Consider the following 118,092-nt stretch of genomic DNA (forward strand, 5'->3'; position numbering starts at 1 on the left):
TTTTAGATTCCACATATATGCATTAATATACAATACAGCTCATGCAGCTCAATATCAAAAAAAAAAAAAAAGCAAACCACGCCATCCAAAAAAATGAGTGGAAGACCTAAATAGACATTTTTCCAAAGAAGACATACAGATGGCCGAGAGGCACATGAAAAGGTACTCAACATCAATAATTATTAAAGAAATGCAAATCAAAACTACAATGAGATATTATCTCACAGCCACTATGGAGAACAGTACGGAGGTTCCTAAAAAACTAAAAATGGAGCTACCATATGACCCAACAATCCCACTCTTGAGCACATATATCTGGAGAAAATCATAATATGAAAAGATACGTGTATCCCAATGTTCATTGCAGCACTATTTCAATAGCCAGGACATAAAAGCAACTTAAATGTCCATCCGAGGAATGGATAAAGATGTAGTACAAATATACAATGGAATATTACTCAGCCATAAAAAGGAACGAAATTGTGCCATTTGCAGAGACCTGGATGGACCTAGAGACTGTCATACAGAGTCATAACGAGAGAAAATGGGTTACTTCTTATGTTGCTTTATAGAAGGTTGCCATGGTTTACCCATTCTGAGATTCTGAGAGTTGTTCTTCTGCAATGCAGAATTCTCTCCTGGACTTCCCAGGTGGCGCTAGTGGTAAAGAACCTGCCTGTCAATGCAGGAGATGCAAGAGACCTAGGTTCTATCCCTGGGTAGGGAAGATCCCCTGGAGAAGGAAATGGCAACCCACTCTAGTGTTCTTGCCTGAGAAATTCCATGGACAGAGGAGCCTTGCAGGCTACAGTCCATGGAGTCGCAAAGAGTCAGACACAACTAAACAACAAAAGCATTCTCTCCTAATAATAGGGGTTTGTTTACAGAAGAAAAGCACTGACACCAGCCTTCTCGTGGTCCCCCTCAAAGTGTAACTACGGCATTGTGGAATCTCTAATTCCCAGTATTTTATTATTAAACCCCTTTGAGAGTCTGTTCAATTATCCCTTTTATGTTCAGATGTCAGAGTGGTGTGAAAGTGAGTGTGATAGTCACTCAGTCATGTCTGACTCTTTGCAACCCCATGCACTACAGCCTTCCACGCTCCTCTGTCCATGGGGTTCTCCAAGCAAGAATATTGGAGTGGGTTGCCATTCCCTTCTCCGGAGGATCTTCCCAATCCAGGGATCGAACCCCAGTCTCCCACATTGCAGGCAGAGTGGTGTGCCCTATACCAAAATCTATCATTCTGCAGCATTAGAAAATGTGTGTGTGTTCTGCTGAATATGGGGACTTCCCTCAGGAGATGGCTGGAGTCAGGTATAGATTCATCACATGAGGTACTGGGGTCTCAAATGCTCTTTTTCTCCAGCTCACTCCTAAAGGGAGGAGGAGACTTCTGAAAAATCTTCCTCTAGCTCCTGTGAGTGAGTGATAACTCTGTACTGCTCAGGACAGGCTCAGACTGGCTGGCTATCCGCCCTGACCTTGAACTCAGATTCTGTGCTCCGCAGCTGCTGAAAGAATCCGTGACTCTGAGGTCTCCCTCGTCTAGGGGCAACACCCACACTGGCTTCTCTGCCTCAGACAGGAGTTCTGCAGCAGGCAGGAAGCTGCCAGGAGCTCATGGCACAGTTACTGATCTCAGCTGGACTCAGGTTTAATTACATTAATATTTAATTAACATGATAATTGATGCTGTCCAGAAAGTCCTCTGAGGGAGATATTTAAATTCTATAAATAGTCAATAACAGGTTTACTGTACTTGTTTTATATTTAAACCACTAAAATTAGGCCCTACTTAACTAAAGGGGAATTTCCTTAAAAATGTACATTGCACATTCATTGCCCAAAAATGGACTTTCATTTTTGTCTCGCAGAGCCCCAGGATTTCACAGCATTGTCCCAGAGAGAATGGATGGAGGCAAAGGGAGACCGAGTGAATGAGGCTCTGGGCATTTGGAAGCCCATCCCTGACCCAGTGAAAGTATTATGTTATGGAGTTCCAAAGAAGATTTCAGTTGGGGAAAAGAAAAGAATTCCTGGGACTTCCCTGGTAGCTGAGTGGCTAAGACTTCAGGCTTCCAGTGGAAGGGGCTCAGGTTCGATCCCTGGTCAGGGAACTAGATCCTGCATACCTCAACTAAGTGTTCACATGCCACAACTTAAGACCCTGCCTGCCACAACAAGACCCGGCATGGCCAAATAAATAATTAAATATTTTTAAAAGTTAAATAAATTCCTAGCTGGAAAGTTCTTGTGTATGTGCACATATATGTATATAAACTATACATATATATTTATAAAGCTATTTGTTTTAGGACTGTTTCATTTTCAACATACTATAGCCAAAAACTTAAACTCACTCTAAATACAAACATCTAGCTTAAGTAGGGGGAAAGTAGTTTATCAATTATTGTATCTCAAAATTCATGGGGTTTTCTGGCTTCAGGCATGCGTGAATGAAGGGTATCAAACTGTACCATCAGGATGAATCCTTTTTCTGTCTACTTTCCTCTATGTTGGCTTCATTCTCAATAAGCTGCTCTCCATGTGCAGCAAAGATGACCTCAGGATCTTGAGATCTGCATGTGCAACCTCAGAAAAAAATAACTTATCTCCCCTATATGCCTTTTGCTCTTTCAAAAGACTCTGCTTGACACTCTTGGGTCATCTGTTCACACTGGGAACAAAGGAAGTTCTCTAACTGGCTAGCCTGGAGGGGATGTACCAACCTCAGTGACAGGAGAAGTCGCTTGCTCAGTACCGTAGCATGGCAACGACAGGAAAGATTATGGCAAAAGTAAAGATAACATTTACCCTCTGCGGCACAGTAATATCAGACATCAGTTTGTTTCATAGTACTACCAGACCTCAGGAGATGGTGAGGGACAGGAAGCCTGGCGTGCTGCAGTCCATGGGGTCTCAAAGAGCAGGACACGACCCAGCAACCGAACAATAAAAACAACCATCAGATCTCAGTTTTCAAAAGAAAACATAGTCCTAAAACATTCTGACATTCCTTGTTTGTTAAAGCAAAATTAGAATCCATCCAGGAGAGGACTTCCCTGGCAGTCCAGCGATTAAGACTTCACCTTCCAATGCAAGGGGTGAGGGATCGATCCGTGGTAGGGTAGCTAAGCTCCCACATGCCTTGGGGCCAAAAAAACCGAAACATAAAACAGAAGCAATATCGCAACAAATTCAATAAAAAGCGATCCACATTAAAAAAAAAAAAACAATTCATGCAGGAAAATGACCTAGTTATTTAGAGTGAAAGTTAAAGTGCTCCTTGCTTAGTCATGTCCATCTCTTTGCAACCCCATGGACTGTAGTCTACCAGGCTCCTCGATCCATGGGATTCTCTGGGCAGGAATACTGGAGTGGGTTGCATTCCCTTCTCCAGGGGATCTTCCTGAACCAAGGCTTGAAGCTGGGTCTCCTGCATTGCAGGCAGATTCTTTACCATCTGAGCCACCAGGGATCTTTAAATATGTAATTTAAATGTGTAATTTAAAGACACATGTAAGATGGAAAGTAAAGGTTGAAAAAAAGACACAATCTGCAACTACTAATCAATGCCCCTGCTGTCACAGGAATGGCTCTCCCCCCTCCCGTTTCTCTCCTTCTCCCTTTCCTGACCCACCCTGTCTTAAGACCTCAGGTGGTGCAGAGAAAGGCGGCCCCCGCACTGGGGGTGGGACGGCTCTGGAGCAGAGACCAAAGCAGGCGTCAGAACCTGCACAGGGGGCGGACCTGTCCATGCGGGAAGGAACCACAGGGCTCATTTCACGGGCAAGTGACAGGATTCAGTTATGATTCTAAAGGATCATCATCATTCATTAGGATGCTATTTGGTGATTTGCAGTCACCAAATAGACTATTTTTGAGAGAAGAGCGGAAGCAGGTTAATCCATTCAAAGATTCTTACTGTAGCCCAGATGAGAGGTGATGATGGTTTGGGCTCAGGTAGCATTAACAACAGGAGAGAAAGGGTAAATGGCTCTAAAAATAAGAACAGGAAACACTTCACAGACAAACAGCTCTGTGATTATAAACAACCCTCTCCTACTGAGGCTTTTGTTCTGTTTTTGTTTGGGGTGAGGGGAGGGAGGGCGTGGTATACCTAGGTGCACATAGGGAAAGGAGGAATCCATTCATCTGCATTTTCCCTAATTTCATCAGAGAGCACTTACCCTCCAGAGATGGCTCAAATGTCCTCCCTTCCACACGCCCTCTCATCCCCCGCATTAACCACTTCTTCAGACTCCACAGCACTTCTCGCCTGGGCCAAAAAAAAAAAAAAAAAACCAACGGTCTTTCCACTTCCTCTTGTGGTTAGTGATGCTTGTTTTCACTTCCAGGCTTGAAACTCCTGTGGTGCCGATTCCTATCTTGGGCTGCACAGGGCCTCCGTACTAGCAGAGTCAGAATCATCGTCTGCATTACCTAAAGAATGTGTTAAAAACCTACACAAAACCACTGTTTAATAAGAGCATTTTCCAGGGCTTCCCTGGTGGTCCAGTGGTTACAGATCCACCTGCCAATGCAGGAGACACCGGTTCCATCCTTGTTCTGGGAAGATCCCACAGGCCGCAGGGCAACTAAGCCTGTGCCGCAACTGCTGAGTCCATGCTCCGGAGGCTGTGCTCCACAACAAGAGAAACCACCGAGATGAGAAGCCCTCACACCGCAGCCAGAGCAGCAACAAAGACCCAGCGCAGCCAAAAATAAATAAGTAAATAAGTATATAAATGAGTTGGTTTTAAAAAAAAAAGCATTTCCCAAAGAGAGGTATTAAACCAAGGGATTTGTTGGTTAAAGCCACAGCATCTCATTCATCACTCCACTGATTAACCAAATTACTGTAGAACCTCCTGGGTAAGACAGGGTTTCAAAGTCCTTCCTTTGTCTCATCCTAAACAAAATTCTGACTCTTCAAGGACAACCTCAGAGCCTGCCTTGAAAACAACCAGCACTGAAAATTATTTCCAGTTAGGAAGTCTGGAACTCTTTCACTTGTGCCCAATTTAGCAACAATTGGGCTCAGCGGCAAAGCTGCTGCCTGTAACACAGGAGACATAAAATGCAGGAAACGTGGGTTCGATCCCTGGGTCAGGAAGATCCCCTTGAGAAGGAAATGGTAACCCACTTCAGTATTCTTGCCTGGGAAATCCCATGAACAGAGGAGCTTGGGGGGGCTACAGTCTATGGGGTTGCAAAAGAGTCAGACACGACTGAGCGATTGAACAAGACGTCAGGGTTGCCAGTATGAGAAGACGGTTGCTATAATAAGCAGGTCTTAACCAAGGTCAAGTGTTCAGTCCATTTGGCAATGTTGACTGTCAGTTGTGCATTCCATAGAGATTAGGCTCACTCTCTTCTCCCAGTTACAGAGCTCCATTGAGTTGACACGATACTCTAAGAAGAGTATAATTTTCTGTAAACTCTTCCTAAAGTTACACTAAAGAATGCACAGGCATTTACTATCCTAGGCTTATACAAAGAAAAAAGTTAAAGATCACATTGAATCCCTGGGATGGTTTTGTCCAAACATGTGCCTTGATTTTTTGCTTTTCACTTGCTACTGTGGATTTCTGTAAGCCCAGTGACTTTGCCATTCCCTGTCATTGCTGTGTCCTTGGACCAGGCGCACAGAGCAGGCACCAAGTATGCATTTTACTTTATAAAGCTAGAGAAACAGTCATTTGAAGGCTTTCCCAAGAAAGCTATCTTTCCCAAGAAAGCTATCATTCCTAATTGGTTTGTATAACTGGCAATAATGTATCTTAAGCAAAGGGATATAATTTTGAAAGCATCTCCAAAAAAATTAAATTCACTTATTTTTAAAAGTAGTATCATATTTCACTTTGCAAGGAGGATGACTTTTTGGTCCACGTCTTCCAGGCATCCCACACCCTAATCATAGCTTAGAGCTCAAAGGAATTCACAGTATTTCAGTTCACCAAGACAGGGCATAAATATTCTATTTTAAAAGTGATTTTGGGGCATCTTTTCCAAGAGACCATTGAGTAGCCAGAACCGCTGTATGCTACCTACAACAGCAGGGGTCACCCATCAAGGAGATTTTTGACTCCTGTGAAGAGCAATCAAAGGCTTTGATGGGACTTCAGCCCAGGTTGACTCAGACCATAGGCAGTCAGAGAACTTGTCATTCAACCAAAAATTCAGGAAATACCACTGCACCTGCTTTCAGCTGCCATCATGCCATTAGGTTATCATATGCAATGTGACTGTTAAGAATCTCAGAGCTTTCCCTGTGTTGGTCCGTATCTTCCTGTTTATCACTTCATCTTACAAAACACCTTCAATACAGTACTTAATTTGTAAATTAAGTTCTAATCTTAAAGGAAGCACTCTGCTCTTTATATTAAAATAATGACTCAGAGAAACTTTTTAGAAAGTTATTCCTTTCTAGAACTCTTATTTCTACCAACATGTACCTCTCCTTTATTTTGACTGCTTCCATTAGCTAGCAATGGCAACCCACTCCAATATTCTTGCCTGGAGAATCCCCATGGGCAGAGGAGCCTGGTGGGTTACAGTCTGAGGGGTTGTAAAGAGTCATATACGACTGAGAAATTAAGCATAGCACAGCACATTAACTAGCAAAAAGGTACTCACACCAAAGACTGAAGGAAGATACATTACCCCAGCAGATAAGCAGACTGGAGAGGTCAGCTATTGCCCTTCACCTTGAGGGTGTTGGCTGAGCCAAGCAAGCTTGAGGAGTGGTTTCCAGAGCCTCAGGGACCATAAAGAAGGCTGAGCACAGAAGAATCAATGCTATCAAACTGTGGTATTGGAGAAGACTCTTGAGAGTCCCTTGGACTGCAAGGAGATCAAACCAGTCAATCCTAAAGGAGATCAGTCCTGAATATTCATTGCAAAGACTGATGCTAAACTGTAGCTCTAATACTTTGGCCACCTGATGTGAAGAGTTGTCTCATTGGAAAAGACCTGATGCTGGGAAAGACAGAGGGAAAGAGAAGAAGGGGGCGGCAGAGGATGAAATGGTTGAATGGCATCACTGACTCAATGGACATTAGTTTGAGCAAACTCTGGGAGATAGTAGAGGACAGGAAAGTCTGGCGAGCTGCAGTCCATGGGATCACAGAGTCAGACACAACTGAGCAACTGAACAACAACAACAAGAAGGACCTAAGGGAGCAGATAAAAGGCTGAAGGCCAGTCCAAGGTGAGAAGTCTAACTAGAAACTTTCCTTGAAGGGTGGGATCTCAAAGGACTACATCCTTTAAGTAAGGAGAAAGAAGAAATCACCCATCCTTCACTCCCAGATGCCAGCCCAATAAATTGCCTGTGTCAAACCTTAGTGCTAAGTGAAAGGGAAAAATAATTTTCCCCTAAGGATTTAAAACCACTTGGCAATTAAAAGGAAAGAACTACTTATAAACATAACAATATGGATGAATCTCAAAAACATTAAGCAGAGAATTCAAAACCACCAGATGACCTCACTTGGGTTGACAAGCTACATTCTCACTATATACATGGTTGAATAACTCTCAAGCTAGTCAGTTAGTATAAAGTGGTGCCAGGTTGACTGTACCCTAGAACAGAAATAGGCAAACCATTCCAGGTGAAGGGCCAGGGAGTAAATATTTTATGCATTCTGGACAATCTGGTCACTGTTGCAACTGCTCAGCTCTGCAGTTGTGGCACAGAAGCAAACAGACAGGGAGTGAACAAACAGGTGTGGCTGTCTTCCAATAAAATCTTACCACAAAATTTTTTTTTAATCTTACAAAATTTTAAAAAGTATTCCACAGGGTCCAGCCTATGGGCTATAGTTTGCTTATCCTTGATCTGAAGGCCTGAAGCTTAAAGATAAAAATTCCAAGATGACATCATCATGAAAACTCTCTAAACACACAAGAAATGACTCCCTTAATGAGAAGCCACGGGGGGGGGGCGGGGGGGGAGGGAAAGACTCAGACTCAAGAAAGATGTCAGACTTGGGACTAGGTGGAAAAACATATAAAATCTATATGTGTAAGATGCTCCAAAACTTACTGAAGAGTAAGCACTCTTGGAAAAGAATCAAATACACAAGGAACTATATTCAATATCTTATAATAACTTAGAAAACAATCTGAAGCAGATAGACATATATAGATGCAGATATGTGAATAACTGAATCACTTAGCTATACACCTGAAACTAACACATTGTAAATCAACTACACTGCAATTTAGACAAAAAAAAAAAGGGAACAAATAAATGTATATGCAAAACAGAAATAGACTAACAGGTATAGAAAACAAATTCGCGATTACCAATGGAGAGAGGAAAGGGGGAAGGACAAATTGAAGGTATGGAATGAAGAGAAACAAACTACTATGTATAAAACCGATAAGCAATAAGGATAAGCACATCTTGTAATAATTTTTAATGGCGTAGAATCTGTAAAAATACTGAATCACCATGCTGTGAAACTGAAATGAATATAATAAACTATATTTTAATAAAAAATATTAAACACTGTGATTTTAAGCAATATGCCCTTTAGAGAATTATATTTTAAAATCTTCAAGAAATAAAACACCTTGCAGCCTCATAAAAAAATTAAAATAAAAAATAAAAAGAATCAAATATAACTCATAAAAATGAAAAATATAAAAACTGAAGTTAAAGACTCAATGAAGGGACAGAACAGCAAATTAGGCAGAACTGAAGAATTAGTGAAATGGTACAATCATAAGATTGTCCAGAAAGAAGTCTAGCTAGAGGCAAAGAAATGGAAAGTATAAAAAAGAGATTAAGAGACATACAGGATAGAGTGAGAAAGTCTAGCACTTGCTTAATCAGACTTCTAAAAAGACAGGAGAGGGCAAGTGGGACAGAAACATTATGGAAAGGAATATCTGAGAACTGATAAAAAATACTAAACCACAGATGAGAAGTCAAGTCACAAGCAAGAGAGATAACAAGAGACTCACACTGAGTCCATCACAGCAAAGTGGTATAAGAACAAAAACAAGTCACCTTAAACATGCTCAAAGAAATGCTACCTTCAAAGAAGTAATAATCATGCCTCATGGCTGACTTCTCAGTAGCAACTATGGGATGATCCTTAACATGTTTAGAGAAAAATAACTTGATATGAACATAAACTTCTACATCTAGCAAAAGCTTTCAAGAATGTATAGAAAATAAACATTCAGAAAAACAAAAACCGAATTTGCCACCAAGAGACTCTCAATCAGAAAAGTGATCCCACATGGAAGGACTGAGGTAAAAGAGGTAAGGAATAACAGAGTAGTCAACATATGGGTAAACACTGACTATATAAAATTACAAAAAAGATTATGATGGCAACAATGTCCATATTTTGTGGGATTATGTAAGTAAGTAAAATGCATATCATATAAGTTGAAAGAAGGAATGAATGACTGGAATTCAAAGTCCCTCTTTTATTCAGGAGTATAAGGATAGTGATCAATTTTAGACTTTGCAAGTTGAAATTTATAAAGTAACCACAGACGAAAACAAACAAGAACATTAAACTCCAATTTAAGTAGAGAAAATGGAAAAAGAAATAATCCCAAAAAAGGGCAAGGAGAGAGAGAGCCATTTTTAAAAATGTAAGAAAGAGAACAGGGCTTCCCTGGTGGCTCAGTGGTAAAAAAAAAAAAAACTCACCTGCCAATGCAGACGATTCGGAGTCAGTCCCTAGCCTGGGAAGATTACCTGGAGAAGGAAATGGTAACCCACTGTGGTATTCTTGCCTGGAAAATCCCATGGACAGAAGAGCCTGGCGGGCTACAATCCCCAGGGTTGCAGAAGAGTTGGACATGACTTAGCGACAAAACAAACAACAAGAAAGCACAAAATAAGATTAAAAATAAAATTCAAATATGTTACTACACTAAATGTAAATGTTGCTTTCATGTACTGCTTATAGTACAATTTGTGTAAAATGGTACAACCTTTTTGAAAATGTATGGCTGTTTCAACACTAAAGTTGAAATGCTTATACCCTATCCTAGAGTGTGGAAAATTCTGAAAGAGATGGGAATACCAGACCACGTGACCTGCCTCTTGAGAAACCTGTATGCAGGTCAGGAAGCAACAGTTAGAACTGGACATGGAACAACAGACTGGTTCCAAATAGGAAAAGGAGTACCTCAAGGCTGTATATTGTCACCCTGCTTATTTAACTTAAATGCAGAGATCATGAGAAACCCTGGGCTGGAGGAAGCACAAGCTGGAATCAAGATTGCCGGGAGAAATATAAATAACCTCAGACATGCAAATAACACCACCCTTATGGCAGAAAGCGAGGAAGAACTAAAGAGCATCTCGATGAAGGTGAAAGAGGAGAGTGAAAAAGTTGGCTTAAAGCTCAACATTCAGAAAACTAAGATCATGGCATCTGGTCCCATCACTTCATGGCAAATAGATGGGGAAACAGTGGAAACAGTGGCTGACTTTATTTTTCTGGGCTTCAAAATCACTGCAGATGGTGACTGCAGCCATGAAATTAAAAGATGCTTACTCCTTGGAAGGAAAGTTATGACCAACCTAGATGGCATATTAAAAAGCAGAGACATTACTTTGCCAACAAAGGTCCATCTAGTCAAGGCTATGGTTTTTCCAGTAGTCATGTATGGATGTGAGAGTTGGACTATAAAGAAAGCTGAGCACTGAAGAGTTGATGCTTTTGAACTGTGGTGTTGGAGAAGACTCCTGAGAGTCCTTTGGACTGCAAGGAGATCCAACCAGTCCATCCTAAAGGAGATCAGTCCTGGGTGTTCATTGGAAGGACTGATGTTGAAGCTGAAACTCCAATACTTTGGCCACCACATGTGAAGACCTGACTCATTGGAAAAGACCCTGATGCTGGGAAAGATTCAGGGCAGGAGGAGAAGGGGACGACAGAGGATGAGAATGGTTGGATGGCATCATCGACTTGATGGACATGGGTTTGGGTGGACTTTGGGAGTTGGTGATGGACAGGGAGGCCTGGGGTGCTGCAGTTCATGGGGTTGCAGAGTCGGACATGACTGAGCGACTGAACAGAACTGAACTGAGAGCAATCCTAATTCCTAGTACACATACAACTAGAGAAACTCTTGAGCATGTCTACCAAGAGATACACAAGCATGTCTCAATACACTGAAAAGAACCCTACTGTCCATTGACTACAAATGGAATAGCTGGTGAATTTTTCATACCTTCCAGGATACAGTCATTTTCTACTCATTGACTTGGTAACAAACATGCCAATAACAAAGTATCTGTTTTTATCATTGCCCTTAAAGTATACCTGCACACAAGTGTACACACGTACATTTGTGTGTGCTCTACAATTTCACAATAAATAAAGACAAATGAGAATCAGAGCAGTAATTAGTCAAAGGCTGAAAAGTTGATGAGTGCTACAGTCACAATTAGAAAATGTCTTTATGACTCTTTATCTCATCCTAACCATTACTCCAAAAAATAACATCAAATACCAGTAGCATCTATCCATTGGAACCCAGTATTCAAAAAAAAAACAAAAAGCAAGCATACAGCTTTTGTCAAGTTCATAATAGGTCACTCAGACCCAGCAAGAAACAGGTTAGATCTGCAGTACCACACTTCTAAAAGTATCATATTTCAGAAACAGCTACTGAAAGCAACTCTGATCCAGAGGCGGCCCTCATAACCCCAGTACATTATCTGTAGGCACGAGAAACCAACAGCCCTTATTGTGTATTTCCAGGTATCAGCAGATGTCTGAAATGCAGCATGTGCAAATCACCAAGAAGTTGACTAGACCTTAGCAAGTCTGTCTCTACTAGAAAACTTTCCTCACCACCGTTCTTTGCACCAGGCTGTGATCCAGGACTGTTTCCCCTGTGCTCTGAGGATTATTTGCTGATTCAGAGATGGCTGCTCATCAAATCCCAGTATGTGCCAAGATGTTTCAGAAACCCTTGGTGTTCCTGAAACCCAGTGTCTATAGAGGTCACCAAGACAAAGGGTAGGAATAAAAATGGGCCATCATTTTTTTAGGTGATGGCCCTTCACAAGACTCAACGAATGAATCTGTGTTACATGAAAGAGTCAGATGAAAGGGCTTATCTAATGGGATTTTTTTTCTACCAATTCCTGCTTACCCTTCATACACCAACAGTTACAGAAGTCCCAGGAATACTAAACTCTGGGCACAATATTCCTAAAAGTGGGTGTAAAATAATATAAAGAAAGGCAAGTCAAAAAAAAAAAGGTGTTCTAGGGAACATAAGCTAAATCTGAGCAGTATTTGCTTTCTAAAAACATGCTTTCAGTAACACTGTAATTCCTAAAACAACTTGAAAACTAGTTGTATAAGTCAAAAACTTACAAGACAAAGGTTCTGGTGCTCTGTGATGACCTATAGGGGTGGAATGGTGGGGGGCGGGGGTGGGTTTTGCAGGGGAGGGAGGCTCCAGAGGGAAGCTGCTGCTGCTGCTGCTAAGTCGCTTCAGTCGTGTCCAACTCTGTGTACCCCACAGACGGCAGCCTATGGGATTCTCCAGGCAAGAACACTGGAGTGGGTTGCCATTTCCTTCTCCAGGATATATGTATACATATAGTTGATTCACCTTGTACAGCAGAAGCTAAGACAGCATTGTAAAGCAATTATATTCTGATTTAAAAAAAAAAACAGCATTAGATTTTCTAGTGAATGTCTGATAGCATGATTGCTCTCATGGTGCCCTTGGAAAAATACATATTACCAGTATCCAAACAAAAGGGCTATTAGTTGTTCTACCAACTTGTCTGAGAATTGACCTAATTAATAGAATGAGTTTATTAATTCAAGCTGTATTGAATATATGACAAGCAAAAAGAAAAAGGAAATCTTCTGAGAAAAAAACAGAGTCACCTCAACATACAAATTCACTGATTTGGGGTCAGAGCTTACCCTCAGGAGAGTTTTTTGGGGGCGTGGGGGCAAAGGTTAAAGCAAGAACAAAGGAAAAAGATGGGGGGAAGTAAGAAGAGAAGGCCAGCTGACCGTGACGGTCACCTGTTCACAAATTTTCCTTTGGGATCAAATCCATAAAGCTTGAGGAGAAGAATACACATTGATTGTGCTGGGGCAGGCCTATCTCAGTTAAGAGAGGAGTGCCTGCGTTCATTTGCAAAACAACTGAAGTCTATGTCTTTGCTCAAGACGAGGTCCAAGAGTCAGAGTCCAGACAACTTAGCTTAAAAAAAAAAAAAGGAGAGAGGAAAAAAAACACAGCAAAACCAACGGTACATGTTTCTCATTTTCCAGCCGTTCCAGTCGAATAAAATCCAACTATGTCACTGAAATGAAAAAACAAACAATCCTTGATTGTAATGTGAAAAAATTTAACTTACTCAAAATCAAAAGAAGGCAAGAGAGCTGTGGTACAGAGAAAATAATGCAACACACGTTTAGAAATATAGAATTTATTTATATTCACCGTAAGACAGTGTCACGTTTTGTACATGGTTCCCAGAAGAGAAATAACACTCTGATGGCACTATATTGCTATCAACATTGCTTAGGCTGCACAGTCGGGAAACACTGATTTTCCCCTTCAAAAGATTTAAGGCTCAGATTCCAAAAGGTAATTTTACCACTTATTTTCATGTTTAAGAAAATGGGAAAGTTCTGAAATAAAGGACAAAGGGGTGATGGGGGAGGAACAGCGCCAAACACTTCACTCACCACACCCCAACCTCTGCGGAAGACACTCAATGTGATTGGTGATGGTTGTCAGAGGCTCTTCCTCTTTGAAATGTGTTTGGTGATATGGATCAAACAAATCGGTAGATGCGAGAGGCATCAGGTAGAGACCTTTACTATAGAAACATGGAAAACTAAAAGCTTTATCATCGGTTGCTGGCTAACATAGGTCTGTTTGAAAGTCACCTACATATAAATATGCGCTCACTGTAACGTAGATTCACTTTTCTTTGGTAAAGTTCACCAAATGGGATGTCTCCTCTAACACGCCAGTAAAAGATATTTAATTTCCTTTCAACTTTCAGATCAAGGGGCCACAAAGCTGTCCTTTCTCCTAAAGACTGTCTTCCATTTTTCTTTTCAATCTTGTAGTAGAACAAAACCATGACAGCCATTAGAACCTAATGTGGAATCCTTGTTTAAGTAAGGAAAGTGGGAAGGGAAGGGCGTGTGAAAATGAATCATGAACAAAGTGTGGGGTATTTTCTTGAGAACTGCCCTCTCAATGAGTTCCAAACACAATGAATTCCCAAAGTGTTTTAGAAGAGCTTTTTCCAGTACAAATATTTCATTCAATCCACAAGGCCACAGTCATTTCACAAAAGGCAGAATCAGTTCAAACTCAGCACACGACTTTACAGTTCATGCGGCTAATGCTTTAACAACAAAAGCCAAAAATGGCACCGTAGGTTCCGCCTCTGGCAAGAGGAGGTAGAGACAACCATCCTGTAGAAAAGGTTAACAATTAAAAAAAAAAAGTAAAACAAAACAACGCACTTCCTTCTTCTCCTGTCAAAAGAAAAAACAAAAAAACTCCACCCCGTTCCATTTCTAAGGACTAGCTCTGGAAAGCCTGCATGGCATTCAGTTCAATTCCGACTTGAGAGTTCCATTGCCCACAATCATTTTGCTGTAATTCTTCTGCTGCTCTTCCTTAAAGGTGTCCTTCACCTTGGCTCTCTTCAGCCCTCCATCCCTGAGAACAGAAAGACACATAAATACTCCCAGCAATGATTTCAAAGGGTTACCTACTCATACATGTTGCACAGTGCCATGGCGCTGAGCAAATGCTCAGAGGAGGCAAAGTACAGTGGATCTGGAAGCAGAAAAACCCAGACTTCAGTCTCTGCTCTACCGCTCAACCAGACCTGTGTTACTTGAAGGAACAATCTCTTTGATGTTTGGTAAGAATTAAGCACAATTCCACTGCTCACTTTCTTTTTAGAAGTTAGGGCTGCTATCTTCCATATTTGGATGCGATATTAAAACTCGGACTGTTTACCTATCTTTTTCCCCAAGGAAAGACAAGTACCAGATCTTTTCATCTAAATCGGCCTATGTGTATGTTAGTTGCTCAGTCATGTCCAACTCCTTGCAACCCCATGGACTGTAGCCCACCAGGCTCCTCTGTCCATAGGATTCTCCAGGCAAGAACACTGGAGTGGGTTGCCATTTCCTTCTCCAGAGGATCTTCCTGACCCAGGTTTCAAACCCAGGTCTCCTGCATTCCAGGCGGATGCTTTACCGTCTGAGTTACTGGGCTTCCCTCGTCTCACTATAAATATACATATAAGAAATGATGAAGGTGCTATGTGTGGGGGTGGGGGGGGGGTAAATTCCTCAAAAAGAAATGGGCTCATGATTTAAATCTAATCCTGTGTCTAACAAGTCATGTTTTGATTCAAAGTGCTCTATTTTAAGTATTGATAATCTTCCATATTCCAAAAGAGACTCAAAATAAATAAAACAAACAACAAAAACATAAATGGCATTCAACAAATCACAGGGCCTATGTAAGCAGCATTCCTTAATTCAGAGCCTGTCAATCTTTGAACTCTCTCCAGGGTGGTAAAAATCAGACCTGCCAAAGTTAAAAGGATTGTGTATGTCTTTCCTTCCTTTGACAATACAAAGAAACAAGTTGGAAGACCCGGAAGAAGACTGGATTATCGGATCCATTCTCTCCTAATCTCACACTTTAGATTTTAATTCCCAGGAGACCACCCAAGAAAGTGCTTACTTTATACTCTGCCTGTTTAATTTTAACCCAGCTAAGCATGGATGTTTACCAAGTCTCTCTAATGATGATGGGAGTTTCATAGGTTAACCAGTGAACTCAATGCCGTGAAGACAGAGCTTGACCTACAAACAGAAGGCAGCCTGAGTTCGCTGTAATGTTCAGGCCTCTAGAGTCAAAACTAAGACGTGGTCCACCACGAAGTCCTCAACTTTAAAAATGGACTTCAGCCCACAAATCTTCCAGGGGGTCAGCTGTAGGAAATTTCCATGAAATAAGGTTAGAAGTTGTCATGAGACCTCCAGAATTGTCCACAAGAGCCTCTTTTATCCACAGGAGATGCTTCTCACTATACACAGCATTTAGGGGTTTCCCTGGTACCACTCAACTTCTGCTCAAGGACAGATGTTGGTTAACTGACTTGTTGCCTGTTTTGGTTGCTCAAGGAGAGATGTTGCTAATTGACCTGTTGCCTGTTTTGGCCTGGACCTCAGAAAAGGAGGAATGGCCTTTCCTCTGGCTCTCTCTCCCTTTCTTAGTTCTTCAGTTCAATTCAATTCAGTCGCTCAGTCATGGCTGACTCTTTGCAACCCCATGAACTGCAGCACGCCAGACCTCCCTGTCCATCACCAACTCCCGGAGTCCACCCAAACCCACGTCCATCGAGTCGATGATGCCATCCAACCATCTCATCCTCTCTCGTCCCCTTCTCCTCCCGCCTTCAATCTTTCCCAGCATCAGGGTCGTTTCCAATGTCAGCTCTTCGCATCAGGTGGCCAAAGTATTGGAGTTTCAGCTTCAACATCAGTCCTTACTATTCAGAATTCACATAAAAGCAATGTGTGTGGTGCTTAGTTGCTCAGTCAAGTCCAGTTCTTTGTGACCCCATGGACTGTAGCCCGCCAGGCTTCTCTGTCTGTGGGGATTCTCCAGGCAAGAATACTGGAGTGGGTTGCCATGCCCTCCTCCAGGGGATCTTCCCAACCCAGGGATCAAACCCAGGTCTCCTGCATTGCAGGCGGATTCTTTACTGTCTAAGCCGCCAGAAAAGCCCAAGAATACTGGAGTGGGTAGCCTATCCCCTCTCTAGGGGATCTTCCAGACCCAGGAATCGAACTGGCGTCTCCTGCATTGTAGGCAGATTCTTTACCAGCTGAGTTACCAGTTCAGTCGCTCAGTTGTGTCCGACTCTTTGGGACCCCGTGGACTCCAGCACACCCAGCTTCCCTGTCCATCACCAATTCCCAGAGCTTACTCAAACTCATGTCCATCAAGTCGGTGATGCCATCCAGGATGGTTGGTAAGAAATAAGAAAGGGAGGGAGAGCCAGAGGAAAGGCCATTCCTCCTTTTCTGAGGTCCAGGCCAAAACAGGCAACAAATCAATTAGCGACATCTGTCCTTGAAAATCCTGAGCATCTCCCTTCTAAAGAAAGTGAAAGTGAAGTCACTCAGTTGGGTCCAATTCTTTGCAATCCTATGGACTGTAGCCTACCAGGTTCCTCCATCCATGGAATTTTCCAGGCAAGAGTACTGGAGTGGGTTGCCATTTCCCTCTCCAGCGGATCTTCCCAGGGATCGAACCTGGGTCCCCCGCATTGCAGGCAGATGCTTTACCATCTGAGCCACTGCTCTAAGCACTCCAATAGAGACTTCAAAACTTTATTCAATTCCCGTTTGCAATGGCAGATCTTAGTTCTTAAGGAGGGCAGCAGCTGAATATAAAAGCCAGTTTAAGATGACACAATTGAGGGCTTCCCTGGTGGTCCGGTGGTTAAGAATCCACCTGTCAACGCAGGGGACACAGGTTAGATCCCTGGTCTGGGAGGATCCCACATGCCGAGGGGCAACTAAGCCGTGCCCCAAACGACTGCCCATGTGCTGCAACTACCGAAGCCTGTGCACCTAGAGCCCACGCTCTGTGTCAACTACAAACTGGCACTTGCCAAGAGGATTTGCCAGGGACTGAACAACAACAAGGGCATTTGCCATCTGCCTCTGCGGAGACTGAACCCTCTGCTGCTGCAGCTGTTCTTCAACAACCCCTGAGGGAGTTTAGGGTGGAGAGCGAGGCACTCTGTGCTCCACGGAATCTGACAGAACAGGCCTTTAGAGAGGTAGATGTTTTCAGGAACTGATTTCATGATCCCAATCTTTGCATCTCTTCATATCTAGAAAATCACTAAGTCCCTTCATGATGACATCAGCTCTTCATGACGAGCAGAAAACCTCTTGTAAAGTGCTTCGTTCACCAAAATCTTATATATTGACCTTCCCCTACTACCTCTTTGGAGTAGTGTCTCAGAGCAATCTGAGGTGCTATCTCCTAGGCTACAGTCCTCATTTCGCCCTAAATAAAACTTGTAACTCTCACGTGGTACATCTTTTTTAATCGATATCTACAACAAGAAAAGCCACAGCAATGAGAAACTCCTGCACCGCTACTAGAGAGTAGCTCCTACTCACTGCAACTAAAGAAAACCCACCTGCCGCAACGAGCCAGCAGAAAATCAATCAATCAATCAATCAATTTTTTAAAATATTCACATAATAATTTTTTAAAAGATGATTCAATTAAGTTCTCATTTAATCTGGGGGGGGGAGCGGAATCTAGACATGTTAATTCATACTCAACAGATGAATGACAAATACAACTGGAAAAGCAGTGAGCTTATTTTCTTTTAAAAGAAGAGTCTAAGTAATTAAAAGTAACTTTTTTTATATATAAAACTGCATATAGCCTGATAAAAGGCAATTTTAAAACTATGAGGATCATTTCTGTCATTTTGTTCAAGCCAGTCTGGCTGAGTACAGTCTGTCCTGGAGCTAACTCCCTTAGGCTCTCTTTGTTTCGCAAGGCTTTCTTCCTTTCCTTGGTACCTGAGGCTACAGATCTAAAGCTCTAAGCTTTTCATAATGGCTTCAGGGCAGGACTAGGGTTAGGATATCAAGTAAAAGGAAGGAGGGATAAAGAATAGAAAACAATGGATGAGGAAGAGGAAGCCAGTTATACATATGAACATGGGTCACTAAGACATCTGTAAACTAGAGCATTGGTAAGCCTGTTATTTCGTGATGGCAGTGATAAGGATAGAATAGGATACTTATACAAGTAGTTATAAAGGTCCCGGTAGGGGACTATAGATAGATACAGAATCCTAGGAAACTTTGGGAGACTGATTGCTCAAGAAAGGTCCGTCTAGTCAAAGCTATGATTTTTCCAGTAGCCATGTACAGATATGAAAGTTGAACCATAAAGAAGGTTGAGCGCCAAAAAACTCAAGCTTTTGAATTGTGGTGATAGAAAAGACTGCAAAGAAATCAAACCAGTCAATCCTAAAGGAAAGCAACCCTGAATATGCCCCAATACTTTGGTCACCTGATGCAAAGAGCTGACTCATTGGAAAAAAAACCCTGACGCTGGGAAAGATTGAGGGCAGGAGAAGAAGGGGGCGACAGAGAATGAGATTGTTGGTTGGCATCACTGACTCAGTGGACATGCGTTTGAGCAAATTCTGGGAGATAGTGAGGGACAGGGAAGCCTGGAGCGCTGCAGTCCATGGGATCACAAAGAGTCAGACATGACTGAGGGACTAAACAGCAACCGGTAGTTGTAAAGGTCCCAGTATGGGACTATAGACAGAGAAACTTGGGAAATTTTGGGAGACCACTGTAAGTTAATGATTGCTCAAGAAAACTATGGGATTATCAAATGAAGCAGGCTTGCTTTGCTATAAAGTGATAAATAAAAAGCATGAGACATTCCCCAGGTCATTAGGTCAAAGAAAAACATTACCACCCTCCTACTGATTTGAATAAGCTATGATAGTGTCTGACCCTACAAGGTCTGACCCTTGTAGGGTCAGACACTCTCCTACCCAATACAAAGGAGGGGCTAGTGATATAGGCTTGACCTCTACTCAAAGAAGACAGTTTTTCCTCTCCCTCATTTTCCTTTGATTATAAAATTATAGACCACTTAATTTGTGAGGTAGGCAACCTGCCCATTTGCATTTCCTCAACTGTTCTATAGTAACAAATCTACTTCTTGCCGATCACTTTGCCTCTTACTGAATTTCTTCTGCACTGGGACACAAAGTACCTGAGCCTCAGTAACCCCTGACATCAGGTGAGTGATTCTGGTTAAAACACCATGGGCTCAAGCCCCCATCTAGGTTTAGGCAGGGTTCAAGTCCTGACCACGTGGACTGAAGTCCCACTCTGAGTCACCTGGTTTCAGTAGGATGTCTGAAATTTAGTTTCACATATTCCAGTTTAGAGAGTGTAATAAGAATGTTAGTCCTAAGCTATCTTAACCACAGTTCAGGGAGTTGCCCTAAATAAAGAACTCACAGCCCCAGAGCGGTCATCCAGGCATTTAATTAGAAGGCCACCCTCCAGAGATGCCACTATAAGGCTTCCACTATCTTGATCTCCCATCAACTTTCCAAGCTTTGTTAATTAGCATAGTGAATTTAGAAATGGGTTATCACTGCAGAAGTTAGTGGCTTGTTAATTAGCAAGACAGATGCCAGAAACAGACTTTCCTGGGTGAAATTAGTTGTGTTCAAGATACGTGAGTTGATGAAATTATTTTAGAGACATCCCCTACCTTTGCATTAAAGGGTATATAAGAATCCAAGCAGCCCTTATTCATAGGCTTAATCCCTAAGCAGTCCTGGGTACCTCTGCCGGTTCAAAAGGCTTTGGCTGCCAAGCTCATAGCCTGACTTGCCTAGCCACATCCTGCTCCACGACACTCCCAAAATTGCTTCTAGTGAATTTCTCAAGTCAAGTGTTTTCAAAACACCAAATAGATAGATAGCAGGGACTTTATTAAATGCACAGGACTTAATGAATGGACTATTTTTGTGCTAAATATGCTAATACAATGTCTGTGTATATGTACAAATTTAATCTCCCGTTATAACCTAGGGATATTCAACCCTCACTGACACAGGCAAAATGTTTGCATGTGCCCCCCAAAATTCACATCCTGAAGCCCTGATCCTCAATAATACAGTATTTGGAGATGGAGATTTGGGGAGCCAGTTAGGTATAGATGAGGTCATCAGGGATGACCTCAAGACAGGAACAGTGCCCGTGTAAGAAGACACATCAGAGAGCTTCCAGCCTTCGGAACTGTGACAAAATAAATTTCTGTTGTTTCAGCCACCCAGTCTATGGGAGCTTGTTCTGGCAGCCTGATCAGATTAATACTCTCACCTATATTCTATCTTTCTTAAAAAAACACAAAAATAAAGCCATAGATATCCATACTTATAATATTTCACTTATTTCCTGTCAAGTTTTGAAGTTTTCTTTAATATAATTACAGCTGGAGATAAACAAGAACAAGTTTGTAAGTTGCCCCCTGCCTTCAAAGATCCATTTCTCTCAAATCCAACCCCACTTTCTTCTTCAGTGAAAGATCCCTAAATTTTAGCTAGACATACGGCCAAGCAGGAGCTTCCCTGGCGGCTCTGACGTAAGGAGTCTGCCTGCAATGCAGGAGACCTGGGTTTGATCCCTGGGTTGGGAAGATCCCCTGGAGAAAGAAATGGCAACCCCATTACATGGACAGAGAAGCCTGGCAAAACCCAGTCCATGGGGTTGCAAAGAGTCAGACATGACCGAGCCACTAACAGGGCCAAGCAGAACAAAGACTGCATTTCCGAGCATCCTCTGCAACAAGGTGTCATCACGTGACTTGAGTTTGAGTCAACAGACAGAAGTGGAAGTGGCATGTCCAACTTCCAGCTTGTGCTCTTAAAGACATGAATGCATTCTTCTTGCTTTAGTTCTTCCCTGCTAGTCATGTTACCGTACTCACTGGGCAGAGCCGTCCTGGACAACACTGAGGATGGTAGATCAATACAAAATGAGCTCTTGTACCAGTCTAGGCTGCCTATGATGAAGTATGAGAGATACAATTCAATCTTATTTAAGCCATCATTATGCTGTATAAACCACTGTCAATGTCAGCTAAACCTCCAACTAAAAAGCATAATAAATGATCTGTTTTTTAAAGTAATAATACTTCTGAAAAATTTCTTACCAAGGAAGCTCGGTCAACCCTCCTTGCACAGCAATAGCAGACTTAACCCTGTTAGCGAACTGGACTGCATCTTCCCCTTCCTGGAATAAAAAGTGACCAGCACATCCTGAAGACAGTTCTCAAACAACGCTTTCAAATATCTCACAATCATTTAGATTTGTTTTAAAGTATAATATTCACATTTTTAACTCAAACATGCTCTATTCTGAATTATAGCAAATACCATTTGTTCCATCAAGAAAATGCAGTGCTCTTTTTATTTAATATCTTTATCACATATATATATATTTATTATGCTCTTTACTAGACTTATGCAAGATAAAACATTCTACAGTATCTGTAGGTTCAATAAACCAACAACAGTGGTAAAAACTATTATGGAAAAGAGTCTCTTGATCTAAAACCAGTGAGATTTTGAAGAGCGCTAGATACATTTTTGTTAAATGACTCATTTGCCAAGAAGGCAGAAAGTCCAAATTCAACTGATATGAGGAAAGGAGACACCCACACGTGCAGGTAAAGGTTTTCTTGCCTTCATCTGATTAGATAAAGAACCTGTTATCTATGCAATACCTCTCTTGTCATGGAGGGCATGTACCACACGTCACAGACGATGGCCCAGCTGGTCATCACTCGAAGCAGGTAGCTCACCATGTTGTATTTACTACTGTTCCAAAACGCATCACCAAACTGAGGATTATACTGAGAAAAGAAAATGCATTCTAGTTAGGAATTAAATGGCAGCATCTCTTCTACATGTCAGTAATGACAGGCCAAACATCCATCAGACCTGCCCCCCTCCAAAAAAACAAAAAGAAGCTACTTTACTTGACAGAAAGGATCCAAAGAGCCAATAAGACGTAGAAAACAGCCTATGGTTACCAGGGGGTAAAGGAGGGGAGGGATAGATTAGGAGACTGAGATCAACATAAACACACGACTATATGTATAAAATAGATGACTAAAAGGACCTGCCATACAGCACAGGGAAGCCTACTCAATACTCTGTAACAGCCTATATGGGAAAAGAAGCTAAAAGACTAGATGCATGTATATGTATACCCGAGTGGATTCACTTTGCAAAACACCTGAAAACAAACACAGCACTGTAAATCAACTATATTCCAATGAAACTTTTAACAAAAGAAAATAAACAAAGTAAAGAATAAATCAGGCCAGGTGACTCCCCTGAGTAGAGCCTCAGAGTGCTCAGACCGGAGGGTTATTGACATGATCCTTAAAAGTCTGTCTACCCACTTCACTGGGAGGTGGGTCAAAGCAGGAATAGTATCTGACACTGATATCACTGTGTCCTCAGTACCCAGACACTGGCTTGGCACATAGTATCCCCCTACCTCTACATATCTATATCTGTATCAGTAGAAAGAGATCTAGCAAATGGGACAAATGTAAACAATTGGTGGATATGAATAAAGAGCACACGCTCAGTCGTGCCCGACTCTTTGTGACCCCATGGACTGTGTAGCCCATGAGCCTCCACTGTCCATGGAATTCTCCAGGCAAGAATCCTGGAGGGGGTTGCCACTTCCTTCCCCAGGGGACCTTCCCAACTCAGGGATCAAACTCGGGTCTCCTGCATTGCAGGCAGATTCTTTACCGTCTGAGCAACCAGGGAAGCAAAGAGCACACAAGTATTCCTTATTCTTACAAATCTTAAGTTTGAAATTATATCAAAATAAAGTGACCAAGTCACTGTCTTTGGTGGGGAGGGGTGTGAGAGTGGATAATCTGTCTTACCTTAATGGCAACTGGATGGATGGTTCCTCCAATTTCAAAGCTTCCTTTTTTAAACATCATAACTGAAGTATTGTTGATACAAGTTCCTATAAGCACATTGGTAGGGAGTGAAATTTTTTAAAGCAGTCAATTTGAAAAGGAAATATTTTGTTATAAAACAATTTAAAATATTCAGGTCACATCAAAATTACACTTTTTTAAAAAATTACAGATATTTTAAATACTATCACTTTACAAATTAACTCCTATTTAAGTAGTAGTAATTCAACAGTTCTAAGCAGGTTTAACAACAAATTTTACTTTATTGTTGACTACTCTATAGATACAGTTTCTTCACACCAGATGGCAACTTCAATATATTTTAAAATAAGGACCTTTATAAAGTTATGGACAATACCTATCTAAGTTCATTAAAAGTGAAATTGTTAGTCACTCAGTCATGTCCAACTCTTTGGGGCCCCATGGACTGTAGCCCACCAGGCTCCTCTGTCCATGGAATTCTCCAGCCAAGAATACTGGAGTGGATTGCCATTTCCTTCTCCAGAGGATCTTCCCAGCCCAAGGATCGAACCCGAGTCTCCTGCATTGCAGGCAGATTCTTCACCATCTGAGCCACCAGGGAAGCCCATCAAACTTTATTACCCAGAAACAACTTCTGAGATCCAAAAGGTACCATGACTTCCATCAAACCTCATAAGAAAGCAGGGAATTACTGGCTCAGAGAGGCCATGCCATTCCTAAAGGACAGCAGAAATCTGGACTAAGAATGCCAGCTGCAGAACAATCCAGCTCCCCATATACTTCGGGTACCTGTTGTTATCAACCACAGCTTGGTAAGCAATCCCATTTCTCACCTTCAGGAAAGATTAATATGGGTAATTCTTTCTTATGAGCAATATGTTCTTTTAGTCTGTGAAGAAAAATAAAGGATCTAAATTATACCTTCAAAAGTAGAGAGGTGGGAATCCTCTTTGGTATCCTTTCTTTTAGGTTCAATAAAATCATGCAAATTTTTTAAAATTGGTATACAGTTGCTTTACAATATTGTGTTAATTTCTGCTGTACCACAACGTGAATCAGCTATAAGGATACATATAGCTCCTTCCTCTTGAGCCTCGCTCCCACCCTACCCCCATCCCACCCCTCTATGTCATCACAGCTCTGAGCTGAGCTCCCTGTGCTATACATCAGCTTCCCACGAGCTATCTATTTTACACATGCAAGTGTGCATACATCAATCCCAATCTCTCTTTGGTATTCTTTAGTCTCCACTAACACAAATATAACTATAAAGCAATAAGGAGAAGAGAAAGGAAATAAACTCAAGTTGGCCCCTTTCTAAACAAGTGTAAGAGTTGGCATAGCTGAGATAGATTACAACTGCCAGGGTGCACACCACTGCTCAATAATCACAAGATGGGAAACAGTTCTCTAACCTTAAAGACATTTCAATAGGCCCGTACCATTTCACTCTTACAAGCATAGCCCACCATCATATTCACAGAAGCAATGACTCGAGTGCCTCCAGTTAAAGGTCTCAGGCAAAAAGCTGCTTCAAACAAAGGTTTCTGGTAGCTTAACTCCACTCCAAGACCCAGAAGTTTCCCATCCTGTTCCATAAAGAGCGCTAGCTCTGTCTGCCTCTCAGTTCAATTCAGTCACTCAGTCGTGTCCAACTCTCTGCAACCCCATGGACTATAGCACACCAGGCTTCCCTGTCTATCACCAACTCCAAGAGCTTGCTCAAACTCATGTCCATTGAGTTGGTGATGCCATCCAACCATCTCATCCGCTGTCATCCCCTTCTTCTCCTGCCTTCAATCTTTCCCAGCATCAGGGTCTTTCCCAATGATATAACTCTTCGCATCAAATGTCCAAAGTATTGGGAGTTTCAGCTTCAGCATCAGTCCTTCCAATGAATAGTCAGGTCTGATTTCCTGTAGGATTGACTGGTTTGATCTACTTGCAATCCAAGAGACTCTCAAGAGTCTTCTCCAACACCACAGTTCAAAAGCATCAATTCTTCGGGGCTCAGCTTTATGGTCCAACTCACATCCATACATGACTACTGGAAAAAACATAGCTTTAACTAGATGGACCTTTGTCGGCAAATGATGACTCTGCTTTTTAATATGATGTCTAGGTTGGTTGTGGCTCAGCTGCTAAAGAATCCACCTGCAATGCAGGAGACCTGGCTTCGATCCCCGGATTCGGAAGATACCCTGAATAAGAGAAAGGATATCCACTCCACTATTCTGGCATGGAGAATTCCATGGACTATATATAGTCCATGGGGTCGCAAAGAGACACTTTTCATGATGAAAGTGAGCGACTTTCACTTTCTTTATTCACTTTCTAGGTTGGTCATAGCTTTTCTTCCAAGAAGCAAGCGTCTTTTAATTTCATGGCTGCAGTCACAATCTGCAGTGATTTTGGAGCTCTAGAAAATAAATTTTCTCACTGTTTCCATTGTTTCCTCATCTACTTGCCATGAAGTGATGGGACCAGGTGTCATGATCTTACTTTTTGCAAGTTGAGTTTGAAGCCAACTTTTTCACTCTCCTCTTTCACTTTCATCAAGAGGCTCTTTATTTCTTCTTCGCTTTCTGCCATAAGTGTTGTGTCATCTGCATATCTGAGGTTATTGCTATTTCTCCCGGCAATCTTGATTCCAGCTTGTGCTTCATCCAGCCAGGTATTTCACATGATGTACTCTGCATATAAGTTAAATAAGCAGAGTGACAATATACAGCCTTGACATACTCCTTTCCCAATTTGGAACCAGTCCATTGTTCCATATCCCATTCTAACCATTGCTTCTTGACCCGCATACAGATTTCTCAGGAGGCAGGTCAGGTGGTCTGGTATTCCCATCTCTTGAAAAATTTTCCACAGTTTGTTGTGATCCACACAGTCAAAGGCTCTGGCATAATCAATAAAGCAGGAGTAGACGATTTTCTGCAACTCTTGCTTTTTCGATGATCCAGTGGTTGTTGGCAATTTGATCTCTGGTTTCTCTGCCATTTCTAAATCCAGCTAGAACATCTGGAAGTTCACGGTTCACATACTGTTGAAGCCTGGCTTGGAGAATTTTGAGCATTACTTTGCTAGCATGTGAGATGAGTGCAATTGTGCAGCAGTTTGAACATTCTTTAGTGTTGCCCTTCTTTGGGATTGGAATGAAAACTGACCTTTTCCAGTCCTGTGGTCACTGCTGAGTTTTCCAAATTTGCTGGCATATTGAGTGCAGCACTTTCACAATATCATCTTTTAGGATTTGAAATAGCCCAGCTGGGACTCCATCACTTCCACTAGCTTTGTTCTTAGTGATGCTTCCTAAGGCTCACTTGACTTCGCACTCCAGGATGTCTGGCTCTAGATGAGTAATCACACCATTCATGGTTATCTGGGTCATTAAGAGCTTTTTTGTATAGTTCTTCTGTGTATTCTTGCCACCTTTTCTTAATATCTTCTGTTTCTGTTAGGTCCATACCGTCTCTGTCCTTTATTGCGCCCATCTTTGCATGAAATGTTCCCTTGGTATCTCTAATTTTCTTAAAGAAATCTCTAGGCTTTCCCATTCTATTATTTGCCTCTGTTTCTTTGCACTGATCACTGAGGAAGGCTTTCTTACCTCTCCTTGCTATTCTTTGGAACTTTGCATTCAGATGGGTATATCTTTCCTTTTCTCCTTTGCCTTTCTCTTCTCTTCTTTTCTCAGCTACTTGTAAGGCCTCTTCAGACAACCAGTTTGCATTTTTGCCTGTCAATCTCTAGATGCGTGTAAGTGATAACATCCAGCAAATACTTAAGCAACCATCTATTTATTCAGCCGTTACCAATTATTTACATTCAAGGTAGTAATTTTCAGTTTTAGAAATTCAGTGACTGGAATACCTAAGTCAGGGCAATGTAAATGTATGGGTCTTCTAACCACATCATCTATACCACCATAAGTACAGAATTCAAAATTTTTTAAATCCAGTTAAGACAGGTGACTCACCAGAAATGGCCAACCACAAACAGAGGTCCATATATTTTAGTTTTAACGCTTATTTTTAGTGTTAACTTCTAGTACCGCTTGCTCTGCCCTCTTTGACGGGAAGGCCAAGATTTTATGCCAACCCAATGGATACCGAGTAATGTCACTGCTTACCTCTTAATAACCAGGTGACGATCCTTCATTTCTGAGCGTTCAAACCAGACATGTGGACAAGCCTTGACCATGGCTCTCTGAATAATTCCCATCAATCCACCATGAACCTGGCCAACCTACAAGGACCATGAGAAAATGGAAAAAAAAGTAAAGGCATAGCTGTCCAAAGAAAGCCTTCTTTTCTTTAACGTAAGTTCCTAGTCCCCCTCAGAGAAAAGACTGGCCCCCTGCTGACTGAAGTTCTGAGTCTCTTCAAAGGTCATGTATGCGTGCTCAGTCGCCCGCCAGGCTCCTCTGTCCATGGGATTCTCCAGGCAAGAATACAGGAGTGGGTTGCCATTTCTTCCACCAGGGAATCCTCCTGACCCAGGAATTGAACCCGCATCTCCTGCTGCCTCCTGTTTTGGCAGGTAGGTGCTTTACCACCTGGGAAGCCCCTGCTCAAAGGACATGACTGGCCAAATATAAGCACAAAATGTTCTTGAGTAGCACCTTTCAATTTTAAGTTATGTTGCGGTACTGGCTTTATGCTAGCTCTTAAAAGTAGAGATTTTCCAACTAAGTCAAAGTAAGTGAAATACAAATTAAAACTACACTGAAATACGATTTCAGACCCAACAGACTGGCAAAGATTCAAAAGCATGACAATGAACCAAGTCTGTGGGAAATAGGCATTCTCCTACAGTGCTTGGGATGGGGAGCTTATAACACTCATAGAAGGAAATCTGGCAATATCTATTAAAATTACATATACATTAGCTTCCCTGGAGCTCAGATGGTAAAGAATCTGCCTCCAATGCAGGACACCGGGGTTCAATCCTTGGGTCTGGAAGATCCCCTGGAGAAGGGAATGGTAACCCACTCCAGTATTCTTGCCTGGAGAATTCCATGGACAGAGAAGCCTGGGGGCTACAACCAACGGGATTGCAAAGAATCAGACACAACTGAGTGAGTAACACCTTCACTTCAGTTTACATAAACTTTTATCCTTAAACTCAATAATTCACTTCTAGGAATTTACCCTGAAGATATACCCCAAACAAAATGGAAATACATATGCACAATGTTTAAATTGCAGCATTATTCATAATTGTGAGATACTGGAAAATTAAATTTGAAAAATCAATTTGGCTTAGAGGGGATAGGAATGGGGAGGAGGACAAAACAGGTGAAGGAGATTAAAGAGTACCAACTTCCAGCCACAAAATAAGTAAGTCATGGGATGGAATGTACCGCACAGGGAATATAGCCAATAACGTTCCACTAACTTTATATGGTGAACAAATAGTAAACGTATAGTGGTGATCAATTCACAATGTATGTAAGTGATGAATCACCATATTGTGCACCTGAAACTAACATAACATTGTATTCAACTACAATTAAAAAATTAAAAGTAAAAAATAAATCCAACAGGCTTTTGACTTCTTTTATTCAACCCATCAAAGTTTGCAGTTCTAAGCCTTGGCTAATACTGTAAATTATACAATTGTATATTGAAGCTGTAACGACAATTATGTATGATCAAGAAGCATGAATAACGCTAAGACGATTCTGAGGCCTTCAGTCACAAATGAGTTATCCTCAAATCTTTGTTGACTAAGACACAGAATGAATACTGTCTCACAAACACAAAATCATGATTAGGCAAGTTGGTTCAGAAATTTACAAAGATAGTATTGTACGAAAGCAGCTGCTTTCTCAGCTAAACATCTCAGCCCTAACCTCTTTGGATTACAGGGAAGGTCACAATGCATGTGAAAGGTCACAAAAGATTACAATGGATGTGAAAGTGCTTGTCCACTTAAATGCAAGGAATTACTATATACACCCAGAGTTGGGTGGGATCTATCAAGGACTGTTAACATGATGGTCTTTGGATGGGCTTTTCTGGAATCCATAAACATCTTGGAACTATATTAAAATATTTGTTGGTATAAAGCAAATGCATGTTATTGTTTTTCTGAAAGAAAGGATACATAAATATTAACTGATTGCTAACCTAAAAAATGTCAAGAACTATCAATTCCCATAAGTCTTTTCAGAGAGGTTGTTAAAGCTTCCTTAGATTCAGAAAGAGCTTCACAACTTAGAGAAATTTATAACTTGTTAAAAGGTAGTTGTCCAAGAGTTATATATCTGAGCTTGTATTTTAGACAATATCTGCCAATAAGATAGCTGTTTTTACAAAGGTGTTCAAGGCCCCCTCAATGAATGTATAACCCACAGGCAATCAAACTACCAGGACTCCACGGTGGCCTGCAGACATTTCAATCAACAGTGGCTCCCTTCAAATGTCTTCCCAGGAAAGCACACCAGACCATGACCATCAATCACAGGAGTAGGAGACTAAGAGGTACAAACCTACCACGTAGAAAATAAACAAGCTACAAGGACATAATGTACAACACAGGGAATATGGCCAATACTTTACAACTATAGATGGAGTATAACCTTTGAAAAACTGTCAATCACTATAGTGTAAACCTGAAACTTATATAATATTGTACATCAACGATATCTCTAAATAAATAAATAAAATAAAGGTTCCCTTCAAATGCTTTCGCAGAAAAAAATACCAGATCCTGACTATCAGTTACTGGAGCTGACAAGTGAAACTAAAAAAAATCCATCTGTTCTCTGTGAAGCCCAAGCCAGCAACATGAGATATGAAAAGAAATTCCCCTCCCCAGGATCCCGGGCTTCCCTGGAGGCTCAGGTGGTAAAGAATCCACCTGCAATTCAGGAGACCTGGGTTCAATCCCTGAGTTGGGAAGAGTCCCTTGGATGAGGGCATGGCAACCCACTCCAGTACTCTTGCCTGGAGAATTCCGTGGACAGAGGAGCCTGGCGGGCTACAGTCTATGAGGTCGCAGAGTCGGACACGACAGAGTGACCAACCACACCTCAGGATCCCCACGCCATCTTTCTATTTCACACACCACCGTGGGGCATAGTTACCACCAAGCAGGACAGAACACCTTTAGAGATTCTCCAAATTTAACCTGACACACACAGGAAAGAGATGAAGGAAATCTCGACAAGTTCTTCAGGGTAACAGAAAAGACCCACTGACTTGAAACATCTTCGATTTGAAAAAAATGCAAGAAATGCCACAAAAAGGTCTTTAGAGATGTTTGATTTTAGTAGGCTTCATTTTTCCTTTGGGAGGTGTCAGCAAGAACTGAGAAAGGCAATATGGTATAAATATTAGCCTTTCTTGCTTGATCTTCACTAAAGAGCCAGGTTTTGTTTTTTTTTCCTTTTTTAATTGCATATGACTCCCTGAAGGGAGAAAGAGCTAATTGGCTGGTGAGGGATTTGCACAGCTCTAAAGAGGATGGCTTTAACATCTCAAAGTGTCATTAAACACTGCAGGGATTCTAGAAGCAAGATGGAATCAACTTTATAAAGTATAGTCATGCTCAAGTGTGTCTACATTTCAGTACATTAATTTCTTACTACCTTAAATATAATGACTATTTTCTTTCTTTTTCTTGCACTATATATTCCTCATGTAATTATATATTAATAATATAAATAATGTAAATATATTATTAATGTATGTAAATATATTAGTAATTTATGGGTTTCCCTGGTGGCTCAGACTGTAAAGAATCACCCTACAATTCGGGAGACCTGGGTTCGATCCCTGGGTTGGGAAGATCCTCTGGAAGAAGGCATGACAACCCACTCCAGTATTCTTGCCTGGAGAATCCCCATGAACAGAGGGGCCTGACAGGCTACAGTCCATGGGGTCGCAAAGAGTCGGACATGACTGAAGCCACTAGGCATTAATAATTTATAGACTTACTTATATAGTATATCCAGTCACTTTCTAATATAAAACTAACTTTCTAATTTGTGCCAAAATAAAATAAAAGTCTGAATAATCCACAGAACATGCAAGTACTTGAAATACCAGTGAGCTGTTCTTACCATAGTATAGCACCCATCCGTGGTCAAGATCAAAACATCGATTGGGGATGTATGGTTGGCAACACAAATGCCTCCCTTCTGGGGCCTGTACTGCCTGCAATTACATACAATGGTTAATACTAAACATTGAAAAATGGCCACTATTTCACAAAACAGCAACTTCCACAGTAGCTCAGATGATAAAGAATCCACCTGCGATGCAAGAGACCCGGGTGTGATCCCTGGGTCAGGAAGATCCCACCCACTCCAGTATTCTTGCCTGGAGAATTCCATGGACAGAGGAGCCTGGCGGGCTACAGTCCGTGGAGTCGGAGAGTCGGACACAACTGAGCAACTAACTCACAGTACACCTGGAGAAATTCATGCTATTTTGTTTCTTAAAGAACACTAAAAAAAAAAAAATAAACTTTCAAATATATGGGCTCATCTTAAAAGGGTTGTCTCTAGGCAGTATGATGGGAGGGGATAAGAGTATACGAGGAGGAGGGCCCATGATTTTCCCTTTACACATATTTATATCGCTTTTCTGTAATGATCATGTTGTCCTTTTAGAATGAAAAAACTTTTAAATATTAGACTGAATTATCAATACAAAAGATTCCATCACTTTAATAAACTTTGTGATATGTAAGCTTTCCTTATTTTATCCTAAGTATTTTTGTATTATTTCCATCTTCATAAATATCACTTTCAGTTGCTTCAGAGTGATCCAGAGTAAATGTACTGTAGTTTCCTTCGCCTTATCCCCCTAAAGCAGAAGTTGGCAAACTTTCCCTTGGAAGCCCAGACAGTAAATACGCTAGGGTTTGCAAGCCAGCCAATCCCGGTCAAAACTCTGGACTCTGCTGTTTCGGCACAATGGCAGATACAGATAATACATAAATGAATGAGCATGGCTGTGTTCCAATAAAACTTAATTTACAAAAACCAGAGGATGGACCACATTCGGCCTACAGGCTCATAGTTTGGTGTGCCGACCTCTGTCCCAAAGTTTAAGCAGTGTTTGACACTACTGAAGCAAAGTAGTTTTCTTTGAGCCTAAACAGAGAAGAAAGGGAACAAAATGCATAACAACTTCAGCAAGTTTTCCTTAAAATTAGAAGCAATTCTACAATAAGTTGTGACCTCCTCTCTATGTAATTAAAGCACCTTTTCCGAAGAAGGGGCTTCCCTGATTGCTCAGACAGTAAAGAATCTGCCTGCAATGCAGGAGACCAGGGTTTGATCCCTGGGTCAGGAAGATTCCCTGGAGAAGGGCATGGCAACTCACTCCAGTATTCTTGCCTGGAGATTTCATGGACAGATGAGCCTGGTGGGTCACAGTCCATGGGAACGCAGAGTCAGACACGACTGAGTGACTAACGTTTCATTTTCATTTTATTTCTGAAGAAGGTGTTTCCTTTAATCACACTTCTACCAAAACATTTTCTTCTCATTCTCGCCCCAAAACTTACAGCCCAATCACAAAGAGTCGTGCAATTTTAGAAATTTAAGAGGGCTTTTAAGTTGGTAACACATGGCAAAGCCAAATGATGAAATGTTTCCCTTCTACAAATTAGACAGAAAGATCCAGTCACACAGATACAGAAAACAAACCAATGGTTATAAGTGTAAGGAGGGGGAGGGCAATACGGGGGTGAGGGAGTGGTGGGTACAAATTCTTAGGCGTAAGATAAGCTCAAGGATGTAATGTACAACAAGGGGAATATAGCCAACATTTTGTAATAACTGTAAGTAGAAAGTAACCTTTAAAAGATAAAATCTTTTTTAATTTAAAAAAAAGATCTAGTCAGTAGAAAAAAGATGTTTGTCCTAGAATTTTTAAACTAATGATATTAAGTATAAAAAAACTGAATTTACAGAAAAGCAATTCAAAAACAATCAAAACAAACTTCAGGTGGTTAATGACTTCATTTACCACCTTTCTCCCCCCTGATGAAGGCGTGAGGGAAGCAAAAAGCTAGGTTCTATTTTCAGCTCAGTGCTGGGATTTTAGAAGCTGGCAAGGCTGAGACTAAAAACCAGCCTCAGAATTCCAAGTCTAGCCCTCTTTCCACCATTCTACAGCCCTATCACCTTCACCATTTTTAAAAAAATTTTAATTAACCCCATTCCAAACCTGACTCTGACATTTACTAGGCACGTGACCCTAGACAACCAATCCTGGAACTTCCACTTCTTCACCTGTAAAACGGTATACTAGCACCTTCTCTCAGAGACGACCTAGGAGAAAGAATCACAGGCCAGGCCTGCACACCATAAATGCCCAATTATTAGGTGTCATGACATGTTTATGGTCATGCTCCTTCTGCAAATGGATTGCTTCTTTGGGTGGGGGGTGCTCACTGTGCTGGGTCTTTGTTGCAGCACTAGGGCTTCTCTAGCTGTGGTGTGCGGGCTTGGTTGCCCTGTAGGATGTGAGATCTTAGTTCAGAGACTGAAGCCACGCCCATGCATTAGAAGGTGGATTCTTAACCACTGGACCACCAGGGAAGTCCCTGGATTGCTTCTCAAAGTGTTCAGGTGCATTGTTATGTCTGTGACGCTCCGGAAGGACTCTTACTTCCCTTGTTTTCCCCCACCCACTCCTGTCAATCACACTGACCTGACCTGAGAAAGCAGCTATGAAAGCGGTACACACTCACCTGTTATGATAGCGAATGGATCCGGAGAGGGCACGGACACAGATGCGGCAGCAAGTCAGGTGGACCACTTCACTCAGCAGGTTTTTGAGGCTAAAGGAGACAAAACGTTTTATTGTACAGCTCTGGGCTCTCCTATGAAACAACACAATCAAAGCTCCAGGGTGTTCCTTCCCAGCAACATACTATGTTCTGAAATATGAGCACAGTTCAATTCTCAAGGTCCCACTGAGGCTGCTGCTGCTGCTGCTAAGTCGCTTCAGTCGTGTCCGACTCTGTGCGACCCCACAGACGGCAGCCCACCAGGCTCCCCCGTCCCTGGGATTGTCCAGGCAAGAACACTGGAGTGGGTTGCCATTTCCTTCTCCAATGCATGGAAGTGAAAAGGGAAAGTGAAGTCGCTCAGTCGTGTCAGACTCAGTGACCCCATGGACTGCAGCCCACCAGGCTCCTCTGTCCATGGGATTTTCCAGGCAAGAGTACTGGAGTGGGTTGCCATTGCCTTCTCTGCCCACTGAGGCATTTAGGACAAAACTCTACTGGAAAATGGTTCCCATCATGACAAATCCTTGACCAAGATAAGCTGAGGCATCTGTGGTCTTGGCCTCACAAGCTTGACGATCCTACAAGAGTCTCTTGTGTTCCTTGAATCGCTCAGTCCATTTCCTCCCTCCTCCTCTTCATTTTCTCTTTTGTAAGAGCAACTTCAGTCAATTTAAATGAAAGCATGATGGAAAATCACTTAAGAGACTCTGAAGATGAAATGAGCAGCATTTTAATACATGTGCTAAGGCCATAAATTTGAGGCAGTACACGGGAATCACACAAATATTCTCTTTGTGGACACAGCTAAGAAAAGGAACAATCCAGGACTTCCCTGGTGGTCCAGCGGTTAAGACACCACACTTTCAAGGCAGGGGCACAGGTTCAATCCCTGGTCAGGGAACTAAGACCCCCCATGCCACACAGCATGGCCAGAAAACTTTTCTTAAAAAAATTTAAAAAGAAAGTAAAGGGACAATCCTATTAAATGGCTGGGAGGAAAAAAAATATTTCACCTGCTTCTTGGCAGCTGTCCAACCAGGGTGGTTCCTATAACAAACAAACTGATCCCAATGAAAGCCAAGGTAAGCCTGAAAGAGAAAAGAAAAGGTAATGCAAAAGCTAGTTGAACAGCAGGGGGAAAAGAGAAGGAACATAAAATTCATGAATAACAAAACCACAAGTAACCTGTGGAGCATCCACGCTACAGAATATGATGCATTCAAAGAATCACGCAAACCTATAGATTCTGACACAGAAGAACGGTTCTTGGTATATTTTGAGAGAAAAAAAGCAGCATAACTTTCAAAATACTGTGCAGGGTTTGACACCATTTTCAAAATAACAGCAAGTGCATAACCAGCTTACAGATGTATAGAGCAGACCTGGAAAACTGCCACATTCAGTCTATGCAATTATCAAAGGGTTAATCTGGCTAGTGAAGAGAATAAAATCTTGCTCTTCTGCTTTTCCGAAGTATTTTTTAATTAAAAAATATATATTCATATTTAAATTTTAAATGTTTTTATTAGCGTATAATTGTTTTACAATGTTCTGTTCATTTCTGCTCTATAACAAAGTGAATCAGCTCTAAGTATACATGTATCCCCCCTTCCTCTTGAGCCTTCCTCCCACCTCTCGAGGTCATCACAAAGCACTGAGCTGAGTTCCCTGTTCTTCCCACTAGTATCTAGTTTACACATGGTGTACATATGTCACTCATTAACTTCTTGTACAATATATAAAGCTTCCCTGGTGGCTCAGATGGTAAAGAATCTGCCTGCAATGCAGGAGGCCCAGGTTCAATCCCTGAGTCAGGAAGATCCCCTCGAGAAGGGAATGGCAACCCACTCCAGTATTATTGCCTGGACAATCCCGGTGGACAGAGGAGCCTGGTGGGCTACAGTCCAGGGGTGGTGGAGAGTCGGACAGGACTGAGTGACTAACACTTTCACTTTTTTTCCTTTCACATAATGTAGAAAGGAGACGTTTGGGGTTGAAAGTAGTTATTCTGGTGTGGCCTGATGTGGCCTGGTGAGGCTATAAAAGAAAATACCTTGCAAAGTTCTAAAAATAACTTGTTTTCCTGTATTTTCTAAGTTCAGTTCAGTCGCTCAGTGTTATCCAACTCTTTGCGACCCTATGGACCACAGCACGCCAGGCCTCCCTGTCCATCACCAACTTGTGGAGTTTACTCAAACTCATGTCCATTGAGTCGGTGATGCCATCCAACCATCTCATCCTCTGTTGTCCCCTTCTCCTCCTGCCTTCAATCTTTCCCAGCATCAGGGTAAATTTTAATCATGGGGACAAAAGGGAAAAATTCCAATTTTCCTCAAAGAAATTTAAAATGTATAGCAAATGGCAAGGAAGTTTTAGCTAAAGGTTCCTTCATAATAAAAACAGCACATTATATTTTTCCATGTAAATTTAACTGCTGTACCCTCGTGAAGTTCTAAATAGCTCAGAAGTTAGTAAACAGAGTGGCAGACAGGACCTCTCATCTCAACAGACACTTCCTAATTTTTAAAAAGTGCTTTTAATATCTGGGCCAATCGCTTCAATAAGAAAATAGTTGTTTTTAGAAATGTAAATAGAATTACTCAAAAAGAAAAAGCTGAGATTTTAAATCTTTCAAGATAAATAGGGCTTCCTTATAAATTCTTTGTTAAGGTTTTAAACCTTGCTAAAGTCTTGGTTTAATACCTTTTAAGACTGCAGTTTGAAGGTCTGTTTCATTTTCTTTGGACACCATATTTTCAAGTCAGCCACTAATGCAATAACTAAAGGACTGCTTAATCTCATCCATCAGTTATACAAGTTTTATTTTTTTTTTTTCCACTTAAGATGCATGTTTTTATTGAAGTTAAAAAAAATTTGTAACCAGACAGAAAGAATAAAATAGACAAAAATGTTATAATCTGACTATATAATATTCTCTCATTCTTGGTGAATCACTAAAATATAACAAAGGATTGTTCTCTATGCTAATTTTTAAGGTTGTCCAGTTAAACCATTATTTGGTATCCTTTCAACAGGTTAACCTCTTAACTATTTAGAGTTTCTTCTCAGAAACATTCATATATTATACAGAAAACATTCATAGTTTATTTGGGAAACATTCATATTTTACACAGGATGTACAAATTTGAGATGAGACCCCCCCCAACCCCAAAAAAACCAAAACAACCCACACGATTGTAGCTGCAACGCTATCCTAGCTGCATTGTGGTGATTATGTTCAGTCAGCATCCACTATTTACAACTGAATTTTAATTGTGTTATTTACAGAGGGGCCAAAGCACTTATCTAAAGCAAAGGCGCGCGGGTTGAATGTGCACTTTCATAGCCCTAGGAAAACATAACCATTATATACACTGTAAACACCACAGGCCATGAAATCTGTCTCCACTCACAAACATCAACCTCACAGATCAAGCATACAAGGTCTAAGTAAGGTGCCTGACTTTTCCTTTGTAAGCATACTTTTCATCCAAGAGTACTGCTATTCCTTTCATAGGACACTATTCACTTATTTCAAATATGGGGCCAGTGCTCAAAACATTCCCGGAACCCCTTTTCGGGGATTGCCTGCATAGTCTGTGATGAACTCTGCTGAATGTTCTTGATGGTGGCAAGTCTTCGTCCTCAAGGATTTGATTTGGGAAAACAGGCACAGTTATTCACAGACAGGTGAATCAAACGGTGGGATACAACCCTGAATCAAACGTGAGGCACCACTATAAAATGATGAGACCAGTTTTCTTATACAGATCATAAATTCAGAGATTTAAGATGCCTGAGCAATGGCGGTCCTGATGGAGTAGCAGAGATTCTCCTGGAGTGATGACTGAGAGGCAACACTCACTGAAATGGTGTATCTAGGTGGTGTTTGCAGTTTCTGAAATTGGTCTGTTGCCTCGCACATACACTTCAGTACTCCTCCTCAGCTTCAGTCCCTTTTGCTTTCTTATGGATTGCCCGATTAAAGCTGTGGCAGGCAGGGACCCAGTGATTGTCATGGAGCCCCAGCTTACAGCCAGGGAAGCCCTTCTGAGACCGGTGGCAACACATCCAGTAGCCCGGGCCGTAGGGCAGCGCCTGGCAGTAGGGCTTGGGGTGCCACCGGCACAGAGACACATCCCCTCTCACGTACTTCTTCTTGCACTGCTTGCATGGGTCCTCTCTGTAGCGTGGATCCCGCACCCAGCGAGAGTCTGCCGGCCTGATATTGTAATATTCAATGATAAACTTGAAACAGCAGCAGGTACACTTAAGAGCCACTAAACTCTTAGTAGGAAGTAACCTGAAGATTTTCACCATGATGTGGTGGGGCAGAAAAGCCATATACTGCTGAGGCTCTAAAAGCTGTTGGATCTTAAACCTGGTCTCCAGAAAGTCATGTGACACCTGCTTCTTCCAGCTGGATGCCTCGAGCACTGGTAATGTACTTTCCACAGGAGACGCCAGCGGGACAAATGCATCAGCTGAGGCGCTTTTCTCCTCAGGTGCACTGTCACCTTCAGCAACCTCTTCAAGCTGACTGGCCTCGGAAGACTCTTCTGTTGTGGCTTCATTTGACTGGGAATGGCCTGACTGGTGCTGACCAGATGGCAAAAAAAACAACATCCCTGGAAGTGGGTCTTCACAAGACTCCGATCTGGAAGGCTGGTCTTTCTCCACCTTGGACACAGTGATACTAATGCACAAAGATTCTTTTTTGCGCTGATCAGGATTTTGGTTAGCAAGTGGCACAAGCTCTTCACTAATGCCATCAACAGCATCTGTGGGCAATTCAATGGCTTGGGGACAGGTGCGAGGAGGAAAAGGTGGGCCAACAAGTTCCTCTGTCATTTCCACATCATGCCTGTTGCTGCTTTTCATGGCAGTCTGCTGATCTGGCTCTAATTCTGCACTGTCCGTGTGCAAACTCAGGCCTGCCGGCAACGAGGGACAGCCTCGAGGCGCACCGTCCCAGGCCTGGTCCCCCTGAGGAGAACAACGGTCAGCTCTTAAGGGGCTGCAGCCCACAGATACAGACCCCACAGTTTTCACCTGAGTGTCAGGAACCTCCAAGGCGCCTTTCTCTGCTTTGCTTTCCTCAGCCTGGGTGCCATTCACAAGCAGCACGCGGCCCACATTGCGGCGAAAGCTGTTATTCCTCGAGAGGCTCCCGGGCTCCCGCTAGCTCTGCCGCTTCAGGCACTCGGACTCCAGCCTGGCTACCATGTCGAGGACACGGACGGGCTCGCCCTGTGGTTCACCAACCTCAGGATTTCTCCTTTCTGCAGGTTCTTCACATGCTCCTGGGGCGGACAAAGGCTCGGGGGCTGGAGGTCCACCTCTGGATTGCCCGGAAAACCGCACCACAGCAGGTGAGTGAGTGCAGTTTTTCGCACAACTGGCTAGCAGAGCGCTGGCTCTTTGCTCAAGGAAGGCCACCATCTGTATGACCGACAGAGGCCTCCCGGCATACATGCCGTCCCCGCCGTCACTCACGTAATGCACAGAACAGTGCTCGATGCCACATGCAAAAGGCTCAGGCTGGTAGCATCTGCTGTTGACCTCCTTCATCCTTTCTAACTGTATCTTGGCTTTTTTAAGATCCCCTGATTTTTTCCTTCTTTTAGTAGCTCTCCCATCAATATCCCAGGAGCTTTTTATTTTCATAGATCCTATTCTATTACTGCACTGGTGGGCTGCAAAGAATGCTATCTTTTCCTTGGTATTTCCCGGTTTCACAACAGCCCAGATATCGAGTGGCCCTTCCCCTTCTTCACCCTGGTGGATTGTTGCAGATGGTACATTCTTCTTGGTTTTAACATTCAAGCTGCTCTCTTCAGGACTCTTCCCACTCATGCTGCACAGAACATTTGGAGAAAGGATTCCAAAAGGCTTTCGAGATGATGCTTTACCAAGAGAAGCTGAAGGAAAGACACTTGATTTCATACAGCTAGCTTTGCATTCTTCATCGCTGATAGCCCGTTGGTGGCTCATAGGAGTTCTCAGAGTTTGCGTGCCGATTTCCAGAGGTTGCCCTTTCTTCTGGAATTTCCAGTATGGCTTAAGGTGCATAACAGAGGTTGTGCATGTTGGGGTCTTTGAGCCAGCTGCTCCTTCTTTCTCCCCGATCTCTGCATGTCCACCTATCCCCTTGAGGTCCTCATGTCACCACAAACTTCATATTCCTCAGTGTTTTTGTAGTTCACAGCCTGCAACCACTGTGCTTTCTCAAAAGACTGACAGCCAGGCCTTCACTTCCAGGCAGTGATTAGAAGAGACGTCTCTTTTTGCCCAGTGATTAGTCTGCGCTCCTGCCCCGGCCGGGGCCTGGCCCGGGGCTGCACACCCCTATACAGCCGCGGCGGCGGGAGGCCTGGCTCGCTCCGCACCGCTGAGACAGACCGAGCGCCCAGCGCGGCGCGGCGGAGCCCCCTTTACAAGTTTTAAAATATTGCCATCTTGCATAATGAATCATTTGCTCCTACACATTAAATCAGAAGAGGTCATATATTTTAACATGCTTCACAGCTGGGTTCAAAACTATTGAACATTTTAATTTGCTAAATTAACGGAAAATTCTGTTTTCCAGTGTCAGTGAGCCAACATGAGAGTTCTCACAGATGACACAAGGTTTCTGGCACAATCTGTTTTGCTAAAGAACTTTAGTGAGATAAAATTCACATGTCATACAATTCACCTACTTTAAAGTGGCAATTCAGTGGTTTTTGGCACATTCACAGAGTTATACCACCATCAACGCAATCAATTTTAGCACCATCTGTGTTTTAAATGCTCACTTTGTAGAAACTACTTTTTTTTTTTAAATTGGAGTATAATTGCTTTACAATGATGCATTGGTCTCTGCTATACAACAATGTGAATCAGCTCTAAGTATCCATATATCCTCTCTTGAGCCTCTCCCAGCCCCCCGCCCCCATCCCACCCCTCTAGGTCATCACAGAGCAGCAAGCTGAGCTCCCTGGGCTACGAGCAGCTTCCCACTAGCTTTCCATTTTATAAACTATGTCAATGTTGCTCTCAATTTGTCCCACTCTCTCCTTCCCCCAATGCCCACAAGTTGTTCAAACTGCTTCTTCTAAAAAGTACTTACAAAGTAATTCTTTCACATGAAGAGTAGGTACTAAGAGGAGGAGCTTCAATTCTGCCATTTTCTTCTTTTCTTGGGTGCTTACGTTACTGGATTATCCTAAATCTGTGGTTTATTTGCAAGAATCTTTTATGTCATGTACCTATTTTATGAGTGTAAATTTAAACCAGGTAACAGAATCATATCACTATTTGGTGGGCACCTCCAGCAAGTGGAAGCTAACCAACAGAGGAGAGCATCTCAAGCACCCTGGACTGTAAAATCCTCACTCTTTCTTCAGGTTGCCTTGGATACAGTGTCTGACCGATGGAGCAAGTGACGATGTAAGAGCTCGTCTATGTATTATTCAACTTTACTGAAATTTCATTTCTTTATAAAAATAAAATAATATCAATGGAAGGTGCTAATTATAAACAGACTAGAAACTTCCAATAAATAAAAGTTGAACTATTTTTTTTTTGGTTGTGCTGGGTCTTCTTTGATGCGCGGGTTTACCATAGTTGTGGTACACGGGCTCCTCACTGCAGTAGCTTCTCTTCTTGCGGAACATGGGCTCCAGGGTGCATGTAGGTAGGCTTTTGCTGTTGCCGCATATGGGCTAAGCAGATGCAGGTCCCCGGCTCTAGAGCACAGGCTCAATAGCTGTGGCTCAAGGGCTTAGTTTCCCCGAAGCATGTGGGATCCTCCTGGCTCAGGGATCGAACCTGTGTCTCCTGCACAAGCAGGTGGATTCTTCACCACTGAGCCACCAGGGAAACTCAAAGCAGAACCATTTCCTTTTTACCCACCAAAGGACAATCTTCTGTGTCCCCAGAGAACATGAACCCCACTCTGGGAACACTGAATTAATGTTCAAGCAAGTATGTCCGAATTTCACTCTGTTATCACAGCTGAAATGATTCCCCAAAGATACCCCCACCATCTAATTTTTTTTCTCTCCCCTCCTCTCCCTCCTACCCCCACCATCTAGACACTGGCAACAAGAGGGCAAGAAAAGAGAAACAGCTTGGTAGAGATGTGCCTTTGCCTACACTTAAGCAACCTCTTTCCTTGTAATAAATCTGAGTGAGGCAAGGATAGGCCACCCTAGGGGTGGTCAAGACATTTCAACTCACGTGCCAATTGTAGTTGGCTGGTAGCAACTCCCTGGAAAGCCCCATTGAGAGTACACCAAGGCCACACCCAGGGGAATGAAGCAAGACCACCAACGACCATGTCATGCCTGGCAGCCACGTTTCCACCTGCCACCGTCATTCTAAAGAGACCTCAGCCACTTGCTCCCGCCGCCCGGCTTGTCTTGCTTCATCACTTTTTCTACTTACACTCCACACTGTGGCTGCAGTAAACTGGGCTTTGAGGCTAACTCCTCAAGAGGAGGCACCCTCACTTAGAACAAAGGGGACCTAACTGGGCGACTTTTAATACAAAAGAGAGAGATCATAACGGAACGAGGTGGAACAAATTCACCCTCCCATATATCTCTCTCCTGTGTGGTAACCACTCTCGGGAATTTTTTCTCTCCTGTGCAGTTATGAGCTGCTACAGACCAGTGAAGAGAGGCAGTCACAGTTTGGATGACACTCTGGTGGACATGAAACTGTACATACTTTCCCTTCTTTTTTCTAACTTCCCTTTTCTATCCGTCCCCAGGCCTTCCCGGGTGGCTCAGTGGTAAAGAATCCACCTGCTAATGCAGGAGACATGGGTTCGATCCCTGGGTCGGGAAGATCCCCTGGAGGAGGAAATGACAACCTACTCCGGTAATCTTGCCTGGGAAATCCCAGGGACAGAGAAGCCTGGCAGGCTACAGTCCACGGGATCGCAAAGAGTCAGACACTACTTTGCGACTCAACAACAATGAAAATCCATCCTCAAATTATCTATGACTAAGAAAGCAACATGGATCCAGATGGATATATACTGGATTCTGAATACATACTTTCATTTGGGGAAGATACAAGAGAAGAGATAATATGTCTTTGTAGAGGTCACATTCAATGATGTTTTCTACTAATAAACGGGAAGGGGTGGGATTACTGCCATTAATACCCTCATGTGATCACTACATACATAATTTAAAAAGAAAGCTGGGGGAGTTCCCTGGTGGTCCAGCAGTTAAGACTTCGCCTTCCCATGCATGGTGTGCAGGTTCAATCCCTGGTCAGGAAGCTAATATCCCACATGCCCCATGGCAAGGAAAAAAAAAAAAAAAGCCCATAAAGTAGAAGCAATAACGTGACAAACTCCATAAAGACTTTAAAATGGTACACCTCAAAAAAAAATCTTAAGTACATAAAATGAAAGCTGCTCCAGTTGTACCATCATCAAGTTACTGGCGTGGAGACGTACCTCAGAGGCAGCAGAACACAGTAGCGCACAATGACGCCCAGCACCCACACCATGGTGAGCCGCGGACTGATGTACTGGAAATTTACATTGGTCCTTGTGAGGAGATTCCATGACACTAGCTCCTCTGAGGAGAACCTCTGGGTCACTTCGTCTTCCACAATGGCTTCCAACCCCTTCTTGGAGAAATAAAACACGTCAGACAGCTCAAAGTCCCTTCCTCGCAGACCAGACAGCCCTTTTTCCATGGGTGACTCATCTCTTTGGATAATACCTTAAAAGAAAGCATCAGGATATGAGAAAATGCCATAGGACATAAGAACAACTGATCAAAGAGACTACTTTATGCAGAAGACAAATACATCTAATGGGTAACATGAAGCAGATTTCAGAAATAAAAGACGAGCAACTGCAGTGAGAAAAGGGGTAAAATCACTGAGTCTGCATGAAATGGCTTCTATCCGATGATTTCAATTCATTACAGAGGAATCTCGTCCTCAGTAATAACTCTCTTGCTTGCATTCATCCCTATGTATCATCAGCAAAAGAACTCACAGAAACAAACTCTCTCCCAAGTATAGACCTAGATCATGTAGAAACAAAGGTTTATATTTTCCCCTATAAAGCCAGAAAAGTAAAAAGCTATAAAGCCAGAAAGTAAGCAAAATGGCAAAAGGTATTTTTCACAAATAGCAAAAGGTTGATGTTTTTAATTTGTAAAAATTATTTAATAAGAAAAACACAGGCTCCTGAAAAAAAAAATAAGCAAACTTTATGAACTGAATTCACAGAAACAACATAAATAGTTAATAAATATTCAATGCCTTTTTTAGTCATCAAAGAAATGTGAATCAGACACAGTGGCCTTTTCACATGATCAAATCAACAGCATGTTTGTTTAATGATAAAATTCAAAGAAGGAAATGACACAGGTCTTCTCATACTCAATTTGTACGAGTTTGGAACTGTATTATTTTCAGTAAATCATGCGAGAGAGGCACTGATGTCAGTCTGTCCTACGCTTGTGCTGTTTAACTCTGAATGCTTGGTTTCAGGCAGTCAGTTAAGGAGCAATCTTGTCAAAATCTGTTTGGCATAAAGAGACTAAAAGTAGTTTTGCTGATGATTATAATTCCAATTCTAGGAAACTGTCATAAGAAAATAATCAGAAATGCAGGCAAGAGTGTTTACTGTAGCATTTTCCATTATAATCGATCCAGACAACACAATATAGTACATCCATTAAAAGAAAAAAACTATAATGTTAAGTGAAAAAGTCAGGATCTAAAACTCTGGTTCACTCAATTCTATGAAATATATATACAGTAAAAATGTCAAGAAGAAAAAAATTAAGAGGTTACTCTCAGCTGTTAGGTTTTCCTCTTTATACTGTTTATTGTACTTTATTGTATTTAAAGAAAATAATTCAAAGACTTTTCAAAGTAGCATAAGTTTGTTAAATTGAAAAACGACTAATACCATCCAGTTCTAACCACATAATAAAAATAATAAATGAGAAGATCTTCAAAGAATAAAAGTAGCTGCATACACAGTGACATGGCTATCCATCTGTCCCTATGGGGCATATCACAAACAAATTCACGTCCAACTTTAATTAGAAAAGTCAAGAATTAAGATGTTAAATTCCCTGAAAGAAGATTGCCTCTGATTTCCTCACTTTTCCATTTCCTAGGAAATCAGTGAGGACAGTGGAGGGAACTATGTTATCTACCTGCTGGAGAACTTGGACGTGCATCTAAAGAACAAGCTATAATATACCATTTTCTTTTTTTTTTAAGAACTGCAGCATAATGGAGTAGAAAATAAAGAGGATGTGAAGTCCAAAGTCAGGTTCTTTTAGGACAACCACCAGGCAGCTCTATGTCCAGGTATAACTGGTAAGTCACCTAACTTGGTGTCCTTCTTTATAAAATGGTGATGGAGAGCGATTGGGAAAGTGTTTAGAATCCTTACACTTACTTACTAAACCTTACTCAAGTTTTCTGATTTTACTTTTGGGATCTGTGGTGGTTTTTCTTTCATTTTTGCCTAAAGCAAAGCTAACACCTAACCACCTTAAGAATGAGAGCACTAAAGTAAGTTCTTGAATGATCATTAGATTATCTTCTTCAGTTGTGCAGTCCCAGTAGTTTAATTTTGCTTCATCTCTTCAAAGGGTTTCAGAGAATGAACCAGCATTCTACTGAATTACCCTTGCGTTCCGTAGGTACTGCAGTACCACTCAGGGCAGGTGACTCTATCCAATGTGGCCAATATTTAGCAGTACAAGAGTTTCATTATTTACCAATGTACAGTTTGTTTGTCTTTTAAGTCTAGAGGGGAGAGATGAACAGTTACTTGGGAAATCGCTGGATGAAACACACTGGAGTCAGGAATGTGTGTGTGCCTAGTCGCTCAGTCATTTCTGACTCTTTGCTACCCCACGGACTGTAGCCCACCAGGCTTCTCTGTCCATGGGGATTCTCCAGGCAAGAATGCTGGAGCAGATTGCTTTTTCCTTCTCCAGGGGATCTTCCAGATCCAGGGATCGAACCCAGGTCTCCACACTGCAGGCGGATTCTTGACTATCTGAGCCACCAGCCCTTCTAAAAATAAGCTTTTTCAGAGGACTTCCCAGGTGGTAGTGGTAAAGAATTCGCCTTCCAACGCAGGAGACACAGGTTTGATACCTGGGCCAGGACGATCTCACTGACAAGGAGCAACTAAGTCCTTGTTACACAACTATTCAGCCTGTGCTCTAGAGCCCTGGAGCTGCAACTACTGAACCCACGCGCAAACCACCAAAGCCTGCGTGCCCTAGAGGCTGTATTCCTCAGGAGAAGCCCACACACTGCATCTGGAGTGTAGCCCCCGCTCCTGCAACCAGGGAAAAGACTGCGCAGCAACGAAGAGCCAGCACAGCCAAAATGAAATAAGCAAATAAATAATTTTTAAAATTAACTAAACATATACAGACTTAGATAATTTGCAAACATCAGAAGAAACAGATAATTCAGTGGAATACATGAAAGGCGATATTTTTAGAGTTTGCTTAATGCAAAACAATGAAGAAGAACTAAAGTTCCTCTTTAGAACTAAAGAGCCTCTTGATGAAAGTGAAAGAGAGTGAAAGAGTTGGCTTAAAGCTCAACATTCAGAAAACTAAGATCATGGCATCCGGTCTCATCACTCCATGGCAAATAGATGGGGAAACAGTGGAAATAGCGGCTGACTGTCTTTTTTTGGGCTCAAAAATCACTGCAGATGGTGACTGCAGCCATGAAATTAAGACACTTACTCCTTGGATTGAAAGTTATGACCAACCTAGACAGCATATTAAAAAGCAGAGACATTACTTTGTCAACAAAGTTTCATCTAGTCAAGGGTATGGTTTTTCCAGTAGTCATGTATGGATGTGAGAGTTGGACTATAAAGAAAGCTGAGCTCAGAATAATTGATGCTTTTGAATGTGGTGTTGGAGAAGACTCTTGAGAGTCCCTTGGACTGCAAGGAGATCCAACCAGTCCATCCTAAAGGAAATCAGTCCTGGGTGTTCATTGGAAGGACTGATGTTAAAGCTGAAACTCCAATATTTTGGCCACCTGATGCGAAGAGCTGACTCATTTGAAAAGACCCTGATGTTGGGAAAGATTGAAGGCAGGAGGAAAAGGGGATGACAGAGGATGAGATGGTTGGATAGCATCACCAACTCAATGGACATGAGTTTGGGTAAACTCTGGGAGTTGGTGATGGACAGGGAGGCCTGGCATGCTGCAGTTCATGGGGTCGCAAAGAGTCAGACACGACTGAGTGACTGAATTGAACTGAACTGACTAATGAAAAACAATAGATACTATATTATTTAAGAATACATACATGTATGGGGGGGCTTCCCTGGTGTCTAAGTTGGTAAAGAATCTGCCTGAAATGTGGGAGACCTGGGTATGATCCCTGGGTTGGGAAGATCCCCTGGAGAAGGGAATGGCTACTCACTCCAGTATTCTGGCCTGGAGAATTCCTTGGGGTCACAAAGAGTCAGACACGACTGAGCGACTTTCACTTCACTTCACTTCACTTCACATGTACAGGGGAAGTATGAAAATATGCATAAAAATAATAAACATCAAATCAGAGTAGTAGTTTCAGGGGTTGGCAGGGCAATATAAATACATATCAAACTAGCACACATGTTTCAATACTGGGTTTTTATTGTCATTAAGGAAACCTCGCTATTGTTAATAAATTAATTCTTTCTGATCCTTCAGAGTGACCCACAATTCTTAAATCGGTAAAACCCTGATTCTAGGAGCTATTTCCTTTTGTTTCACAAGCTAACTTCAAAAAAGGAAAGCCACAAACATTTGAACTTTGTCCTTACACTAAATGCTTCAGCCAACCCAACAAGGTTCATGCTTGGGATGAAGATAAAATTAGAACAACTATCTCCATCTAATGCAAGAGATGAATTGCACAAGCTTCCCGTGCCCCCTGCCTTTAGCAAGTCATTGGTACATAGATAATACCAGCTATGAAAGGCCTGTTAAAAAAAATGGAGGCTTAAGTTAAAACCATCTCAAATATAATTAACTCTAAATTAGCTGAGTGAACCCTTGGAATAACTGCCCATTTATTAAGTCATGCTCGTTTTTCCATCTTGCAGCTATTAAGTATGTTTTCTGGGTCAGCGATTACTACAGAAAATCAGGGTCCCACTACACACCAGAAGTGGATATAAACTGCTTATGTATAGAAACTGATCCTTAACCTACCAATGGGCTGTATTCCAAACGTCAGAAGCTCGGAGTTTAAAACACTCTCTCATGGAAACTTTGTGTGAATTAGTCTGTTTGAGCTGGAATCCTACACAAGCAAAGTATACTTAACTCAAAATATACGTGATCACAGATCATGCAGTACCAGTACCATGAAACTGGTACTTGGAGTACTTTGGCCTCCAATACTTTGGCCACCTGATACGAAGAACTGACTCATTGAAAAAGACTCTGATGCTGGGAAAGACTGAAGGCAGGAGGAGAAGGGGACGACAGAGGATGAGATGGTTGGATGGCATCACAGACTCAATGGACATGAGTTTGAGCAAGCTCCAGGAGTTGGTGATGGACAGGGAAGCCTGACGTGCTGCAGTCCATGGGGTCACAAAGAGATGGACACAACTGAGCGATTGAACTGAACTGAACCATGAAATAGAAATTTCCTTTAGCACTATTTCCACAGGAAATTTAAAAATTAAATCTAGTTTGGAATTAATAAAAACAAAAAATTCCTCATCCTGTAGGGACTTAGAGAGGGCAACAGGAGGACTTTCTGGGGCAGAGGTAATGTTCCGTTTCTTGATCTAGATGAAAGGTTCATGGATACATTTACTCTGAGAAATACATCAAGCTGTACAGTTAGAATTCTGCACCCTTGTCTGCGTATAGTATGCTTCAATTTTTTTAAAAAAAGTCATACTTGAGACCTGCTGTACAGTATGGCCTATCGTTAACAATACTGTATCGTACACTTTAAATTTTGTAAATAAGGTAGATCTTATGTTAAGTGTTTTCACAACTATGGGTAAAAAGGAATCGGAGGAGACAGTATCTGTTAATCCTCTGTTTTCATGATTTATCTATTACAGGATTAAGTAAATACTACTTCCCTTTAAAAAAAGTTTACTGTGTAAGTGTGTGTGTGTGTGTGTGTGTGTGTGTATTCAGTCGTTCAGCCATGTCTGACTCTTTGCAAGCCTACAGCCCACCAGGCTCCTCTATCTATGGGATTTTCCTGGCAACAATACTGGAGTGAGTTGCCACTCCCTTCTCCAGGGGATCTTCCTGACCCAGGTAGCAAACCCACATCTCCTGAATTGCAGGCAGGTTTTTACCACTGAGCTACTGGGGAAGCCCTTTATTCTATAGCCCCTCTACCCAATTATTAAGCAATTGGGCAGGAAGGAGTCTATCTGTCTCAGTACCAAATCCTGGTAATAAGGTTGTTTTCCTGCTATGAGGAGCTCCTCTGAAGGGCTCTGGTCTCGGCAAGGAAACCAGCCCTATATTCTTCCCTCCCCTGCCCCAATATCCTTTCTGATCCATAAATGCAATCTGCTTGATTAAAGAGACCAAGGTAAAGTAGCTGTAAAAATTAACTGCATGCCATTGGGTTTGGGGAGTGGGGTGGGTGGGAGCTGCTGGGATTAAAGAGCAGAACTATTCAGTGCCAAGCTCCAGAGAGATAAGACCCATGTTTAGTCACTTAGGCGCAGTTCAAGCTCCTGATGCAATGCTAGCAGGCCAAGGCCAAGCGTTCCCGAAGACCACTGAGCTCTGTCCTCGTGCTTCTCCAGTTCATTCATCATCACAGATATTAATTAACACGCTAACCAGTTCACCAACTATGAAGTCACACAACTGCACAGGTTTCTAGTCCACTTTTTGTCACCATTTTTCAAAGTAACTTACCTGTAATATGACAAGGCTAAGCTTGAGGCATACCATGTGCAAAAAATTTCCTGGGCCATTAGTCAAAATACAATTTCCAGCACATAATTTAGGCGATTTGACTGTGCTTTTTCACAGCAAATTCTTTGTGTTTCTGACGACAACTGCTTTCCTTCTTAAGTACCTTTTAAAATCCAGTTTACTGTTATCAACTTAGTTAAGTATAATAATGGTACCTGGATTATGTTTTTTAAAAGTCAAGTTTTTGAGGTGCATGCATACTAAGGTACTTAGAGGTAAAATGACATAGTATCTAGATTAGTTTTAAAATACTTCTACAAAAAAAGATAAAATACTTAAGGTGAGAATATGGTGTTTTTGATTGTTTATCTGTATTCTCTGATTTTCTACATTGCTTACATACTGCACTTCTCATTAAACTTTTAATGAAAAAAAACCTTCCAAAAAGGAAAAACTGAACAAAAAAAGATAGATGAAACAAATCCTTATTGAATTTGGGTGATGGGTATAATGGGATTAATTATACTATTCTCTTTACTTTTTAAAAATGAATACTAGATATATATTTTTTTAATGTATCTAAAAACTCATTTGAAAAGTCAATTTAGCTGGGAATCTATTTCCTCATCTAAATCAAAAGCACTCATTCATTTGTTCATTCAGTCATTAGAGAGTGCCAGGCCAGGAACTAAAATACACAGAAAGGCCACGGAAAAAAAAATTGAACTAAATCAGTAGTTCTCAAGCTTGGCTGCACATTAGACTATCTCTGGTATCTATAAAAATACAGATGTGAGTGTGTGCTCCGTCACTTCAGTCCTGTCCAACTCCCTGTGACCTATGGACTGTAGCCTACCAGGCTCCTCTGTCCATGGGATTCTCCAGGCAAGAATACTGGAGTGGGCTGCCATACCATCCTCCAGAAAAATACAGACACCAGGGTCCAATCCCAAATCTAATAAACTAATCATGGGGACTTCGTTGGCGGTCCAGTGGTTAAGACTCCACGCTTCCAACAAAGCGGGCACAGGTTTGATCCCTGGTCAGGGAACTAGGACCCTGCCATATGGTGAGGCCAAAAAACTAAACAAAATAACTACACTTTTAAAAATAAATAGGAATAGAGGAAAATTACAAGGAAAGACATCAAAATACTAGGTCTTTTCTGAGTAACAGGATTTCATGTGGGTGATTTTTTAAATTTTCTTATTTATACATCTGCCATGTCTACTTTTTCAATTAAGCATATGTATCATTTTACATAGGCTTCCCAGGTGGCTCAGTGGTAAAGAACCTGCCTGACAACACAGGTTCAATCTCTGAGTAGAGAAGATCCCCTAGAAGAGGAAATGGCAATCCACTCCAATATTCTTGCTTAGAGAATCCCATGGATCCTGGCAGGCTACAGCCCATGGCATCACAGAGTCAGACACAACTGAGCAATTGAGCACACACATCATTTTACATAGTGAGAGAAAAGTACTTAAAATGCTGTTTTTAACAAAATGCTGTTTTTAAAAAAACCAAAATGAGATATGTACTACTACTTACCCTCCACAATGGCTATAATTTAAAAAGCCCAAAATATCAAGCACTGAAGAGGTTATGGAACTCAGACCCAGCTCAGAGAGCGCACAACCATCTTGGAATACCACTTAGCAGTTTTCAACAGTTAAAACACACTTGCTTACCCTGTGACCCGGCAATCCTGCTACAAGGCGTGTACAAGAAAAACAAGTAAATAGGTTCACAGCAATGGTCATAGCAGCTTTATTCCTAATGGCTAAAAAGTGTAAAATACTCAAATATCAACCAACACAATAGTAGGTAAGCAAATTAATATGTATTTGTATGTAAAGAAATGTGTGCGTGCAAAGTCACTTCAGTCATGTCTGACTCTGTGAACCTATGGACTGCAGCCTGCCAGGCTCCTGTGTCCATGGGATTCTCCAGGCAAGAATACTGGAGTGGGTTACTGTGCCCTCCTCCAGGGGATCTTCCCGACTCAGGGATGCAGCCAGCATCCCTTAAGTCTCCTGCATTGGCAAGTGGGTTCTTTACCACGAGTGCCATGTGGGAAGCCCCATATAAAGAAACAGTCCACAGCAATTAATAAAAACCTTCTGATTCATGCCACAACAAGGAGAAATTGCATAAACATTATGCTGGGTGAAAAAAGTGATACAAAAGAGCCCAAACTGTATGATTCCATTTTTGTGAATTTCAATAAATGGGAAAAACTAAATGATGATGACAGAAATCATGAGAGGTTACAGCAGGGACTGAGGGATGAGTGATGTCTCCTACAGGGAGGCCTGCGAGAACCTTGAGATGATGAATACGATCTTTAGTTGAATCTGGGGGGTAGTCACATTGGTCTACAAACATGTAAAAATTCACCTTGTTGAACAGCTGATATTTGTACAGTTTAATGTATGCTAATTATGCCTCAGGGTTGTTTTTTTTTCTTTAAAGTCTTCACAGGGACTTCTCTGGTAGTCCAGCAGTTAAGACTCCATGCTCCCAACTCAGGGGACACGGGTTCAATCCCTGGTCAAGGAATTAAGATCCCACATGCTGCACGGTACATGGTGTGGCCAAAAAAAAAAAGTCTCCACAGCTTTCAGCTTTTAGTCTCTCAATTAGAGGCTCTAGCCAATCACACCTACACTTCCCATGGATATTTTTGTCTTCTCTGCTGAACTAAAAGACAGGTGACATTTATTGAATGCTTCCTGATGCCAGACTGTGTGCTAAACCCTTGACACACACACTGACGGAATCCCCATAATCCTGGGAGGTACTGTCTATTATCCCCATTTTGCAGATGAGGAAATTAAGACTCAGAGTGATTAACTTGCCCAGGGCCATGGGGAGAAAGAGGAATAGAACCAGGATTTAAAAACCAAGCCTGTGACTCTGAAACCAAATGTTCCCTCATATCTTAAGTTTCCAAATTCCATGTTACACTGTCCAACACTTGATCTTTCACAAACCTCAAAGATATTAATTAAGATCTTCCCCCATTAACTCCACATCAGCCTAGTTTTTCCTTGCTAAACAGAAGACCTACTCCAGTAGCAGTTCTTCCTAATATCTCTCCTACCTCTGAAGGAAGAAATGGAACATCGATATGGGAAAATCTATAAGCGGCCTCCATCTGCCATTAATCTGGACACGCACTTGTCACTAACTGACCTAGGCTCAATCATATTTCCCAGGAAGCCAGAACTCAAGTCACTGTTTTGTTGTCGCTTTTTTTTAACAGGGGCAGGAATCTTTACAGACTGGAGCACATCTGTTTAGGTCTTCCCACTACAAGCCCAACAGAGAACAGCCCCCCGGGCAGTGGTCTGTTTAATACTCCCTTGGTTTGTAGTTCAGCCAGACTCAAGTTCTCTCTGAGGAGGCTGTTCTGTCCAGTTTATGACTCAGCACACAGATGTCCTGCCTGTATCTTTCCTCTTCAAGCCCTCTCTGAGGCAGAGGCAGCTGCCCCATGTATCTTGCAGATCAGTCAAGGTTTAGAAAGGATAATCATCCCTGATGTTTACTGCTGTCGCTAAGGTGTATTCTAAAATTGTCTATGTCTGTTATATTAACAGAGGTATAGTAACCTGTACAGTCACCCTGCCAAGTTTTGTAGAAAACAGCCTCTATCTCTTTTGGTCCCAATAAATAACCTGCTACATCTTCAGCCATGATTGCACATTGAATTCAAGGTCTCTGAGCCAAAGACAGACGGACCGTGCCGTTAACGAGGTTAAGCCTCAGTTTCCTCACCTGCACAGACCTTTCCAAGCTCCCACATCTAATTTTGAGTATTATTTTTCTTAAAGACAGTCTCCAAACTGTCTAAGCATCAGGCCCCCACAAAATCTGGAATGGCCCCCACCTCTGAATCACATTATTATTTTGTTGCTACAAGTGACAGATCTATGTTAACACACTCACTCTACAACCTAAAAGGGTTGTGTATGCCCAGTCGCTTCAGCCATGTCCGACTCTGCGATCCCATAGACTGTAGCCTGCCAGGCTCCTCTGTCTATGGGATTTTCCTGGCAAGAAAACTGGAATAGGTTGCCATGTCCTCCCCCAGGGGGTCTTCCCAACCCAGAGATCGAACCCACATCTCCTGCATTACAGGCAGAATTTTTGCCCCTGAGCCACCAGGAAGCCCCCTAAAATGGTTTAGAAGAACTACTTAGGATTGAGAGAACCATATTATTACCAATAAGTATTAGAACACTGAGATGTCATACACATTAACATCTTTCTCTTATTTTCACCTATTATTGATATTTTAGCTAACTGATGGTCAAATTAGCAATGTACTTGTAAGAGGAGTTGCCATTTGCTCAGTCATTTGGGTGTTGTTTTAAGGTCTGAAGTTTCTGTCTTCTTGGAAATGGAGAAATTGGTAAAGATAAAAAGCAAAAATGTGAAAACAATGCAAACTAAAAACAAAATCACTACCTAGAAGTTTCACAAGTGTCCCTGCTTTAGAACTAGATTCATGTGTACCATAAAATAGAACCATAAAAAGAAAAGGAATTTCCTGGTGGTCCAGTGGTTAGGACTTGGCACTTTCACAGCCAAGCACCTGGGTTCAATCCCTGGTGGGGGATCTAAGATTCCACACAGATCCTTCAAGCTGCACGGCCAAAAAAATGGGGTTGGACAAAGTCAGAATAATCATGAAGCAATCATTATCGTATACATGACATGTGCTAAAAATAAATGCTGACTTCGCACTTCTTCTGGTTTCCTAAGTGCTACTCTATCATGATGGCCTAGTTTTTTAAAAAGCATCAGAGTTATGAAATTAGGTTCCTCTGGTAACCTTTCCCCAGTTGGCACATTTAAGAGTTACATTCAACTTTTTTTTTTCTTTTTTACATAAAAAGGGTAAAGTTTACTTTAAACACCTATATATCCATCAGTTAATCCAAGCAAGAGAAATAAGGACAGGGGAGAAAGTCACATATAAGTATGAAATAAGAATTTACAAAGATGAAATCAGAAACTGGAGAAGCCTACACGTCGAAACAAGAAGGCTGGTACCACAACTACGGCAGCCCCTGTGTGATGCTACAGAGAAAGCCCACACGCTCAAACTACCGCGCAACTGCCCGCATCTCACAGCCAGCAAAGTGATGCGCAAAACTCCCCAAGCCAGGCTGCAGCAATACGTGAACCGCGAACTTCCAGATGTCCAAGCTGGTTTTAGAAAAGGCAGAGGAACCAGAGATCAAATTGCCAACATCCACAGAATCATCGAGAAAGCAGGAGAGTTCCAGAAAAACATCTATTTCTGCTTTACTGACTATGCCAAAGCCTTCGACTGTGTGGATCACAATAAACTGTGGAAAATTCTGAAAGAGATGGACATACCAGACCACCTGACCTGCCTCTTGAGAAACTTGTATGCACGTCAGGAAGCAACTGTTAGCACTGGACATGGAACAACAGACTGGTTCCAAATAGGAAAAGGAGTACATCAAGGCTGTATATTGTCACCCTGCTTATTTAACTCATATGCAGAGTACATCATGAGAAACGCTGGGCTGGAGGAAGCACAAGCTGGAATCAAGATTGCCAGGAGAAATATCGATAACCTCAGATATGCAGATGACACCACCCTTACGGCAGAAAGTCAAGAAGAACTAAAGAGCCTCTTGATGAAAGTGAAAGAGGAGAGTGAAAAAGTTGGCTTAAAGCTCAACATTCAGAAAACTAAGATCATGGCATCTGGTCCCATCACTTCATGGCAAATAGATGGGGAAACAGTGGAAACAGCGGCTGACTTTAATTTTCTGGGCTTCAAAATCACTGCAGATGGTGATTGCAGCCATGAAATGAAAAGACACTTACTCCTTGGAAGGAAAGTTATGGCCAACCTAGACAGCATATTAAAAGGCAGAGACATTACTTTGCCAACAAGGGTCCATCTAGTCAAGACTATGGTTTTTCCAGTATTCATGTATGGATGTGAGAGTTGGACTATAAAGAAAGCTGAGCGCTGAAGAATTGATGCTTTTGAACTGTGGTGTTGGAGAAGACTCTTGAGAGTCCCTTGGACTGCAAGGAGATCCAACCAGTCCATCCTAAAGGAGATCAGTCCTGGGTGTTCATTGGAAGGACTGATGTTAAAGCTGAAACTCCAATATTTTGGCCACCTGATGCGAAGAGCTGACTCATTTGAAAAGACCCTGATGCTGGGAAAGATTGAGGGCAGGAGGAGAAGGGGACGACAGAGGATGAGATGGTTGAATGGCATCACCGACTCGATGGACATGGGTTTGGGTGGACTTCGGGAGTTGGTGATGGACAGGGAGGCCTGGTGTGCTGTAATTCATGGGGTCGCAAAGAGTCGGACACGACTGAGCGACTGAACTGAACTGAACTGACACACAGCAATGAAAACCCAACACAACCAAAAAAGAGAGAAAAAAGAAATAATATAAACAGAAAGTATAAAAGGAATAAGAAACAGCTTTGCACAAAGTCCTGCCAAATTAATAAAAAGCTGAGCAAAAGTTTGGCTTTCTAACTTAAAAAAAAAAAAGTACTAATTCTGACACCAAGAGATGAATGCTCTAAAGAGAGCCATTTGCACAAATGAAACAATGTGGGAGTAAAGAAACCTTATCAGTCCCTGACCCAAACTGTTTTTACAAGGAATTCTATCAAACCTTTAAATCTGAGAAGAAAGGGAGACAAGGGGAAAGAAGGGAAGGAGGGGAAACAAGTAAGCTGGTAGGTAATACATTAACCTCAAGTATAAGGATCAATTGCAAAAAGTCCTAACTCCAATTTTGGCAGACAGTTTCTAGCACCATAGCATGGTCAAGCAATGTTTAGCCCATAAACTCAAAGATGAACATAGATGCAAAAATCCTTAACAAAATTCTAGCAAACAGAATCCAACAACATATTAAAAAAATCATATACCATGACCAAGTGGGCTTTATCCCAGGAATGCAAGGATTCTTTAATATCCGCAAATCAATCAATGTAATACACCACATTAACAAATTGAAAGATAAAAACCATATGATTCTCTCAATAGATGCAGAGAAAGCCTTTGACAAAATTCAACACTCATTTATGATTAAAACTCTCCAAAAAGCAGGAATAGAAGGAACATACCTCAACATAATAAAAGCTATATATGACAAACCCACAGCAAGCATCACCCTCAATGGTGAAAAATTGAAAGCATTTCCCCTGAAATCAGGAACAAGACAAGGGTGCCCACTCTCACCACTACTATTCAACATAGTGTTGGAAGTTCTGGCCACAGCAATCAGAGCAGAAAAAGAAGTAAAAGGAATCCAGATAGGAAAAGAAGAAGTAAAACTCTCACTGTTTGCAGATGACATGATCCTCTACATAGAAAACCCTAAAGACTCTACCAGAAAATTACTAGAGCTAATCAATGAATATAGTAAAGTTGCAGGATATAAAATTAACACACAGAAATCCCTTGCATTCCTATATACTAACAATGAAAAAACAGAAAGAGAAATTAAGGAAACAATACCATTCACCATTGCAACAAAAAGAATAAAATACTTAGGAGTATATCTACCTAAAGAAACAAAGGACCTATACATAGAAAACTATAAAACACTGATGAAAGAAATCAAAGAGGACACAAACAGATGGAGAAACATACCGTGTTCATGGATTGGAAGAATTAACATTGTCAAAATGGCTATTCTACCCAAAGCAGTCTATAGATTCAATGCAATCCCTATCAAGCTACCAACGGTATTTTTCACAGAACTAGACCAAAGAATTTCACAATTTGTATGGAAATACAAAAAACCTCGAATAGCCAAAGTAATCTTGAGAAAGAAGAATGGAACTGGAGGAATCAACCTGCCTGACTTCAGACTCTACTACAAAGCCACAGTCATCAAGACAGTATGGTACTGGCACAAAGACAGAAATATAGATCAATGGAACAGAATAGAAAGCCCAGAGATAAACCCACGAACCTATGGACACCTTATCTTTGACAAAGGAGGCAAGGATATACAATGGAAAAAAGACAACCTCTTTAACAAGTGGTGCTGGGAAAACTGGTCAACCACTTGTAAAAGAATGAAACTAGAACACTTTCTAACACCATACACAAAAATAAACTCAAAATGGATTAAAGATCTAAATGTAAGACCAGAAACTATAAAACTCCTAGAGGAGAACATAGGCAAAACACTCTCCGACATAAATCACAGCAAGATCCTCTATGACCCACCTCCCAGAATATTGGAAATAAAAGCAAAACTAAACAAATGGGACCTAATGAAACTTAAAAGCTTTTGCACTACAAAGGAAACTATAAGTAAGGTGAAAAGACAGCCCTCAGATTGGGAGAAAATAATAGCAAATGAAGAAACAGACAAAGGATTAATCTCAAAAATATACAAGCAACTCCTGCAGCTCAATTCCAGAAAAACAAATGACCCAATCAAAAAATGGGCCAAAGAACTAAACAGACATTTCTCCAAAGAAGACATACAGATGGCTAACAAACACATGAAAAGATGCTCAACATCACTCATTATTAGAGAAATGCAAATCAAAACCACAATGAGGTACCATTACACACCAGTCAGGATGGCTGCTATCCAAAAGTCTACAAGCAATAAATGCTGGAGAGGGTGTGGAGAAAAGGGAACCCTCTTACACTGTTGGTGGGAATGCAAACTAGTACAGCCGCTATGGAAAACAGTGTGGAGATTTCTTAAAAAACTGGAAATAGAACTGCCATATGACCCAGCAATCCCACTTCTGGGCATACACACTGAGGAAACCAGATCTGAAAGAGACACGTGCACCCCAATGTTCATCGCAGCACTGTTTATAATAGCCAGGACATGGAAGCAACCTAGATGCCCATCAGCAGATGAATGGATAAGGAAGCTGTGGTACATATACACCATGGAATATTACTCAGCCATTAAAAAGAATTCATTTGAACCAGTCCTAATGAGATGGATGAAGCTGGAGCCCATTATACAGAGTGAAGTAAGCCAGAAAGATAAAGAACATTACAGCATACTAACACATATATATGGAATTTAGAAAGGTGATAACAATAACCCTATATGCAAAACAGAAAAAGAGACACAGAAATACAGAACAGACTTTTGAACTTTGTGGGAGAATGTGAGGGTGGGATATTTCAAAAGAACAGCATGTATGCTATCTATGGTGAAACAGATCACCAGCCCAGGTGGGATGCATGAGACAAGTGCTCTGGCCTGGTGCACTGGGAAGACCCAGAGGAATCGGGTGGAGAGGGAGGTGGGAGGGGGGATCGGGATTGGGAATACATGTAAATCCATGGCTGATTCATATCAATGTATGACAAAACCCACTGGAAAAAAAAAATAATAATAATAATAAAAATAAATTTAAAAAAATACAAAAAAAAAAAAACAAAAACTCAAAGATGACTCAAATATTATGCTATTAATGTAATTTACCAAAATATGCCTAAGTGGGGGAAATGTATATTCATCACCAAACATGCTGAAAAAACATTAAAACTTCAACATTTGTTCTTGACTTACAAAACAAGCATCAAGAAGTATTTACCATAAGGTGGAAAACTAGGTCAAGCCCAACCTGATACTTACTGGGAAGACACTGGAGGCCTGTCCCCAGGAGGAATGACAACTAACACTGCTAGTCAACACTGTACTGAAGCAGCAGCCAGAACAATTAAATGACATGTAAACTGGAAAAGAGGGACTTTGCTGGCAGTCCAGTGGTTAAGACGCCACACTCCCACTGCCGGGGGCATGGGTATGATCCCCAGTCAGGGAACTAAGATCCAACATGCCGTGTGATGCAGTCAAAAAAAAAGAAAGAAAGAAAGAAAATAAACTGGAAAAGAAATAAAATACAAACTAAAGTTGAATAATAGGTGGCAAAACTATCACTACTTGACAATAAAATAACTGGATACCTGAAAAAATAAACAAGGAAATATGAAAATCTACATACAGTAGGAGAATTCTGACTTGATTATATCCTTCTGCCTTACTAAAATCAAAAGCTTTCCAATATACAAACAACAACCAGTTAGAAGATATGATGGAAGAAGATGCTCCATTTATAATATCAGCTAGAATTATAAACTTAAGAGGAAATGTACACTATGTAAGGAAAACTTTCAAACACCTCTGGATGACACACACACAAAAAAAACACCTAAACAAATGGAAAGATGCAATGTCCTTGGAGAGGAAGACTCAACACTGATAACTTCAAACCACCCTCAGGAAATTTATAAATTTAACATGATGCCAATAAAAACAGATGTTGTACTTCCTCTTGATTACAGACAAGCTAAATCTCAAGATCATATGGGTCAAAAGCAAGAATTATCAAGACAGTTTTCTGTAAGGAAAAGTGACCAAACAGCAATCCCTACCAGATATTAAAATAATCTGTTAAAATGTCAATAATTAAAGCAACATACCCGTGCAAGAGAAAAGAAGTAAATGTTAGAGAACAGAAAGTTCAGAAATAGATCCAAACATATACTAGAACACAGGAAACTATGAAGGATGCATCGAAAATCAGTTCGGCAGAGATGGGCTTTTTAATAGGGAGTTGGCAACATCTGGATAGTCATCTGGACAAACAGACCAGAATAAATGAGTCAAAGATTTAAATTCTTTTAAAGCCATAAAAGTAATCAAAGAAAACATTAGGAAATTCCCTTAGGACTTGGCAGAGGGAAAAATCTTTCTAATAAAAAACTCAAAATTCAGATGCTACAAAAAGCAAATACTGATAAGTTTGACTACATAAAGATGAAAAATACTCGTAAAGTAAGACGCATGATAAGCAAAGGACAAAACACAGATCACAAACTGAAGGCAGTACTTTTATCTCTGCAGAGACAAAAGCTAACCACTTTAATGCAGGAGAAGATCCTAGATGCCAAATTGAGACAGAAATCAGGAGAAATAGAAAAGTGGCCCAAAAAAAAGAAAAATGACCAAAGATGGGAGTAGACAGCTCCCAGAAAAACAAATACAAATGGCCCTTAAAAACATAAAACAAGTACCAAATCACACTCTCTATAAAAGAAATGCAAATTAAGACTCAAGGGTTTCGGGACTTCCCTAGAAGTTTAGAGGCTAAGACTTCACCCTCCCAATGCACGGGGCCCTGGTTGGATCCCTGGTCAGGGAACTAGATCCCACATACCTCAACTAAAACATCCCCCAGGCCGCAACAAAGATCAAAGATCCGCGTGCTGCAACTAAGACTCCTCGCAGCCAGTCAAATAAATTAATTAAAACTAAGGAAAAAAAGAAGTATCAGTGGGCAGAGAAATACAGAGAGAAAATATACAGTTAGAACTCCCTCTCCTCTGAATCTCCACTCTCTCTGCTCTTATTCTTTTCCCTGGTGAATCCTCATTTGGTTCATTTATCTCTTCCTGCTCCTCTTCCATTTTTTCTTTTCTCTCTAGCTTCAATAACATGTCTTTCACTAAGTGAGTTCACTCAGTCCACCATTTCAATTTCCACCCTCTGCAAATAACTCCCAAACATGCAAGTATAGTCCTGACTTCTACCCCAAGGCTTACATTTTATAATATATGGCTGCCCAGACCCTCCACCTCTGCACCAGCCCCACAGCTCTGGTTCAAAGCCACCTTACCTTTCAGAATGGCTTTCCATCTACCACCATCCTTTCTCCACTTCCCCCACTCTCTTCCTGTCTAGCCTCACTTCCACAAAGTTACCAGATTTGTCCTGAATTTAATTAAATAATCTCCTGGCCTGGCATTCAAGATCCTTCAGGATGAAAACATCTGTTCTCGATTCTTTCCACCTCCAACTCATCTTCCCTCATCCTAGCTCCAGCCCGCCCAGGCCCCTAGTTCTTAGGCCCCTAATACCTCTTAGACTCTCCTACACTTCTGCCTTTGCTTACAATTTCTTCCACCTGATACTCTTTTTTCCCAAAATCACTGAAAATTCTTCACATCAGCGGAACTCCATTTCCCCTTTTCATTCTCCTTGAGCCCATGAACCACCAACCCCTCATTATATGATGCAGGAGTTGTTTTAACTGATTGTCTGCAAAGACAAGGGGGGGAAAGACTATGTTTCCTCAAACTTACAAAATATCACTTATAAGCTTCTAAATCTAAATCAGTTCAGTAGTTCAGTTCAGTCACTCATTCATGTCTGACTCTTTTTGACCCCATGGACTGCAGCACGCCAGGCCTCCCCGTCCTTCACCAACTTCCGGAACTTGCTCAAACTCAGGTCCATCGAGTCGGTGATGCCATCCAACCATCTCATCCTCTGTCATCCCCTTCTCCTCCTGCCTTCAATCTTTCCCAGCATCAGGGTCTTTTCCAATGAGTCAGTTCTTTACATCAGGTGTCCAAAGTATTAGAATTTCAACTTCAGCATTTAAATCAGGCTTTTACTACAACTAAATCAGGCTTATCTAAAAGACACAATGGATGGCTTGCCCTGTGAAGATGAGGATGGGGACTTCCCTGGCGATTCAGTGGTTAAGAATCCTCCTGCCAATGCAGGGGACACAAGTTCGATCCCTGATCTGGGAAGATCCCACATGTTGCAATTAAGCCCATGCGCCACAACTAGTGAGCCTGCGTTCTACAGCCCATGAGTCGCAACTACTGAAGCTGATGTGCCTAGAGCCCGCGCTCCACAACAAGAGAAGCCACCGCAATCAGAAGCCCACATACCGCAACTAGAGAGCAGCCCCGGGTCGTCATCACACCTAGAGAAAGCAGGCACACAGCAACAAAGACCCAGTGCAACCATAAATAAATAATAATTTTTAAAAAATGATGAGGGTGAAATGGCTAAGCAATATCCTGCCTTTTAAAAAAAAAAGAAAAGGATGTCAGCTCTTTTTGCTGATTACAAAATGCCTGTTTTTCTCTTGCGCAGGTACTCTGAGACACAAGCTTCCCTACTGATTAGCGATCATGGGCACTGGCTCGTTGAGAGGGGCACCAGAGGCTAAGCTGAGCACTGCCGCGCTGGGATTTCACAATGCCTGCTGGCGTCACACACTCGCTAACTGTTGCAGAGGGTCATGTGGATTGCCACTGACTGGCAAGAAAACTCACTGTGTGAACATGTGAGTCACTGAAAATGGGGACATTCATTTATTCAAGTAAATCTGTGCAAATGCTGTGGGAGAAGCAGGAAGAGGAAGGAAGGGGATTCAAGTCTGCATGAAACACTAACAGATACCAACTTAATAAACAGAAAGTTCACTACACTTGGGGAAAAAAATCAACATCACCAACCCTCTGCAAAGACTTGGAGGACTTTACATAGTCTATCAAGCAGGCGCATGCTATAAATCACACATAGCCAACATCTGCACTGTCTATCCAATTTTAATTCCCTTTCTTTCTCCCTTTTAAGGGATGGTCTCTGGAATTCATTATCAATTTCCACTTTGCTTAAACCAAGAGAGTGCCATTGGTTACAAAGGGATATCTGAAATCACCATCTGTAAGAATCTTTTCTCTTAGAACCTGAAGAAAGATGTCATTTGCTTTGTATTTGCACTGTCTCCAAAGTACAGTAAGTCCCCTACATAACCTTCAACTTGCAAACTTTCAAACATCTGAACACGTGTTTGCAGGTCCATTCACGTAAGTTAGTTCTATTTGAGGAGGTGCAGGATCCAAACATAGAACGGTACAGGAAGGGTACAGCAGCGTTCAGAATGCAATCCAGTGCCACCCTGTCATCCAGGAGAAGAAAAAAAATAGCTACTCTCCAGATGGGAAAAAGGTGGAAACAGTGACAGATTTTATTTTCTAGGGCTCCAAAATCACTGCAGATGGTAACCTTAGCCACGAAATTAGAAAATGCTTGCTCCTTGGAAGAAAAGCTATGACAAACCTAGACAGTGTATTAAAAAGCAGACATTATTTTGCCAACAAAGGTCCATATAGTCAAAGCTATAGTTTTTCAAGTAGTCATACACGGATGTGAGAGTTGGACCATAAAGAAGGCTGAGTGGTGACAAAGACATCATCACTTAGTGATGTCTCCAGGGTCACAGGAAGATTAACATGGTCCTGGATTGGCCAAAAAGTTCATTTGGGTTTTTCTGTAACAGTGTATGGAAAAAACCAAATGAACTTTCTGCCAACCCAACAGGATGCATTTGTTGACCCTGTTATTTGGGATTAAGATAGAAGCAAAAGTTCTGCTGAAATAAATGTTCTATTTTCCTAATTTCTACATGGTTCATATATCTATAATAAAATAATTTGCTGTTTTCATTGTGAGTAATTTTCTATTAGTGTCTCAGTTATTAAGACTGAAAGTACTAAGCCAGAAGTACTGGAAATATACTTGTAGCCTCTTGAGAAATGTGGATGAGAAAACCTACCATCATTTCCACCATTATATCCCTCAGTAGTTCAGAAACTTACAAAATAGCCAATACTGATTGTAAAATGGGAGGATTTTAGCCCCAGATATATAATCATGGGATGACTTATGTATTTATACCTATTTCAAGGCATCAATGGGGTAGAAGTATGGACACTCTAATCAGTTGTCAGCTGACACTGCAGAGAAACCAACAGGCATTTGGAATAACAGGCATAGTTTCATTTTAACAACTAACATTTTAACATCTCATTCAATACACTGTTGACTCATATTTTGACTGACACACATTATTCATTGCTTTGGACATAACTAGTCAGATTAAACAAGAAATTCCACAACACGAAAGTGTCCATAAAACTTCATCATCAAATGAACCATTAATTCAACTAAAATGTCAGTCTTAGGGTTTGGCATTTATGTACAGTAGCTTTGATCATAATTTTGAATAGTCTGAACAGATTCATTTCTTTAAAATTTCTGTTGATGTCTTGAGATTGAAATGTTATGAGTTTCCTAGGATATGACAAAGCCAGCACCCAGCAGAGGGGCTTCCATTTGTGCAAGAGTCACCTCAACCTTCAAAGGGAGAATCAGAAGACGTTTACCAGACAGACTGGTAAGGAAGGCATGGATTTGGGTAGGGAGTGGTGGCAAGGGGTTTTGAGTAGGAAAGACAAATTGAGATTCCTTTCCAGGCTGCCTTTGACTAATGACATGATCTGAAGCAAGTTACTTGAGCTTCTTCATCTATAGTTTTCTCATCCATAAGATGAGGATTAAGAAAATGTTGTTTAGTTGCTAAGTTGTGTCTGACTCTTTTGAAACCTCATGGACTGTAGCCCTCCAGGCTCTTTTGTCCATAGGATTATCCAGGCAAGAATACTAGAGTGGGCTGCCATTTCCTTCTCCAGGGGATCTTCCTGACCCAGGGATCGATCCCACATCTTCTGCCTTGCAAGGTGGGTTCTTTTTACCACTGAGTCATATGGGAAGCCCTAACAAGACATTATCTTGACATAAACAATGCAAATAAAGTTTGCACAACGGAGTCAGTGTTTAACAAAGAGTGGTGATTATCATTATTATTGACAGGTTCTCATCTATAAGGCAGAAATAGAATGGAAAAGCTTTGGAGTTTTGATCAGGGTTTTCTCTGTGGTGTAGGGTGGCCAGAAGGGGTGTGGTGGGTGGGGAGGCTGGTTTTAGGAACGCTTCTAAAACGACAAGCTGCATTTTAAATTTGATGAGTCCCCAGTGAGATGTCCACCCCTCCCAGCAGTAAAGAGAACTCTAAATAAACAGGAGATGTGCTCTTGAGTTGACTGTCTTATCATCTGAGCCTACATTGTTTTCCCTCTCAAAGAATCCTTGAGTCTACTTTACACCCAGTTTTTTCAAATCTCATAATTCTGAAATGCAGATACCCTCTTCAAAACAACTGAGGGAATTGGGATGAAGAGAGAGACATCACCAACAAGACTTCCAACAGCTGAGGATTTGTTGTTGTTTAGTCACTAAGTTCTTTCTGACTATTTTGCAACCCCATGGACTATAGCTTTCCAGGGACTTCTGTCCATGGGATTTCCCAGGCAAGAATACTGGAATAGGTTGCCACTTCCTTCACCAGGGGATCATTCCAACCCAGGGAAGATCCCCTGTGTCAAACCTGTGTCTCCTGCATTGGCAGATTCTTTACCACTGAGCCACCCGGAAAACAGTCCAACTCTGTGATTCCACAGACTGCAGCCTGCTAGGCTCCTTTATCCATGGGATTTCCCAGGCAAGGAAACTGGAGTGGGTTGTCATTAGATTAAAAATCTGCTTAGATTCAGTACTTTTTTTTTTTAATGGCTGATTCTTATTGATGTTTGACAGAAAACAAGAAAATTCTGTAAAGCAATTATCCTTCATTTAAAAAATAAATGAATTTTTAAAAAATAAATTAAAAAAAAACCTAATTTCACGGAAAATAGGGAGAGGACACAGGGCAAGTCATCCACTTTGTTACTGCTATATGAAAAGGAACACAATCTTGAAAAATAATAGAGTATGTTTTATGGGCTAAAACATACTGGAAAAACTGGTTTCTTAGGCTAGGAGCCTTCCTCTCTGTGACTGATGGCTCAAATTGCTCTTTTTCCACCCATCCCTCACAGCACAGTTAAGACCATTAGTCTTCTCTGACGTCCTGTCTTCTCCTTCCTGCCAGAACCACTCCATCCCGCTTACTCACTGTTGGCCAGAATTATATGCATAGTCATCTGCGTTCAGAGGTGAAACAGTAAAGATTCCTCTAAAAGAGAAAGTCTATTTTCATCAGATGATGAGGTGAACTTTGAAGGAAGATTCCCTCCACTCGCCTCTCCCTTTCCTTAGAGAACCTGCCACCTCCTCTCCCAGCATCCAGTGACCCCGCTAACCCTGTGGATTTCATGTCTTACCTTGCATTCCAGCTCCCCCCAAACTAGTCGCCACAAACTGGAGAAATCGAGTTCTGCTCCTTCGAGGGGCTACTGGTTAGAAAACTAAATAAATTATTCCAATGAGAGTGGGTACCAATAGATTAACATGGTATTCACTAAAAGAAGTGGAAGGCAGGGTGGGGGAGAAGAGAGGAGGATTTTGCCCCCAGGGGACAGTGGGTGATATCTGGGGACACTGCTGGTTGTCACATTAACAGTGTGTTACAGTCACCTGGTGAGTAGAGACCCGGAACCCTATGCAGGACCACTCCCTGTAACAGAGAATGATGCAGCGTCAGAGAGGGCAGAGCCTTCATTTGGGTCTTCCCTGATAGCGCAGTTGGTAAAGAATTCGCCCACAATGCAGGAGACCCTCGTTCGATTCCTGGGTGGGGAAGATCCCCTGGAGGAAGAAATAGCAACCCACTCCAGTATTCTTGCCTGGAGAATCCCATGGGCAGAGGAGCCTGGTAGGCAGTAGTCCATGGGGTCACAAAGAGTCAGACATGACTGAGCGCCTGAATAACGACAAAATGTCAGTAGCACTAAGGTTGTGAAACTCAGCTCTAACTCAGTTACTAGTACCTCTATTCCACAGGTTTAAGTTTAAATTCCAGGCACAGGATATACTGACTAGAGATGAATTTTGGAGCTTGAATCCATCAGTCACACCTCTGAGACAGGTGTCTGTTTTCTATTCACATGAAACTAGTTCCATTCATCAGACTACAGACTCTAGCTGAATGATTATTGATATTAATAACTTATTTGATTGGTTTTCTTAACATTTATGCTTAAAATACAAATTTAACCAAAACATACAAGTTCAACAAAGAAAAGAAACCCACTGGCTTATCCGCTTCAGTTATTTTTTAAAGAAAAAATTATAGGTACAGTTAAAGCCCACCTCTCCATCTGACCTTCCTTCCGGCAGATGTATCATTTCCATAAGTATTTTATTACTAATCAACATACATCTACATAAATATATAGTATCTGTTTAAGGTACTCAATTTTAAATGAATATTATTATATTATTATACTGCATATTTTCTCTCAACATTGTTTGAGATTTGTCTATTTTGTTTTCTTCATGTAAATCCAGCTAATTCATTTTGATTACTGTATAGTATAAATAAAGCAGCTTACATAATCTTCCTTCCTCAGGAGTAACTGGGCCATCTCCACATTTCCACGTTTCCATGCACTCGTAACATGTCTCCTAACACATACATGCTGAGTTCGGATAGGTTTGATATCACAGGAATTGAGGAGTTAATGGGTAATAAGTAGGTCTTCAACTTTGCTACAAATTGCCAGACTGTCCTCCAAAGTGTTGCTAAACTAACTTGTCATTATAGCTCAGTGGTAAAGAATCCCACATGCCTCATGGCAAGAAGAAAAAAAAAATTGAGGTGAAATTCATCTAACACCAAATTCACTATTTTCAAGTGTCTAATTCAGTGGTATTTAGCTCATTCACAGCATGCAGCTGCCCCTCTGTCTGATTCCAGAACATTTTCATTCCCACCAAGGGAGACTTGAACCCGTGAAGCAGTCACTCCTGACCCCACTGCCCCAGCCTCTGTCTGTATTCTGTGTCTGTGGATTCATCTCTCCTGGTCAATTCATATAAATGGAATCACAGGCTTCCCAGGTGGCTCAGTGGTAAATAATCCACCTGCCAGGCAGGAGACCAGGGTTCAATCCCTGGGTCGGGAAGATCCCCTGGAGAATGAAATGGCAACCCACTCCAGTATTCTTGCCTGGGAAATCCTATGGACAGAGGAGCCTGGTGGCTTACAGTCCATGGGCTCACACAGAGTTGGACACAACGGAGCAATGAAACAGCAACAACTACTACTACTAATAATAATAATAATGTACTGGTATCAACACGGTTAGTCAGTTCTCACAAAGGAATTCCTAATGTGAATGAAATTAGTGGGAGACATTAGTCGGGCTGAATTCTCCTGGAACAGGTACATCAGACGCTTAACCACAGCATTTTGTCCTTTGTGTGTGTTTGGGAGGAGGGAGAAGTGGAGTGGGGGTGCTGAGGGGCAAGAGATGTAGGGAAGAAGAAAAATTTAGCCCAGGGGCTTAATTAACGGTAGGCCACGTGACCCCAAATCCTTGCTAGAACAGAGCAAGGTGGGGGACCGGAGGAGGCAAGTGTGTTTCCCCACTGATGATGATGCTGAGTCGGGCCAGCAACACGCACCAGGGAACAAGGTCAGCAACACCTACCAGGGAACACCAGCAGGCCTGGGCCACAGCCTCTGTGTGTATTGTTTGTGACTCACTCCCCAGGCAAGGGCAACTGCAGGCCCTTAATTCCTACCTGTCAACATTCAGTTGGTAATCATCACAGTGTCCTAGCACCATAAGGCAATTACAGTAGAATTTATCTTGAGTCATGAAAATGACATAATCAATGACATTCATTTCAGTGACAATCACAGTTACTGACTCATTCAAGTCTGACAGTCTAAGTCCTGGAAATCAGATACCCAGAGAAAGAGGCGAGAGGCTTCTTATAGTCCAAAGGTCCCTACCACTATTTACAACAGAGTAAAATAAAAGTTGTTAAAAATCACATTCCAGGGTTCCAAGGAGATGCATTTGTCCTATGGCTAGAGCACAGTTGACGCAAAGAAACCAAGACTCTTTTCTTATTTTACCTTCTAGCACATCAGCTCTCAGGGAAGAAAAACTAGGTTAGAGGGCAACTCTGTACTCTCCACTGTAGATGAACGCTTCCTTTATAACATAGTGACTTGAAGGGAGGAAAAAATTTATATTCACCACTGTTTTAACACTAACCCTAACTTAGAAGAGGAATGTACAATGATAGACCTTCTTAAAGAGGCTCTTTATGATTATATTTAAAGCTCAATGAGTTAAGACAGTGTTTTAATAAAAGTCACGGTAGAGTCCAGTCAAGGACGGCAAGGAAGTATTTAAGCACAAAGATAACACTTCCCAAAGTTCAGCTTTCAATCAGCTTATTCAGTAAAGGCTCAGAAAAAATACTGGGGTGGCCAAAAAGTTCATTTGTGTTTTTCCATACGTCGGTACAGAAAACCCAAAAGAACTTTTTTTGGCCAACCCAATACAGTACAAGAGGGGTTTAACTAGAGAGGGAGATGTGAAAAGTGTTTCCAAAAATGCGTTTTGCCAAGTAAGAGCAGCAGGGAGAATTTTTGGATGCAGAAAATAAACCTAACTCTCGTCCCTGTTTAGCTCATCTCTTCCTCTCGGCTCCCCAAACCTTGCATCAGCGCTATGTCTCAAAATCATACCTGCACCCCTGGCCATGGCCTGCCAGTGACCCTGGCCTAAACTCTGCCCGGCTCAACCCTGACTTGTGCCCTAGTTGGCCGTGGGACAGAGGCGGGACGCTCGGAAGGCAGGAGATTGCAGCAGCCAGACACGCAAGAGCTGAAGGTTTCGTCACCCTCTGCCTCTGTGTAGGACTGAGACATTACCTCCCAGCTGACTCCAAGCACCAGAACGTATCCAACAGGGGACACACCCTGGCACCAGGCGACCCAAGCAGGACATAAGTCAGGAGGAGAGGGGCATACCAAGGACAGCTGTGGGATTAAAGACGAAAGCAGCACGCGGCAGAGCCTGCGTGAGATCTCACATCATCCTCCGCTTATGCAGCGATTTTAGCATTTATCGCCGTGGATGCCCCTCTCCCCACAGGAACCGTGTCTTCATCACCCATGGATCCCGTGTCAACCTCACTGGCAACAAATGCTTGGTCCCTGCAATAGTCAATTGCCAACTGCACAGGCTGAAAAGGAAGAGCAGCCACTCTGAAGGAAAAAGGATAAATTCTGTAGACATCAAAAGTGTTTTATGACATCAAGAGTCAACACATGACTCTCAACCATTGTGATGTGTATTTTCCCCTTCTGCTCATTTCCACTGACTCCTGGAGGTACCAAGGAACAGGCAAAGACCAAAGACAGAAAAGACAAGAGCATGACAAAAATAAATAAATCAATCCAAGTGGAAATAGTCATTTACATTAGGCTGAAAAAACTAAAACAGAGACGTCCCTGGTGGCCCAGGGGTTGAGAATCTGCCTTCCAATGCAGGGGACTCGGGTTCGACACCCTGGCCCAGGAACAAAGACCTCACATGCCTTGGGGCAACTAAGCCTGCGTGCCTCAACTAGAGAGGCCTAAGTGCTGCAACCAAGGCCTGACACAGCCAAAAATAAATAAATTTTACAAAACTACAAGAATGTTGCAAACACCCTTACCTAGTGACTTTAATCCTCTTAACTACCAAGTTGAAATACTTTGTGCTCTTTTAAACTCATGGCCCAAGATATGGGCCGCCGCCACCCCAGTCTACAGGGTCCCAGAGAATTTCATCCAAGGTCAACAACAGCCCAAAGTCTCACCAAGTGCAACAAAAAATCAGCAATAAAGTTTCTTCTCTCCTTAAATCACAGGACACACATTTAAAGAGAACCCAGAAAAAAAAGTTAGTAGATCTGCTATAGCTCAGAGAAAGTTGTGCTGTTTAGTCACTATCAGAGAGGGCATCTGGCAATAAAAAGAGGATGAAGTATAGCCGGAAATCCCCAATCTTGGTAAAAATGTTATCGGTGCTAATCCTCTGGTGTTTATATAGACAACACAACGCTCACTAGTTGCTTCAATCAGTAGAACATAGCAATCTAATTATACAAAAATGCACAGATATGCTCATTCAAAATCTTTATTTCTAAAATGTACTATATTTCTACAATTCCTCTTAGACAAGTTTTCAGAAGACAAATTCCATCTAGTGAAGTGTGTGACATTTTGACCATGTTGAACCCTAAATCAGATGGGCACACTATTGTTTCTATACATTTATTTTTGGAAAACACACACAGCGTAATTCTTTCAATTAAATCCAGGGTTTATTTCTTCCTAATTTCATTGCCATCACTCCCACAGAATTCTACTCCCCTAGGAACCCCGTGTCTTAAAAAATTCTTAAAATTCTTAACTCACATGGAAAGGGTTTTGGGGACAAAGGAAAAACACACAAACAGAAGCAGAAACTCACTTGTAACAAAAACTAAGGGGGTGTCTTTACCACCGAATTTTCTGAGCCTTTATTACTAGACATTATTAGTCTCCAAAAGGAATCTGTAGCACGTGGTGACTCCCAAGCTTATATCACAAGGGAGTGTTTTTTTTTTCCCATGAATTACTAATTAGTTTTTAGCAGGAAATAATATTTTAAGGAACATACTTTGAGAACCAAAGTTAGAATAAGGTGCTAATGAAATCTCAAAAATAGGTTTAACTTAACCCCAGGTGGTCCAATTAGCCCCCCCCCCTTTTTTTTCTTAAGACCATTTAAATATCACGGGCAATCACTTTTAAATGTATACCTTTAGAAACACCCTGTAAGAACACATAGATAACCAGCATGGTATGACTACCTTTACAGTGAAAAGTCATCCAGAACTCAGAAGACTGCTATTTTGCATAAAGGACAGAATTATGAACAATCCAAGGCCCATAAAATGCACTATTTTGGGTATATTTCACATTCAAGTTGGGTAGACACATATCTACCCAATTTGGATATTTTAACCATCATAATGAAAAGGGAGACTTACCGACAGAAGCTGAGTTTTTAAGGATTGATTGCTTTGCAACTCCTGTTTCAATTCGTAATGTGGCCCACTGTTCAAAAAACAAGAAGTTATTAATGTAAAATGTGCCACAGACAGGATGCAACATATTTAAACCATGCTTAAATAACATGAAATTAACCATTAAGCCCTCATGCTATCTGAATTGAAGAGATACTCCACTGAATCTCTGATATAATAGCATTCCAAGTCCCATGTATACTCTTACATTAGTTACCGATAATTTCCAAATAAAAATGAGGAAAAGATCATGTTTACCTTATTAAAACTCTCACACACACCTGGTATCCAATAAATTACTCCTTGAAAAGGTCAGAAAGTATGGAGGACAAGAGCACAGACTATAGCATCAACTCTGTCTGGGTATAAAATTACTTAATCCCTCTCAGCCTCAATTTCCTCATCGGTAAAATGAGGATAATAGTTCCTATCCCATAAGGTTGCCATGAGGATTAAATGAGATTAATACACGTAAAGACATAAACACAGGACACAAAGAATATTATTTTCATAACAAATTAGGCATTCAAAGATAAGACATTCTCTAAGATGCCTAACTGCCTATATCAGACAGAAGCTTGCAGAAGGACTGTTCCAAGAAGACTTGGAAAGCTGGAAAGGAATCCATGAAATCACTAAGGAGACTGGTGTTGAAATATACACACTACTATACATAAAATAAATAACTAACAAGGACCTACTGTATAGCACAGGGAACTCTACTCAATACTCTGTAAATGGCCTATTTGGGAAAAGAATCTAAAAAAAGTGGGGAAAAAAAGATATATATATATATATATATGTATAACTGACTCACTATGCTATACATTTGAAACTAACACAGCATTGTAAAGCAACTACACACAAACAAAAATTTTTTAAACCAACAAACAAAGAAACAAAGTTAAAAAAAAAAAAAAAAAAACCTGCCCATGAGGTCACTTATCTACTAAGATAAAGAAAATGTCATGATTAAGAGAAACCGCAGTTTTGAGAGAATTTAAGAACAGAAAAAATTAACTCCCAGAAATAATAGCAAGGTGTGATTTGCTCTTTTCTTCTTTATACTTTTTTTATACATTTCCCAAATTATCTACTATTAACATCACAGTTCAAGATCGGCAAGTGAACTCTTCTGACACCACTCCAGAAAACCCAATGGCTACCATCTTCAGTTGAGAAAGGATCAATTAAAATATCATCTAGATGATTACAATTCTAGAAGCTAACAGTGCCTCAACTGACTCAGGGAGGTAGGAGAAGAGCAAAACAAGAAGTAAAGGTCACTAATAATTATAATTAAGAGTTCAGTACCTTTGAAGGGGCAAAAAGACAGGATTTATTAAGCTTGTCAAGGCGAAAACCTCAGTCATTGGGACTTTCCTGGTCGTCTGGTGGTTAAGAGTTCGCCTTCCAGTGCAGGAGACTCAACCCCTGGTTGGGGAGCTAAGATCCCACATGCTGCAGGGTAACTCTGCCTGCATGCTAGAGAGCTCGAGCGCTGCAACTACTGAGCCCACAGGCAACAAGAGAAGCCTGTGCGCCTCAACAAAGACCCAGCACAAGCCCCTTCCAAGATACAAACAAACAAAAGAACACACTTCAGTTATTGCAGGGCTTGAAGGTGTTAAGCAGAAAGATAAAAGGTTTTTTTTGTTGTTAATTTTTTTTAATAAATAAGAAAATAAGTGCTAGAGAATAAACGACCTAAAACATGCACATGAAGGTCAAGAAGCAGGACATAACCTGACTGTATCAGGACCCCTGCACCACTGCCCAAACAGCAAAGCAGGAACATGCCATTTGTGCTTAGAAAACAGCCTATATATAGATGCCTAATCTTCCCGGCTTCAAATGGCAAGTCACAAATGATAACAGGCTCAGAGTCTTAATTTGGTTGCGTCCTTTTCTCCTCCTTGCTGATCCCAGGCAGGAATTCTCAAATCCTGGACTTTTATGCCTTCCATCTCGTCTCAGGAGAGGTGAAGGTTTATTTTCATGTGGGTGTGCACGCACGGGCTCAGTCACATCCAATGCATGGTGACCTCACAGACTGGAGCCCATCAAGCTCCTCTGTCCATGGGACTTCCCAGGTAAGAATCCTAGAGTAGGTGGCCACGCCCGCCTCCAGGGTTCTTCCCAACCCGGAGATCGAACCCACGTCTCCAATGTCTCCTGCACAACACGTGGGTTCTTAACTGCGAAGCCAGTGGGGAAGAGTTTTTCACTTTACAGTGTTGGTACCTATTATTGGTTATAAGTAGACTAAAGATATGATTAAGATAAAATTTTGTAAATAAACATTCATCCTCATCTTGGAGCTCTTTTTTAATGTGAGCATGTGCTTGTGAGTATGATATAAGTGGGAATTACCTTAGACTAGGACAATCAGTTCATGCTGACGGGATGGAAAATATCGGTATCGCATGGCTGTTATGAGCGGAACTGTACCCCTATCCTCCCCCCAAAAATTCATGTGTGAAAGCCCTAACCCCCAGTACCTCAGAATGTGGCTGTATTTGAAAACTGAGTTTTTAAAGAGGTGACTAAGTTAAAAAGAAGCCCTTAGGGTGAAGCCCTAATCCAGTGTGACTGGTATCCTTATAAGAACAGGGAGAGCTAGGGACACGTATACACAAGACAGACCATCCAGGTCACTACCTACAAGATGGCACCATCTACAAGCCAAGAGAGGCCTCAGAAGAAATCAAATCTCCTGACACCTTGATCTTGGACTTCCAGCTTCCAGAACTGTGAGGGAATAAATTTCCATGGTTTAAGCTACCGAGTTTATGGGCCTCTGTCAGGGCAACAAACTAATATGGGTACACTGCTCCAATAGCATGATGTGTTCCAAAAAACTCCATGTTCTGTCATCACACGAGGTTTAGAACAAAGACCCTCCCCTGAAATACTAGCTCCAAAGTCTCTCCTCCAAAACACAGTTACTGTGTTCAAGACGAGCACGTTTTTTGTTTTTGCTTTTAATGATTATTTATTTATTTAGCTGTGTTTGGTCTTCGTTGCGGCACATGGAATCTAGTTCTCTGACCAGGGGTCAAACCTAGGCCCCCTGCATTGGGAGCAGGCAGTCTTAGCCACTGGACCACCAGGAAAGTCCTGACAACTTTCCATCAGGTTGTCATTTCACTTAATTTCAAAATCCTCTTGAAAGAAAATAAGTAGCTGTCCACAACTCACAGTAAAGAAATGGGCAAGCCTAATTTTTCAAGCTTGGGCCAAAAGTTTGCAAAAACGTGGCACTGTCAGCTAGACAATTCAACTTCCAGTTTCCATGCTAAAAAGACACATAAGAATTGACTAAGGAGAGGGAAAGGAAAAAGGAAAAATGTACAAAATTATACAAAGCCTCAAAAGGTTAGGCCTACTCAATGGCTGGCCATCAACTGCAGCAAAATAAACTGGTCTCTTGGCAGAGTAAGAACTTAGGGTCTAGATTCAAGTTAAATGCTGATTCTACCACTGACAGTGGTATGCCACTGTCTAGTCAACTCACCTCTCTGAACCTTCTTTCCTCAGTCTATCAGTGGGAATAACACACCCTATCCCAGAGAGGTGTTGTAGAATTAAGTTAACTAAGAAGCACATTGCTTTGGTAGTTTTCTTTTACTATGACTTAATGGCTCAGCGGGTAAAGAATCCGCCTGCAATGCAGGAGACACAGGAGCCTCGATTGGATCCCTGGGTAGGAAAGATCCCCTGGAGGAGGGCATGGCAACCCACTCCACTATTCTTGCTTGGAAAATCCTATGGACAGAGGAGCCTGGTGAGCTACAGTCCGTGGGGTCACAAAGAGTCAGACACAACTGAGCGACTAAGTGCGCTCTGTCATAAACAGTCATGGCCTTCTAGAAGATTTACTGTATTTCCAACACCAAAGGATAATATCTGAGTGTTAACAGAAGTGTTAACCATCTGAAAATTATTGACCTGACTTTTTTAAAAGACAGAAAAATAACCGGTGGATGGAGGAGACAGTAAGGGAAAGAATAGTAACTAAAATACAAGGCAGGAGTAGTCTGCTCTGAATATGTGTGTGCTGACCCATCAGATCTGAAGGTAGATTAATTCTTGGCTACATAGGAGCAAACACACACACACACACACAACCAATGAGTGTTCCAATCCAAACTCCACTAAATTTGAGCACCTAATGTATATTAAGTGCTTTCATTCACTTCTCCTCATTCAATCTGCACAATAACTCTGTGAGCTATATTCCTAAATACACAGGAAGAAAGTAAGGTGGAGATGTTGAATGACCTGCCTAAGGTTACAACGCCAGAAATTTGGAGGCAGCTGTTCATATGTCCAACTTATGCTTCAAAAGTTGAGGGGAAAATTAAGTCCATTAACATTTATTTTTATCTATCTATTGCTTGCAATATCTGGTTAGATTTGGTAATTTATGTATCATTCCCCTGTATCTTTTTCTCCATTAATCCTACATTCTCTTTCCATTCTTTATTTCCCTCTATTCTTGCCTGGAAATATTCCATGGAGAATAATTCCCTCTATTTCCAGGCCTGTGAACTTCAGGCCAACAAATGACAGTCCTTAGGCCAATGAATAACAAGCATCATTAACCCTTCCTGGTTGAGAATAGCATAATTCAATCTTTAATCCATGCTCCTGTTTGATAAACATAAAAAACTCATACTCTCTTCCAGAGATCTAAATATATATTAATACACCCTACCAGGCAGACAGACTATGCATTCCCTCAGCCAGAAGTTTTACTTTTCATAGTTTGCACTCCTAAAACAACTTTCTCCAATATAAAGTCATAATATTGACACATCTACTTCCTAAAAATTACTATATACCCCTAGAAAATCACTGGTTTAGACAGAGTTCTCTGGTGGTCCAATGGCTGACTCTGTACTCCCAATAGAGGGGACCTGGGAGTTTGCATACCACAGCTAAGACCTGGCACAGCCAAATATATAAATAAATAAAAATAAACACTACAAAAAAACGAAACAGAAGTGAAGAAAATCACTGGTTTAGAGAATCACTCACTTACTCTAAGAATTCAAGCCCTGTTTTTCAAGTAGCTGGCCATATCAAGGACTTATGAATACATATAAAGATATTCAGCAATGCAGAAGGCAGCATTCAGCAGGTACTTAATAAATAATTATTACCTGAACTGGAGAGCTAAGAAGAGTCCTCAGCTGGCTGAGTTATTTGACAATTAGTCGTTTTCATAGTCAGCTATTCTGAAGATCACCCCCTCACACTGCAACTTCCAGAATTTGAGTTTATGGTCACCGAAAAAAGCTTATCAAAGTAAACACATAATGTGTAAAACTAAACAACCTTTTAAAATGGTATGTAAACTGTAACCAAGGAAACCTGAGAAATATCCAATTCTAATTAAACAGTCCAAAGAGGGACTTCCCTGGTGGTCAAGACTGCTTGCTCCCAATGCAGGGGGCCTAGGTTCAATCCCTGGTTGGGGAACTACATCCCACATGCAGCAACTAAGAGGTCGCATGCCGCAACTATTAATAAAAGATCCCACATGCTGCAGCAAAAAACAAAGATCTCACATGCCACAGCTAAGACCCCTCGGCAGCCAAATAAATATTTTTAAAAATTAATTAGATTAAATAAATATATATGTTTTTTAAGACTGCAAACAATATTCTTGGGGCTGTGTGTGTGCTGTCGCATGTTCAACTCTTTAGGACCCCAAGAACTGCATATACAGCCAGCCAGGCTCCTCTCTCCATGGAATTTTCCAGGCAAGAATACTGGAATGGGTTGCCATTTTCTACTCCAGGGAACCTTCCAAACCAAGGAATTGAACCCAAGCTTCTCAAGTCTTCTGTATTGGCAGACAGATTCTTTACCACAGGGCCACCTGGGACTGGAAAGTAAAAGAAAGAAACCACCAAGTCAGTTGAGAATATACTAAGGAATAATGAGTAACAGAAGGTCTGGACCTTGAACGGACTTTAACAAAAGGTATTTGTCCAGATATAAAAATGTTTTAATATTAAACAACCAGCACAATCTTTAAGGGAATTATTCCCATAGTTGGCAGAAAGACAATCCACTATACCAACCTCTGCCTAACAAATGTCTTTCAAACACCAAATACAGTCCTGGGCTGCCCTGATGGCTCAGACAGTAAAGGATCTACCTGTAATGCAGGAGACCAGGGTTCAAAATCTGGGTCAGGAAGATCCCCTAGAGAAGGGAATGGCTACCCACTCCAGTGTTCTTGCCCGGGGGATTCCATGGACAGAGGAACTTGGAGGGCTACAGTCCCTGGGATCACAAAGAGCTAGACACGACTGAGCGACTGTCAACTTCCAACAGTGCTGTTCTGGTTGGACAATACAAAGCTCCGGGTTACCATCTCCCTCTCCTGTGCCCAAAGCAAACCTGCTACTGGATCATAGCTCTTCCCTGAGGCGCCCAGCTGTACCCAAACACAGGAACTCCAGGCAGCTACCACCAAATCAGAGATGGCTCACAAAATGAATCCCCATTCTAACTACATATATGCCAAGCATCTGTCTGACCTAATAAACTTTGGTCTTAGCAAAGAGGATGGTTCTTTATGCTGCCATCTACCTGGTTTCCAAGCTAACTGGTATATCTTCCACTAAAATTAGAAATCTGGTGGGACTCCCCCGGTGGTCCAGTGGTTCAAATTCACCATCCAATGCAGGGGCCTCAGGTTTGATCCCTGGTTGGGGAACTAAGAATTTAATTAACTCTAAATTAATGGAGAATTTAATTAATTCTAAGCCTGTGCATCGCAACTACCTAACAGGTGCCCACGAGGGCCCATACTCCACAATAACAGAAACCTATGCTGCAACTGAAGAAGAGCCCGCCTACTGCAATGAAGATCCAGCAGCTGCAAGAAAGACCCGGCGCAAATACAGAAAAAGAAAACTGGCATTCTTGAGAGTTTAACTAACAAGGAGTACATCTCTAAAAATCTCTTCAAAGCTAGAAGGACAAAAATTAAAACTTGAGGCCCTGCCACACTGAAAGTCAGATCCTGGGCTGGCGATATCTCTTCAAAGTGTAGAAGTTATTTGCCAGGCCAACAGCAACTAGAGAGGGCTTCCCCAGTGACTAGTGGTATAAAGAATCCAAGAATCGTGTTCAATCCCTGAGTTGGGAAGATCCCCTGGAGGAGGAAATAGCAACCCACTCCAGTATTCTTGCTTGAAAAATCCCATGGACAGAGGACTCTGGCAGGCTACAGTCTATGAGGTCACAAAGAGTCAGATACTGCTGAGCAGGCAAGCATTCACGCACGCTACAGGTACTAGAAGGCCAATCTCCTTGACATCTCTTTAGCTGTACCTGACTTACGCAAGCAATCAAGAGTCAGCACCCAGAAGATAGAGTGTGAGATTTACTCTGTTCTCACTTGCAGTATCAATTCCAAAAGATATTACTATATGGGAGAACAGTTTGGTCATTTCAGAGTTCTAAGAGTGAACACCAGCTGAAGATAATCATCTGCTACAGGCAGAGCATTCTGAAGAAGATCTAAGGCAAGAGGCAGCTAGGAAATTCACAGTAGACTCTGACCATGTCCAAAGTGTGACGTCAGCAAGGAAGGTTCGAGACTGAAATATCTCCCAAGTAGAAACAACATAACTTTTAAAACGTGAGGGCTGATGAACAGTCAAATATAACTTTTAAAGACTAGACAAGAAATCAACCACAGAGTGCAAGAAAAATGTGAAATAAAACAGATGAGTAGGTAGAAGACATCTGCAGGAGATTAGCTGGTGGGTGACAGGTAATCTCCAGATAGGAGATAAAAGATTAGAGATGTGTATCTGAAAGCCACTCTCCTGGCTGAGGGAGAAGAGGAAATAAAGCCAAGCCCTGCGCAGACAGAGAATAAGGGCAGAAAAATGAGAACCCGTGTAAGAAGGTATTGTAAAGAAGCCACCTGCCAATGCAGGAGATACAGAAGACTCGGGTTTGATCCCTAGGTGGGGAAGATCCCCTGGAGGAGGAAATGGCAACCCACTCAGTATTCTTGCCTGGGAAACCACACGGACAGAGGAGCCTGGCAGGCTACAGTCCATGGGGTCACAAAGAGTTGGACCCCACTGAGCAGGCATGTAGGCACATTAGAAGCTTTTGTAGCAGCTAAAGAAACAAGCCATGTAAGATCCTCAGGGATAGAACCTGCATCTCCTGCAGCGGAAGCGTGTAGTCTTAACCACTGGACCACCAGGCAAGTCCCAATAATATTATTCTTTTACTAGCAGCAAACATGTACACAGCATCTAACATGTCCAGATACCAATCCAAAGTGCTTGACATATTTTAACTCACTTAACAACCCTATGGAAGCAGTTCTTATTGTTACTACTATTTTATAGATAAGGAACATGAAGCGTAAGTAGGTGAGTTCCCTGTTGAGAAGCAGAACTGGGATTTTGGCACCACGTCAAAGCAAATCTGTACCCAGAGTCTGCACCATTAACCTTTACGCTATAGGCCCTCTCTTCAGTTAGATTCCTGTCTCCACTGCTTGATTCAAGCAAATCACTGAACTTCTCAGAGTTTCAGCGTCCTTACCTGTAAAGGGGGGATAACATTTGCTCTCCCTACATCTGATGAGAGTCCACAGGGAACCCTCTGTGACTTAATAAAACCCTGTATGAAGGGCAAGTAACAGTTGTTCCATCAGGGCCACTCCCATCTAACACCTTTCTTTGCAAAATTTAAGAAACAGGAGGGTAGGAAGAGCTGAAGTCAAAGAAAACATGGATTTTCAATGACGTGTCAAGTGCCATTGGGTAGATTAAATTTCCATGACTCCTAAAATACAATCAGATTTCTTTCTACCATGCAGCGATCGGTTTCTTACCTTAGGCATAAACTTGATGCCTTTCGGGACGGGAAACCTTAGTCCACAGAAGGACCTCTGAAACCTGAGGTTGTAAAAACTAAGGAGAATGAGGTGGCTGCTGCTCGCTCAAAGAACATAAAGAAATACCGGTGATAGAAAAGGCGGTCGTGTTGTCACTGAGATGAGTAAAAATCATCATCATAATAACAGGGGGTGGGGTCGTTCTACCTCCAACCACAGCAACAAGGTGGTCCAGTGGTCTCAGGAGCCCTCTAGCTCTGCGGGAGACGCCCGGATACGGCCGAGGATAAACTAAAACGCACCTCCCTCCAGACCACTGACCTTCCTCCTGGTCTCCGGGCGTCTCCTCGGCTCTCAGCTCTAACCTCTGTCTCCATCGCCCCGGGTTCCCCCCACCCCAAAGCCCTCCAAGGAGGGGGCGCAGCATCCCTCCACGGACTCACCTCTAAAGTTTTCACCAGGATCTTCATGTAGATCTCAGAGATACCCAAAGACACGCCAAAGGCCGAAGGCAGGAGTATGAGGCCGAGCACCAGAGTCAGCCAGGTGTAAAGGATCTGCCCGGCCAGCTCCGCGCCATCCATGGCTCGGCGCACCCCGACTGGGCTCCACGGAGGAGGTCCGAGCGCGATGGCCGTCCCTGTCGGCAGGCAGTCCGAGGGCAACGCCAGGAGCAGCCGCGCGGAGCCCGGCTCCCAGGAGTCAACGCCGCCGTCTCCGGGCACTCACCTCTGCGGGGGGAAAAGAAGAGAGGAAGGGGAAAAAAAAAAAACTTTCAGAAGGACAGCAATTTCCTTCCTTCCTCGTAGGGCTCCTCCTCGCCGCGGCCGGTTAACTCTCTCTGCGCCAAAGGCCCAGGCCCCCCGCCGAAGCCGTCGCCTGGAGCGCAGACCTGGGGGCGAGCGCGGCGGGGAACGGGCTCCACCCCCGGTCCGATTTCCGCTGGGTGGCGATTGCGACAACTCAAGCGGTGACTCACGGAGGCCCTCCCGGGCGAGGATCCCGAGGCGCACCGCACCGCACCGCCGCGGACCTGGCGCCCGGCCGAGGACTGCACCGCCCGCACGCTGCGCGCGGACGCCGGGAGTCCCTATTTCTGCGCCCAGCCCTGGCCCCACCTCCTCCGCCACCCAACGGGGAGCCTCCAGGCGGGATCCACGCGGAAAGCGCCGCAGCCTCCCGGGGCGGCCTCCCGCCTTCGCCGAGCCCCGCCTCCCAGCACTCTCAGCGGAGGTCCTTTGGGAGCAGAATTTTCATCTGCAAAACGTTAGCCTTTTCTCATGCCCAGAATGGACTACCGATGGGTCCGGGACGCTTGAGAAGGTCCTGTTTGGGTATAAAACGACCTCTCGGCTGGGCTTTCGGCGGGGGGAAGAGAAACGCCTCGGTTCCTCCGCTTCCAGGTCTCCCACACCTCCTTCTCCCCCCGCCCCCCATCCCCTCCCTCCTCTGCTGAGCGGCTGGGGAGAGACCTAGCTCATCCCGGGAGGAGAAAGCTTTTTCCGACCGCTCACCTCGCTCAGCCGCCGCGTCCCTGGCACAGAAATCCTTCCGCCCAGGGTCGCTCTCTTCCTGGGTTAAAATTCCGACCACAGCTCCCCTCTCCTTTCACCCCACACTCAAGGCACAGAAACCACAGAAGAACGGCCGGGCCCGCGCTGGCTTCACCCCGCGGACGCGCGCTGCCAGGGAATTCAGTCCCCGCACCGCCGTCTGGCTGGCCCTCCTTCGAACAACCTTGGAGGGGTATTGACTTCCCTGCGGTTCACGCCTCTTAGAAACCTGATCTGTTTTTAAGAATAAGCGGGAGAAGGGATGTTGAGACTGTGTAGTCGATGAGAAAATCAGGCTCCCCAGGATTTCCAGATCGTCACGGAATGAGACCAAAAATCTCACAGCAGTCTCTTGCGGGTGTTATTTCAAGCTGGAAAAACGGGGAGGGCAGGAAAAACTGAATTCAGAGGGTTGATCGAAAATACTGCCATGGAGGCTGCCGGGGCCTAAGGTGTAGCGGAAACTAGTAGCGGAAGGAAGGAGAATCCCCCGGCAAAGAATGTAAATATTCGGCCTTTGCACCTCTCTCCGGGAGGGTATCACAACCCCCCTACCTACCCGCACCACCACCCCCCTTACCCCCCACTAAGAAGGGGCAAAGAAATGTGACTCGGTCCTAAAATTCAAGTTATGAATAAAGAAGTTTCAGGCGCTTGGCTTCTCAACATTAAACCTCTGTTTGGTCTGCCATTTTATGAAAACAAGAAAAACACAGTTGCTAAAATCCTTACAAAGTCCTTGCTGGAAACAAACACCTATTTAATCTAAATCCTCAAAGATTATTTTGACTCAACACTATACATTCAGGCAAAACTCTTAAACGCTCCTTTTATTTCCTCAGGTCCTAAAGGACCCTGAGCGATTAGACCGAAGTTTACCCAACAAGTCCCAGTGCAGGCAACTTTGTTTAAGAATGGACTTTGTCTACCCATTGAGACCCAAAAGCTGAGCGCCCACAATCTCCAGTGATTTCTGTTGCTCATGACCAAATTTCATGAACTGGGTTTGCTTCTTTTGTTTTGGGGGGCGTTTGTTTTTTCACGGAAGAAGTATTGTCCCACAACAGAATGATAAAATGGCTATGATCTCGAGTGACCTCTGCCTGCAGCAGCTTGAAAAGGGGCTTTGGTTCCCTGCCAGAGATGGAGGCCGTCCTCAGTGACAAGACCCTGGCTTCTCAGCTTTGCAGAAAATAATTCCCACAAAGAAGGAAAGTGGTGAAACAAGTAAAGTGTTTGTTGAGAGGAAAAGAGTAATGTGGATGAACACACAGGCAGGCTCAGAGAGTCACTAGGTTGCACCCTCCTGGCAGTTTTAATTACTTTTATGGGGCGTTTCTTCCCGGTTTCCTCTGGCCAATCATTTAGATGTGCCTGGTCTGTATTTGGTATATCTCAGGACTCTCCCATGCGTGCAGGCTCATTTCTTAGCAAATTATGGAGTCTAGTGAAGAGGCTCCTGGGTAGTTGATTATCACTTACTATGAGGTGACGCCCCCTCCCTTTCTGACCACCAAAGAGCCTCTCTGCGCATGTGTGATCTGGGAGGTCTCTTCAACTTGGAGAATAAGGAATATGTGGTCTTCAATATTTTATCTGGACAGGGCCCAGCTTCCTCCATCGTTCTGTTTTTATGGAATTTCTGCTATTACAGAGTTTCTATCCATAAGGGAGAAACTGCTCAGCCTGGGGCTCATCTATCTCCTGCCTCTGCAATAACGTAGAATTTGAAGGCTTTTGACTCCAGCACATCAATTTGAACAATTCATTTAGTCTTCTGTGCTTCAGCTTTCCCATCAGTAAAATGCATTCTTTTTAGGGTCAAATGTGATGATGAGTTTGAAGTCATTTAGTAACAACAAAGCTCTGTGCAGACATTGAAGGGGGCTTCAATGAGAGAAATAAAAGATCATCATTTTCTTGCCTAAAACAGGAGAACCAAGATAGGCTCACTTCTGCAGTGATGGGGGAGGGAGAGGGGAGACAAGACATAGCAAGCGGTCTCCATGCTTTCTTTCAGATTTCTCACTTCTCTCCTTTCCTTGCACACCCTAAAGCTCTATCATTTAAACCTAGGAAGGGTACTCCCTCCCATGCTACACTTAGGATTCCCTTCACAGTATGCTACAGTCCATGGGGTCGCAAAGAGTCTCACACGACTGAGCGACTTCATTTTCCTTTCCTTTTTCCTTTCACTGTCTTAGGGCTGCCATAACAAATTACCACAAACTTAGTGACTTTGGTGGTGGTTTAGTCACTAAGTCACGTCCAACTCTTGCCACCGCATGGACTGTAGCCCACCAAGTTCCTCTGTCCATGGGATTCTCCAGGCAAGAATACTGGAGTGCGTTGCCATTTCCGTTGTCAGGGGATCTTACCAACCTAGGGATTGAACCTGGGTCTCCTGCATTGCAGGCAGATTCTTTACTGACAGAGCCACCAAGGAAGCCCCCTAGTGACTAAACATAAATTTAGTCTCTCAGTTCTAAAGGCCAGAAGTCTGAAATCAATGTGTCTGCAGAGCCAAGCTCGCTCCAAAGGCTCCAGGGGCAAATCGTTCTTGCATCTTCCAGCTTCATGGGTACTTCTCAGTGTTCCTTGGCTTGTGGCAGCATACCTGCAGCCTCAGTCTTCAAATGGCCTTTTCTTCTCTTATAAAGACACCCATCACCCCAGATTTAAGGCTCACTCTAATGCAGGATGATTTCTTTTTAAAAAAATATGTTATTATTTATTTATTTATTTGACTGATCTGGGTCCTAGTTGCAGGACCCAGGATTTTCGATCTTCACTTGTAGCACATGGGATCTTTAAGTTGCAGCATGTGAGATCTAGTTCCCCGATCAGTTATTGAACCTAGGCCTCCTGCATTGAGAGCTCAGAGTCAGCCACTGGACCAACAGGAAAGTCCCCAGAACAATTTCATCTTGAGATTGTTTACTTAATTATATTTAATCGGGAAAGAACTTCTTTTCCAAATGAGTTCATGTTCACAGGTTATATTTGGGCATACCTTCTGGGAGGGTACAGTTCAACCCACTACTCCTAACATATCTCTTCAGTTCAGTTCAGCCACTCAGTCGTGTCCGACTCTTAGTGACCCCATGAATTGCAGCATGCCAGGCCTCCCTGTCCATCACCAACTCCCGCAGTTTACTCAAACTCATGTCCATCAAGTTGGTGATGCCATCCAGCCATCTCATCCTCTGTCATCCCCTCCTCCTCCTGCCCCCAATCCTTCCCAGCATCAGGATCTTTTCCAATGAGTCCTCTTTGCATGAGGTGGCCAAAGTACTGGAGTTTCAGCTTCAACATCAGTCCTTCCAATAAACACCCAGGACTGATCGCCTTTAGGATGGACTGGTTGGATCTCCTTGCAGTCCAAGGGACTCTCAAGAGTCTTCTCCAACACCACAGTTTAAAACCATCAATTCTTCAGCACTCAGTTTTCTTCACCGTCCAACTCTCACATCCATACATGACTACTGGAAAAACCATAGCCTTGACTAGATGGACCTTTGTTGGCAAAGTAATGTCTCTGCTTTTTAATATGCTGTCTAGGTTGGTCATAACTTTCCTTCCAAGGAGTAAGCGTCCTTTAATTTCATGGCCTCAATCACCATCTGCAGTGATTTTGGAGCCCCTCAAAATAAAGTCTGACCATTTCCACTGTCTCCCCATCTATTTCCCATGAATGATGGGACCAGATGCCATGATCTTAGCTTTCTGAATGTTGAGCTTTAAGCCAACTTTTTCACTCTCCTCCTTCATTTTCATCAAAAGGCTTTTTAGTCCCTCTTCACTTTCTGCCATAAGAGTGGGTGTCATCTCCATATCTGAGGTTGTTGATTTCTCCCAGCAATCTTCATTCCAGCTTGTGCTTCTTCCAGCCCAGCGTTTCTCATGATGTACTCTGCATATAAGTTAAATAAGCAGGGTGACAATATACAGGCTTGACATACTCTTTTTCCTATTTGGAACCAGTCTGTTGTTCCATGTCCAGTTTGAACTGTTGCTTCCTGACCTGCATACAGGTTTCTCAAGAGACAGGTCAAATGGTCTAGTATTCCCATCTCTTTAAGAATTTTCCACAGTTTATTGTGAATAGTCAATAAAGCAGAAATAGATGTTTTTCTGGAACTCTCTTGCTTTTTTGATGATGCAGAGGATGTTGGCAATTTGATCTCTGGTGCCTCTGCCTTTTCTAAAACCAGCTTGAACATCTGGAAGTTCACGATTCACATACTGTTGAAACTGGGCTTGGAGAATTTTGAACATCACTTTACTATCATGTGAGATGAGTAAAATTGTGCGGTAGTTTGAGCATTCTTTGGCATTGCCTCTCTTTGGGATTGGAATGAAAACTCACCTTTTCCAGTCCTGTGACCACTGCTGAGTTTTCCAAATTTGCTGGCATATTGAGTGGAGCCCTTTCATAGCATCATCTTTCAGGATTTGAAATAGCTCAACTGAAATTCCATCACCTCCACTAGCTTTATTCATAGTGATGCTTTCTAAGGCCCACTTGACTTCACATTCCAGGATGTCTGGCTCTAGGTGAGTGATCACACCATCATGATTATCTGGGTCATGACGATCTTTTTTGTACAGTTCTTCTGTATATTCTTGCCACTTCTTCTTAATATCTTCTGCTTCTGTTAGGTCCATACCATTTCTGTCCTTTATTGAGCCCATCTTTACATGAAATGTTCCCTTGGTATCTCTAATTTTCTTGAAGAGATCTCTAGTCTTTCCCATTCTGTTTTTTTCCTCTTTCTTTTCATTGATCATTGAAGAAGGCTTTTTTATCTCTCCTTGCTATTCTTTGGAACTCTGCATTCAGATGAGAATATCTTTCCTTTTCTCCTTTGCTTTTTGCTTCTCTTCTTTTCACAGCTATTTGTAAGGCCTCCTTAGACAGCCATTTTGCTTTTTTGCATTTCTTTTCCATGGGGATGGTCTTAATCCTTGTCTCCTGTACATGTCACAAACCTCCGTCCATAGTTCATCAGGCACTCTGTCTATCAGATCACGTCCCTTAAATCTATTTCTCACTTCCACTGGATAATCATAAGGGATTTGATTTAGGTCATACCTGAAGTTCTAGTGGTTTTCCCTACTTTCTTCAATTTAAGTCTGAATTTGGGTAAGGAGTTCATGATCTGAGCCACAATCAGCTCCCAGTCTTGTTTTTGCTGACTGTATAGAGCTTCTCCATCTTTGACTGCAAAGAATATAATCAATCTGATTTCAGTGTTGCCCATCTAGCAATGCCCATGCATAGAGTTTTCTCTTGTGTTGTTGGAAGAGGGTGTTTGCTATGACCAGTGCATTCTCTTGGCAAATCTCTATTCACCTTTGCCCTGCTTCATTCTGTACTCCAAGGCCAAATTTGCCTGTTACTCCAGGTGTTTCCTGACTTCCTACTTTTGCATTCCAGTCCCCTAAAATGAAAAGGACATCTTTTTTGGCTGTTAGTTCTAAAAGGTCTTATAGGTCTTCATAGAATCATTCAACTTCAGCTTCTTCAGCATTACTGGTTGGGACATAGGCTTGGATTACCATGATATTGAATGGTTTGCCTTGGAAACGAACAGAGATCATTCGTCATTTTTGAGATTACATCCAAGTACTACATTTCGGACTCTTTTGTTGACCATGATGGCTACTCCATTTCTTCTAAGTGATTCCTGCCCACAGTAGTAGATATAATGGTCCTCTGAGTTAAATTCACCCATTCCAGTCCATCTTAGTTCGCTGATTCCTAGAATGTCAACATTCACTCTTGCGATCTCCTGTTTGACCACTTCCAATTTGCCTTGATTCATGGACCTAACATTCCAGGTTCCTATGCAATATTGATCTTCACAGCATTGGACCTTGCTTCTATCACCAGTCACATCCACAACGGGGTATTGTTTTTGCTTTGGCTCCATCCCTTCATTCTTTCTGGAGTTATTTCTCCACTGATCTCTAGTAGCATATTGGGCACCTACCAACCTGGGGAGTTCATCTTTCAGTGTCCTATCTTGTTCCCTTTTCATACTGTTCATGGGGTTCTCAAGGCAAGAATACTGAAGTGGTTTGCCATTCCCTTCTCCAGTGGACCGCATTCTGTCAGACCTCTCCACTGTGACCTGACCATCTTGGGTGGCCCCACACAGCCTGGCTTAGTTTCACTGAGTTAGACAAGGCTGTGGTCCTGTGATCAGATTGGCTAGTTTTCTGTGATTATGGTTTTAGTGCGTCTGCCCTCTGATGCCCTCTCGCAACACCTACCATCTTACTTGGGTTTCTCTTCCCTTGGACGTGGGGTATCTCTTCACGGCTGCTCCAGCAAAGCGCAGCCGCTGCTCCTTACCTTGGAGGAGGGGTATCTCCTCACGCCTCCCCTCCTGACCTTGAAGGTGGAGTAGCTCCTCTCGGCCCTCCTGAGCCTGCACAGCCACTGCTCCTTGGACCATATCTGTAAACCAGGGTTAATAACACCTACCTGGGCAGGTTGTTATTGGGATTTGAGATAATCCATTTAAACTTTCAGTTCAGTTCAGTTCAGTCGCTCAGTCGTGTCCGACTCTTTGCGACCCCATGAATCGCAGCACACCAGGCCTCCCTGTCCATCACCAACTCCCGGAATCCACCCAAACACATGTCCATTGAGTCGGTAATGCCATCCAGCCATCTCATCCTCTGTCATCCCCTTCTCCTCCTGCCCCCAATCCCTCCCAGCATCAGGATCTTTTCCAATGAGTCAAGTTTTCGCATCAGGTGGCCAAAGTATTAGAGTTTCAGCTTCAGCATCCGTCCTTCCAATGAACACCCAGGACTGATCTCCTTTAGGATGGACTGGTTGGATCTCCTTGCAGTCCAAGGGACTCTCAAGAGTCTTCTCCAACACCACAGTTCAAAAGCATCCATTTTTCGGCACTTAGCTTTCTTCACCATCCAACTTTCACATCCATACATGACTACTGAGAAAACCACAGCCTTGACTAGATGGACCTTTGTTGGCAAAGTAATGTCTCTGCTTTTTAATATGCTATCTAAGTTGGATATAACTTTCCTTCCAAGGAGTGAGTGTCTTTTAATTTCATGGCTGCAATTACCATCTGCAGTGATTTGGGAGCCCCAAAAAATAAAGTCTGACACTGTTTCCGCTGTCTCCCCATCTATTCCCCATGAATGATGGGACCAGATGCCATGATCTTAGCTTTCTGAATGTTGAGCTTTAAGCCAACTTTTTCACTCTGCTCTTTCGCTTTCATCAAGAGGCTTTTTAGTCCCTCTTCACTTTCTGCCATAAGGGTGGGTGTCATCTGCATATCTGAGGTTATTGATATTTCTCCCAGCAATCTTGATTCCAGCTTGCGCTTCTTCCAGCCCAGCATTTCTCATGATGTACTCTGCATATAAGTTAAATAAGCAGGGTGACAATATACAGGCTTGACGTACTCTTTTTCCTAGTTGGAACCAGTCTGTTGTTCCATGTCCAATTCTAACTGTTGCTTCCTGACCTGCATATAGATTTCTCAAGAGGCAGGTCAGGTGGTATGGTATTCCCACCTCTTTCAGAATTTAAACTTCAGCTGATAGTAAATACTCAATAGTGAGGTTGTTTAGGACAACACCTGTTGTTCTGCCATACATTTTTAATGACACTTCCTTTCACTCTTAAAAAAATGTCCTGGTTTGAGTGATAAATCCCATGGTTCCCTTATTCTTATGTAATTTCTGAGATCCCTTCCTCTCCTAAAATATTACACTTTTTGGTGAAAATGTCAAGTCCATGCATGATCCCTTGTCAACACCTGACGCCAAATGAAGTTGCATAGGAGAATGAAGAAAAGGGTTAGCATCTAGTCCAGAGCTTCTCAAACTTTAAAGTGGGTAGGAATCCCTGGGGCCCCTGAGAGTGAAGATTCTTCTTAGGGCTGGGATGGGGCCTGAGATTCTGCATTTCTAGGAGCTCCCAGGTGATCCTGATATTGTTGGTGTACAGACACACTTTGATCAGCAAGCCCTTAGAGTGTGGACAAAAAGGAGAGATTTTTATATTTAACTGATGGCAAAAGGTCACGGGGAAAAAAAAACATACAGTTACCAAAGGGGAAAGGTGGGAGGAGGGATGAATTAGGAGTTTGGGATTAACACACACACACTACTATACATAAAATACATAAACAACAAGGACCTACTGTATACCACAGCGAACTATATTCAATATCTTGTAATAACCTATAATGGAAAAGAATCTGAAAAAGAATATATATACACAAATATATGAATAACTGAACCACTTTGCTCTGTACCTAAAACTAACACGACATTGTTAATTACTTCTTGCTGCTGCTGCTGCTAAGTCACTTCAGTTGTGTCCGACTCTGTGCGACCCCATAGACAGCAGCCCACCAGGCTCCCCCGTCCCTGGGATTCTCCAGGCAAGAACACTGGAGTGGGTTGCCATTTCCTTCCCCAGTGCATGAAAGTGAAAAGTGAAAGTGAAGTCGCTCAGTTGTGTCCTACTCTTCACGACCCCATGGACTGCAGCCTACCAGGCTCCTCCGTCCATGGGATTTCCCAGGCAAGAGTACTGGAGTGGGGTGCCATTGCCTTCTCCGAATTACTTCTTAGATAATACTAAATAGATAAACAGAACAGGAATAAGCTGAGTGAGTTCAGGTAAATATCCAGGAGCCAATGCAGGAAGAACTGATTCTGAAAAACACCTTCTTATTTGAGGATTTGTTGTATTATCTGCACCTTCTTCATACCCCTGCTTTGACAGCAATTGTGGGCTCTTGTGAACAGAGTAATTTAGGCTAAAAAGCTTTGAACAAATGTCAATACACTCATGAATAGATGCCTATTGCAAATAAGATATCATTGTTGGAGCCAAATGGCAAATATTGATTTAAGAGGAAGAAATCCACACTGGCAAAGGAGAAATCTGGGGGTGAAGGAGATTGCTGAAGCATTTTATTTAACAGGTAAGTCTTGCATTTCTTGCCTCAGTCTGTGTGAGATCTCTCTTTTGTCTAATTTCACACTTTTCTTGGGCCTTCATCATAACCCACCTTGATGTGTGTGTTTGCTTCATCATCACACTGTCAACTGCTTAATTCCAGGAACCATATCATTTCTCTGTGACTGCCTCCCATTATTCCACCCCTTCTGCTGGCACATAATTTTACCGCATGCCATACTGTTGCTCAAAGCCAGCAGCTATCCCCTAATGGCCACATGTTAAAGTGCAAACATCTCAAATATCTTAGGCTAAATCTAAAAGGACGCCACCTTTTTCTCCCTTATGTTCCAAACAAACCTTTCTTGCCTTCCCCTGGTTGCTGCAGAGCCTTTTCTTCTCTGGATACTTGATCATGTCACCATGCCCCCTCCACTTCACTCCCCTTTGCACGCTCCTCTCCTGACCTCTGGTCCAAATCTCTCATTTCACAAGTTAGGGTTTTAATATGGCGACTGAGTATGTCAGTTACAACGATGCATCCCAGACGTGGGGACTCACCAGGCCCAGTGTTAGATGGCCCTGAGCTAAAACCACGTTGTTCACCTGACATCCAGAAGCTCCTATTTTCACTGATACTCCGGAGTGACTCCTAGTCTCTAGGAGTTAGTGTCTTTTTAGAAATAGTGTCTAGGAGTTAGTATCTTTTTAGAAATAGTGTCTAGGAGCTAGTGTCTTTTTAGAAATAGTGTCCAGTAGTCCCTGAAAAGTCTGATTATTTCCCTTTCTTCAATGCACAGTCACCCTGATAAATGGCTATCGGTCCCTTTGCAGAAGATTGGAAGACAGATCAACAGTATAAAACTTTGGCAGTCTTCAAGGGGACCCAGACTTCCCTTCTTTCAAGTGGTTCAAATTCTGTAAATTAGCTAAAGTTTGGGAATCAACTGAGAGATTGTGACTGTTCTGTGATTCGAGTTAGACTTCGGTCTACTAACCTAGAACTTTCCCACTTACACAACTGAGAGTTTAGTTGACTGTCCATTTCATTTGATCAATTATTCAACACCACAGGTTTCTTTGAGTCAGACCATACTGATTACTACTCTGACTCTTCTGTCTATTACAATCATTATACTCCCTTTGTCTTTGGTGATTAAATGCAGCCACTTGGCACCCGCCTTCCTGGAGTCCCATTATCCCCAGTGCCTATAGGGATCGAAGTTGAATGGTAGCTGTTCCCTCTATAAATTCTGACCTGTAGAGAAGAGCAACCACAGAACTCATCAAAGATGCTGGGGCTCCTCCCACAAATTTATTTCTCAGAGTTAAGGTAAAAGGCACACCTTTGGACCCTCCCAGGGCGAATGAGCAGGACTTACATGATAAACGCATGCAAGCATTCCATCTCCCTAAGCCTCTAGATACTTTCTTCTATAGCATACCAACAAAGTTCTAGAACTGAACTTATTCAGTGGAGACCACTGGTGGATGCATGTTGGATGCATGTTTCAGGTAACGAATCAAACTGTCAGCATCCTTTCTAACCTCTTGAGCCAAAACCAATCCTAGAATTTCTGCTTAATGGGTCATCTCAATAAGTTGCATCTGACCCAACTTCCTATTCCTTCCACCATGATCTCACACCCTTAAAATCCATTCCCACACATATCCCCTAGATTTCTGCCTGTAAAAATTAGAAAAATCACACAGTTCTTTTGGAGTATAGCGCACCTTCTCATGGAGATACCTCACAGTTTGGACCTCACCTCTGGCCTGCCAGGACTTGAGTTTAGTTACAGGTCTAGAAGCAGAGAGTGATAAGAGGCAGGTCCTGAGAAGGATCAGCAGTGTCTTGCAGGACAGGTACTTCAGGGGAGGGCATTCATTACAGGTTTTCCAGGCAGAGGTAGAAAGCCGCTTCCACTGGCAAAAATGACTCAGCAGAATTTTGGGCTTCAGTGTCCCTAGCTTTGAGATCTGCCCATAGACATCGCCATGCGAGTTTTCAGGGTCATCTCTCTTCCCAAGCAACACCCTCACTTTTGTGTCATTAGTTCAGCCTCTGAAGCATGAGACTCTAGGTTTGGTTTTCAGAAATGTGACTCATAGCTTTAGGAGATGGAGAAGGCAATGGCACCCCACTCCAGTGCTCTCGCCTGGAAAATCCCATGGATGGAGAAGCCTGGTGGGCTGCAGTCCATGGGGTCGCTAAGAGTCGGACATGACTGAGCGACTTCACTTTTACTTTCCACTTTCATGCATTGGAGAAGAAAATGGCAGCCCACTCCAGTGTTCTTGCCTGGAGAATCCCAGGGATGCGGGGGAGCCTGGTGGGCTGCTGTCTATGGGGTTGCACAGAGTCGGACACGACTGAAGCGACTTAGCAGCAGCAGCAGCAGCTTTAGGAGAGAAGATTGTCCTTCTGGGCAGATATAGAAGCTTTCAGACCATTATGTAGAGCTCAAACTTCATAATGAATTTGAAGCCCTCAACTAACCTTTTTCTTTTCCCTACCGAAAAAGGGCAATTAGGAGCAACTAGCCAATCTCATTATACACTAAATCCCCTACATACAAAGTTTAGAGATTTCAAAGATGAGAAGCTGCCTCTGTATGTCAGCTATTGTACCATTGTACTTTTCAAGATACTTTACTATTGGATTTAAAATGTTCTCTTTATTTTTTGTTTGTCTGTTTTTTATGTATTATCTGTGTGAAAAGTATTATAAACCTATGAGCATACAGTACTATATAGCTAATTGTGTTAGCTGGGTACCTAAGCTAACTTTGTTGGACTTACAAATGTGCTTTCAGAATGGAACTTGTTCATATGTGGAGTACTTATTGTATTCCTCAGTTTGATTAAATGTGGTCACCTAGAACCTTGGCCTTCTACTGACTAGAAGTATCCAGTGGCCATATTTTGGATATCTCTTTACATATCACCAAGTGGACTAACAGCACCCTCTCTAGCATGGAAAAGAGAAGCATTAGTGCCTGTAAGTCTAGTTAGATTAGAAAAGGTCTTCCCTGGTGGCTCAGTGGTAAAGAATCTGCCTGCATTGCATGAGCTACAGAAAATGCAGGTTTGATCCCTGGGTCGGAAAGATCCCCTGGAGGAGGGCATGGCAACCCACTCCAGTATTCCTGCCTGGAGAGTCCCATGGACAGAGAAGCCTGGCAAGCTACGGTCCATAGGATTGCAAAGAGTCATATATGACTCCAGTGATTTAGCACGCACATACAGATTAGAAAACCAACTCCAGAAAACTCATCCTTAATATTCTGTTCTTCTTAACCACTTTTGCTATCAAAATTAAATCAGAGAAACAGAATAGAAGGAGATTAGATATGAAGAGATTTCCTGCAAAGAATTTCTTGCACAGTTCTGGGGTTGGCTAGGCAAGTGTGAACACAAACGATCAGGAAGGGCAGGCTGAAAATCTCAGGCGCAGGAAGCCGCAATCACAGGTGGAATTTCTCCTTTAGCGAAGCATCAGTTCTGCTTTTAAGACTTTTGGACTGATTGACTCAGGCCTACCCAGGTTACCGGGGATAATCTCCCCATGTCAACTGTGGACTTTAATCCCTTATACAAACTAGTGTCACAGCAGCACCTAGATTTGTGTTTGACTGAGTCACTGAGGAGCCTGGCCAGGTGTAGACATCAAAAGACTGTCAGTCACATGGGTGAGAAAATCAGGGTGAAAAAGGAAAATATTGTTGTTTAGTCATTAAGTTTTGTCCGACTCTTTGGCGACCCATGGGCTTGTAGCCCACCAGGCTGCTCTGTCCATGGGATTTCCGAGACAAAAATACTGGAGTGAGTTGCTATTTCATTCTTCAGGGGATCTTCCCAACCCAGGGAACTCATGTTTCCTGCATTGCAGGTGGATTCTTTACCACTGAGCCACCAGGGAAACACGCCCCCCACCCCCCCAACCAAAGGAAAATAACCTCCAAGTATCACCATAAAAACAACTGTGACCTCACACTCCTGAAAGGGCTTCAGGGACCTCCAGGAGTCCCTGGGCTAACATTTATGAACTACTTACCAACATAAAAGTGTTTCTTCAACAATACCATGATAGCACATGGAGGCACATCAGTTACAGTGAAGCTGCCTAATACCTCAGCTTCATTTCATTTATTTGAAATAAATTATGAAAGTGAAAGTGTTAATCACTCAGTCACATCTGATTCTTTGCAACCCCATGGACTGTAGCTGGCCAGGATCCTTTGTCCATGGAATTCTTCAGGAAGAATACTGGAATGAGTATCCATTCCATTCTCCAGGGGATCTTCCTGCAGGCAGTTTCTTTTACCATCTAAGCCACCAGGGAAGCCCAGAAGTAAATTAGATGATGAAAATAATGAAAAGAGGGAATTCGCTGGTGATCCAGTGATTAGGATTCAGTGCTTTCATTGCTGGGGGCCAGGGTTCAATCCCTGGTCAGGAAACTAAGATCTCGAAAGCTGCACAGCTTGCCAAAATTCTTTTTAATAAGCCAAAAAAATTCTTTTAAATAAACAAATCAAATTAAATAATAAAAAGAGCCAGAATTGAATGGTTGGTAGCATGTTGAGATGGAGAATATAAATCTGCTTTTCCTTCTGGAGGTATCAGTTCCTGGGAGGACCCTCAGAGTGTAAGATTTCCTCCCACTGAATGTGATTCTGGTGTTTAATGGTTGAGGCATATTTTCAAAAGCTTAGCCCTGAAAGTCACATCATTTACTTCCTCTGTGCTCAGTCCAGGAAGCAATGAATCTATTCCAATATCAAAGGGAAAACTGACATGGTGATGGAGTCTGTCTTCATGACGAAGCATTCCCAGGGAATTTTTCAAGAATAATTTTGAAACACAAAACCTTTTCTTTATGGCTAGGTTTAGAATCTAATTCTTGGATCAGGATGTGACTTCCTGGATTCTAATCTAGAGTCTGATTGGGAATCACTATCATAGACTTACTATATCAAATCTCCAAAGTTGTAGTATAAACTAGTGAAAATTTTTCATCCCAAGGCATACTGTTATGATATAGTGATACACTCAATACACACTTGTGAAATTGAACAGAATACTCTCAAAGGACAAGAATGCAGCTTCAAGGATTATGTACATTGAGAGGGAAAAATCTCTGCTCAGGAAGTCCAGGCTGTCTTCTCAATCTATTTATTCACTGGGTATCTGTAAACCTGCAGTCAGACTAGAGGGCCTTCATGATGATTCATACATATTTTTTAGAAAATTTGAATTGATTGCCCACATATTAAAATATTCACACTAAGATTAGAATTCTGGGTTCTGTTAGAATCAGGCAGCACTGAGCGCCCATTCCTATAGGAAACACCCTCTCCTGTGTACTCTATGTTCAGCCCCTCATGGTCTTTCTTCATTACCACGGCATTGGTGTATTTTTTATAGTAGAATAGACATAAGGAAGAAATGGCGTGTACTTTGTACTTAAGTACTTATCAAAACTTTTCTTAACCCCAGTCTGCTTCCTCATTTTCATTATCTGCCCAGCTTCTTTCAGTAGATATTTAAATTTGAATATAGGTATATTTCAGCTAGTCTTGGTTAGTCAGAATTTCTTCCACTAGGGATGCTACCCCTCACTACCAAAGTTTTAAATCTCATTATTCATTATTTTTTCTTTTCCCTTCTTTCTTCCGTTCTTTCTCATTTTATTTTTTGTTAGAAAGATTAGAGGAAAAGTTTAATGGCCAAGTGCCCTGTGTCTCCAGAAAAGTATTAAGACAGAAGATCTCATCATAGAGTCTGGCAACTCTAGGGAAGGAGAGAGAGGTGAGAACAAAGAAAAATACAAGTGGAAATTACAAGAATGTTGGCAAAGGCTTCCATTAAGAAACAGCTCACTTATTAAGGGGAATGTCTTATTCCTCAGGCAGTTGTAATCACTTTTATCCCCAGTAGCATCCATAGTCCATCAATCTTCCCAAAATATCTCCCCAAATTTGTAAGAATCATTACATTATTTTAATAACCACTAAACTTTTAATTGGTTTTTTAAATTGGCTTTATATTTAAATTTTCCAGGCAATAGCACCATTTTGCACTCTAGAGAGAGTGGGTCAAGACCTCATGTCTGCAAGTATTGCACCGTATCTACATGCTTACACATGTATGCATGTACCTAGGTCTTGGTGGCTTGGTGATTTCAGACATGGTTTATAATTCTGTAATAGTATAATAATCAGTCCCACTCTAAAATTTATACTTGATTGGAAAACCTGTCAGAGAGATTGATTTTTTGTCTCTGTCATTAAAAGATTCACATTTCAGGGAAAATTTGTTAACAAATTTAAATAAAAAATTTGAAAGACCAAATGCAGCTCTGAATTATATATTTGAGGAAGTGGTAATAAATGGAAACCAGTATTTTGAATATTATTCAGGAGCATACTTTCCCTTCACTAAGACAGAATAAAAATAAGTAGATTAGTAGTTAGAGACAATAATCAATTTTATCCAGAATTAGTCTTGAAGTCTTCATTCCGCAAGTTCATAAGTTAAAGGCTTCTCAAATCAGGAAAGTTTCCTTTAATTAATGAATTGCTGCCACCACCCTGCAATATATAGTGCTAAAGTTCACTTCTGTATTTTGAGCAGACAGCAACTGCCTGCCAACAATAATTTAAAAGAAAACAACCTGCTGACTAATTAATAATTTCAATGCACTCTGACCTCTGTTAAAAATAAAATCTCTTCAAGTACCATGATGACTGTTATCACACAGTCTGGTCATTACATAATGCTTCACCCATTACTCTTCATTTGTCCCCTACTGGTATCTCCTCGCTATAGTCCTGCAGAAAAACACTCATCCCCCAGATCAAGCCAAAGTTTAGTTGAGCAAGCCTTGAAAGAGATAGTGGTGCCAAGCACCTTCTGGTTGATTTTTAGCTTCAATTATTTCTGCAATTCTTATTGTTATTTTAACAAAAATGCTTTTGTTTTACTTACATTTAAGTCCACCTTATTTTTTCTTTCTCTAGTTAGAAGGCTAACAACACATTGGGCAGAACCTCAACATAAACACAAAGAAAACTGGTAACCCAACCTTGTCCGTGAGTCAGTCAACAGTCAGGTGGAGACAATCATCTCCCCAGTGTTTCTCAAATTGGAGTCCCTGAAACCCACAGGGGACATAGCCGTATTCTTGGGGATCCATAAATCCTCTGTGACTAAGTGGTGGTCATCCACTGTTTTATTCAATATTTCTTAAGTTAGCATAAACAAACATACTAGTGATCTGAGAATTCTCTGGTTTGAGCAACCCAAGAAGGTGGTGATATGATTCTGAATCTGATGAACTTAAAGCCAGAGGAAGTATTCTTTGGAACCAGGGAAAACCCAGCCTATGAATCTGTCTCTAAAGACCTTAAAAAGCAGATGGTTCACCTACATCTGTGTGTTGAGTGAATTAAAGAGAACATCATGAAATGGAGCAGGACCCTGTGATCCTTACCCGCCACCATGTCTTCTGTCTGTCTTTTGTCAGTGAAAAGCTTTAGTCAAAGAATGAGTTTAATCAGAGAAATTAGAAATGCTGAAACAAAGGAAAACAGTCAAAGGAGACTAAACAATAATAATGTTGTCATTAAGCAGAGTCAAGGACCTTTAGTTCTTTCTCAAGGGTTATAGAGAATATTCTGAGCCATATCCTATGAGCTGTCTTACAGGTACTAAAACACCAGGTGGAGAAGTTAACTGCATGATGACCGGACTGTACTCAGGACATAAGTCCCCACAATTCTGAGAACTGGCCTCAGTTAGGAACAAATGGCCCCTGGAACTGAAGATTAACTGTACCTAACGTGATCAAGATAACGCTGGGCAGTTCAGTTTGAAGATGACTGTTAGAGATGACTGTACTATTTCTGTGTGTAGCAAACACCCGCCCCCCAATACCCCTGCTGCCGCTCTGTCTATAAAAGCTCTCACTCCTGCTTGTCAGCAGTGTATGGGAGTCGGGCTTCCTTCAGACAGATGTCTGCCACCCTCCTCCTCCAGTTACCAGCATCTGAAATAAAGAAAACTTTCCACCAACCTGGCCTGTTTATTGGCTTTTGCATGGCAAGCAATTGGACCCCACAAACTCTTTTACTAACAATCAGCTTGCTTCCTGTTGACTGAAGCTTCAACATCCTAGATTTTCCTATTGACCTGCCTTTACAAAAGTGTATCCAGAGGGATTTTCTCCATGACTCCTATTTGGAAAATACCATGATTTTCCATGAAAAGACCATGACTGGGGAAAATACCAGTCTCCCCAGCCTTCCTAAAGTCAAAGCCAGACCAATGATTCCACAGCAGAGATTTTGCAAGAGTGTCTAAGAATGAGCTACCCTGAGGAGTAAGGTTCCTCCTTAGGACTCCAATGGGGTTAGAGAAGATGAGACAAAATATCAAAATGTGGGACCCACCACCACCTTAGCATTGATCATCTCTTTTTGAGATAGCTACAGTGACCCTTGGCTTTAAAATCAAAAGCTTGATTTGGTCAGGCTTTTGTGGCCAGTTCATAACAATCAAATTCACAGGAGACTGAGCTATGACTCAGAATGCCAAGGGCCATGTATGGTCTTGTACGTATTTTTCTAGTAGACAGAACATCTTCAAAATATAGGCCTCTTCCTTCACTGTGTCAAAGAGGTGGAAGGCCAAACTCACAAGCAAAAGAAATGAGAGCCATAGAGTGTAGAAAGTTTTTTCATCCAGGGCCAAGAGAAACCTGGAGCAGAATCATTGCTGCGGGTCTGAAAGATGAGTGACCACCATCCATTCCCTCCTCTGGTCAAGCTACACGATGACACCCAAGTCAGCCTCTCTGGTTTCTTTCCTTTTCCTGGTTCCACGTGGACTCCCTGCCTTCTTTATTTAAACAGGTTTCTCAATAGTCATTGAGGTCATAGGTTCCTTTCATGTTAGTCATTTTCTAGTCATTCTTCTAGGAAATTTATTCTAGTCACCTTCATGGACATTCCTCACATCTCTTTGGCAACACATTGACCAATTTTGTTTTGTTTTTTTCCTTCCTGATGTATTTAATTTTTTTCCCCACTGCCAATGACTCTGCATAGTTTCATTCATCACCTCAAAGCATTTTGGGGGCAAAAAATGGGAATAAGTACTCAAGGGAAAAAAAAAAAGGCTAGCAAAGAAATACATACATGTACATTATTTTCATTCTCAAAGGATGTTCTTATTTCTGAGTTCTGATAATCAGAGGATGTCTTACTCCATATTCTACACAGTGATTTTTAAAATAATCTCCTAATGAAAAAGTCCATTCATTCAATAACAAACATGGAGGTATTACTATAGATATGCCAGATATTATGATTAATTTTGGAAATTTAAAGAAGAATAAAATGACCCAGTGCGTGTGAAGAAATTAACTAAGGAGGTCCATAAATACAGAATACACAGAAAAAAATCCCCTTTGGCCCCTCCCAATCCATTTTCCACTTTGCTATTGGAACAGTCATTTTGAAAGCAAGCATCAGCATATTTGGAGTTATGTAGTCTTAGAGTCATGTGTACAATATCAACATTCCAGTAGAGATTGGGTTGTGCCAAGTTCAGTCCTGTTCCTCATTACTGTCTCTTCCAGTATAAGGTGAAAACTCTGACTCCTCTACCCTGGGGCAAAAGCTCTGGATCTCCTGCAAGCAATTCTTGAATAAGCCCACACCCATCTCCCCAAGGTAAGCCCCCTTTGCTGTAACCATGAACTCTAGGTATAAATAAAATCAAGAAACATTTCTCACCGCCAAAGCAAAAGATCCTCAGTATGCAGATTCAGTTATCTACATTTACTTAGAGTCCAAGTACTGATTAAGACTTATGTCTAAAACATCTGTATCCCTTGGGGGGGAGTTTGGGGGAGAAGGGATACATGGGTGAGTCCCTTCACTGTTCACCTGAAACCATCACAATATTGCTTGTTAATCGGCTCTAATCCAATACAAAATAAAAATCTACATGCTTGTTTTTCTTTCAGTTTTCTTCTATCAACAAAGGGTAACTACTTGTTTAAAATTTGTGTAATCAAAGGGTTCATTCAGGTGATTTTCCAGAATAAAGTAAAGAGACTCATCTCAGATGAGTCCAAAGTAAGTTTCTGAAATATATATATTTGTTTTCTCTCTCAGCTCATGTAATTCTTTCCCTAAGTTTTGGTCAGGGCTTCTACCTCTGATATTTGCCTGGGCACTGGTTCTTTCCCTGACCCCTTTCCTCCTTTTTAGATCCTTGAGAAGATTTTTCCTGATCCCAATACTAGGGGGAGAAGATACCTTAGTTATCTTGCTTCTAGCTTTCTATATTTTTCCTACAAAGCATTGATCAGAATTGTAATTATGTCATCACATAGGAGATTATGTCTTTGATGTTTCTGTCTCCAACTAGATTATGAATTCCATTAGATCAGATACTGTGTTTTATTATTCAATGTACCTTCAGTAGTTAGCATGGTGTGTATGCTGAGTTGTGCCTGACTCTTTGCAGTCCTTTGGACTGTAGCCTTCCAGGCTCTTCTGTCCATGGGATTTTTCAGGCAAGAATACTGGAAGTTAGCATGGTACCTGATGTAAAGCAGGTATCAGTGAGACTGAGGGCTTCCCAGGGGGCGCCAGTGGTAAGGAATCTGCCTGCCAATGCAGGAGATGCAGGAGATGGGGGTTCAGTCTCTGGGTTGGGAAGAACCCCTGGAGGAGGCAATGGCAACCCACTCCAGTACTCTTGCCTGGGAAATCTCATGGACAGAGGAGCCTGGTGAGCTACAGTCCATGGGGCTGCAGAGAGTCAGACACAACTGTGCGAGCGAACGTGCACAGACACTACACACACACACACACACACACACACAAACACACACACACACTCAATAAGAGTGAATTCATGAATACAAGGAAAGTATAAATATAAGGCAAGATTCCTGCCCTCCGAGAACTTAGACTCTTACTGAGGAAAGAAAAAAACAACAATAAGAAACACCTAACTAGCCCAACATCAATAATTAAGTACCAAAATGTATTTATTCCCACATATATTTATTTAGTGTCAACTTTGATCTAGACCTATTCTGGAGATTGAAAATAAAGTGGGGGTAGGGGGAGAAATAAATAATCTCTATTTGTAGGATGCTCACATTTTAGCAAAGTGATTGATATTGATTAAAAAATTCTAGAAGAGCAAAAATAGCTTTCTGACTTCCCTGCTGGTCCATTGGTTAAGACTCCACACTCCCATGCCAGGAGGCACAGGTTCGATCCCTGGTCAGAGAACTAAGATTCTGCATGCCCCCCAAAAAGGAAAACAAAAATAACTTTCTACAATGGAAAGAGTCAAGGAGAACACAGAACTCCAATAGCTGAGATAAAAATTGTAGACAAGAGAGAAAACATGAAAGGGATTGCTGTGGACTCAATGCTTGTGTGCCCCAGCCAATTCATATTTTTAGTCCTAACCCCCAGGTGATGGCATTAAGAAGTGGGGTCTTTGGGAGTTAATTGAGTCAGGAGAGCAGAGCCCTCAAGACTGAGATTAGAACCCCTTACAAGAGAGACCCCACAAAGCCAACTCATCTCTTGCACCATGTGAGGTTACAGTGAGAAGAACTCATCAGACACCAGATCTGTTGGCACTATGCTCTTGGACTTCCCAGCCTCTAGAACTGTGAGAAATAAATGTTTATTGTCCATAAACTACCTAGTTGATTGTATTTTTGCTATAACAGCCCAAACAGACTAAAGCAGGGATATAAGAAAATAAAATTTTATAGAGAAAGACCATGATCTTGGCAGAGATTGGAGAAGAGATTGTGCTTTAGGGCAGTAGGAGATGAGGTGGCTTACACAGGGAGGCTTTTTAACAGCAAAGTAATCTTCTGCTTAAGGAAGTGTATTAATGTGCTAGGACTGCCTTAACAAATGACCTCAAACCAGTTGGCTTAAGTAACAGAAACTCTCTGTCTCACAGTTCTGGAGGCTCGAAATCCAGACTCAGCAGGGCAGGGCTGGTTCCTTCTGAGAGTCAGGAGGGAAGGCCTGTCTGTGCCTCTTTCCTAGCTTCTGGCGCTTTGCCTGCAGTCTGCTTCTCTGGCTTGTGTTTGTATCATCCCATTCCTCCTTCACGGTTACATGGCATTCTATCCGTGTGTGTATCTGTCTGTTCATGTGGCATTCTTTTGTCAAGAACACCAGTCATACTGAAGTAGGGTTCCGCCCTCTGAGGTAACTTCAGTTTCCTCAACTCTAAAACGTGGACAATAAAGGTACTTATCTGAGACTTCTCTGGTGGGTCAGTGGCTAAGACACCACACTCCAAATGCCGGGGGCCCTGAGTTCAATTCCTGGTCGGGGAACTAGATCCCACATGCCACAACTAAGACCCAGCACAGCCAGATAAATATGTATTTTTAAAGAGTACCTTTTAAAAAATAAAAATAAATCACATATAATCTTCTGTAAAGCAGTGGTTTACAAACTTGAGGACAATCAGAACAACCTCTTCAAAACTGCCCCCGCCTGGGCCTCATCTCCGATGATTTCAATTCATTAGTTCCGTTCTGAGGCCTAGGAACCAATTTCTAAAAGATGTTCAAGGGATGCAGGGCGTCTTGGGGGACAGGAATAGTAAAAAGACTCAGCACTACATATGTACATGGTTAAATTTCTATCAAATGATGTATTCATTACTTAAAATAATAAGCAAAATCTAAATGAAATAAATCTAAATTTTAGGTGATTCTTAAGTGATTTGAGAACCACTGATGTGGGAGCTTCTCAACAGTATGCCTCACAGGTAAGTGCTTCAAAACATTTTCTGTGGTTATGAATTAAATAGTGTCTTTTGTTAATTCATGTTTATAAAAGCAAACCTTTCCATTTGTTTACTTCTACTTCATGTCTTCATCAGTTCTGATATATCTGCAGTATGAAACAGGTTCCCAGGAATGAAATTCCAACTGATAACACTGCATTTATAGGAAAAAAGGACTTGGTTGACTAAAACCTTTGAGAACTGCAAAAACTCTTGGCCTGGAACACTCCATTCAAACTCCTGCAGGAGGAAATGCCACCAAACTTTTACACAGCTCCTAGCAACCTAATTGAAGGCAGGAGGAGAAGGGGATGACAGAGGATGAGATGGTGGGATGGCATCCCCAACTCAATGGACATGAATTTTTTTTTTTTAATTTTTTTATTTTTTTTTATTATTATTATTTTTTTTTCCAGTGGGTTTTGTCATACATTGATATGAATCAGCCATGGATTTACATGTATTCCCAATCCCGATCCCCCCTCCCACCTCCCTCTCCACCCGATTCCTCTGGGTCTTCCCAGTGTACCAGGCCGGAGCACTTGTCTCATGCATCCCACCTGGGCTGGTGATCTGTTTCACCATAGATAGTATACATGGTGTTCTTTTGAAATATCCCACCCTCACATTCTCCCACAAAGTTCAAAAGTCTGTTCTGTATTTCTGTGTCTCTTTTTCTGTTTTGCATATGAGGTTATCGTTACCATCTTTCTAAATTCCATATATATGTGTTAGTATGCTGTAATGTTCTTTATCTTTCTGGCTTACTTCACTCTGTATAATGGGCTCCAGCTTCATCCATCTCATTAGGACTGGTTCAAATGAATTCTTTTTAATGGCTGAGTAATATTCCATGGTGTATATGTACCACAGCTTCCTTATCCATTCATCTGCTGATGGGCATCTAGGTTGCTTCCATGTCCTGGCTATTATAAACAGTGCTGCGATGAACATTGGGGTGCACGTGTCTCTTTCAGATCTGGTTTCCTCAGTGTGTATGCCCAGAAGTGGGATTGCTGGGTCATATGGCAGTTCTATTTCCAGTTTTTTAAGCAATCTCCACACTGTTTTCCATAGCAGCTGTACTAGTTTGCATTCCCACCAACAGTGTAAGAGGGTTCCCTTTTCTCCACACCCTCTCCAGCATTTATTGCTTGTAGACTTTTGGATAGCAGCCATCCTGACTGGCGTGTAATGGTACCTCATTGTGGTTTTGATTTGCATTTCTCTAATAATGAGTGATGTTGAGCATCTTTTCATGTGTTTGTTAGCCATCTGTATGTCTTCTTTGGAGAAATGTCTGTTTAGTTCTTTGGCCCATTTTTTGATTGGGTCATTTGTTTTTCTGGAATTGAGCTGCAGGAGTTGCTTGTATATTTTTGAGATTAATCCTTTGTCTGTTGCTTCATTTGCTATTATTTTCTCCCAATCTGAGGGCTGTCTTTTCACCTTACTTATAGTTTCCTTTGTAGTGCAAAAGCTTTTAAGTTTCATTAGGTCCCATTTGTTTAGTTTTGCTTTTATTTCCAATATTCTGGGAGGTGGGTCATAGAGGATCTTGCTGTGATTTATGTCGGAGAGTGTAAAACTCCTACAGGAGAACATAGGCAAAACACTCTCCGACATAAATGGACATGAATTTGAGCAAGCTTCAGGAGATGGTGACAGACAGGGAAGCCTGGCGTGCTGCATTTCATGGTGTTGCAAAGAGTCGGACACGACTGAGTGACTGAACGGCAACAACAAAGCTACCTAAGATCACCCCCTGAGGCAACTCAGTCCCCTACTGAGTTACTGTCTAAAAAAGTTCAAGGCTGCCAAGAGATCTACTGTTTGTCCCAACAATACTTGATGATAGACTCCTGACCTACCTTTCTTAGAGCGTTTACTAAAAATGGTTTACAGTTGTAAAGCCTTCCTCTGTCCCTTTGAGACATATTTGTATTTCCCACAACTCAGGGGTATCTTCTAGGACTTGAAAGCCACTCCTTTGAATGTAATTATCAGGAAGAAAGGGACTGTATCCTAATCTCTGTGGAAAGGTAGAACCCAACTTAGGATACTGGCAAACTAGCAGGCATGACTTGCCTAATCATATTTATGCTGATCAACCCTTTCTAATTTTTCACTTTGCTGACTCTACTTGAGCCCCCTGGTGACTACCCCTTGGTTCTCTCTTATTCTCCCTCCTAAACGCCCAGTTTAAACCGAGCAGGGTCCTGCAGGGGTCTTCCAGGGGACAGACTCCTCCTCCTTCCTCATCCCCTGCCTCTTGTTTGCAGAAAAGCTTCAGCCTCCTACGCCTTCCCTGAATTCCTAAGAGCAAATTTAATCAGAAAAATGAAAAAATGCAGAAAGGAAAGCAGTCAAGCAATACAAAATGATAAAAGTTTAACCATAAACTATGGCTAGAGTCAAGGAAGGGACTTCCCTGGTGGTCCAGTGACTAAGACTCTGTGTTCCCAATGCAGGGAGCTCACGTTCCAGATCCCTGGTCAGTGAACTAAATCCTGCATGCTGCAACCAAGACCCGGAACAGCAAAATAAATAAATGAATATATTTTAAAAAATAAAAAAAAAAGTGACATGGTTGCTCCTAGTATCAAATACATTAAACTCACCATTGGAAGGTTGTAAGCTGGTCCAGGTTATATTATCAGTCTGTCAATCCCAGTTTAGCTCTCTCAGGCTCAAAATGATAACTTCAGAAAAATTAATAAATAATTCTTGGGACTAAGTCAGAGACTTTCACTTAATTGGCATATTAGGAGTTCACTCTTGGTTACAATTAAACAAAGGTAAAAAATGAATATATAAAGGGGAGACAAGATGGGAAGAAAAAAGATAGTCTAGAAATAATGGGCTCTATTTTCTTTTATTAGAGTTTCCTGGTGGCTCTGTGATAAAGAATCCACCTGCCAATGCAGGAGATGTAGGTTCAATCCATAGGTTGGGAGGACCCTCTGGAGAAGGAAATGGCAACCCACTCCAGTATTCTTGCCTGGGAAATCCCATGGACAGAGAAGCCTGGTGGACTACAGTCCATGGGATCACAAACAGTCAGACATGACTTAGCAACTAAACAGCAAAACAACAACAAATTTTCTTATATTTAAGTCATCTGAGTGGAAAGCATCACTGAGGGCCTATCCAAGAGTCTACCCTGGGACATGCTGACTGAGTCCTGAGGGGGGAAACAATTTCAGTTACTTGCAGTTTTTTTTGAAGAGCAGTTTGTAAATGTTACTGCAAGCCCTTGGAGATGTTGTCAAGGCCCTGAGTGCTGTGGTCCACCATCTGAAATTCTGATGCCTTGGGTTTGAGGTGGGGCTGGAGAATTTGCATATCTAACAGCTTCCAAGATGCTGCTGCTCCAGCATTTGGAGAATCATTGCTCTGAAAAACCATGAGCGCTTTCTCTGTAGTGTGAAATGCCTGCTGTTTTTCTGTTGGCACCCCTATTTTAGGTAAACCAGGACTGTACCTTTTCCTCATCAGAAATTCTCCATTTCACCCTTTTGGTCAATGTCAGCTTTTAAAGGAACCAAATTGTCCAGGCTACTTTTTGACACAGTACTTTTAGTTGGAATTGCCTTGGGATAATGACTTTATAGGAACATTAAGTATCTGTACATCAGACAACAGAGAAAGGCAAAAAGTGTAATGGCAATCATGAATATCATAAGAATTATTTTGAACCTATTTTTATAACCAATCCTCTAGTCAGCCTAGGACTAGCCAGTTTGAGTCACAGTCAGGGTTAAACTGTGTATTGCAGATTTTTGTTCAAGAATTTGCCGTCGGGTCAAAAATCTTTGCACAAACCAGTGTTTCAGACCTCTTCTGGTAGTTTATCATCCTTAATAAATGGGTTTGCTTGAGTATTTTTGGAAAGTCCAACTGACCACTGATATATGGCGGGTTCTTTGACAGCCACCACTGAGATGAACTTTGGTCTGTAGGCCATTTATTAAGGATCAGTGAAACCAAGCAGGACCCTACAGGGCCTTCTTGGGTACAAAAGCTCCTCCATGTCCCCCACGTCTTGTCTGTAGAAAACTCTTAACTTCCTAGGCCTTCCCCAAGTTCCAAAGAGCAGACTCGAGCAGTTAATAATTAGAGAATCAAGGGAATAGAGAAACAAAGGAAAAACAGTCAGGAAACAACAGTTCAGTCACAACAGAGTCACAGGTCCCCTAGTTCCTCTGGAAGGGATATAGATAATAATCTGAGGCATATCTTGGAGTTGTTCTGCAGAAACTGAGATTCCCCCAACCTGGTGGCAGATGGTGACTACAAGCTGACCCACGTAGATCCCAGACTGGTTGAAAGCAGAAGACTAATGATTAAGTTTCCCAAAACATCACCCTGTTACTTCACCATCAGTTAATCAGAAGAATGTCCACAAGCTGATCAGATACTTTTGACCCTCACCCCTATTGTTACCTTTAAAAATCCTTCCCTGAAAGCCCTGGGGGAGTAAACTCAAGTTTGGTTCAGTAACACCAACACCTTGGAGGCTGGAGAGTGGTGGAGGGGAAGAGGATTAGGCAGAAGGTGAAATACAACAGTCATGCAGGCTTGGCAAAGCCTCAGCCCAACCAAAGCCACAGGGAGTTCTGGGGCATACATGACCCACAAGAGATGTCCGTCATTGAGCCAAAATGGCCCTTATACCCCTGCACAATCAGTTAAATGTCAGCCACCCTAGAAAGGGCAGGTCCTCCAAAAAGGTAGCTTCCTGGAGCTAGAAGAAACCTTGGCAGCTGAAATAGGAAGTCTTGTTCTCCAGAATTATGTCTAAATTATAAGTTGCATTTTGATGAGGTCATCACAGGAAGACATGGCCCAGGAATTCTCAATGAGGAGAAAAAAATTTCCAGTTTAAGGTATAAGTTGATGTCTGATTTTTTGGTCTGATTGTGGAGGATAAATGCCCTGAATGGTGTTAAATAAATCACATAATGGTCTCTAAACTACTTTGTGAGAAAATAATTAGATAATAGCTTCCGTTATTAGTCCCTTGTCTCTTTCTATTCTTGATGTCTCTTGGGTTCCTTTAAGACTCTGGAAGATAATAGTAATAGGAGTTAATTAATGGAGGCCTGGAGTAGACTTGATGCATGCAGATGTGGGGAGCTGATAATATTCTAGAGAGTTACAGGGAGAGTTAATTCAATAGTTGCAAAGTCCAGTGGTTGGAAAGTCCATTTGTTGGAAAGATTTGCAGTCACTTTGATTGTTTAAGAATGATATTTACGGATGTTAAAGTCCATTGTCAGATCATGGGTCTTGATCCAAAGGTCATGAGAGAAAGATAATTATACTGAGAACTGCAAAAACTCTTGGCACAAAAGGCTCCATGCAAACTCATGCACTAGGACACTTGAACAAACTTCATAGCTTCTAGCAGATTAAGGCCATATCCCTGGGATGATCCAGCTGCCCTTGAATTTCTATCTTGAAAAGCTGAGGAGTGATCTCCCTTTCTTAGAGCATTTAATTAAAAGAGCTTACAATTATAAATCCTTCCTCTATCCCTTTTAGACGTATTTGTGTTTCTTACAATCTGAGTATCTTTCTCAAGGACCTGAAAACTATTCCTTTAAAATGTAATCATCAGGAAAGATAGGGTCTCTGTCTCCCAGTGTCTTTGGAAGGGTGCTATGTGCTCAGTCGCTCTGTCGTGCCTGACTATTTGTGACTCCATGGACTGTCGTCCACCAGGCTTCTCTGTCCTTGGGGATTCTCCAGGCAAGAATACTAGAGTGGGTTGCCATGCCCTCCTCCAGGGGATCTTCCCAACCCAGGGATCAAACTCAGGTCTCCCACATTGCAGGTGGATTCTTTACTATCTGATCCACCAGGGAAACCCATGAATACTGGAGTCAGTAGCCTATCCCTTTTCCAGGGGATCTTCCCAACCCAGGAATCAAACTGGGGTCTCCAGCATTGCAAGTGGATTCTTTACCAGCTGAACTACCAGGGAAGCCTCCTTTAGAAAGACAGAGGCCTCATTTCAAGAAAATGCCAGTTAGCAGTTCAGGTCTAATCATATTTACATTGACCAATCCTCTTACCCTTTTCCAGTAATTTTTCGCTTTTCTGCCTCTGCTCCAGCCCCCTCTCAGCCCTTTCTACTTTCTAATTCTTCCTCTGCACTTGCAGTGGACCCCAGGTCTTTCTTCTACGGTGGTGGTGGTAATGGTTTAGTCAATAAGCTGTGTCTGAGTCTTCTGATCCCATGGACTGTAGCCCACCAGGTTCCTCTGTCCATGGGATTTCACAGGCAAGAAAACCGGAGTGGGTTGCCACTTCCTTCTCTAGGGGATCGTCTGCTATGATAGTAGTTACTGTGTAAAATCTGTTTTTACTCCTTTAATGAATGTCCAGCTTTGTTTATCTTTGACAATAGCCCACATCATCTTCTTGATACAAAAAATATTTGGCATGTTGACCTGGAACAAACAGACTGCCAGATATTTCTCCAGCGAAGATGTATTTATTTGAGATCAGTAGAGAACTGCAATTTAGGATCTGCAGCCTTGGCAAGCCACATGGAAGCCCCAACACAGCAAGAGAATAACAGTTTTATCAAGAGGAAAAGGCAGTCTGGAGGGCAATCATAAACAAAGCACCCAGGGCTTTCCATATGCTGAGTCCTGCCTAGGAAAGCAAGGTCTTTCTTCCTCTTGTTGGGCTTGCCTATTGTCACAGGGTGTGAGAGCTCCCCCTCCTGGTCTCCAGGTCGTATTTAACTGAGGCTTCTGCTCACTGGAGAAGGAAATGGCAACCCACTCCAGTATTCTTGCTTGGAGAATCCCATGGCCAGAGGAGCCTGGTGGGTTACAGTCCACAGGGTCACAAAGAGTCAGACACGACTGAGTGACTACACATTTTCTGCTTACTAATTTTTTTATGGGAGAAAGCTTTCTACTTCTGGAAGTTATCTGCTTATGGAGACTACTTAAGGAGGCTCAGAATCAGATCTCCAGTAAACTAGATATCTGGGGTCTTAAATGCATCAGGCTGGTGGTGTGGAGTGAATTATGTCCCCACAGTGCTTATGTTGACACCCTAAAAACACTCAAGACTGTGACTGTATTAAGTTAAAATGTGTTCATTAGGGAGGGTGGGCCCTTATCTAAATGACTGATGTCCTTACCAGAAGAGAAAGTTTGGATACACAGACACCAGGGATGTTCATGCACAGAAAAGACCGTGAAAAAACACAGCAAGAAGGTACCGATTTACAAGCTAAGGAGAGAGACCTCAGAAAAGAAAAATTCTGCTGACACCTTGACTTTGCACTTCTAACCTCCAGAACTGGAAATCATTTCTGTCATTTAAGTCATTTTGTTATGATAGCCCTAGCCAACAAATACAACTAGGAAGCAAGAGTGTGTGTTGGTGCTAGGAAACATAATTAGGATCTATGTTCTTTCCTAGTATGTTCTAAGGCCGACTTCTGCTGGTGTCTTTTCTTATATCTCTGGGTGGTACATCAAGGAAGGGTATGGTAATGGTAATGTTCTTTTTGGAAACATATTGTGTACCTGCTGGACATATACCATTTGCATATCTATTGGACATACTCTGTTGAAATTGTCAGGGCAGTGTATCATTTCCTCGGTTCTGTCTTGCTGCAGCAAGCGATGAATTTGAAGCAATGGACAGACCAGTGTTACAGCTCCATGTTACAGCTCAGTTTTATTTGGCAAGCAAAGGAAAATACATCCTCGAGGCATGAGGCGTGAGGGCAGGCCAACCTAAAAGACGTGAAGAGAAGAGAAGCCCCCCAGCTCAATTTTGGCTCCTCTTTTTATGTGTTTTTTCTCCTCCCTCTGAGACTGCCCTATGTAAACTGGGCTAGCCAGGAGGGCTGTTTGTTTTATTGGAGGTCCTCACTTCAGTCCTCAGACCTTCCTTTGTTCTATATTCGGGGGCTTTTCCTTTCTTTGTCTTTTAGCCACTGCCATTCTGGACTCCTTTTTCCTATTGTAACTACCTAACAAAATGATACTTTGAAAATACTTGACAAGATTGGAAAGTATCTAGGAGGGATCCATCAGAGTAGGAATCATGCCAAGCTTTATGAGCCTTCCTATAAGAATCTCAAAGACTTGATGGGGATTTCTGACATAAAGATTATAATATCAGTGTATGTGTGTGTGTTATTCGCTCCATGTTCTCCAACTCTTTGCAACCTCAAGGACTGTAGCCCACTAGGCTCCTCTGTCCATGGAATTCTCCAGGCAAGAATACTGGAGTGGGTAGCCATTCCCTTCTCCAGGTATCTCCTAGACCCAGGGATTGAACCCGGGTCTCCTACATTGCAGGTGGATTCTTTACCATCTGAGTTATAGGGAGCTAAAACTTGAGCTGAAGGGAGACTACTCTTTATAGAAATTTTAGCCTATTCTGGTATTATAATAGATTATCTTACCTTCTGAGTTTGGGGACTCAGAATGATGTGGACGATATTTATGATCCATGAATTGTCATATCTTGTATAGTTCCTTAAGTATTTCAACTGTAAAATTAGTTTTTTGAAAATTTATGGCGTATATTAAGGAATCCTCAGACTGAGAAAAATAAAATCCATGCTTTTTTTTTTTAAGCAAAATTTCAAGGCAGGAAAAGTTTTCAATCTGACCAGAACATTTACAAACTATTATTCAAGTGTATTCCCTGCTAAGCAATTCAGGTAACGAGGAAATCTATTTGCAAATTCTAAAAATAGCTCTTGAAGTGGAGGTTTCAGGATTGCTCTGTTACTTAGGGTTTCCTGACTTATCATGTGCTATTCATGCGCTCTGCTTAGTCACTTCAGTTGTATTCGCCTCTTTGTAACTCCATGGACTGTAGCCCACCAGGCTCCTCTGACCAAGCCAGAACACTGGAGTGGGTTGCCATGCTCTCCTCCAGGAGATCTTCCCAACCCAGGGATCGAACCCAGGTCTCCCGCATTGCAGGCGGATTCTTTACAGACTGAGCCACCAGGGAAGCCCATGATAATTATAAAGGCAGAATAAAATCAGGTAAAATTCTTTTTGTCAATACTTCAACATTGTTTGAGCCAAGTTGTCCCTGTCATTTCAGGTTATTCCTTGCAGCTTTTGGTTGTCTCTTTCTTTGTTTTTCTTTAATCTACAACATTTTCTCAGTCTTTGTGTTTCATGCCATTGACATTTATAAAGAATACAGTTCAGTTTTTTGTAAAAGGCTCTTCTATTTAAGTTTGATGCCTCAAGAAAAAATTCACTTTTAGCAAGAATGTGGCCGAACAGATGTCTTATCAGAGCTTTGTACCAGGAGGCATCTGATGCTGCTTTGCCCCTTTACTGGTGATGTTAACTTCAACTATTTGATTAAGATGGTGTTTGTAAAGTTATTTTTCCTCCTATCATTCATAAATATACTTTGTGGAAATACTCATTGCTGTTGTTGTTTAGTCACTAAGTTGTGTCCAACTCTTTTGCAACCGCATGATCCGTAGCCCACCAGGCTCCTCTCTCCGTGGGATTTCCCAGACAAGAATATTGGAGTGGGTTGCCATTTCCTACTCAGACACTACATAAATAGCTGGTTAGTCAAACTTTACCCACTAGTTTTAGTATCTGTTGCCTTGTATCAATTATGATGATGACGATAATAGTTGCTAAAAGGGATTTTCTAATTTTCTGATTCCTTTTCCAGTTAGTTTGCAACTGTAAGGAAGAGCTTTCTCTTAGCCCATTTATTTATTCATCAACTCATTTGTATCAGTACAGACTGAAAGATTCTTATTTTGTTCAATGGGACATAATTTATTACTCTTGTTATTCATTTTGATATTTCACCTCAGATGTGGTCAGTATCAGCCCTTTCCACCTGCCTTCTATGTCAGATCAATGTGTTTACCTCATTCTTTGTATCCATCTTTATTTTCTGGCACTAAACAAATGTTTCAGGCTCATCTTGTATTTTCTATTGCTCCAGCTTTCAAAGTTAGTGAAGAAACAAATGACCACTAAAAATCTTTTTAAAGCAATTCTACTGTTTGTATGGATTCTGTGCTTAGACTTTTGGTAAATGATCTCTGCTAGGGCTCCATTCAGCACATGGCATTAGTCTTAATTAGTTCAGTTCAGTTCAGTTCAGTTGCCCAGTCGTGTCCGACTCTTTGCGACCCCATGAACTGCAGCACGCCAGGCCTCCCTGTCCATCACCAACTCCCGGAGTTTACTCAAACTCATGCCCATCGAGTCGGTGATGCCATCCAGCCATCTCATCCTCTGTCGTCCCCTTCTCCTCCTGTCCCCAATCCCTCCCAGCATCAGGGTCTTTTCCAATGAGTCAGCTCTTCGCATGAGGTGGCCAAAGTATTGGAGTTACAGCTTCAACATCAGTCCTTCCAATGAACACCCAGGACTGATCTCCTTTAGGATGGACTGGTTGGATCTCCTTGCAGTCCAAGGGACTCTCAAGAGTCTTCTCCAACACCATAGTTCAAAAGCATCCATTTTTCGGCGCTCAGCTTGCTTCACAGTCCAACTCTCACATCCATACATGACTACTGGAAAAACCATAGCCTTGACCAGATGGACCTTTGTTGGCAAAGTAATGTCTCTGCTTTTTAATATGCTATCCAGGTTGGTCATAACTTTCCTTCCAAGGAGTAAGCGTCTTTTAATTTTATGGCTGCAATCACCATCTGCAGTGGTTTGGGAGCCCAAAAAAATAAAGTCTGACACTGTTTCCACTGTCTCCCCATCTATTTCCCATGAAGTGATGGGACCAGATGCCATGATCTTAGTTTTCTGAATGTTGATTAGTAATTGCCTCTTATTCAAGAGTAATGGTTATTAATCACGACACAGGGAGGTCTTCCTAAACAAGATACCTTAGAGGTAAAGATTAGGATATGAGTAAAAGTTTTAAATACGAAGTGTTAAAGCTTCCATATTAAAAACAGTTTACCTTAAATGCAAGTAAAAGTTAAAAGCAATCTGGGAAAAAAATACTTTCAATATTTGACAGACAAGGTCGATACCTTTAATATATAAGCATTTTTAAAGCCATGAGATGTAAATGAGAAGACATCAACTCTTCCACTTCTCTACAGTATCTTCTCAATCTAATTGCAGCCCTTGTTAGGGCTTCACCAAGATGCTGGTGCTGCAGTGCATGAGGCTATGTCAAGGCATCTCCGAGACCTTTTAATTAGTGAAGAGGAAAATGGGGGAAGCCAGAGGGAAGAGCCAAGGGACTCCATAAGGTGGAAATCTTCAGGTGGTTGTTAAGAAATGGGATGAATAAAATGTACATTTTATTTAGAGCTGAGAAAAGGAACACTCTCAGAGCTTGGGTGGACCATGTGGACCCCGATGGTCCCAAGACATTAAAATGCCCCCAACAAGTCTGCTCTATTTAGCCCAGTTTGGAAGAACTTTTTAAAAGCTGGAAAGCAAAGAATTGAATGAGAACCCTGACCTAGCATGGCCTGGGGCAATCAATAGTCAGGCAGACAAATCAACATGAAAATTTGACAAAACAGGATCCTTCCTTAGGCTCGAGCTCCAAAATCTAATGCACAGGAGTGGGTAAAACAGTCTGGGGATGAGGGAGCCCATTTGTTTAATTTGGCTTTTGTTTCTCTTGCCTGAGGAAAAGTATCTAGAAAGGCATTGCTGAGACTGATGTCAAAGAATGCACCGCTTATGTTTTCTCCTATGAGTTTAATTGTTTTAGGCCTGACATTCAAGTCTTTATTTTATTTTTTCATAGGAAACTTCTCTTTATTCCTAAAAGGTGACATTTTTCAAATCCTGATGTTTGAAAAACCTGAGTCTTTATCTGTGTCTCCATCACATTATGCATCCTGACTTAAATGGAAAAATATGTATTTCTTAGCTACACAAGGACAAACATTTGCAAATATCCATAGCACTGATGGTTCCAGTCACCTGGAACCCCATTCTTTAGTTTTAACGGTAGTTTCGTTACTTAGGCACAGTTGATTAAATCATCCCCTATTAGTGATGTAAACTCAATCTCCAGCTCCTCTCACTTGAGAAGTCAGTGTTAGTCACTCAGTCATGTCCAACTCTCTTTGACCCCATGGACTGTAGCCCACCAGGCTCCTCTGTTTTTGGAATTCTCCAGGCAAGACTACTGGAGTGGGTTGCCATTCCCTTCTCCAGAGAAGAAGTCAGGAGTGCGGCTAAAAGTTCCAATCCTCTAATCAAGGCTTCCTCTTTCTGGAAACTAGCTCCCATCCTTAAAGCTATCTAGCCCACCACTCTCATTCCCCAACAATCATGTTAGCATACAGAAGACACTACTATCATGCTAGAGACAACAAGGATTTTAGGAACTCTGTTCTTGGATGCAGGAACAAAAATCAAATGTATTTTTTACTATACCATTGCTATCCTAATGAGTATGATGTGGTCTGTCAAAGTTTTTGGCATTTTTTTTAAAGATATGATTTTATTTATTTATTCTTGGCTGTGCTGGGTCTTCGTTGCTTTTTGCTCTGGCTTTCTCTAGTTGTGATGAGTGAAGGCTACTCTTTATTGTGGTGCTCGGGCTTCTTATTGAGGTGGTTTGTCTCACGGGCTTCAGTAGTTGCAGCGCTCAGGTCAGTAGTTAAGGCACATGGGCTCAGGTGCTCCTTGCGTGTGAATCTTCCTGAACCAGGGATCAAAGCCGTGTTCCCTGCACTGGCAAACGGATTCATGTCCATTGTGCCGCCATTTTTGTCTTTTAATTTTTATATTGGAGTATAGTTGATTAACAATGTTGTGTTAGTTTTAAGTATACAGCAAAATGAATCAGTTATACATATACAAGTATCAATTCTTTTTCAGCTTCTTTTCCCTTTTAAGTTAATACAGAATGCTATACAGTGGGCCATTATGGTTTTGATTTGCATTACCCTAATGACTAACTCCAGGAGTTGGTGATGGACAGGGAGGCCTGGCGTGCTGCAAT

At 42.0% G+C, this 118,092-nt stretch overlaps 3 protein-coding genes and 1 long non-coding RNA gene across 9 annotated transcripts; all 4 read right to left on the reverse strand.

Moving 5' to 3' along the window:
* Positions 1-13,440: 13,440 nt before the first annotated feature.
* On the reverse strand, positions 13,441-82,809 carry GPAT3 (glycerol-3-phosphate acyltransferase 3). 5 transcript variants are annotated; one of them, XM_061145621.1, is made up of 14 exons: positions 82,634-82,809; positions 82,185-82,472; positions 72,816-72,882; positions 43,808-44,078; positions 35,364-35,438; positions 34,309-34,398; positions 31,664-31,757; positions 27,725-27,840; positions 24,423-24,478; positions 23,569-23,654; positions 22,384-22,512; positions 21,811-21,890; positions 21,586-21,660; positions 13,441-14,712 (listed from the first exon to the last, which is right to left on the reverse strand). In XM_061145621.1, exons 2-13 carry the CDS (start codon positions 82,323-82,325, stop codon positions 21,624-21,626), a joined length of 1,242 nt encoding a protein of 413 aa, XP_061001604.1. In that variant the 5' UTR covers positions 82,326-82,472; positions 82,634-82,809; the 3' UTR covers positions 13,441-14,712; positions 21,586-21,623. The 5 variants fall into 5 exon arrangements, with proteins under 5 accessions (XP_061001604.1, XP_061001601.1, XP_061001602.1 ...); XM_061145618.1 differs by lacking the exon at positions 21,586-21,660; XM_061145619.1 differs by lacking the exon at positions 21,586-21,660 and having other exon boundaries at positions 82,721-82,805.
* LOC133058734 (F-box only protein 34-like) lies at positions 38,281-39,231 on the reverse strand. The gene has a single exon (XM_061145624.1). The coding sequence runs from the start codon at positions 39,229-39,231 to the stop codon at positions 38,281-38,283; it is 951 nt and encodes a 316-aa protein (XP_061001607.1).
* LOC133058735 (F-box only protein 34-like) lies at positions 39,532-40,422 on the reverse strand. The gene has a single exon (XM_061145625.1). The coding sequence runs from the start codon at positions 40,420-40,422 to the stop codon at positions 39,532-39,534; it is 891 nt and encodes a 296-aa protein (XP_061001608.1).
* LOC133058736 (uncharacterized) lies at positions 73,934-81,726 on the reverse strand. 2 transcript variants are annotated; one of them, XR_009693367.1, is made up of 4 exons: positions 81,353-81,726; positions 78,947-79,023; positions 78,020-78,747; positions 73,934-76,149 (listed from the first exon to the last, which is right to left on the reverse strand). It is a non-coding gene; the product is annotated as an uncharacterized LOC133058736 (long non-coding RNA). The 2 variants fall into 2 exon arrangements; XR_009693366.1 differs by lacking the exon at positions 81,353-81,726 and having other exon boundaries at positions 78,947-81,344.
* Positions 82,810-118,092: the final 35,283 nt, after the last annotated feature.

This window comes from Dama dama, chromosome 6, assembly GCF_033118175.1.
Source record: "Dama dama isolate Ldn47 chromosome 6, ASM3311817v1, whole genome shotgun sequence".
Taxonomy (NCBI): Eukaryota; Metazoa; Chordata; class Mammalia; order Artiodactyla; family Cervidae; genus Dama; species Dama dama.

What these genes read in the sequence shown, in the direction of transcription:
- LOC133058734 (XM_061145624.1), bottom strand. Translation starts at nt 39,231, where the DNA reads ATGAAAAGCAGCAACAGGCATGATGTGGAAATGACAGAGGAACTTGTT.
- LOC133058735 (XM_061145625.1), bottom strand. Translation starts at nt 40,422, where the DNA reads ATGCACCTTAAGCCATACTGGAAATTCCAGAAGAAAGGGCAACCTCTG.
- GPAT3 (XM_061145618.1), bottom strand. Translation starts at nt 82,325, where the DNA reads ATGGATGGCGCGGAGCTGGCCGGGCAGATCCTTTACACCTGGCTGACT. An exon ending in TAAAAACTCAGCTTCTGTCG is followed by an intron (nt 44,079 to 72,815) that starts GTAAGTCTCCCT and finishes CTTTCTTTTAAG; the next exon opens with GTATTATCCAAAGAGATGAG. An exon ending in GGACAGCTGCCAAGAAGCAG is followed by an intron (nt 34,399 to 35,363) that starts GTGAAATATTTT and finishes TGTCTCCTTTAG; the next exon opens with CCTCAAAAACCTGCTGAGTG.